Here is a 103,698-nt window from a genome sequence, read left to right as displayed (position 1 = left end):
ACGTCTCGTACCCTCCCAGTGATAACCACTGTCAGAGATTGCGCAGGCACCAGGCAAGAATATGGTTAAAATAATTGCACTGGGGTATCATTCAAGATGTGACCAAAAGCCACAAGCCCCAAACCCTCAGATTTAAGGATTTTTAAATCCACAAACATGTTCCATGTTAGCACTGCAGTAGGAATGATCAGCTCAGATGATTGTGCAGGGCAGGGACTCCCGTGGGTCTGCCCTGAGTGCGTCAGAGGTGCAACTCCCATCGTGAAATCACTTGTCAAAAAATACCTGGCATGGCACTGATGCTCTGGGATCATACAGAGCTACTGGAGACTGCATAAAGCCATAACAGCCTGTGGGACTGTCACGTGGCTTTTAAAATATGTGGTGCCTTTTTTTTTTTTTTTTTTTTTTTTTTTTAACCCAAACATTCCTTGGGCTAATCAAAATATTGAGGAGATAAAAACACTGGTTGCACTTTGGCTGTCATTGCTTGGCCTTGGCTCTCCTCTTGCCACCATTGCTGTGACCCTGGTGGCAGCCAGCAGAAGCAGAGCAGATGCAGGAGGCACAAGTGTCCTCTGTCCAAAATCTGGCCATACCTAGTGGCTGTCATTGAAGAAAAGTGGAAACTTGGTGCTGGAGTTCTGTATTTCAGAGCTCCATAGTACAAATGGACAGCCAGAGCAAGACTGAGGGCTCGTAATGCAAAACAGTCTGAGTGACAGTCTGGGTTAAAACACACACATGGATCTGCTGCTGAGCTCTGGGTAATGCAAGTCCTGCCTTGCCTTATGAAACTGAACCAAAAGACATCTTTAATCCAGATGAGAAGGGCCCGTACTGGTGTGTGTCTCCTCGTGGCACATCCATGCCTTGAGCTGTTGTGCAAAGCCAGGGAGGGACAGAGCAGTGCTGCTCCCAGCTGTGGGCTGATGGCAGCGAGGAACCAAACCTCTTCCCACTGGAAAAGGTTGGTGTAACAGCAGCATTTGGGAATGGCACTGCTGCCTGTGTGGCTGTCTGGGGCAGCCAGGCACACACATGCTCTGGAGATGCCCCTCTAAATTCACAAACACTGTTCAGTCAGAGGTGACTTCGCCCATGAGCCCAGATGGCTGAATCAAGACCTGTAGGGGACATGGATTTAAAAGCAAAGGGGAAAGGTCTCTTTTCCCAGCTGGCTGGACACTTGCTCAGAAGCCTGGAAAATGAAGTCAGGGCTCACCAGGAGGAGGAGATCCATAGCCTGAGGTGATACTGCTCCTGAGATGTAGTTATGGGCACTCAGCAGGGAGGTGGATCAGCAGGTGGGTCTGGCAGTGGTGCTGGGCTCAGAGAGATGTGTTCCTGTGATAGCTCCTTCCTGTGACACTGTCAGATGAAGGGCACAGGGTCTCCCTTACACCAGCCTGACAACAAAAATGCCCCTGTACCACCTTCAGTGCTCCAGGCCAGCAAGCTCTGCCCAGGGCTGGATTGGTGCTGTCCTTGCTGACATGTCCTGATGGTGATGCTCCTGTCTCCTGCCATGGCCATCACAGCTTATCACCCCACGTCCTGTCCACCCCACTGCCCAGGGCCAGCCCCTCTCCATCACTCTGCAGGCACCTGCACCTGGTGTTGAGTCCTGAAAAGCAAAGTACAGCCTAACTGAGACACAGCACACTGCACCACACCAGGGCGGTCCTGGTGGCTGAAATGAACATTTCAGTTCTTTTCTTTGATTGTACCTGGTCAAGTGTGAAAAATCCTCACTTTGGATGAGTGCCACCAGGTGACAACCTTTGAGGCCAACGTGAAAGTTGCTGGATAAGAAGGGGAGAGAAAAATCAGTATGATATAAAATCAGTATGATGTATGATATGCTTTATCTCGGAGGTGAGAAGGACCACTGGGTTTTATGTCACAGTATCAAGACTCACTGGGCTCCTATACTGAAGCATCCCATCAGTTAAAAATCATTGGTGCTTACATGACTGTCCCCTTTACCCCTTTGCTGTCCATCCTGGTATTGCTCCAGGACTGTGAAGACATCCTGTCTGTAAGGTCTGACAGCTTTTCAGAGGAGCATTGCTGGTCCTCAGCCTGCACCCACTCCCAGGATGCTGTCGTTTCATCTTTAAGCCTGGGGGTTGCTTTAAATTTATCAGGGATGAAAACCTGGCTCCACTGAAGTCGTTGGCAAAGCTCCCATTGACTTCAGAGGAGCCAGGATTTCACCCTGAGACGCTTTGTAGATTACTGGTGAATGGGAAGCATACGTCTGCCTTCTCCAGGGTTATTATTGTTGGTGGTGACCTCTGCTCTGGCAAGCATTGAGCGAGGCTGGCTTGAGACAGATGGTTAAAGCTTTCCCTACCTCTTCCCCTGCTTCCTCACAGGGGCTTTGCTTTACTGCTCATCATCTTGGATGCTGCTTATCAAGGAATACCTTCCCTGGAATTTAATGCCTGTTTGCCCACATTCCCCTTCCCCCAAGCTGGCAGATCAGCAGATAGGAGACAGAATGGCTGATTAGCTTCTAGCTGCAACCTCTTAGCTATAAGCTGCAAATGCACACACAAGGGTCTTCTCTTCAAAAAACAGCTAAACCAAACCAAAACACAAACAAAAAAAAAAAAAAAGAAAGAAAAAAGAATAACATTCCCCTGCTGGCAACTTAAGACTTTCTGTGACTCATGGTTCCTTTATCTCAATAAATTACTCCTTGAATAGTAACCACCCTCTTTTTAAAAGAGCTGATTAGGTTAGAGTTCTCCATTTTCCTGCTTCTCCTAGACTGGTGCTTTTCTTCCTGTCTACGTGTTTTGCCACCAGCTGGGGTCAAGATTTCTGAATTCTGCAGTGCCTGTGTGACAGGCTGGAAATTCAGCAGCCACTTTATTAAAACTGGAAGCCAAACCGGAAATGTATAACAAGTCTGGATTATGGAATATGGAAATGGAGAAAACAAACAGTCCAGCCCAGTTTCCCAACTGCTAGGTTGGGTCTTTTTAATACCAAATTCTCTTTATTTTTACACTCTGCCACATTTTCACTTTTCAATATGCTGCACATTTTTGTACTGATGATGTGCAATTTGCTAAGCTGTGGCAGTATGGGGCTGTGGGAACCAGCATGCCAGGCAGAGCTTTTCACAAGTGCCCAAAAGGCTCCAAGTTCTGCTGACTTTCAGGAGAGCTTGCCACAAGGCAGTTTTTGCCTCTTTGGAGAAATGCAGAGAAACCAGCTCTCTGTGAAGTGAAGAGAGTTTTAGCCCTGCAGAAGTGCCTGGGTTGGTGTAGTGGAGCTGAGTGTTTCAGAGTCAAGGCTCTGACTCTGGTTCCTGGTGGTTTTCTGGCAGCAGAGCCAGCCATGTGGCAGAGCTGGATGGCCCAGAGCAGAGAGGCAGCCATTGGATTGGCTCATCCACTGACTTGACTCAGCCAAATTTATCACTAAATTCAAATTATTACACAAAATAGCAAAGAAGGCTCCAGCTCACCCTGTGAGCTGTGTGTACACAGGCAGTACCCAAACAAGTCTGGTTGGAGCTGAGTGCAGAGGAAGGAGGTGATCCTGGCATAGCTGATGGCTGAAAAAGCTGTAAATTACCCTAAGGTGTTGCTTGACTGAGGCTTGAATTTCTTGATGGCTTCTGACAGGTCTTGTCCTAGGTCCAGCAGTGTAGCAGCCAGCATTTTGGAGAATTAAAAAAAAATTAAAATAAAGATAAACAGAGCAATTCACACTTTCTGCATCTATGGTTTTCAACCCTTCTCTTCTGCAGGGAAAATATCACATTATTGGCTTGCAATTGGCTTTTTTTTGGGACTGCTTTTGTGACTCTGGAGATCAGAAACTTAGTAATAGTAATAGTAATAGTAATAGTAATAGTAATAGTAATACTACTAATACTAATGCTAATGCTAATGCTAATGCTAATACTAATACTAATACTAATACTAATAGAACCAGCAGGCCAGTTCAGGCTGAAGGACAATTCTGCAGCAGGAAAGGGAAAGGAGGATCTCACAGTGAATCCTGTGATGGTGGGTGAGATGAAGACCTGTCTCCTCAAAGAAGAGTTTACCTGTGTCCATTGCAGGAAAACATTAATTTCCAGAGGTAAAGAAAATAGGGCTCATTTCTGGGTGGTTTCAGGTTTTAAGTGTCACCTGGCTTCATTTGGGTGATTGAACACACCTGTAGCACAGCCTGTGCTACTTGAACTCCTGTTAGTGAGTTGCTGCACTGGCACAGGTAAGGGTCTGCCTGGTCCAGTTGTACCTCCTGGAAAGGGGATCAAGGGGCTTTATTTTATTGGTTTTGCTCAGTCAGTTCCTCTGCTTGGTAGCCAACACTTTGTGTTTCCTAATATCCTTGTGCAGCACTTTGTCAAGTCAAAATTATGCCACATCAGTGAAACATTTGGTTTTGAAACCTGCATGTTCTAATACTCCAGTAATTAAATACTGAAATGCTGAATTTACACTGACTTTTATGACTAAAAAGTTTCTCAGCCCAATTTTGAGCCAGTGCTGTAGGAAACAAATAGTACTAGTGATAAACATTCTCTTCTGTAAAGCAAAAGTTTCCAGATATATGCACTGCACACCCCAAGCTGACACAGGAGGGAAAATGCCACAATCCTGCCATTAGAGAAGGACTTTGTTCCACAAAGGTGGCAGAAACATGGAGAATGATGGCAGGTTATTTCCCTCCCATTTGCCTCTTTCTCTGAGAGACATTGGTACCCCAAATCTGATGACAAATATATTCCCTTCAGAAACATCTGAATGATCTGTGACCTGTCTTTTAAAACACACTTTTTTTTTTTTTTTTTTCCTGAAATGAAGGGAAAAAGCTCTTTGGCTGCAAAGGAATAGCAAGAATGGGCTCAGAGTTGCTGCAGCAGGTGAAGAAAACATTCAAACTAGCAAATGCTCAGCCCTGGGAAAGAGGGGGACACTGAGGGAGGGAGAATGGTCTGAATGTGCAGCACTTTGGTACCTGCAGCTGAGGAAATCACTGCAGATCAAATAGGGGTTTATTCAGGGCAGCTGGCCTGCCTGGAGAAGATTTTCACTCCTCTGGTAACAGCAAAAGTGAAACACAGCATGGAAAAAATGGGAAAAGCAATAACTGGAGCTCCACCTTGCTGACTGAGTCAGTTACTTGCTGCTAATGAACAACTAAGATTTTTATTCTCTGTTCATTATTAACATCCTTGTGGAGCTGGAATTGGCTTCAGGAGGTGATTCAGTGCTAGACAAATCCTCATGGGAGGGATTAGGAAGATTGGTACCAAAAAGGGGCACACATCACTGTAAGCAGCACAGCCCCCTCTGATCAAGCCTTGATAAAGTTGTTCATTTTATTAAATGATATCACATAACAGCTTATACATTTCCAGTGCATTTTCTCATACATAATGCCATTTTTTCAAAATGTGGCATGTGTGGGATTATTGTGGCTGTTGAAGCTGCTGGTGTTTTTTTCTGGATGGGCAGCCAGGGCAGTTGGGCCAGCTTCTTGCAGTTCTAGTTCCAGAGTCACCTTTTCACAAGATTAACAACTCTGAGGCAGTTTCTAGTCCTAGATCCACAAAGCAGGTTGTTGATAAGATTGTTGGCTCAAGAAAATAGGAAATTTGTGGCTGGGCCTGCTACAAAAGGAATTTTTTTTCCCATGATTTACAAATAAATGAGCTTCAGTGCAGGCAGGATCAGACCCTGTGTATGAAGAATCTTTTTTCTGTATATGGAGACATATACATTATGAAACATATAAGTAGAGAGATGTTTTTTAAACAAGAAACCACTTGCAGCAGAATGAGAAAGGGAGAGGAGGAGGCTGGGAAAGCAAATTAACCCTTTTTTGACTTCTGGTTCTTAAACTCAAGTGGCTTTTCAGCAGATCCCCGGGGGAGTTCTTCTGTAAAATGCTACAATTCACAAGTGGGTTTAACTGCAACATGTTGCTTTTCAGCCACAGCCAGACAGGAAAAGATCCAATTGACACCTGCTTCAGAGAACAAATGGGACACAAAAGAGGAAACTCATTTCAAAGGGTCTATTTGTTTGTCTCTTGTCATAGATTAAACCAGGGGGCTACTATTTCAGGATGGATTCTGCTCCCATTCCAGTCAATGGAAAAAAAAACAACCAAATTCACTATTTGAGTGCATAATGCAGAACCTTGGCAAAGAAAAGAGTTGGTCTTTGCTGGAGTTTTACTGACAATTCTGCAGGAAGGGGGGATGTAGTATTTCTGAAATGCTCGATTTTGAAGCCAGATGTTTGAAATTTGAATATTCACACTTGCAGAACTTTAAACAGACCGATGAAAGTTTACTGAAAAACAATTGGGAATACAAGAATTTTTTTTAAGAATGCAAAGTACCACAGTGCTTTTTAAAAATAGGTTTTCAATTATTTGATTCAAGTCTAACTCAATTTAGAAAATTCTTCCTGTCTAAAGCAATTTCTTCCTGTCTAAAGCAATTTGTCTGTGTGTGTAGGAACAGAGAAAAAATTGCTGAAATTATGCTTTTTAGAAATTCAAACCAAAGAAAAAATAAATGACTACCTCATTGCCAGTAGTTTCATTAAAGGACATAACGAGATGCCAAAGCAAAAACTCCAAATCCTGGATATGCTTAACAGTTTGTGTGCAGGGCTTGTGCTTACAGAGCTCCCCTAAACACGTGCCCACTTCTGCTCCTTCTGTTTTGGTCCCTGGGTGTGGGTGAGGTCCTGAGCTGCTCTGCCTGCCCAAAGCAAGAGGAAAAAAAAAAAAAAAATCCCTGACAAGAACATTTTGGCAGCTCTTTGTTTCAAAGGGAACAGAACCTTTTTTCCCCCATAAAACCTTCAAACTTCAAGCTCCCTAAGTCTCCTGAATTAGTGGGATCTTTTTCAAGCTGGCACGTTGGAAATAATAAATTCAAAGAGTTCCAAAGCAGAAGGTAAACACTGGTAGCTGCAGGTTTTAACTCCCAGCTCCTCAGCTCTGAGCTCTCCAGCTTCAACAGCAGAAATTCAGCCTGAAAGCTGCATTTGGGATGTCACCCCTGGTGGCATTTGCTGCTGCAGAGCACCCAGAGTCACCCCTGTCAGAGGAGGCTGCAGAAACTGGACTATATATCTGTATATCTATATCTATATATCTATATATCTATATATCTATATATCTATATAGATATATATATATCATCTATATATCAATATATCTATGTATCATCTATATATCTATATCTATATATCTATATCTATATATCTATATATCTATATATATAAAATATCTATATATCTATATATCTAATCTATATATCTTTATATCTATATATCTGTATATCTATATATATACACACACTACAGTCTAAATGTAGACTGTAGAGGAGCAGCCAAGCCCTAAAGGTGTCACAGAGCTCCAGCACACACAAGGTGGTGGTGCACAGGTGCTAACTCTGAATTTCCTGCCTTTTGTAGCCACTGCTGTGCCCCCTTCCAACCACATTAAAATGCCATTAAGAAATAATTTCATGGTAAATGCTGGGTTTTAGCATGCAGTTACTCACATGCTTGAAATCTGATTTCTGCCTTTTTAACTCCCAATTGCTCCTCGAGGCTAAATGACATTGGTTTAACTCTTCTAGTTAAAACTGGAATGACTGGGGTGTAGCTGCCCCCTCTATAGGTAGGGATGATGCAAATAAAGTGTTTTCCAATCTGTGGGAATTAATGTAAAGTTCAATTCTGTCTCTAGTAAACACATGGCAATCCTCTCAGAAGCTGTAGGACTACAAACAGTTCTGGTTTGAGTAGAGCAGTGGCTTTATCTGTAATGGCATCTATTAATTGTAGAAACCAGTATCAAGGCAAATAGTTGATACAATGCTTAAAGAAATAGAGGGCTTGCAAGAATAACAAAAAAAGAGATTTGATACCTCTCCAGTCCACTGGCATTCTTGGATTGTTTCAGCAAAATAGCAGAAAAGGATTACCTGGCCTTGCAGAGAGCCTCCTGCTAGAGCTGATGACATGAACAGAATCATCAGGGCTGAAAATGATTTAAACAGTAAATTTTAAAAGAAGTAGACTAATTAGAAAAATTCACATACACACACATATATATGTATATATAAATCTGAGATGTGATTGCTAAATTTAGCAGGTAACCCAAAACTGATAAAGCTAAACAAAGCTGAAGGAAAGAAGGAACTTTCCCCTGTGAGGAGGGACACAGACCAAAAAGAAGGAAGAGAGCAGACATACAAGTGGATTGGAAAAGGTCTAGTAAAACAACAACTGGTTTGCATAAATGGAAATTATCTCTTCCATCCTATTGGACAGAGAGAATGCAGCACCATTAATTGACATGAATCCTGGAAGAAAAAAGGACCATGCTTTTAAATAAATAATGCCTAATACTGTGGAAATGAGACAGAAAAGTGTTGAAAACAGAAAAACAAAAAAATTTCTCTGCAAATCTAAGCATTATTATAAATCTCTCCCCTGTATAGCATAATATTAGCAGAATCAGTGGTGTTCCATCTGTTTTTAATGTGGAATGCTGAATTTGTTTCACAGCTCCTGAGCTTACTGACATTATTTTTGCTTTCTTCAGCTGCCTGTTGCTGGCCCACAGATTCACAAAGTGCAGGCTGAAAATCTCCTTTCTCAAGGGTTTCAACCCTTGGAGCTCAGGACATGGTCATCTCAAGACCAATTAGAAAAAAAACAACTAGTGATGGGAATGGAAAGATTCTGCATTGGACTTAATTATCCAGGGCAAGGAGAAAACATCCCTTTCATCCAGGAATTGTGTAATTGTCTATTATGGGCTCCAGTCTCTGCTTTAAAATGACTGACAAAACTGAAATAAACAGAAGGAGGATTTGACCCATGAGGGTTCAGACATTTTGAAGCATCTGATTTGCTGATCACTGACAAAAAAAAAAAAAAAAAAAGGGAAAAACAATTCAGTACTTAGACAATATGCATGCAATGACTGATAAGCTTCTTTTGCCCCCAAAAAAGCCAAACCAAGCAAGAAGCCTGTATTTATGGATAAGTCTGGTTGTTGCCCAAGTGGAAGTCCAGGCCATACAGAGAAAATAAATTTTGTATATAATTTGGGGGTTTCCTCGAGCTCAGGAATGTGCTTATTTATATATTATTAAATAGAGGAACAGTATAGGAAATCCAGAAATAATCAGCACTCAAAAGACTGGTCAAGGCTACCATTACAAATAAAGAATCCAGGCTAAAAGACCAATGTGTTAGGCTGGCAAACTGGATTTTAAATTAAGTTTTAGCTGGAATGAGTTTCTAAAGCTATTTTTAGCCTCAGCCATGTGAGAAGCACATGGCTCCATAAATACATTCCCCTCAAGAATAAGTTAATGGGGGTGGGGTGTGTGGAAGGAAACAACCTAAACAATTCATTTAAAGTTAATAACTGAGTCAAGAACTTTATAGCTTTGTTTTTGAAGCATTTGTCATTGGAGTGTGATTCACTTTTGCAATTACATCCACTCCCAGACCAGCAGTGCAGGGGACAGTGGAGGGTTCCAGTGGGCTCCAGCAAGAGGGGAATTGCTCAGCATTTTGGGGCATTTTGTGCTCTGCTCTTACAGAGGCTTTGGGAGAATCAAGGCTGCATGGAACCCTCCAGGCATCCTTCTGGAAAACTGCACACAAGCAGAGCAGTAAAGAACAGTCACAGAATAACCCCAGACATTTTCACCAAATATACAGGGAGGGACCCACTGAATGCCCTGAGCACATTTGGTCTTCCAGCAGAAGAGAGCACTTCCAAGAGAAAGGATTTGTGCCACAGAGTCTGTTTTCCCAGCTCCATCAGCAGACCTCACATAAAGGCCAGAGCTCCTCTACAAACTTCCTCTCCTCTGGCTAGAGATAAAGATGACAAAGGACTTGTGCAATTCAAGAGTATCATTATGTCCTCAGTCCTCAAGCTTTTCAGTCAGGAGATGCTCCTGTCTTTAGAAAACAAAATAAAGAGGCAAAAAATAGAGATAAATGGGACTCTGGGGCTTGTTTATTCTGGTTCATCCCCTGACCCAAGAGGTCACAGTTGCTTTGGTGCTGGGTCTGAAGGTTGATGAGCAAATCCAGTCCTGCTTCAAGAGCAGAGGGAGGACTTGGCTGCCTCAAGAAAGAGGCATTTTGGATGTTTTAAGTCACCACAGACATCAAATTGCTGTTGTCACAGTGAATTTGGCTCCCAGTCTGGAGGTGACCCTCTGAGGGGGCTCCAAAACCATCTGTGGCCAACAGGGTGGTGGAACAAGAGCAGCTGGAGCTCTGTGCTGAGGAAGGCTCTGGAGGAGTTAGCTGTATTATTTATTATTATTATTATTCATTTTTCTCATGTTGGATGGGAGAGGTAGAGGTTTCTCCCTCATTTTTCACGACTGCTTTGTTTTGTGGGATTTCCTCGGGTACATGATCCACATAAAGGTTAAAGAAAATGCAGAAATCCAGAAAACAGACTCCATTGGCTGAGATGGCAATGAATTGTAGTTTTTGGCACCCTGAAGCCTGGGTTTCACCTCACTGCTCTATAGGTTCTTGTGTATCTCTGACTATGGACTTCATTTTCTTAAAATGCACAGAGAAGTTTATCTTTGGTTACTTCTACTGTGGACTACTGGCTTTGCCTCTTTTCAACCTGCAGATCAAAGGCATCATGTAAAAACAGAGCAATTATGACTAAAATAAACACTTTAAACTCTGTTACCGTGATTCCATCCAGATTTTTTTCCCCCCCCTAGGTTTGTATTAACACTCCTGTGACTCAATCAGCATTGGTAGCAATAAAATACACATGATAATCCCCTGCTGATCCATCATTTGTACCCAGAAGACTTAACTGGTGCAACTTGTGTTTTATTTCCTTTTTGCAGCCTCTGTCAAAAGAAGTACATGCCCTTACGAAATGTACATGTGATACTCAGAAATCAAAAGAACAGCTAATTGATTGCATCCCACCTCCTCATATGGAAAATGGATCTAAACTAGCATCTCAAACACAATGTGTTTGCTTTAAATAGCCAAAAGCTGAGGGACCAGAGAGATCTGTGGGGAATTTTTGGCACCATATGAAGATTCTTTCAGCCCTCCAATCCCCCACCCTTGAATTCTGTGGTGGGTTAGTAGGGAAAGGATATAAAAATGTGGATTTTTTTTTTTTAAAGGCTTTTCTCTTTGTTTTCTATTCTCCTTGGCTGCGCTCTTATATTTTAATACCGTATAATAGTAAGGAACAAGGAGGGTCATTCAAAAATATTTTTTAATCTTTATTAGAAACAGAACTGCCTTTTGATGCTGCTGGACCACATTTACCTACAAAGCCCTAAAATGACTGGAAGAACTGCAGCCATAGCTTCTACTTAGGGGTTTTGAGGGGTGCCCACACAATCTGAATGGCTGCTGGCAGTGGGGAATGCCAGGCTCTCTCTCAGTTTGTACGTGGTGCTGACCACTCCAGGATCCAGGCATTTCCCTGGGGTCCAAAATTAGATACCAGGGCTGCTCTTTTGCTTCAGAAACAAAAAAAAAAAAGAAGCTTTGCTTAGGCCTGACTTTTTCCACTTAACCCCCCCTGTCATTAAGGCATATTTGACTTTAATTTACCATGATGGGACAGTGTGATGGATTTAAGGGTTTTGGTGAATGAGGAGAGGATTGCTCATGCATTAATAGCTATGAAGTGGAACAACAGCAAGAAATGGGGTGAACTTTGGTCTCAGCTGTGATGGGAGTTAGTTCTCTTCCTTCCAAGAGCACATGTACATTTGGGCTTCTTTATGGCTCTATGTCTTGCCCTTTCATTCTACTGTCTGCACCAGACTGCACTGGAATTCATGGATTTCTACCACCTTCATTTCTATTTCTTACCCAGTCTGTAAAGCATAATCCAATCCCCCAGTTTCCATGCCATGGACAAGAGCTCACATTTCCATAGAAAAGAAGTCAAACTTGCTGCTGATGCTTGTTCAGACTTATGAGATGATCCCAGTGCCTCACTTAGGCACAGCTCCTGGGAATGGAACTGCTGGCATCACCTCATACCCCATATGGAATGCCACATGAAACTATTAGGAAAATTAATATAAGCTAGCAGTCATACTTAAAAACAAGTAAACAAGAATTAAATAAAACCATAAAAACTAGAGATGTGCAATTTTAAAAGGAGGGGAATGTGAATGCTGACATTAAAAAAAAAAAGAGCCGTATGAAGAGAATGGCAATTTGCCTTGTATAATACATGAAAATGTCTAGGCTTCTCTGTTCTTTCTTTGGTCTTGAAAAAACATTCTCAGATGATTAGAGAAAAAAATCACTAATATAATATGGAGTAAAAACACCATTTTAAAATCCCATGAAACATTCTCATTAAACCATGTGCATGCTACCTCTTGCTCTTTGATGAAGTTACAATAGAATTTTTTTTCTCCTAAAGAATGGGGAAAGTGCAACTCCAATAAATACTATGTTCCTACCAAAATACATGGATCAGCAGCATGTCACCCTGAATTATCTTGAGAAAAATATCCAGCAGAAGTTACAGCAACATCACAGATAGACAGACCAAGTATCTTAAACCAGTCAAAGTTTCTATTATTGCTTGTTTTTATCTTTCTCTAAAGGGAAGCTATGTTTGACCTCTAAGGGAGGTCAACAACTTAATTATTGTACTGGAGACAAAGCTACTCTGTGCACAGGAAATGAAAGCTAAAGAGAAGCACTTTGAGAAGAAAGACGTTTTACTCTCTTAAATAAATGAGACCTGAAAAATTCAATATTGTTTTCATCCTGACCAAGCCTTCTGGCTGGATGCTAAGTGATGTTCATTGGGTAAAGACAGGAAATCCAGGAGCCTTCCTGCCTTTGCAAGACAAGAGTCATAGCAGGGCAAATCTGCTTGGAAAACGGTGAAAGAAAGAAGTCCATGCAGGGAGAGCTCTCACAATCATTTGGTTAAGAAGCCAAATCCACTTGCTTGAGAAATGAACACATTGAGCCATTTTGATTAAGAGAAACCATTCACTTCCAATTCTTGGACAATGCTTAGAAGAGGATGGCTTGGCTCTCCTAGAAGGTTGGAAGTGGAGGGAGATGGAACAGGCAGGAGCAGCCAGGCTCTGTGACATGCCCCCTCCTGACAGAATGGATCAGCATGAATCCAAACACACCAGAACGGAGAGAAAAAGCAACCAGCCAGGCAAAAAGGGAGGTGTCACCATCACACATGATAAGCTCTGGTGCTGAGCTATCTAAACAGAGCTGCTCTGCCAGCTTGTGCCTCTGTCCTTGCTTTTGCTGCCACACACAGGAGCTAGGAGAGGTTTGGTTGAACTTGGAGGTCCCATCAGTAAAAATGTTGTGCTTTTATTCCCTTATGTGCTGATCAGGCCAGAAGGAAGGATAGGCTGTAGCTCACAGAAAGCAAGGAAAGGTGCAGCAGGAATGTGCAGCATTAGGATACAGAGGGAACTCTCAGAAAAGGGATGCTATTCACCAGAGCTGGAAAGGCATCAATCCTTTAACAAGGATGGGTTGGCAAAGGCTGTAAATTACCAGCCACAAGCCTTTTGCAGAGAGGAAAATATGGCACTTCCAGTGATTGATGCAAAGCCTTCAGCCCTGCTCTGGGTACAGGGTGAGTGCTTTATTGTCAGTCACAAAAACTTTTCTACTTGCTAACTTTACTATTCAAATAAAAACAATCCTGGAGCATTCCCAGTGAGAGGAACATGGGCAAGTGTGTAAGTGTGCACTGCCTCTTTCTAGAGCTGGACAACACATCTCTGTACCACCAAGCAAGAACCTGCCTAGAAATGGCTGGATGTGCAGAGCTGCAGCTCCTCCTGTGGTTCATGTGCTGCTGGAGAAGCCCAGGAGGGTAAGGAAATCCCTCTGACTCCCTGCCTGTGATATATCCCCCCCTGTGGGGCTGGCTGGTGTCCATTCTGGCAGTTTGCCTGCTCAGTGATGACCCAGTGGGATGTTTCCCAGGAGCACCCCAGTGATTTTCAGATTGTGTTTCATTTTCACATGTCACACAGAACTTGGGAGCCTGTATTAATTAGTAATGCAAATGGCAAATCATTAAGGTAGGGGACCTGTGGAAAAATTAAGAGCAGTCATGTGATGAGAAGCTATCCTAATCCCCCTTCACAAGGAAAATGACTTTAGTTTGCACAGATAACTTAATCCTGGCATTTTTTACCATTTGAATACCTGAGAAATACTTTCTTACCTAAAAGGAAGAACAATATGAACTGCTTAGTCTTGAAGAGTTAATGAGCTTCAAGAATGCAAGAGTGACCCTTTCCAATCAAACATCACCATTTTATCCATCAGATCTTTAGTGATGTTTTGATTTCCACAGGGCCTTGTTTCCTCTCCTAAAATTGGCAGAGCTGCCCTAAAACTTGGTCTCCTGTCAGGTAATTGGTGTGATAACTGGCAACCTTCAGGATATTCACTACAGATGATAAGGCATTTCAGAGGGAGAAGAAACAACTAAGTTTCAAGTTCAAAATCAGATATTTCTGCCCTTTTTCCAGCTTGTAGGAAAATGGGGAAAAAAATTGTCCTAAGCAGGCAGATTTTCACTGAAGTCTACACAGTGGCTTTATTTACTACTGTGGCATATCTGCAACTTTTCCAGCAGCTGAGTTATTTATTTATTTTCTTCCAAATTCTTGATAACAATAATGAATAGCCTTGGGAGCAAGAACAGATCCTTGCAGGGCCTTGATAAAAATTACCCTCCTGATACCTTTCTGTTATAACAATTTACTCACTTAATATGTGCTGCATCTTGGGTAGTGACAGGTAAAAATTATTTTGTGTTACCACTTTTATGATCAAAACTATACTGGCAGGTGTCATTTATGTCACCATCTCTTTAACTTAATGTTAGCTCCTTTGTGCACCTGATTTTCTTGCAGTTGTCAGAACTGACATCAGGTTCACAGGCCTGTATTTCCTTGGGGAGAAAGGGGTCACTCCTTCATCCTTCTAAAACAGTGAAGCATTTGCTCAGTTCCACTTCTGTGGAATTTCCCTACTACCTGATGAGGTAAGAGGGTTCCCAAGAGATGTTGGTATAAAGTAGAGATAAACAGCAATTCTTGTTGATATAAACAAGAGAAAAAAACCTCATCCTTGAGGCTTGGACACAATGTTGTAACACTTGGCTTGGACCAGATCAGGATGGAAATGGATGTTATTTATTTCTGTGGATTAGTAATCTGTCCTGGTTTTGAATCTGATGTATTCAACTTCCTTAAAGGTACACTAGATTTCTGCAATATCAGCCCATCTAAAATCTCCAATCTGCTGTTTATTGTAAATTTATTGCAAATTACCAATTACCCAAAAATCTGCAAACTACTGAGTGGTGCTGACTTCAGCAGCTGGATTGCCAAGCACTGCCTGGTCTCCACCTGTTACAGCAAATTTCCTGCATTTCCACTAAACTGTGCCCCAGCTTGAGAACAGCAGCACAAGTGACCTGAATTGCAGGATTTTATGAGCCCTCCTAAAGCAGGCAGTTTTACCTGGTTTTGAATTTAATTAGGAAAGCTTTGCTCCAGCTTCAACTGTTTTTAAGGGTACCAGGGCATTGCCTGTTAAAGCTGGGGGACAATGATTCATCTTTTAGGAGAGCACCACTGCATGGATCATCACTTTGACAGCAGACATGTTTTTCTAACTTTCTGTCAACCTAATTTTAAGGGCTAACCCTTAAACTTATTTTACCTAATTTTTCCACAGAAGAGGAATTGTCTCCTGCTTTGCACTTGTGCATTTTAAGGCTGTACATGCATGGAACCATTTTAGTGGGACAGCAGAGTGGCACTGGAGTCACAGAGTGCCCCTGACAGATAAACAGATGGCAAAAAAGTGAGTTCCTAGGCAGTGGGGAGCAGCAGGCATTAGATAAGGGAACAGCATGAAGCACACCCTGCAGCACATGCAGCTATGTCCAGTTGACATTTCTCCCATAAACACCAGGGAGAAATTTATGCTACTGAAAATTGAGCCTGTCTTTGACATTAAAATCATCTGGAATCAAATCCTAAACTCTGAAGGAAAAAGGGTACTTAAACATTGATATCAAATTAGGATAAATCCAGCAAGAGAAAGCTTTTTGGCTAATGATCCATCTTTAAGAGACTCCCTGTAGACTTTCAGAAAACACATAGATTCAGTTGCTTTAGCTCATTCTTGTGGTGGGGGGAAAGAAGTGAAAAATACTTTGCTAAGAGTTAGAAATCCCTCTTGTCTTTTTGTTGTTGTTGTTGCTTTATTTTCTTTTTGTTAGAGTACCTCCTATCTGTTTGCTCAGGATATTATTTTCCTTTCATCAAGAAGCATGGTTTTCACAGATACACTGTTGACATGGGCACAGGGTCAATCTCTGTGCATTTTCTTCCACCACTACTCACAACAGAAAGAAAAGGAAATTGCATAATCACAGAAGAGCTTTCACCACTACTTTTTAGGGCTGATCCAATATCAGCAATCCTCTTTCAAGAATAACTCCCACTCTCAAAACCACTGATGTAGAACTGGTCTTGATTCCTCATTAAACATCCAGAGGGCCAGACACCCTGCAGGAGCTGTGTTAGGGGAGAGGAATCTGAGCTCAGAGAGAAGGAGCTCCTTTTGATCCAGTGCTCCTTGCAGTTCTTGTGGACTCTGAAGGTTGGTTGCCCCAGATGAAACCTCAAATGCCCCTAAGATGGAGAGGCAAAAACAGCTCCACGTGCTTAATTTTCACACCTGTTTTTTTAAAGATTTCTTCAGGAGGTCAAGGTCTTTGACTGATGCCTTCCTGTAAATAAGGGGCACTCCTGTTCAGTGATTATCCATTGCAGTACCAAATTGACCAAAAGGTTTGGTGAACAAGAGTTTGTGAGGCATCCCAGTGGTTTAGAGAGGGATGGGGAGCTCCAGCTGTTAAGGTTTGCTATAAGTAAATTTATGCTTTAAAAAGTTTCTTCTAAGCCTTACATGGCATTTCAGGACACATCCATTAAACTTTTTCATTGATGTTCCCCAGAACTGGACTGGAAAGTGATGCAGTAATTCAGCCAGACCACTCCTATTCTTGGCATTTCACACAACACAAACGTGGGAGCACCAGGTGTGACACACAGCAAGTGCAATCCAGCAGTGGCCAGCAGGGATAGCCAGCCTCTCTCTCTCCAAAATGACAGCAGTGCCATCCCAACTTTCCCTCAGGTATGGTTTAGATCAGGAGTGGGAAGCACCTGTAAAACTGCCTGGTTCAGCTAATTTTGCTGTAATCACACCCCACATCTCTGACCTAACTGGGTGCAAGCTGTCAGCAAAAATATGCTGGCTCTCCCCCACAGTATTAATTCTGGAAGCCATACAGATATTATTTCAAAAAGATGGAAACCAGTTAAAAAGAACATGTCTTTTGTCTCCATTAATAACAAAGGGTGGAATTTAATGTTATCTTGATGCATTTGCTGCCAGAAGAGTTCCTTCTAAAGTACAAAAAGCCACTGAAAATCAATGTGTTTCACTGACACAGGCCAGAGAGCTTTAAGAGGCTTTGCCATGTCCATAGGGACATGGGCAAATGCATCAATTTCTGTCCTTAGCCCATGTCTTGGGCTGCAGCAAACAAGCACTGCAATTTATACCAGACATTGGAGAATATGAATATTTTCTTTACTACTCAGCTCCGGGAAAGGATAATTATTATAAGCAAAACCAGATGAAAATCTGAGAATATTTTATGATCCACTTTCATTAAAAAAAAAAAAAAAAAAAAAAATCCCAAAAAATAAAAATCTCTATTAGCCTTAGAACAATGGGGCCAAATTCACACTTGGGGTAACATGACTGACATCAGTGGAGCAGTACAATTAATTTGGCCCATGGGATCTACTTGAAAATATAACATACTTTCACAAGGATGACAGCCAGATTCTGTGGAGAAAATCTTTCTATACAGACTAATTTGGCTTTAAAAAGACAGCACAGCTGTACGAGCAGCAATCCAGTGGGCTGGAGCTTCAAGTGCAGCTCTGCTCACATCTGTACAATAAAGTTCAGTTATAACCACCTGAGAATTTGGCCAAGTGCCTTTTCCAGACCAAATGGGAGATCAGAGTAGATGTATTATTAGGCACCAAAATGATACTTGTGTGACATTCATAAAAACAAAGAGAAAGATACTGGGAGGTAGAATTCAAGAACGACCAGGTAGCCAAAGATCTAAGTGAAATGCTGATATCCCTTGCTAATCCTTTCTTATCCTGTCTCCTCTCTCTTCCACCAAGTAGTCTCCTGAAGCATGTTAAGCTGCTGGGGGGATCAGAAAAAAAAAAGCAGAAGGCTCCTTTGCTGTTTCTGTCGTCATTTATTTATTTTTAAACAGAAAATTCTTGTCCCTCGCAGTGATGACGTTTTAATGAACCCATCAATCACTGCAAACTCCAAACTAGAATCCCACATGAAAGGGACCTATTTGTAATACGTGACCTAAGCCCATACCTGGAGAAATGAGTTCTCAGGGGGACAATGCAAGTCTTTCATTGCTGTCTCCATGGAACAGTAGATGATTAAGCTGGACAGGGCCCTGTGGGTCCCCAAATCCAGCCCTGCACACCTACATCACTTTATCCCTGCCTTGCTCCCCTGAGTGGGTTATCTAATCCCTTGCTGACTGATGGGGACCCACCCTACAACTCCTCTTCCAGGGGCAAATTTCCATTGTGTGTTGCCTAAGCAAGCTCTTGGTTGCTGCTTTACATTCCTCTGTATCAACAAGTTTTAGGGTGTTTGGATCCAGGCTGTCTCTCCTCCCCTCAATTATTTGAAGTCTTTCCAAAATATTCTTTTATTTTTCCTGGTTTCTCACCCATTTGCTGTGTACATCTTGGTGCTGCAGGTTCTGTTCCACCACACCTCTGCCACCAGGTTTGTTCATAGTCAAATCTTTGACTTTATTTTGTTGCTGCCATAGGCAGTAAACTTCACTGAATCATGACTCATTTTGCTTCTCTTTTTATGGCTCACAGACCATTATAATTTGCTTTCATTTCATTTGCACCAGGTTGATGTTTCAGAGCTCTCACTTGGTGCTTTCTTACCACAGCATTGCTTTTCCTTGCCACTTGTCCTGTGCCTACAAGATCTGAGCTTACTTCTTATTGTAGACTGAGGGGACTACATGAGTTGTGAGGTCAAGGAGATTCTCCCTGCCCACTCTTCTTCCCCAGGACTCCCTCCAGTGACATCACTGAGATACAAATCCATAAGATAAAAATAAAATTTAACTTAGAGAAGACCCTGACTCCACTTTCAAAGCTTCTGAGCTCTTCACTCTTCAGTGATTGCTGTTTTGGTTGCTGGTGATTTAATCTTGGGTAGATGAGAAACACACTCAGCTTGCTGCATCCATGGGCAACTCCATGGACAAACATTCCTGCTGGCTTCTGAAGCATCAAAGAAAGCAGTTGCTGCTCCCTCGTGGTCATCAGCATCATCCCTGTTTTGCAAGTTGCCACCACCTAAACTTTGCAGGAATTTATGATCTTCTATCTCCTGTCTGTCTACTGAGGTGCTTTTCTCTACAGCTTGGTTAAAGCAAACCAAGGTGATGGAGACTCAGTATTGAAATGGCTGAAGCCAAGCCATGTCTGCAGCCTCATGGGATGACCCAACAAGACTCAGACCAGATTGTTACAAACAGCAGTTTCTAAAGCAACTGGGCAATCCTGAACTCAGTGATTCTTTTACCACTTGGTAAAGTGTTTTCACTAACTACATCTCCTGTCTGGCATGTCTGTGCAGCCATTTCAAACCTTAGGTGGCCTCTTAATTTTTAAAGAACAGATAGAGACCATAACACTTATATTGTATACAAAGCTTAGATGTTATCACATAGCTGAACTCCTTCTGTGCTCACCATGGATGGCATCACACAGCAAATCTAAAGTGAATGGCATTTCCAAAAACTTTAGAAAAAAAAAAATCTTCACGTATTGGGACCAGCACAGAGTGAGTATTTTGTTGCCAGTATTCCTTTATTCTTTTGGGGTCCATTGTCCCTTGGTATATTCACCACCAGGCTATTCCCTTCCCCATCTGTTAAAACCCAGCATGAAAATCAGACAGGGCTCTTGTGCCTGCTTCTCACTGTTTTACACTTGAAAGTTGGCTTTCCTCACTGCAATTTTCAGTCCTGGAAGGCAAGGACCACAAGTGGCCAAATGGAGCCTGCCCTCAGAGGAATCTGGTTTTGCTGCTTGCCTCTCAGCAGCTTCCTTCACAGGGCTAATTCTGAGGAAATAGAATTTTTTTATTAGCTTATCATTTTCCATTGGGACTGGAAGAGTTTTGTGGGAAAAAACCTCAGAGCATCCCTAACATTGTCCTCTCTCTGCTGGGGTTGTTCTTCACCTGTTTCCACAGTTTCACTCGTCCTGAGTAGAAGGCAATCCTTAATTCCACCAGTTTTCCTTATTTTCTTTGCCCTTGGTTCACACCTAACATTCCTACTCGTGGCAGAACAAGGCATCTCTCTGCTTTTTGGCTCCACATGGTTCCTCCTGTGTCCCAAACCACCAAGGAACCTGTCTGCTGCCATGGACACCCCTGTGCAGGGACACCACTGCTGTGGTGGGATCTCCTCTCCCTCTTGGGTGAAAACCAGTCTTTTATTTCTCCCTCCATTCTCTCCTGTGGAGTCTCAATCCTGGCTGTCTCCACTGTCCTGTCATTTGGTCTTTGGGGGGTAGTTTCCCTTCCTTTCTTCTTTGCCTCTGAATTGTCTTCCTTCTCCAGCTGAATAAATTTGTTGCTCAGCTTCATCTCTTCCTCAGTAGCTAATTTCATCCTCTCTCCTGCCCTTGGCTGGAGTTGTCCCATGGATATCCCTTTCCATCTTTTTGTTCTCAAGGCCACCTTCTTATTGAGGAGTTGTGGGCTAGTGTTGCTTCTGCTCACTCCTCAGAGTATTCCTCAATTACATCCATGAGATGGTCAAATTATGTTCCATGTTTATGTACCTTCTGTCTTGTGCCACAGCACCCTGATGTGAAACTGGGAGGTTCTGCAATCACCCTGTGAACCCTTTCCTCTTTTGTTCCTTTCAAATTGTTCTTCAGAAGAGCCTAACTGAATTAGGTACCAGAATTCCATGGATCCTTGCATTGGTTTGTAGTACATGTTAGAGAATCAGGAGACTATCACAAGCTGTTAGGCAATAAAAATCCCTGCAACATAATCTGTTGTGGTTGGACATTTTATTGAAATCCTGGATAGTCATTTGCAAAAAAAAAAAGCTGACATGCAGGGTTTGGATTTAATCTTCACATTTCCACTCAAACTGTGGCATTGTTTGAACACAACAGCTTTGGGATCCTGGCAAAAGAGGAAAACTGTCCGAGCTGTTCCACTCTGGTTTGAATTATCTCTCTTTTTATTTATTTATTTCTAGCTTTGAAGTCTGTGTACTTTAAAAATCAATGAACATTATATTAACGAGCAGACACTAATTACATTTTAACAAACTGGAAAGGCTTGGCTACAAATCTTTGAAAAGATAGATTCACATTTTAAAAGGCTTTCTAATCCAACTGGCATCATTGTCGTAGGACACTGACAAAGCCTGCACAGAATGGAAATGTTAAAGGAATCTGTTTACCAGAATTTTTTTTCTATGATTTATAATTAGTCCTCATCATTGTACTGTTTCATACACTAGGTCTGGTAAACAGAGTACTTGTGACTTTTTAGGATTAATGGAGACATTCTGAGATGTAAAAATTAAAAGATCACTCAGATAATAGCAACATTTCACTCTTGTAGCCTTTCTTATTGTTTTACAAACAAATTAAGATTGCTATCAGAGTTCTGCAGAGGGATAGAAATGAGGCAAGGAACACTGATGTGTCTCATCTGCAATTGCTTAGCAGAACCAAGGCAGATCAGAACTGGGTCTCTTGCACCCAGTTTAGAGCTCTAATTCTTAGGTTACAGCGGTTCACTGAGCAGTTTTTAAAATATGGGTATTGGAGTGTGCAGTGGGAGTCACAGAGTTTGTACCAGGATGTTCAGCACATCAGGAAATGCCAGAAGTGTAAATAGATGGTCCTGGAACTATAAAAAGTGTCCTGCCTCTTCTGGCCACTCTATCTGAGTAGCTGTGTCCTTGGTGTGAGGGTTGCTGGAAAAGCAGCTCCCACATGAAAGCAGGAACCCCAGCAATGCAAGGAACAGCTTCTGTCAGAGCAGGCAGCCAAGACATCACAAGGTTTGTGTGGCAACCACCAGGACACAAGAGGACACAATCCTTGTCAGGCTCCAGGAAACAGGAGAGGCTATGCTTTTGAAATGTCCCCACTGATTTCATCAGCTCCCTGCATTCCAGCTGCTTGAGAGGTGAACAGACAAGGAACCCACTTCAGAGGGAGCTATCTGGGCACACCAAAGGCAGCCTGAGCCAAGGAACACTCACTCACTGCTGTGTCACAGACCATGAGGGGCCAGGGCACAGCCCAGCTGGCCCCTCCAAGCTGTGCTCTGAACTGCTGAGACAGACACAACAAAGGTCAGGGCAACAAACCTGATGGCACATGGTGGCAAGAGAGGTCAGCTCTGCTCTACAGGAACTGGAAGATGCAAATACTCTGGTCCACCCACAGGGCAGCAGAGTCAGCTCATGCCAATGGCAAATGCCTTGGGACAATTTCAATGGAAGTAACAGCAAGGCACCATTGCTCCATCACACACACCAGCATTTCTCCTTTACTACAAGTACTTGATTTGAGACAACTGATTTTCTGATTTTCCTACAGAGTCCTGGCTACATCTTCTGGTTGAGCTGAATTGCCAGAAAGAAGCTCATCTGCTGGAGTGACCTACATCCCAAGTGCAAAGATGTGGACAGACAGTCATGCTTGTCCTGGAGCCACATCAGGAATGCCTGGAGAGCACCACAGGCAGCTGTCACCTCAGCACAGGCAGTCCCTGCAGTGATGCCCAATAAGGGCACCATCAGTGATTCTGTGCACTCTTGTCACTAAAACAATCTCTGAGTAATTTCCAGCATCAGCACAGCTTGCTAAAGCTGGTGGCTCAAGCAACCCTGCAGCACAAGCTCTGGAATTTGGGTATATGGATAACAATTTATAGTTTTGGGCTTTAGCACAGCATCTGGCAGAAGTGACTCTCTGAAAAAGTTCCATGAATATCTATCAGGGTCACCTGCTATGGCACCCTACACACCCTTCCTTCTCTTCATTAACAAACTGGAGCAACACAGGCAGTGGGATGTCTGTTTGCCTCCTTCAAAGTCACTATTTTGATATTAAAGAAATAGTTTTCCACTATTCCACCTGGCTGGTCAAAAAGTTTTAACAGCTTTAATGCTTGCACAAAAAGTCTCTGTACACAACTGGATTTAGTCCAAGTCTCCAGGTCTACCACATCTCTCCTGTGCCACTACACTGAACACTTTTCATTTGGTGATATAAATGGATTTATCTTTGCTTCCTTATGCCACTTGTCAGTGACATGCTGCATATGTGAAAACACACTCCCCTCTTCAGTAAGTGCTGAGCAACCAGCCTGACTCAGACCCTGGACTCCTGTTCCAATGGTGCTGAACTATTATTTAGTGTGATCAGGTGGTTTTGACAAGTCTGAAGCTCTGCCTCCCCAACAGATAAAGTGAGTTCTCATTATCTTGTGACTGATCTTCAGGGAGCACAAACCACCCTGGATGTGTGAGTAAATGAGGGAAAATCCTAGATGTTGCTTTTGAAAGCATCTGGAGGCTTGAATGTTCAGCTGCCAATAATGGCCTGACATCTGCCATTTCTCAGCTGGTGGTGTGGTTGCTTTAAAATTTGGTCCTGATCTGTGTTTTAAATTGAAGAACAATTAAACTTCATGCACAAATAAAAAGCAGATAATGTATTAGAGAATCTCTTGGATTTCAAAGCAGGCTAGCAAGTACATAAACACCTTTAGTACAGACTGCTTTTCCTACATCACTACTTTATTCCCTGTCTCAGCAGGACAGGGAAATATGCAACACACCTTCAACCAAACACATTTTGGAAAAAAAAAAAGAAAATAAAACTCAGCTTAAATCCTACCTTAAAGAGATCCACTCCATATCTTGGTCCCCTGTGAAGAGCAGCAGCTGTGAAATAGTCCAGAGACACCAGTGTTTAAACCCCTCTGCAACAAATGCAGGCAGCTCACCTCACACTGACAAGTTCCTCTCTCAATTGTAGTAGCTTTAAACCAACAGCATTGATTTCAAAGCAAGACTTAGTCTGATCTAAACTTGCATAAATGGCAGAACAAGCCCATTCTTGGTTCAACAGTTCAGATTTGGTTCGGCATAGAAATTTAGCACCATCCACAGTAAACTTTTTACTTGGAAAGGAAATATTAAAGTCTGCAGGAGCTGATGAGAATACCAGGAAAAGCAGGCAGGGAGGCAATGCCCAGAAAGCCAACTGTTGCACTCAGGTCCTCTGCAGCTGCCTGTGTGCTTTCCTCCAACAGAGAACAGAGAGAACAATAGAAAAAGGCAGAAGTGGAGAGGGGGAACCACTTTGAAAAGTTTGATAAGCTCAGGAGATGAAGACTTTCTAAAAGATGAGGAAGGATAAAGGTGCAGTAAAGGGCAAACAATTCAGTTTCTCTGTCAAACAGAAACTCTAGAGTTTTCCTGTATCATAAAGTCAATCAAGATTTTACGTAAGATAACAGGATGCAGCTTGCCCACAGAAAGTTAGTGCAGTTATAATTACATTTCCACTGGATTAAAATATGACAACTTGAGCATTTTTTTAATTTATGGAAGGCAGCTCTTGAAAACCTTCTAAAGCAATTACAGAGAACTATGTTTTCCAAGAACTTGCATGCCTGAAGAAGGAGCACATTCTAGGAAATCCGTGATCCCGTGCTAGAGGTGCAAATTCCCTAAGGGGTATTCTACCAGGCTTTTTCAGACATGACCTAAAATAGAGTCTTCAAATGCTGACCAACTCTAAGTCAAACCAGGAAAAACTCCACACTGTTAGAAAAGCAAGTGCCAGACTATAAACCTCCTGGGGAAAATCTGAAAGACTGAAGTTCCTGGGAGTTTTATTATTGCACGAGTGCAGCAGAGATTTCTCCCTAACTGTTCCCCAAGCCCAGGGGCAGTCAGTCTGTACTTTCTCTAGTGTGTCAGGGATGGAAGAAATCAGAAGAGAGCACATAATAAATCAACTGACAGTCTCTAAAAAATAGCTGTCCTGTCCCCTTAATATGAGTGAGAGTAATGTTCTGAGGGCAGGAAGAATTCGGCTTTAGACTGAAACCATTCCCCTACTGGGGTACAGAAAGTGATCACTCTGTAGTTTAATCAATCTCAGGCCTCTCTTTGAGGGAAAGAACATGCTGCCTGCAACAGGACGTGTAGTGATGTTTGCTGAAATATAAACTATGACTGTATACCCCAAGATGGAAGGTCAGAAGTCAACTGAGGATCTGGCCACAGATGTTCAGCAATAGAGATCAAAAAGCAATATATCAAATCCAGTGCTTTTCCTCAAGGAGCAGGTTGCAGGAATTTCTCAGCCCATCTCCTTTCACATTAAGTTGTGCACCACAATCTGCCAGGTTGCTCAAAGACGGAATCCGTGTTTCCTGATTTTTCCTTGTGCTTGAATATTTGAATATTTATACAGTGAGTTTGCTGTTATCCACAAACACAGCTCCCCTGAACCTCTGCAGTGCTTTTCAGGTCCATCTACCACAGTGAAGAATCACTTAGTCCTCCCCCAGCCCTTGATGAACATTTCCTAAAGCCGACATCTGATATTACGGAATGTGTTGTAATCCATTCTTCAAGTTATAGCACCACTGGATTTTTATTAACTTGCACAACAACAACAACAAAAATCCAACAAAAGTGGGCCCTCATAATCAGCCAGCCTTGTTATATCCTGAAAGCTGCTTTAACAAGCAGGGAGTAATATAGTGTAATTGGTACTCCACAATTTAATTGTTCTGTTCTTAAATCGAATATTGCAGCTGTGGGTTAAGTTTACACCACAGCTTTCAAGAGAACATGAAAGTGTGGTACATCTGTGCAACAGAAAGCTAAACATCTCTCATCTGATGTGTTTACAATGACATCTGATAGCGTGGAATTGTTTGGAGTTCATTCTTAAAGCTGCAGAACTGCTTTTTAACAGTGGGGAAAAAAAAAAAAAAAAGGAAAAAGCCTCCAATCTTCTTCCAGCAACTCAGCTCACACAACCCTGATGCTTGTGGCTGCTGGCAGTGCAGGGAAGCTGCTGGCTGGAACAACTCCTTCAGGTAACTTTGAGCATTTGTCACTCAGGCAGTGGACAAGGGGACAAGGGCATCTTCCTCATCAGGAGACACAATAATTATTTGAAAAACAAACAACTAATAAAAAATCCTGGACAGAACAACCCCTGACATGCATAAAACAGACAAAAATATTTCAAGAAATGTTGTTTCATTGATGACTGTAGCATTTATAGAAATGGTGGAGTTTTCTATTTAACAGGTGGCAGAACTGCTTATGGTATCTTGAACTTCACATTCTGCATAACAGCTTCAGCATTATGTACTTGTTAGTGAATTTATGGGGCCCATAAGTAGTCCAAGAAACTCAGGAATGGGCCCATAAATGTCATTTGCAGTTTGCAAACTGCAAGTATCTGACTGTTTTGATCAAGGTTTTTACGGGAAAGTAAAATGTTTATTAAAATTATTTACTACTGCTCCACAAAAAGGGAGCAAGCCTGCTGAAGAATTTAGGTTGTGATAGGCTGTAGGTCAAATGATTTGGCAGAAAAGCATTTCTGTTTATGTCTAAGCCCAAGTTTTTTGTACAATTCAAAGTTGAGAGTGCATTTAAGTGACCGAGAAAAGGTCTGTGGAGAGGAAGAATTTTCCCTTTCCCATAACCTGCTGTCAGAAACACATGAACTCATCAGGCTGCTTTTCTTGCTCTCAGCATTAGCCTTTTTCTAACACTTTGTGTCCTTGGAGAAATGCATGATAGTGCAACTTGGTTAAAGAGGTCACTTTCTGCTCATTCCTTTGCAGCAGTCCACACCAGTGTCTCCATTTATGCTCTTCAACAGATCAAAGCCAGTCTCACTGATGAAGCTCAGCTATATTACACTGGAATCTATTAACTTTTTAAACTTTATTAGTTCAGTCACAATTAAGACTATCTGAAGCCTCTTCATAAAAAAGGGCTGTATCAAAAGCTGTACCTTAGCAACTGGATCAATGGATGCATTCATTCTGCACCAAAAATACCTTAAGAAGGACAGATCTCCTGGGGAGGCAAATCTGTATCAATATTTCAGTCTCTTGCATACAGAAATCTGATACAACGTGATGCAACACCCGAGCTTCCCCTCCTTTCAATTAACTGAGAAATAAAAATTGTCCTTAGAAGGGAAGAAATGCATTTGTACTGTTTGGTTTTCAGGTTTTCCGCCCTTTCATAGCATCATAATGTTCTCTTCATGGGTGGAAAACTTAATCTTCAAGTTCAAGCCTAGATTCTTCATACAGTTCAGGGTGAGATGACTTGGAATACCGGGAATATTTCAGATGTAGAAAATCACCCAATTCATCCAGAGCGTTCAAAACCTGCAAGACCATGATACTTTGTCAATTCTATTGGAAAAGAAATGAGGTTCTGGTAACTTCTACTTTATTTTAGAACAATAAGATTCTATTTAAAAAAATTAATAAAGGACAAATGGGCAAATTTTGCATTCATTCTGCAACAGTGAACATTAGTGCAGTTGAAGATGTACAGCAGCATCTATGAGAGAGGAATTTACTCCTTCAGTAGGTTGTGGTTTATTAGTAAGTATATTAATTGAGCACGGATGAAAAAAAAATCCCGAAAGCACAGAGAGGTAACAACCAAGACAAAAAGTTTTTTTTGCTTGTGCAGAAGAAATGTGTGAGGCTATACTTCAGTATTCCTCTACAGCTCCCAAAGACCAGAATTACCAATGCATTTTTCTTAGGTAATACTCAGCTCACAGTGCTGAGCAGAGTCAGCATAAATAGTCTGAATAGTTTAAGATAATTTTAGTGAATGCCATTATTTTATGTATCATATGGAAAAATAATTTTGTTCATTAATACTGTAATGCAATTTGGTGAGCTGTGTCCCCAGCTCTCAGTGGATTAAAAAAATAGACAAGGAACTCTGTACCACAGGAGAGCATCTCAGTGGTTTTTGACCCCCGTTCAAGAGCAGCCAACTTTTTGGCACCAAAGAAGGAAACAGCAATTTTGATTTTGAGCCTGTTTCTGTTAAGCCACTAAAACAAGCTCATGCACAAAAAGAAGTAATTTAGAACAAAAAGAAGCAATTTAGTAATGGTTTATGCAGAAAGATATCTTCCAGGTCATTAAGGAAGTTATTCTTGGGAGCTTGCCCTTTCATAGATCTTTCCTCTTTAGTTCCAGGCTGAGACACAAAACAAATTTTGCCAAAGGGAAACATTTTCATTGTGCTTGTTACCTGTTGTTACCCAGGGTTTAGTCACAAAATGTTTTGTCCTAAAAGCTTTCTTTCTGCAAATAATTAAACTCAGGGCATTTCCTTTCCCCCATGCTGTAAAGCCACGAGTGCTGTGGCAAAAGCTCAGCACGTTCAGTGATGTCTGGGGATGTCAGAACTTCCCTGCAGGCAGCAAGGTGCAGGGAGTGAATGCACAATGACAGCCCAAAAATGAGGTGGGACTGACATTTGGGGAAAAGGAAGAGAATCAAAGCAGCAGCCTTGAGAGATGAACCTTCAGATCAGCTTCATTGCGTGTTACATCAGCCAAAATCCTCACAGCCAAACAGCAAAAGCTGGTAAGGGCCAACACACGAATGCAGCTATGATCTGTTTGACTAAATACCTTTATGGGATTGGACCTTATTGACAACTACTGCACCTTTAAGCAGCAGGAATTTTACTCTGCAGACATGCAGGGCAGGGTTTTGAAGTTGTTTTGAAGCTGTCTATGCTGATGTGGGAGCTGGCCAGCAGGGCAGGGCTCCAGCCTCCACAACCACATCCATCTCAGGATGCAAACAGAGAACCAGGAGCTCTCTGCAGCCCAAGTGCTTGTCTGCATGAACCAGTGGCTTTCAAGGATTTTTTGTTTTGACCATCAGCACTCGTGCAAAGAGAGGAAAAGCAAAACCTGAAATGGATGGTTAAGCCTCTTTGTTTTGTGTCTCTAAGCTGGCTTGTTCTGAGAATGAAAGAACATATCTCAAGCCAGGCCAAAAACACCTTCGGCAAAAAAAGGAAATGGAAAATTTCAAAGAGTTTATTTTAAACACATTTCTGTGTTGGAACAGAGGTTTATGATGGAAGTCCCAACATACTCTTAATGGTATTTCTGATATCAGAGAAAGATACAGAACTGAGACTGGCCAGACAGCACCAATTAAACTTGATTAGGTTCAAACAGTTCCAAATACTGTTTGCAATTTCTACCTGTACCCCCAAGGCTGTCCCATATACTTCTCTAATTCAAGAAACACATGGAAATATGGAATGGAAATATAGAATGGAAATATGGGCACGGAAAACTTGATTTTCAATTATTTCCATATTGTGTCAGGTTTCCTACTCTGATAGTTTTGATGGAGCATTTAACTTTTGTCTTGTTGTCCTCTTCATGTAGGTTAGTATTAGTGATGACAGATTTGGTCACTATTAGAAATAGAAGAACATAAGAAGTTAAAAGTCCCATAACTTATTTTAGAAAATAAAATGTATAAGGCTCAAAGGCCTTTAAAGATCAAGTGACAAGGCCAGAAAAACAAATGTAAAAATGAACTATTGAGATGCAAAGTCACAGGGGCACAGCTTCTCCCAGCCTCCTTAGCACCTGAAGTCAATTTGGGCAGGACATCTGCTGTGCTTACCGTGTCTAACATCTCCCGTGTATGTGCAGCTGACACACAAAACCGAGCCCTGGATTCTGTGATAGGAGTAGCTGGGAACCCAACCACCACCACCCCGATGTTCTTTTCCAACATGCGTCTTGCAAAAGCCCTAAAGAGAAAAAGTAGAGGGAGAAAAATAAAAAATACATTATCCCAAACAAACTGAACACAGACAGAAAAGAGTAGCATACGATGCAACAAAAGGTAAAATCCTGTTTTCAATTGATGGAATGTTCCCACTGATTTCCATAAAAGAGTTTTACCAGCAGGACTGAGATTCCTTGCTGCTTAGCAGCTCATGAAGCCAAGTGGGTGTCAAATACTAGAAATGTGACAGCAGAGAGGGCTCTGCAGGGTAGACATGATTCACTTATGTCAATGAAAGTCTTTGAGTACCAATCAAACCATGTGGGCATTCACAGTCCCTAAGGATGGAAGAGGCTGGGCTCATGGAATGCTTGGTTCCTGAACATCAATAGGAATAAACCAATCTCTGTGTGATGGATTATTTGCTCTCACAATTGCTCTGTCAGTTAGGAAGGCTTGTGTGGCATGTACCTAGAGCCCACAGCCACCTGCAAATACTCCCTACAGCTCAACACTTCCATTATTTTACTACTGACTTCTGGTCTGTGAGTCCAAGTCCAAGTGCTGCTTGAGAGGAACTGAATGGTAAAACATGTAAAGACCATTCAAACATCAGATGGGGGAAAAAAAGGAGCCATCTAAACCAGTTCATACATCAAAGGCAATGTGTCTCCTTTAATGATTTCAAATTCAAAACCAAAGAAATAAAATTCAAAATGTTATGAAGAGTATTATTCCAGACCATGTTGAAAAAGGAAAGGGGAAAAATTTAAAAATTCTGACACCTGGAACAACTCAAAATTAAACCTAGGGCCAAATTTAAAAGAAAATAGAACTAAATGATGAATTCAACTAGCAGTGCATGTTTCTCCTGGGAAGCACCTACGACAGAGAACATCATCTTCTGCAGTGTGTGCCAAACAACCCACAAACTTGAACAATGCTTGTTTTGTTTTTTTCAGTACTTACCCTATCTTACCAGGCATATAAAGGAGCAAGGGAACAACAGGAGAATCATCATTGCCATAAATGATGAAGCCCATTTCATGCAGTTTTCGCCTGAAGTACCGTGTGTTTTTCTCCAGCTGACGCACTCTTTGGAGCCCTGAAATGAGCCAGCCAGGAGAACAGTCAGTGCAAAGATCACAACTGGAGTCTAGTCACGGGCAAGAATCAGGGCTGGGGGCAACAGTTTGGCTGAAATGTAAATGCTGCTGTTTGGTTGAGAAGAAAAACAAGGAATGAGCTAAATGCAACTCCACTGATTATTATGGCGTTGTAGGATGGATGGCTGATACTTGTGAGGTGCCTTCCCATGGGCAGAAACAGTCCCTGTCTGGGGACTGACATGTGGACAGTTCCCAGGACTCTGTTGTGCTAAATAAAGCCTCCTGGATGACACACACCTACAGAGAAATAGTGCAGACAGGACATGGAAATTGAGTATGCTCTTTCTCAATTGTATTGTCCCTGGCCTCACTTAGTCATGGATCCACAGATGGCACCCCCAGCAAAACTGACAGGAGAGTTGGAAACAATTCTTTTTAATGAAGGAAAAAAGAGCAGAGGAAAAATGTGCTTGAAAAGACATTTCAGCCATTTCTTTTGCAGTGCCACAAAGGAGGTGGTTTCTGACAAGTGCAATTGCTTCCAAAAAGAGGCAAGAGACACCCTCTCCATTACTGCAGTAGGAGATATGTCCTTTCACCACTCCACCTGCATTGTATCTCATCAGTGAGCTGATCTGTGAGCTGTGAGGTGCTGACAGGGATGGTGCCACCTCCTCCATCCCCACATGCCTGCCCAGTGCCAGCCCAAGTTCACATGGCCCAATCAAGCCAGGTCTGCCTGACCTTGCCAAAAACAGAACTGCCAAGCCACTGTTAAGCAGATCAAGACTCTAAACCTAATAGCTGTTCAGCAGAGGTGGTGAGAATGTGTGGTAAGACTGGGATTTAGCAGGACACAGTTACACTCTTAACTTTCATTTTCCTGCTGTTCATCAGCCCATACTTTCAATATCACTTACATTATGTCACCAGACATGAGCATTGAAACCTCCAGTGCAACTCATTTCCTCTTTTCCCTTTGCTTTTCCCTTTGCCTCTGCACAGATGTGTTATGTTTTCACTCTCCATTTACGTTTTCATTTTACTTTACATGTCATTCACTTCATTCCTCATTTACCACTTTCTGCTGTCACCATCCTCTGACTGGAGAGAATTTTCATAATTCCCCATCTTGCTCTGTGTAACCACAGTGGCCAGTAAGGCATTTGTTGCAGCTCCATGCCACCTATGGCAGATTTGTCCACAGATCACATTCTGCCCCCACCATCTGGCTTTTCTTCCTTTTCCCTCTTGGCTGAAGTGGGGATCACCACACCTACATGAACCTCTTTTAATATTTTAATATTTCTGCACAAGATCTACTACTTCATTTGGTCTGTATCCTCCTGAGTCAAGGTTCTGTCAGTGTTCTGGCTGGGAAATTTATAGGGAAGCTGGGACTTAATTCACAGTGATCGGTGTTTTGCTTGAACAAATTAAAAGATCTCATAAAAACAGTGCATTTGTAACTTTACACACAAAACTGCCCACGCAGACAACCTGTTACAGTCTCGGTCATTCAGTTTAAAGCACTCAGTGGAAGAGATCTGCTGGGTTAGAAAAGGCCACAAATAGTTTAACCATCTCTCTAATGCTGCTAAAGCAAAAACAGCTGTGCCAGAGCAAGGAAAACAAATGAAACACAAAAGCATCCTACTACAAAGCTTTCCAGTCACTAATAAAAACAATAGTCTGTGGTATTTCCAAAAATATTTTTGGTGTAGTAGATCTCAAAGAAACAGGAGGAAGCATTGAGGAGGAGGAGGAGGGAAGGAGAGATGGTGGTAAGGACAGGGAGTTAGACAACTACAGAATAATGTGGTTGAAGTCTAAAGAGAGATTTTTCCCCTCGTTAGAAATTGTGAAGATGTTATTAGCACCTCCTCAATGTCCAAGTCACGAGGGTGAGGGAGGAACCTGAACTGGGGGGGGCTCAAAGCCACTGCTGTTTTTTGCTATCTTAGCAGCCCCTGAGCTAGTTTCCAAACTCTCAGTTGGAAAGCATTTGAAACTACTAGATTTTCAATTAGGGAAAGTTTTTCGTAAGTGCAGATGTTCTGGGCGAGTGCAGCTTGAGACTTGCTGCCTTCTCCTTTCTATTCATGTGTTTACCACAGAGCTGGAAGCACAGTGTGAGCCACGCAGGATTCCAGGCTCTGCTCTTTGCTGTTTATCAAACCATATGCCCAGAGTCCAGCAGTTTTGTCTCTACTTATTTTTGGTGCTGGAAATTTAGGCTCCAGCTAAGGAAATTCTAGGGCTGAAAGAGGAGGTTCAGGCAACCCCCCCAAAAAGTCAAACACCTCTTCCTTTTCTGATCTTCCTCTCCTGATTCTACATCCTCAACCAGTCTGTGATGTGAGATCCCCCCTTTCAAGACTCCCTATGGAGCTCACTTCAAGCCAGCCAGTGCTGATGCAAAAGAGCCACTTGAATGTTTTAGCAACATCCCAGAATACTAATTTCATTTGCAGAGATGCACTGAAGAGCCAAATAAAAGATCAGAGCACTCACATATATCTGGAGGGGGAAAAAGCACATTAGGAGACGATTGCTACACACACTGCATTTGTGGGTGGGTGGCTGGGAGGAACCTATTTCTTTACCAAATGTCAACACTTTCCTTTCTCATGTCAAGTTTTGTGGTCAAAGACCACAGACACACATCATATAGGCAGACTTCTTATATGCTGTCCCAATAAGAGCAATAAAACCAATAAAATTTGTAGCTGTATTTCAACACTCTTTTTCATTCTTTTATGGGACCTTCCAATGTCAGATAAGGAGGCAGATCTGAGCAAAATGTTTATTTTAGTCTCATTGGCCCACACTACAGATTAAGAGTGATGAATTCAGGTCTTAGTCCAAATTCACTTGTGGGATATTTAACTAAAAGTACCAGATTTAGAAAGCCTTTTCTTTGATTCCTGGGGCTGGGATCTCGCATCCTTTATAATTTATTGAGAGAAAATCTGCTGAGAAGACCCTTGAGCTAAAAGAATATGGCTGCATCTTGTAAGTGTAAGAATTTACCTGTATGGGACTAATTAGAGGTTAGGGTCCCCAGACAGTAAATTTATGTGTTACAAAATTCATACTTTGCAAAATCCTTGAGGATTTATAGTCTATGCAGAGAGCTTATAGCACAGCATGCAGCATATCCAGAGAGTTATATTCCATGAAATATGTGAACCACAACAGAGCATATGTTTGGAAAAAACAGCTTGGACATAGAAAACCAACCCTCCTCTATTTAAAACTAAGCACACTAATGCTCCAGAGTATTCAGCTAAGGCTGAGAATGACTTTATTAAGTGCTCTACATCTTCTTATTGGCTGAATTGAGAGGGGACAGAAAGGGAGAAAAATGAACAATAAACAATTCCCAAATTTCACAAATTATCTTCACGCTGCTGGGAACACACACAGCTGGTTTATGGGGACTTTTCTGAAATAAAGGATTAATTGCCTGGATGGCACAAGAAAAGCAGATTTACTGCATCAGCAATCCACCTTCTGCTGGCAAATGTAGAGTTTTCATTTGGTTGCACCACTTTAAAAATATTTGGTTTACTGCAAAGTTCTAAGGTGTCTGCAATTCTGGGAAAAATGCTGATTATATTTTTATGTGACACACATCATTGCCTACTGCTGGCTTTGGGTCATTAATTTATGCAGGCTTTTAGCAAGCTTTACAGCTCAAAATTAATATGGTTTAGTTGAAAGAAAAATACAAAAAGAAGGCAAGAGAGAGAGAAAAATAATAAAATATAGTAGCTTGGTCATAATTTCCTTGAAGCAACAAGCTTTTTAAGAGAGCCACTTGGAGTGACAGACTTGGCAGAAGCTTTGTCAGGGCACCTGACCCCAGGAAGGCATCCTGACTCCATGTGCAAGGGCCTGGCTTTACCTGGCACAGCTCTTCAATAAACTTCAATAAACTTTGCTGTTCATGGCAGCTGAGGACCTTCTCCTGGCAGCAAAAGAGGCACTAAAACTATCAGCTCTCTAAAACAAAACTTGGTTTTCCTCTTCCAGAGATGTCTGTATTTTGCCTCCTGCAAATTGCTCGTAAGCAGAGGAGCTGCCTGGGCTCAATTCCTGCATGAACATTCCACCTTTGAACTCCTCCTGTAGGCTCCTACCCTTGGAAGTGTGACTCAGTCTATTGGAAAGAGGAATAAGCAACCTGCAGCCTTTGATATCAAGATCTCAGGTGTAGGAGGTGAAGGAGAGCTGTTTTTCCTGAACCCATGCCAGGAAAGATAACCCCACACTGTACTGGCTTTTGGCATCTGGTGGATCCTTCAAGACACAAATCCACCTGTTTTAATCTTCTCCAGCTGTTGTTTCATGGGGTCTTCCTAGATAATTAGTTACACAATTGAGCTTTTACATACCAGTGCCAGTGTTCCTTGGCTGGAGCATTCAACTCCCTGCCTTCCTCTACCAACATCTAGATAGGAAAAAGCAATCTTCCATAGGCTGCAAAAACCCTGGAAAACAATAGTTCTTTCCCACTAAACTATTGCAGATGGACAGATTTTCGTTTTTCCCCCTCTGGTTCCATTATGAGAGTAACACACATGTACCTCCATGTGCATTAAATCACAAATAGAATGCTATAAAGCCAGGGTGCCTAAAAGGAAATATGTTCTCAGATAAAACAATCTTCATAAAACATAACTTTGCTATGAACTGGGGAGAAGCGAAGACATTTACTTCTACAATCTAATGCTAACTAGAAATCTGGTAATTTCAACTTAATTCAGCTGCTGAATAGTCCCTTAAGGACTTGTTTTAACTGTGAATTGCCACAAAATGCTTTTCAAAGATTAAGGAAAGCCCTTCCCTGCTTTGTGCTGGGCAGGCTGAGAACAGAGCAAGGATGCCTCAGGCACCACACAGCATCTGCAGCACAGGAGGGATCCTCACTCCCCTCCCAGCAGGAAAGACACCCTGGAAAGGGGGCTGTGACATGGAGCTGCCTGCTGCTGTCCCTGGGGAAAGCAGAGCTTGGTCACATCCAAGTGACACATCCCTCCTCTGCCTGCAGCTGATGCCTGTGTCAGGGTACAGGGAACACCTATCCATGGGCAGGGTCTGCCAGAGGACTACACCACTGATTTAACTTGGAATCTAAGAGAAGTGACTGCAAATGAGGTAGGATTTGATTGATCCTCAGAGATCTTGTAAATCACAAACATTATTAGCCCCAAGCCCCTGCTTGTTCAGATAAATTGACTCTCCATGGATACATTTGGTGTCCTGTGGCAGGTGGATCACTTGGCAGGTGTCTCCACTAGAGCAGCATGTCTCACTCATTTTTAGCAAAGATATCAGAATTTAGCTCTGTTTCATCATCCACTGCTGGGAGAACATCTGTGATGTTCAGCTTGGACAAATAATAATTGTGGCAGCATATTATCATTACTAATATCTTCCCTGTTGTCGTGACTGGGAGCCCTAGTCATGGAGCCAATGGTGTGCAAACAGGGAATAAATGTGCTTAAGGGCTTGAAATGTAACCACATACTTACTGGGAATATCAACTTCAAATTAAGCCAAGGTTCAAGCATTCTGCTTGCTAAGGACCTCAGAGAAGCAATCCCCTCAGAATGAAGCAGCAAAATGAGAATTTGAAAAAGATAGGCTGTAGCATGACTGATTCTGCAAACTGTTTTGGGCAGGTCCAAGGGGTCCATCACAAAGTCACTTGCAGATTTAAAGTTTACAGCAATAGTTTAATGATCAGTCCAATGGTTTGCTCCTCTCAGCTCCAGCTGCTCAAGCCCTGGCACTGGGATCCACGTGGCAGAGTGGCTCTGGGAACCAGTCTGGGTGTAGGCTGACCATTCGTGGGAGGGTTGGTAATTTTTCAGCTCCATGAGTGCTCTGATTCAGTTCATTGCATGGCTGCACAAACACTTACACTGGTGTAGGAGAGGGGATAGGCAGGGGGAGGAGAAACTTCCTTGCACCAGTGTTGGTTTATGTCAGGTCATAGTGATGTGGAATTAAGGTTTCTGAATTTACAGAGGATCCTGACAAGCAAAACTAACATTTTCTGTTGAGGACAGATAGCACAGGAAAATGCTGCAAACTGATTTTAAGAAGCTGGTCCTCCAGTTATACAAAATATTGGAGGCCAGTGGAAATATCTTAAAAAGGAACTTTTTAAAAACAATTTCTTTAAGGCCAAAACAAAACAGAAAGCAGCATTCTGCCACTTCTCACAATCTGAATGAGCTCAAATGCAAGAATTCAAGAGTTTGCTAAAAGCACAAATGAAAACTGGTAGCTGCAAAAAGATAAACCAATCAGCACAAATGGCAAAGTAAACGAACATTTTAAAGAAACACAAGCTAAAAACTTCAGGAATTATCTTTTAACAAAACATATTTTACAAGTAGAATCCAGAGGGCAAGCTTTTAAATGTTTCAATATTCCATAAAAACATGAAAAATGCCCACTGCTGTTGGTGAATTATTGTTTGTCATGCATTAAACAGAAAAAAATGCTTCCTTTCCAAATGCTGCAATTTGCTTTTTACACCAGTACAATCTATTATTAGTCATCAAAAAAATTGCTTTGGACTTCCCAGCAGTCTTGACTCCGTCTGCATAGTGGTTCTATTTTGTACCTAGCAAATTTAAGTGTAAAAATATGCTTTTGGTATTCTCATGCAGAAAGTGGGGAGGAAGGAAAGGTCTGAGGTCACAGCTGGAGGGGCTGTGTTGCATGCAAGTGAGTGTACTTGCAAATTTGTGCTGGGTCCAAACACACTGAGTCAACTCCAGCCTCATCATGGGATAAAACCACTAAGGCAGCTGCTGAGTTTCCTGAGGTATCTCCAGTGGTGTAATGAGAAGCCACAAGGAGAACACATAAAGAATATCTATATTATGAATTATAAAGAGCAAATGCCATGGGGACTTCTGCTTCCCATATTTCCTAATAAATGAGCAGAGACACATTTGAGATGAAAAGGCCACAAAGGCTTAAGAGGGATAAAATGATTTATTTTTTTCTTTAAATAGACTACATGAGCTGAACTGTGGGACTTGCTGCCTTATGACATTACTAGAGGAAACACAGCTGCCAGAAGTTCATACACTTCTGAACAACTCTATTATAGGAACTATGAAAGTATCTATGATGTTATGGTATGAGGAACAAATGTGTTTTGTTCTACAAGACATCCATTTTCAGAGTTCTGTAAAACACAGCACTGAGAAAAACAGAACTCTTGCTACACTAAAAATTTGATTTCACATTTGCATCTTTTGTAGTCAGTTTCCAATTCTTTGGATACTGTTGCTCAAGAAATATTGGTAATATTGACCTCAACCTGTTCTTCTTTCCCAGGAGGAACAATACTATATCAGTTTTGAGGGAGCTACTTCCTTCTCCTAATTTAGCATTTCTTGCCCTTCATTTTCTTGAGTCAGCACAGAAAACATGGCAAAATAAATGAAACTGTAATAGCTGGCTGTGGGCTCTGCAGTATCTCCCAGCCACATTATAATGACATTAATGTCTCACAACTATCACAAATACTCATGTGGGACATACCCACATGGTTATGCCTTTCAGCATGGAATAGATCTGGATGTGGGTAATTTCCAGCTGAACAGTTTAGATTTCACAGAATTACTCTGAAAGTGCTGACCTGCTCCTTCCTTGTGATGAAGCAGTACCCCCTGAGCCCATAAACATCTATTAATATCCTGCAGTCATGCATCCCCTATCCTGATCCTATCCTGGAAATGCAGATCCTGATTCCTCTTCCAAACAACCATATTCTTACTAGTTGAAAATAAAGGAAGAAAGTATGGAAGATCAATCAACTGGATACACATCAGGATACACAAACAGTATCTGCACTTCTGGGCTCTGGCATTACCTACTATATAATTGCATCTGTGCCAGTATTCTCTAAATCAGCTGCTTAGTGAATTAGTGGAGAACAACTTGCAAGAAATTCAAGGGACTGTAATAGTCTTATATCTGGGAAAATAAAGAAGACTAAAAAAATATGAATTTTTCTGAGTGGCAACTTAAATGACCAAATCAGTCTTCCTTCTCTTTAGTCATCTATTAATCTGCCAAGGAGTCACAAAGTTCAGACATAAGAACATGCTGGGTTAGCACATTTGTTTTCCCCTTATTTCATCCTGTTTCCACCAAGCACCCTCTAATTCACATGGAACGTTTTAGCAAACTCTAATTTCATTGTTGCCTAAAACATTCCCAGTGATTTGTGCAAGGCTCACTCTCCCAGAGAAATGACCTCTGGAGGACAAGCCATTGGTGGACATCTCCTTATGAAGGATTCCCCAAATTGTCCAGTGGGAAGAGAACGCCATTTCAAAGTAATTGCAAAATTAACTCCTTCTATGGAAGTTTATTTTTATTATCCGTTATTTATGGATCCTTCTATGGATCTGAGAGGTTTTCAGACAACACATGGTCGATACTACCCTGTGGCAACTTTAGTTTACTTGAAACTTCTCTGCTCCACAGCTCATTCTCTCACTAGAATGACTCATGTGCAGGATTCACCACCTTTTATGACAGTAGACCAGAAGAACTCTGCCAAGGTCATTGTCCTTGGAACCAAAAATATCTAAGGAGAGACAGTGCTTTCTCCCTTCTGTTCCTTTCTCCTTTCTAAGCCACCACCTTCCTCTCTCTGATGCCAAAGCAACACATTGTAGTGTGGTCCAGCACAGCATTTTTTTCCTGTACTCTGGGTTGTGGGGTTTTTTTTGTAGTCCACAAGACAGCCTAATGAAGGGAGGCCCACATGAAAGAAAACCCAAAAGACTAAATTAATGAGTCTGGCTCGGAAGGACAAGAAACATTTTTACACATCACAGCCAGCTTGCTAGCCTTTGTGCAATGGTCTAAGTTGAGATATATGATTTATTCATTTGTTTTTCTACTCATTTGCATTTCATATTACAAGCCAATTTTGAAAAAACTGACAGAACACTAATTTATTTCATAACGGATTTGCAGAAGACTTAACAAGCTCTCATTTTGTGCAGGAATCCAAACGCTGTGTCATTAAACAACATTGCTCGTTGAAGAGAAAAGGCTTCAAACTCCCAGCCCTGAGTCAGACACGCACATCTTAAAAGACTCCATCTTGAACCCAGCTCTCCCCTTACCCTGCAGTGAGCAGAATCACGCTAGTGCAGAGCATTTCTGCCAGGCTCTGGAGGGCTGGGAATGCTCTGCATGCGCCGTGTTTGACACGCGGCATCCGCGAGCGCCGGGCAGGCTCAGTGTCAGACCGCCCTCTCACGGCAGGCGCCCTGAGAAAGGTCTCAGAGATGGTCTCTGATACCAAGCATGGGTAGGCATCAGCACATGCAACCAGGACCTTCCAAATTTCAAGCTGGGAGCAGATTTTAATGCTCCAGCTTCTCCACCAAAATGACAAAAGCATCGCTTCCTCACCGCGCAGGAGTTTCGCTGCATTTTGTCCTTGCACTCAGCAGAATTTGGTGCTGGGACTGGGCTCTCCATCTCCATCTTCATCCCATTCCTATCCATCTCCTTCCCTTCTGGACTCTGGGTCTTGTAAAATCCAGCCTCATCGAAGCACTGTGATGAATGCCTTAACAGCCTTGTATCCATCATGGTTTGGAACAGCCCTCCAGGGCACTGCAACGGAGTAGTGCAGAGCAGTATCTCACCTGCTCTCATCCACCCTTTATCTCTTCCATTCCCACCTTACCCCAGTCATATCTATCAGGGAGGACTAATACAGAGTTAATTCTGTTAGTCTCACACAAAGGAAGAGGAAATAGCACTGTTGGACCAGTATAAAAGAGATTGCTATTCAGAGTAGAATCTGTATCTTCAGCTGCATGTCAAAGAGTATCATCACTCACAGACATTCCTGAAAAAAACCTACACAAATTCAATCACTCTTTCTCCATTTAAGTCCTAGAACACCAAACACATATCAGCATTGCTTTGAAACAGTAACAGATAGGAATGTCACAGTTGTCTTGTTGTGTAGAAAAGGTGTAACACAGAGGACAAAACATCACATAGAGGATAAAGCATGTCACACAGAGGATTAGACATCTGCAACTACAAGAGATGAACAGAAATACACCTAATTTTTCATAAGGACACAAAGTAGTCAATTCTCTTGGGACAAAATGTAGTACTAGGCTCAGGACACCATAACTGATGCCTGAGTGAGGTAGGAATTACTATTATTTAACATACAATACCTTTTCTGAAATGCTGCACCATGCTTGAGTTGCTTGCCATTTTGAAGGTTCACACTTATAAAGAAGCTGAAGTGACAGCACCTAGCCCATAAATGGAGGCATCCTTATGAACCCTACTACAAAGTCAGACAATGTACTCCAAGGGAAATCCATGTATTTCTATGTGCTGCTGCAAAGCAGGATGGGCAGGCAACTCAAAAATATTTCCATCCCTGCTGCATGTGGGTGAGCAGGGAAAAAACCCCAGGGTCAACAGCACCTGGAAGTATGGTGGTTCAGGTATTAATTTTACAATAAGAAGGATTTCTTTTGTGCTGCCATTGCAATAATTCTTTGCTGCTGGATGAGGTTTTACTCGTGCAAACAACACCCATACCCAGAGAGATGCTCTGGTAGCAGCTGAAATAAGTGAAGGATGGGAGAGAAGGAAGGAGGCTTACCTTGTGTTGTCCCATCCAGTCCCATGAGACATTTCATGGCCCTGATGATTTGCTCTGCTACGGCGGGACACATAGACGTGGCGTACACAGCACTGTGAGAATGAGTTCGTAAAAAGTCCACAAGGCCCTTACACAAGCAAAACAAAGCATGAATGAGCTCTGAGCTGGCCAAACAGCAGATCTCCCTCTTAACTACAGCAGGAGTGGGAATGTGCAAAAGGAAAAGGACGTTTCACCATCTACTGGATTGCATTCTTGGCTGCCACTGTTAATACACGGCCTGAAGAAAACATCAGGCAGGTGCAAATGCTTTAGCATATAAGTGGGGCAATTACAGCTGAAACAAAAGTCTGGAATAGAATAATGTTTACTTCTGTGCAAAGACTTGTTATAAAGGAGCCAAAATAATTTCAAGACCAATGAACAGCTGCACTGAAAATAATGCTGCTCAGTTCCCCTCTGGTAATGAAACAAAGGCTATATGACATCAGTATAGGTCCTCTGCCACATGACCTAGCCCAGGAAAAGCAACCTTACTGGGATTTATCTTTGTCTATAAACACAAAAATTTTCAATCAAACTTCCAATCAGTGTGGCACGGACAGTCATGTCAGAGTTGATATAAAGGCTTTAATATTTCCTAAGAACACAATAACCATGAATACAATCTGTCCTCTTAGAAAAAACATTGACATATTGTGGGCATGTCTAAAACAGAAGTAACTCTCCTGAATGCAGGCATGCAGTAGGAATTCAGATCCTACCAAGATCATCATTGTTATAACACCTTATATCTCTTAGGGCAAAATATCAGAGTAACAGTTACCACACTAAAAGTTGAGTGCATGTTAGTGAGAAAGGGATAAGGCCTACTTGAAAATTGACTTTGATCAAAAAATGATTATCAGAAAAAAAAATCCAGTGAGAGTAACACAAATCACTACCAAAATACTGCATGAGTGTACTGGCAGTAATGTCAGTGCTGAGGATAAAGATTTACCTAACCTTACACAGATTGTGCTTGGCCATGTTGCCATTGTATTCCTAAGGGTTTGGTTAAAAGCTAAGAAAGCTTCTGGGCTCCAGCTGATGCAGAATAAACAGTGCCACTGTGAGTTTTTGGCTGCAGAAAGGAATGTAAGTGGGTGAATGGGTGAGCAGCCTTTCAAGGCTGAGAAGCCTGAGGCAAAATTTAGTGATACACACAGGCGTGGAAAGTGACCTGTTTTCAGTTTAAAAACTTCCAAGAATTGGAGAATAAATTACATGGGACTACTTTTCACAGGTCTAATCTTTTTATACCTTCTATCTACATTACCCACACTGTCTTTGGTAAGAAACCTACAGATACAAATTCAGGAAGCCAAGGAAACAAAGAAGATTGATTCTTGATATATTATGACACTTGGTTTTAAGATCTCCAGGGGCAAACCCCAAAAAAGTCAGTAAGAAATACATGGTTTATACTTTCTTATAGCCCTTTTATTCTACTGTAGGGCTACCCTTATTAGTGTTATCCTGACAACAACCATATGGGCTGTCTAAACAGGCTTCCCACTCATTCAGCACACTGCTTAAAAAATACATTCAGCTGGGTATGAAAAGAGAAAATAATCAGCAACCATTTGATCTCTCTGTCAAGCAAAAAAACCAATGACATTTCACAATGGTGCTGATTATGCTTTCTCTTCTACACCCCCAGTTAAAGCAAGCTCAGCTCTGCTTTTTGTTGACATGTGTTGTTGGCAAGAGATTGTTTTATTAATGTACGAGGAGCAACTGAGGACACAGAATTTACTATTGCAAAAAGCTCCCAGTAAACTCTTTCTCCGTTCTCCTAAAAAATGCAACTGTCAATCCACAACTCTTTAGGAATTTTATTATCAGTGGATGAAACTGTGGTTTTAATCTCTCAATATTGCTCCATACACTGTTTACAAATGTGAAACAAAGTAATGAGCAATCCACATGCAAATTAATGTAGGGAAGTGTATTAGCCAACCACAACATGCCCAAACATTTCCAAGGCAAACAACAATCATCAGGGTGGCACAGAATAACCCAACTCAAGCAAATTACATAATATGAACATGAGACAAAAATTAGAAAGTCTGACTGTTTGATGTGCATTTGGGATCCAGGCAAAAATGATGCTAACTTTAGAACAGCGCTCGTGTTCAGCAGTCTGCTCAAAAAGATACTGAAATGTATCACCCATCACACAAAAGCAGGTCCCACACCCTTGCTGTGAAATAGCCCACGATCCTCTCTTACCTTTTTGCCAGCTATGTATCCTCCAGCTGCGCCAAAGCTCTTTGTGAAGGTTCCCATCAGCACGTCCACGTCGTCGGGACTCATCCCGAAGTATTCCACAACCCCTCGGCCCGTTGCCCCCACGGCACCAATGCTGTGGGCTTCGTCCAAGTAGAGGTAGGCTTTGTATTTGTTCTTCAAGGAGACTATCTCTGGCAGGCGCACGATGGACCCTTCCATGCTGCACGTGGAGAGAACCAGGGTGAACAGCAAACCCTCCACTCCTTCCCACACTGGCAGAAAACACAGTCATTCATTGCCTCGTTCCACCAAAGTGCTCCTGGAATCTGAATTTTTACTCACGAGCCAAGGAAAACTTGCGACCCGTTCCCATTTGCGGGTGAGTGCAAAACGGTTCAACGGGTTTGGAACTCAAACATTCAGAACCAGTCAAAGAGTCTCTGAATGTTTGTGAATTGTCAACACATCAGAGGAGAGAATGAAAGGTGTAAAGCAAGGTGGAGATACTTACCCTAAGCAGCACGTTACAGTTCATCTCTACAAAACAAATATTATAAAGAACTGCTGTAATTCAGTCTGGTCCTTGCTTACTTCATCGTCAGCTACTGTGGCAATACTTGGGCATAACATCTCTAGAGCAAATTCATCTGCTGCAGAGGAGTTGGGTCCAACATACACTGGAGATGGGCCATGTGAAACCCACAGCTGGTGCCATAAACTCTAAGTATTCCCAGTCTTCACAGAGTCAGGGATTAAAACAGGCAGCTGAAATCCAGTCTTGCCAATTTTTGCTTCGATATGTACTTTTTAGGAAATGTAGCCTGCTACCTAGTAATCAAAAGGAAAAAAGTTTCCATTCCTTTTCTTTTTGCTTTCTTACAGCCATGCAGAAAAACAAAATATTTGGAACTGGCACGGGTTGCCCAGAGAAGCTGTGGGTGCCCCATATCTGGCAGTGTTCTAGGCCAGGTTGGATGGAGCTCTGAGCAACCTGGTTTAGTGGAAGATGTCCCTGTCTGCGGCAGGAGGGTTTGGAACAGGATGAGCTTTCAGGTCCCTTCCAACCCAAACCATTCCATGATTCTGTGATTAATGGTGTACTGAGATTTATAGAAATGAGATGATAAATCTTTCACACTGTTGGCAGTCATGTCAGTAAATGAGAAGGCACAGAGGAGGTATCCAGCAAAATGAAAGCACGGGGAGATAAATAAAAAATGCTGTCTAATCCCATAAAGATGATATATGCAGAGTATTGCTGTGAAGACTTGAGTCTTGAAAACCTTTGTGAGACGACTACCACTATGCTTGGATAAGCTCAGATGCACTCAGTATTCATTTCATAATGAGTTAATCATCTTTTCCACCAGCTCTAATAAGCAGGTCTTTAAAAGCCAAAAACTTCCTATCAAGCACCAAGTCAGTGTGCTGTGTGCCAGGAAAACCAGGGCTCTGTGGCTAAGGCCCACAGCTAAGGTGTATCCACTTGCACATGCAATAAGTTTCAGATGATTAGAAACAAGGACTTTGGTCCCAAACAGCAAGTACAAAAGAGAAGTGCAATAAATAGCGTCTTGGACATTTTTGGATCCTGGACCAATGGCTTTTACAAGCTGCTTTTTTTTTGCCACTTTGCTTATACTGTGCAGCTGGAAGTTTGGCATCATAAAAAGAGCATGATGTGCTTTTAGCACTTGAGAAATTTCTGACAATTTTAGTCCTTCTTCATCCTTTAGTCTCCTGAGTAAGCTTGGAAACTGGTCTCCAGTTCTGAAGGAGACCTGCCCAAAGGCAAGTCTCCATTAGTGTAACAGCATGGGGGAGCAGCCATGGACAAGGCTTGCCTGTGCTGTTCACACTGGGAGGTTCAGAGAGGCTGGCTGTGTGTGCCTGGAGGCATATTTTTGGCTGTTGGTGACTGCTGGCAAATCTTGTCCTTCTGTCTTGCCCAGCCATAAAAGAGGCAGCTGTGAGACTGTGTGTTGGCAACGTGGTCCCTTGCATCTAAGAAGGGTGGGCTTGAACTGCAAGCTGTGAGGACTGGGCTTTCTCACTTTTCCCAAATGCCACTTGGCAGCTGGGGGAGAAGCAACTTAAACCACCACAGCTATTTTCCTAGTGAATGCAAGGGCAGAGCCCAGAGTCCTCACACAGCCAGAGTCAGAGCATTAGTCAGCTAAAATGACACTGAGGCACTGGGTGTGCTTGGACGTGCTGGGCTTGGCAGTGCTCATCTGTGTCTGCTTGGTCTGCAGGGAGAGCCAAGGAGAACCTCTGCAAACTGCAATCCCACCCTCCAGCAATGCCTGGGCACACCAGCCAGGCAGAGGAGGATAAGAACACTTTTTTCCACATTTATATGGTCATCATCAAGCTTAGTGGCTCATGGAGATTCAGGCAGGAGAGACAGCATTTAACTTCAAAAAGAGTAAAAAGTGGTAAATTACAAATACTGCATATTTGCCTAATAGAAGGAAAGTTGTTCTGAATCCCAGAATACATGGAGCTGGTACATGGCTGATGCAAGACTTAGCCATTTAGAAGATTTAATGAAAACTTTTCTTTCTTATATGAATAGGAGATTTCTCATGGAACTCTAATCTGCTTAGCAAAACAAGGCACTTGTATTCAGTTTCAGTTTTGATCTACTGCTCTTGAAAGATGCTGGCTTTAGATAAATGCAACAGTTGACAGAGGTCCTAATGTGGCCTTGAAGTGTCCATGGAACAGAAGAAGTGCTGCTGGAGTCGTGTCTGTGTTCTGTGCTGCCATTCCAACAGGTCTCAGCCCTCCTGATGGCAGAGGTGAGAACTGTTTTGAACTCTTTTGACCCTGGGAGATGGTTAGTGATATGCACACCACTCTGTCTAGAATTGCCTCAAGATAAAGCTCACTTCACATAAACCCTTGGGTAGCCCAAATGGAAAGTTCACTGAATCCTTCAGTAAATGTTTATGTCAAGTGAGCTTAAACCAAAGAGCCAGAAGTGGTTCTGTCTCACCCTGCCTGGGCTTTGTGTACAAATGTATAGATCTGTTTCCAAATCTGCTCAAGCATATAGGGCATATAAAAAGCCCCAAGATGTAGATGAACTAAAGCTGTCTCTGCCCAGACCAGGTGTTCTCATTACATGGTATGACACCCTGTCCTGTAGCACAAACTCCTAGCTTGGTGGCAGGGATGGAAAGCTGCTAGATTGCAGCTGACCCTCATCTCCCTTGTGTGCTGGGCAGGCACAAAACCTTGGGCTAGTACACACTCAGTTTGAACATACTTCCAGATCCAAGGAGATAATCCCCAATTTTTAGAACACTCTGGTTTGAAACTTGATTCAATCCCCATCCAACCACTGATGTTCTTCCTGATGCAGCTGATGAACTGTGGACCCAGGAGCTCTGAGAGATGGGAGGTGTGTGCTTGTGATGGTCACTTCACCTGGAACACAGGCTCTCCCTTGACACAATACTGATGGTTTTTGCCCAGTTACTCTTGGAACTTCTTGGGAAAAGAGGATTCTACATTCTACTATGGTAGCACAGTTTCCTTTTTTATTTTTTTTATTTTTCCCTGTCAGGAAGACTAATTTACAAATATTCCACCTCTTATCTACTTCATCTCTAAAAATGCCCTAGAGTACCACTATCTTTTCAACATTTGAAGAGTTTATCTGTTCCCCTTTCAGGCTAGTTTGTAATTGGGAAAAATCCCTCCTTTCATGGCCTGCTACCCACAAGACATATACATTCCACTTTAACAGTTACTTTAGGTACTGTTTTCTTGCATACATTCATACAACAATCTCTGTTTTGTAGTTTAGAGCAATAATTTTAAGGAAATCTTTCAACTCTGCCCTTAAATACAGCTCTGTTTCAACACTGAAATTATAGAAATGTTAACCTTTAATGCTGGTCCTTGGCCAAAGACATTAAATGTTACCTCATTCTTTTCTGGAAGTCCAGTCACTTAATCTAAGGAAATAAAAAATAACCCTGCTAAATTTCCTACACTTTTGGCATTGAATCCCAAGGAACTTCTAATTCACATGAAAAGGCATTGGACAATATCTAACTGATCAGAGCTAATTTCTTAGCTAGAAGGGAAAATGCACAAATTAAGCTAAAAGTAAGGAAAAAACAAATGAAAACCAATCTGTTTTGATCAATTTCTGATGCCCCATAACTTCTGCCCTGGGCCTTGGCCTACCTGACTGCTAAGTAAATATGCATGGAAGAGAGCAGAAGCCTACCATGAGCCATGTAAGAACACAGTAACTGATTAATCCTGAACTGGAAATGGTAGAAGCCAAGGAAAACATAAGCTGGAATTCAAATAATAAAAAAATGAATTAGCAAGTCAGTTTAACTTGTGCCCTGGTCACTGCCAAAACTTGTTCATGCTTTTTGGAGTCAAGATTGATGTCTAGATGGTCTCCCTCAGTTTGGAACAAAAATGGAATATATCTGCTCCTAGGCTGGTTCAAGTTCAGAACCAGCTTTCACTAGGAGTTACATTTACTTTTGAAGATTTTTTTTTTTTTTTTTAAGATAATAGAGACATTATAAAGCAAACAAACATGTACTTAATGCTATTTATTTGACATGCAGCTTGAGTGCTTCCCAAGTCGAGGGGCCAATTCTGCCTTCAGTTGTAACCAAGCAAAATCTGTGGTTTATGGTTTCAAGCACAAGTCTGATTTCCAGAAATGCTCATGTTGGCTAACAATGACCCTTTTCAAATTTTGCCAGCTGGTAAGTCTAGGCTTCTGCACAGGGTAAACACTTTAAGGTACTCCTAATGGAAGCAGAAGGCAGATTTCTTTCCATACCATGAACTTCACCATACTAAGACTATGGTGTCCCATACAACAATATTTTTTTAAAGAAGGAAACCTTAGTGTTTTCTTTTATATCTCTGGAAAAAGCATTTCTGTAAAAATTTGCCAAGCCAAACTTGCAAATCAAGATATTTTAACTTGGAGAATGGCTCTGACCAAGTTATTTAAATTCAATATTTGCTGTCCTTGAAGCATAACTTAGAGTAAAAAATAAAAAGCAATATTAACTATTGTAAGAAGAATACATTAACTGCACTCTAACTCCTCTTAAACCCTCTTGATGAATGTTAATTTGGCATTTGGCAAAGCCTCAAGAAAACCATCATTAGCCAATATAGGGCTGGAAAATTTTAGTCTTTCAGAAACCCTGGGCCAAGAAAGGAAAGAACATACACATGAGAAGAGCAAGAGTATTGAAGTAACCAACCAACCTACCTACTGCTGGGGATAGCTTCCAACAAGAGAATATTAGAAGAGCTGAGCTTTATTTTTATTTTACTTTATGCCTTTTAGAAGCATAGACACTCAGGGCATGAGTGGTCTTAACATTATTTAGCCTTTATTGAGCTGAAGGAACTTTATGGTTCCTTTTAGTAGGTACTCTGAGGTTTAATGTGCTTTTATTTTGCATTCCAACAGAAGGTTCTTTGAACTATGGGAAATTAAATCTTGTTTCAGAATGAACTGCAAAACTACAGCAAAAGAAAACTCTACATCCAACATAAATCTGGAAATATAAGTTAGTATAGTTAAATAGCTGACAGTGGGTTTGTCCCACTGCTTGGATTGATCCATCCCTCAGTGCTACCAGTCCACCTTCTTGTTCCCTAGTGGTCAATATTCAGGATAAAGGATTTAAAAGTGAACAAAGCTCAGCAGCTGGAGCCTTGCCAGCCATGTGACCAATGGGAACATTTGTCAGTAAAATGTTGGTGGTCCACTTAATTTCTGCATGATCAAAGTCCTTAAATCCCAGCTTTCTTTTAGTAGTGACAAGGGATGTTTATTTGTAGTTTTGCTCTGTTTATTCTGGTTGAAAGGACACGTTCAGCCTGCCTTGGATCAGCTGATCTGCTGCTGACCTGTTTCACCTCTGAGTGACAGGTGTTTAGATAAGGACTGACTTGGTCTCTTTGCACATGGAAAATGTTAGGCAAAAAGAAAGCACTGACAGCTGTGAAGCTGTGATGACATGAGATCATAAAAGATTTCTTCCCCAAAAAAAAGCTAATTGGTGAAGCTGTGCCAGCATTTTGCAGTAAAATGGCATGAGTGACTGCCCATCCAGACTGGCTGCATTTCAGCCACACATGCTACAATCCCTACATATAGAATTTTAATGCCACTTTCATAAGCCCTGCCGTGTCCTGTGAATGAGTGGTTCTGGTTTCCTTCTCTCTGGGGCAGGTGTTGCTACTCCCCAAACCACCCCTGTCCCGCTCCCCCATCCCCTGTCCCCACCACAGCAGCCTTGCCTAGACCTCTGCCAACCCTCTTACTGTCCAAACCCCTGCTTCTCCCTCCATGATCCCCCTGGCTGCCTTCCCCATGACCCTCTCCAGACTGGAGAGGTGCCAGGGTGGAGCCCAGGATGGTGAGCATGGCTGGTGCCACTGCCCTGCTGCTCAACTCCAGTCTCTGTTTGCCTTTCTGGTGGGTGTAAGCTGCACCACACCGTAGCTATCTGACTCAGGTGCTCTATAATTACATTGTAATATCAATGCTGCTGTTATCAGATGGATTCTCAAAGGCACTCCTCTCATTTGAATTCCTCCAGAGACTAGGATGGTGTTAAATACCACTATATAATTCTTTGAAAGCCAGTCTTTCAATTTTCCTGTTGAAGTGTGAGTCTATTAGATCCAGCACAAATTACTAAAAAGGTGCTGATATCACTTAACCCAAGTTTAGGTTGAGATTTAAGATTTCAACAGCTGGGCAAGAACTGAGCATGCAGAGCTTGATTCTGCATTCTGTCTTTTGATCTGCCCACGTGTAACAAACAACTCTAGAAAGTTAGTTCCCAGATTACTCACTCAGTAGAATTCCTCCCCAACCATAGCTCCACTGAGGCCTTAGTTTTAGATTTCATATTTTCCAGATTCTGTACTGCATTAGTATGTAACTCTGAACTTCATGTAAAGTGTTAGCAAGTTCTCTTCACAGCTTAGTCAGACAAAACAATCATTTTCCAGCCCCAGAACCAAGGACACCATTGCAGCTTCAGGCCCAAAAAGTATAAACAACAGGGAACTGAGGAGAGCAATCTGAGAGATGGGACTGCAGAACCTGGAGCTGGAATTGGACAATTAACCCCAATATGTAAATGGACCAAAACTTATAAAAGTGTGAAAACTCACGACTGGCTGTCCATCTTGTGTCCACCTTGGGTGCAGCCACAGCCAGGCTCTGGTGAATCCTTTGAAGCCCTTTTAATAAACACCTACTCTATCCCTTTAACACTAACCTCTGCTCTAGGTAGCCTCTTTAGGCATCACCATCTGTCACAACATACATGACCTGACCTGTCCTGCTCTCAGTGCATCTTCCACTCAACTGTGATTTGCTAAATCAACACTCAGAACAATGCACAGGATCTAAATGGAGCTACAGGATGCAAGCTGTCATAATGGAAATCAACATATTTATGAGATCACAGAATGTTACTGTAAATTCCACTCTCATTAAGATTTTACCTGGAGTCAGACTTTGTCCTACTCAGTTCATCATTCTGTCCTCAGAAATGACAGAATACTCATCTTTCCACAACACAAACATACCTGTAGATGCCCTCCACGAGGATGATAATTTTTCTCCATGCTCTGTGGGTGCGAGGCTGTCCATACACTATTGCATCTCTCAGCAACTTCTCGAGGCTCTGCATATCTTTATTTAACAATAAGAAAAAGGAGGAAGGAAAAACATTAACAAATATTTTTCACAAGAACTTTCAGTTTTCTAACGATTGCTATTTTTCCTATACAGAAAGAGACAATATTAAAAAAAAAAAAGTGTCCTAAATATAAATTTCCTTTATTAGTAGGCAAGACCAAACAATTCCTTCCATTAGTGTGAATGCAATTTAGTGACAAGAAGTGATAAAAAGCTTCCAGTTATTCACCTGATCTGGGAAACTTCTAGAAATACTCAGCATACATTTGTATTTAAAGGCAGAAGGGAATCACTTTGCTTCAGTACTGATTATGATACTCATAATTTATCAAGGCTTCAATAGTGAGTTTTGGCTGCTTTCCAATCACAAGCTCAAAACCAACAAGCATTTCTTCAGCAAAGATTTTGACAAGGCTACATGAAGCACATCAGGATGGCAGCAAGAGAAGTTTTGTCCTTCTCAAGAAGGAAAGCAAGTGGAAGGTTGCTGATGAGAGAGGAAGAAACAGGTGGACACAAGCACATGCATGGATACACTAATTTGGTGTCTAAATGCTTGGCACTGGTGAGACTTAATATAAGGAGGCCTGGAATAAAGTTAAGAGCTTCCTTGAGGGCTGACTATGGGTCATCTAAAAAAATTCTTGAAGGAAAGCCATTGAAATTTTGAAAAAGATGGAAGAAGCAAGAAAAAATACCACAGAAATCAGGGCAGGCCAAATGCACCAGCATTCTGGTATCTCCCATGAATGGACACTTCAAAATGAATAGTTCTGGTATTTTGCAGGAATCTGGATTGGCATTTCAAAATGTTTTCCAAGAACATCCTACAGAGTCCCATAATACCCAAGAAACACTACAGATCAGCTCAAACTGTGGGCTGAGAAAACCAGTGGCATTTTTTCACAATATAACCCCATCTGCTTCAGCAACACAACACAGTTGATACAACCTTCTACAGCAGCACAAAGCTAATGTGTAAAATGAATTATTCTGAGGGGGGAAAAAAAATACACCTTAGAAATTTTAATATTGACCCAAAGTTTGGTTTCTACCTGAGGGGAATGGGGACATTTGCACTATAATTGTGCACTGTGAATAACCTGTGCCTTGAGAGATGGCCAGGTTATGGCCTGGACCCTTCCACATCCTGGTGCCTCTCCTATTCCTGGCAACGTTTAGTGATGTACTCTGCACCTGACTTAGCAGGTCCCTGTGTGCTCTACAAAACAGGCATGGACAATAAAAAAAAAACTTGTTCCAGTGGTGCAATGGCCTGCACAGCTCAGTGAGCTCTGAGATGGACATGCTGCTAGGAATGGTGCAGTGCAGACAGCACACTTCCCACTAGATGGCAATCAAGGAAAAAAACAGTTCTTTGGTGCTTTATAAGGGAAGGTTATAACCAACCTGAGCATTTGCAGCTGCTCACATTCTCTTTTGCTTCAAGTAGATAATATTTAGAACTCCTCTTAAAGGGCTCCCTCAGGATGACAGAGAGCTCAAATTTGGACACCCCCTTTTGTCCACCAAATTATTCTCTACTGATGTCACTGTCATCTGAATCTTTTTGAGACCTTTGAAACCCTCTTCTGAATCACACAGAGTTTTTCAATTCAGTGTTCTATGTGTCAGTCCAGATTGGCTCTTGACTTCAGAAAAGTCATTCTGCCTCTGAGCTAAAAGCATGGCTTGAAAATTTAGTTGTTTTAGCATATTCACAGGAAAAGAAAAAAAAAAAAAAAAGGAGAGAGGAGATTAAGTGAAATGCATAGAATTCTGTTTTAAAAAACACAAGGCTGTGAATAGGTCCTCTGTCTATGGTGGAACATGAGACCACAGACTGGGGAGAACCTCACCAAGGGTTGAGCTTCCCTGACTTTACACATAATATAATCCTGCTGGAGTACAGGCTAAGAACATGTCTGTTTGCAGGATCAGGGCTATCTCACTTTCTTTTTGATGTCTCATTCTGAAAAACATGTATGTGTGACCCTTTCTGAAGCCTGTAATAGTCAACACATAATCTGTTCAGGTGCAAATGAATTTCACTTACCTATTAACTCTGTGCCTCGTTTGGAAAGGGGAAATAGGAAGAAAGCAAAAATCTTTTCCCACAAAAGTATTCCCCACAAAAGGCTGCTTCTGTTCTTTGAGGAGTAAACAAAGTGCTCTGTGTGCTTGTGCTTAAGCTTTCCAGAAAGTGGGATATACTGAATAGCAGGAAAACCAACAGCACAACCCCAAGGTGACTTTCAGAATCAAATTATTTACCCATTACATATAGTTAGATTGAGAGGAATTAGGACATTAAGATGATGAGCTGCACTGATGAGTCCATCCTGAATAACCAGTTATAGGGAAAATAACAGTCCTTCCTTGTTTGATCATCACCAGCCCAGGGTTTTCAGTAGCAATGGCCAACGACTGCTCACCAGCCCAGAAGTGGTGTTAAGAATTTGACTTGATTAATCAGTCAAAGCACAGCCAAATCTATCCATGTTTCACTTTTCCCCCTTCTCCTTATAGCATATTGCCCAGATATGGAGGATCAAGTTTTCTAAGAGGGTACAGTGGATGTATCAGTGGGTTGGTGGACTTGCATAATCCTTGTTTGGCATCTCTCATAGTTGCTTCAAGAGCAATACCAAGAACACAAACTGCCAGGGGGCTGGAGCGAGTCTGGACCTGGGCAGGCAGCGTGTCATGCTGCCTCCAGTGCAGGTGGGACAGCCAGCAGGCTCCTGGAGGGAGGACATGCTCAGGGAGACAGCATCTCCACCCCTCATCCTCACGCTGTAAAGCTGGGGATGTCATCACCATTCCTCTGCGTGGGCTGCAAACCTGTGTGATGTCAGCTGAAGCCTGTTTATTTAAGACAAACAGGCTGCTACTACTCTTGTCACATTCTTCTTTTTACCTCGTGCCTGTAACTCTGATTTTCAGTTTCTCCCTCTCCGGCACTTCATGCAGGTTGGCACAGACGGATATCTTTGTTTGGAGCACGGGAGTGGTGATCACTGCAGCCACATAACAGCCTGACACTGCCCCTCAATAAATACCAATCTCTCTGAAAGTAAAGGGCACTGGCTCAGGAGAGCTCCCTGTCCCCACCTGGCAAATCAGGCGTGGCTTTCTGGGAAAGGAGAGAGGGAGCAGGATGGACCAGTCTCCTTGCCACGGCGTCTGTGTGTGTCACAGGCAATTACACACCCACCTGGCCAGCAACCCTGCCCCTCATCGTGGCCAGAGGCTTCAAGCAGCACAAAACTTTAGTGGGTGATGTGCCTTTCATCCTGCTCTGTAAGAGCTGTAACACTGCTCTCCCTTCTGAAGTTCAAGTTCACATAGAAAAAAATTAAAAATTAAGGAATCGTGCTGTTCTAAGCCACTACAAACTCTTTGGGTTTTGCAACCAAAGAGATCTCTTTCTAATTTTTACCTATTTATTTCTTTCATTTCCCCCTATTTTATTTGCTTGCTTAATTAATTGTGCTTAGTTTTCCACTTTTTGCACTCTCTTTAAGGTGTCCTCATGGCACTTGTATCTGAAATCCAAAGCAGTAATTTGACTGAGTACACTGAGAGTTGGATTAATATAAATTCAAAATTGCTGTCCAAGCTGAAAACTGTATTTTATATGGAAACCTGGACAGCTCACACCTGCATCACACACTTGTCAACCACTTGATCTGTGAGAAACTAAAAAATCCCTTACTACTATCACAACATAGAAAAAGGACATAAGGAGGAATTAGGAATTCCCATTTCAGATGTGGATTCAAGCACCAGATTACAGGCTGGATTTTCATCTAACCAATGTGCTTGGCCATGCCTTGCAACTCCCTGCCTTCCTTACAGGGTCACTTGTTATTACTGCTCAGTGAAATGCTCTTGCAAGGAAGAGAACTGGAAATATTTTTCCCCAAATTTCCTGAGTTCTTGTCACAACATTCCCACAGACTGCTCATGTAGTAGAATTAGAAATAAACAAATCCAAAGCCTTGGATGGTGCCTTCTTTTACAGGCTGGCAAGAGCAGAACTCACTTGGATATAGTTCATAACACCCTCACCTGTCCACTGAAGGAACACCTGATACCAGCATAAGACCCAGAACTGCTGTGAGAGAGACCCCTTGATAAAATCACAGGCTGATTAATGGTTAAATATTTGGTTTTGCTTTTCAGGTTTTATTGGAAGGGTCAAGGATTTTGGCTAATACTTAACCAGGTCAGGGGTCCTGAAAAAGGGCTTTTAAATGCCTGATGTTCTTAAAATATTGCCAAACATAAAATTGAAAAAAAAAAATTAAAATCCCATAGATTTTAATCTAGAGCAGGGGCTCCAGGTAGCTGAACTTTGCTGCTTGTGCCCACAAAACCTCACAAATTCCACAAACACAGAAAAATTCCCTTAAAGGCCAAAAGCCAATACTGCTGTGCCCTTAGCAGGGTGAAGACTAGAGACAGTGCTAATGAGAGCTCACAGGAGAGGAAGTTTTTAGTTATGGGGCTAAAATGGAATATCCTCTTACAGTTCTCTCACACACATGATCTGTAGGTGTGTGTGTCTGTGCATTTCTCTCAGCCCAGGCCTGTAAATTCCTGTCTGTTTACAAGGAAGAGATTGTTCAATGGCAAGCAGGATGCAGGGCACATTCTTATGTCCAAATAAAAACAGACTTATAGGTCCATAGCATATTTTTGTTCTATTATTTACTTTAAGGCTGGAAAACCATCTCATACACCCATGTAATGTTGTTGTCAAAAAGGAAAGACATCTGGTTGCCTTTTATTTCACCAGGAAAAGCATAGAGGTTGAAGGATTTTGTCTGTTCTTGAAAAACTATTCAGATTTTTTATGGAAAGTGTATTGTCTAAGAGAGCTACCCACTTCTTGACATAGAACTTCATTATCTAATGAATAAGAACTACATTATACATAATTAAGGTAATAGGTAGAGATTTTTTCTTGCCTTGCAAATGAAATAATTCTCTATTAATAACGAAATAATAATTTATTTTTGAAAGATGACAAATCAATCCTCTATTACAGATTTCATGCTTTGAAATAAAGTAACAGTTTTGCAGAATTAGCTATAGTACAGCCTTTGAAAGGTGAAGGTACTTCATAGCAAGTTTAAAATGATAGATTTTACTCTCTTTTCCATGAAATATTTTTATCACAGAACAAAGTTTTGTGTAATTTTTCTTTTGACAAAGAGTTTTTTTTTTGTAACAGAGCAAGGAAAGGAAAGAGGAGAAAGATTTATGTGCTTATTAGAACCTGATGGTGAAATCAATGCTAATTAAAGATCTAAAAGCAATAACTTCAAGTGCAAAGTTTTCTATTCATGCACAGGGCCAACACAGCACAAGGAACCTTGCATTTACACACTGTGACAGGAAACATGCTCAATTCCCCTATTCCTGAGCATGACAACAACAGCATGAGCACACTCTGACAATTTGGGCATGCCTGTATATGTCACATACCCACACAGTAGCAAGAATGAATCTGGGAGCATAAGCAACACAGCTCTGCTCTGACAAAACAAACATCTGTCTAACTGAAAAGAACCCTCCCAACCCAAGCTGGAATTTTTGGTTACTTAACACAGTTTTGGTCCTTAATTTTTTTTTGCTGAACTGACTTGTGTTACACTGCTCCCTGACAGAGTCAGAGGGCACCAGGCTGTCTGCTCCATTTTGGATAAAAGCATGCATCCTACAAAGGCAGTCCTGCTGGGCTGTGCTTTCCACTGCTCTCTCCCCCAAAACACACCCTATTTCCCCCAAAGCAAAAGGCACAGCTCTGCAGGTGTGATTTTAGTTGTTAGTGATGTGTAACTCATGGTTATGATTAAGGAAATATTAAAATACACAACTTTCTAACCATAGAACTAACAAGCTGAGAGACCCAGAGTGGGCTGAGAGAAAGCATGAGCACATGAAGCATCTTCACATATTTGTGTTCAGATGGTCTTTAATCCTTGAATGATCTTCAGAAATTGCTTCTTGCCCAAATTAGGAACTGATATTAATTATAACAACATTTTATATTATAATTATACTGTGCTTTTCATTCCAGCTCATCCTTAGGCCTTTTACAGCATATGCATAATTCATTTTTGCTCCCCTTGGGGCCGAACACAACACTTAATAAAGAGAAGGGATTGTATTAGCCATAAAGAAAGGCAATCAGATCACTCTTCTGATTTCTCACCACTTCACTAGCTTCTAAACTTTACTTGAAATCACTGCCTGGTGGCAGGAGTGAGGATGGAAAAGGGAATTGCAATGGGGAATAAGGGCAAAGAACAAGCTCTTGTCATCAAAGGCAGCCCCAATGTCACTGACAGTAATGAGAACAGTATTAACTAAATGAAAGTTAGAGAACATGAACATTTTAGAAGATAACTATATAATTGCAAAGTTGATGTGTGATTTCTATACTAAAATTCTATTTCAAAGAATATTTGGGATGATGCTGTTGATACAACCATCTGCATCTCTGCTATTAGACTCCTGGGAACTCAGAGTAGCCACTTCAAAGGAATGCCAAGTTTAGGTAATTCTGGTTTCACTGAACCTGCTGGAAACAGAGGAATGTTTTTGTAAGTGTGTTTCTACTGTTTGGGCTACAATGACAATAACAATAAAACTTTTGTGGCAGCACACAGTCATTCAGCAAGTCAAAAAGACACAATAGCAATTATAGCAATGCACGTTAACTTTTCCCATCACTCATAGTATTAAACAGTTGATCCCACTGACTGGACAAAAGCATAATCTGGGAACTGACAGCAAAGTAAGCACTGAAAGAAATCATTCTTGCCTTTGAGGTGTGAATAACTCTGTCTCTAAATGTTTCCAACTTCAATACTCACTATTGTGCTTGAAGATTCTAATAGTGGCGCCCGAAAGCCTCGCACCGAGAACGAGAGAAGTGTGGTTCAACTCATCACTCAAAATGAGGCAGCCCTGTGGAGAAGGAGTACAATCAGCACCTGCAGGAGCTGGGAGGCTGCTGTGCAAGTGTGTGCCAGCATACACACATGTCTGTGACAGAGCACTGCACCAATTAGGCTGTAAGGATTAAGCATGAAATGAATTTTCTGCCACTTTCCTGATGGGTGCAGTGCAAGGGCAGCCTGAAATAGTGGGATCAGATTATCAGGCATTCCCAGGTGGTGCACAGGGGTCCAAGATTTCCTGTAACTGGAAAGCAGCAAATAACCCTCTTAAAGACTGGCTGCTTTATAGTAAAATCAGGGGATGTTGCTTCCTCTATCATTTTGGGTTGCAAGGAAAGTGCAGCCACCACCCCACATATAAAGACTGTATGTAGTGTAAGGAGGAGCAACACTGATATCAGCACTTTGGACTGCAGAAATGAGATCAGAAGACACTGATGCCTTGCAAGTCCCACCTCCATTAAGATGTGAGTGAAATTTAGGAACCAGAGTCTTTCTCTGGCAAATGCATATAGAGTTGATCTGTAGTATACCTTTTATTAATTAACTCAGTTTAAAATTAATTTTGTTTTTAGAAACAAAAATAGCAATGTAGGAGAACTAAATTTGTCTATTATATTAACAATGGGCAGAACTCACAGTTGAAATTCAAGCTTGAACCCTTGTTTAGCTCTGCTTTCTAGTAAACATGTTTTTCTGTGTTTCATTATGTTTTGCCAAAGGGCAACACACAATTAAGTAAAAATTTATTCTGGAATCATAGATTTGGCCTAGGTTGAGAGATACTCACACAGTCTCCCTAGAGACCTCTTTGCAGAACTATCAGTAAATGTAGTAAATGTAGCTGCTAGGCTTCATTATAGAGGAAAACATAGGAATAAATCTCTCAAACATAGCGTAGTTGAATAATATTGTAATATATACATAATATTTGCAATAGATATAATATATAATGTATAATGAGATATATAAATTTTCAAATATATATATACCTATATTAAAAACACATACAGTAATATCTTTATTTCTGCTACTTATATCTAAATATCCCACCTCTGATAGAGGCTTGAATCTCTACATGAAGCCAGGTAAGGGAGGGAAAATTATTATACAGTTAAGTATATCCCACACTGCACATTTGCAGTTTCATAAATTTACCTTCATTAATTCTCTGTATCTGTTCCCTTTGAAACTCTGGACAAGTTCTCCAGCCACTGCTGTAGACTGAAGTTCTTGTTCTGGACAACTGAAGCAACTCTCCCTGCCCAACACTTGTGTGCATGTATTTTGGAGATGCTGCAAAAGCTGCAGTCATCTTCAACAGTGAGTGAAGAAGTGGCTTCACCCTCTGCTGGTGTTTCAGAAGTCACAAACTGCATTCACTCCACCCCCACCAAGAGGGAGCTCATGTTTTGTACTTTGGCACTGCTCCACATCTGGATGAGCTGAGGAGGAGTTACCCACTCTCCAGCTGGCAGCACAGTGCACCTGTTTGTGATGTCCACAGTGACAGGATGATGGATATTTATGCCTTTGAGTATCCCAGCTGGAGAGGAGGTCCCCTCAGCACCAAGTGAAAACCTGACTTCTGTAATATGATCACAGCTTTAGACTTGCATTTGCTGCCAGCTTTCTCTGCAGGGCTGGCTGGAGCTCTGCTAAGCACTGTGCTTTTCCTTTTCTCAAAGTGTGTTAGAAATCATCCTAATCATCCTCTTTCATCACAGGCAGCTGGGCAAAATCTCAGCAAGTAGCCTGACTATTTCATCCCACAACACCCATTCAACATCTGGTTACTTTTTAGGGAGAAGCACCTTCATTAAGAGGAGCTAGAGAGTTGTATCACTGATCCTTAAGCAAATGTTAGGTACGTGTGATGGCAACACTCAGTGCTAGCAGAGACGATAAAGGAGCAAGTTTAAAGCCACAAGGTCATCAGCTTTATGACTCACACATTCCTGATAGCAGGCTTTGTTCCTCGATCAAGCCTTTCCACTCTCTGAAAGCCCAGAGTACTGCAACAGCAGTTAAAACAATTAATAAGTGATTGTTCTACATGTTCCTGAAGGAATTACTCACCTTTCCAACCAGGGCTGGAATATTCATCGAGTTAGTTGCAAAGCCCATGCCAAACACCATAGCATCTTCCACACCAAGGAACGTGGCCACAAGTTTCTCTAGTTCCACATGTTTGTCTAGGGTGCCTGCAAAAATAAGCACAGGGAATATTAAATCTCGTTAAACTGTGAAAGTTAACACAAAACATACAAAAGAACAGGCTAGAAGTGTGTCATTAAGCTCTGTGACATTCAGTTCTAGTGAGGGTTTTCCATTTGCATCCTGTGCATGTGGGCTAATGCAAGAGGTGCAAACTGGCTGTGACTAATGCTAACAATGCTGCTGTTAGGGCAGCAAAGCAGCTGCCATGGGAAAAAGCTTCCTTTTCCCACAATAACTTTTGACATACTTTATTCTGAAGGCTAATTTTTTGTCTTTTTCTCTCCCTGCAATGAGGACAAAAATGCCTCCTTTTTGCAGGAAATGTGGGACAAAGATTTTAGGCATTCTTGAGTTCTCTCCAGGTGTGAAAACAAAAATGTGTGACAACAAAATTCTTCCATTTTTATTGCCTGACTATATAGGTGCACAAAATTCTTAATCAGGATTTTATATGGATAGACAAACAAAAACATTCTCTCTATTTTTCTGCTTTGGAAAGTAAAAGCTATTCCACTCCCACAACTGATTATAACTCTGCTCCTTCTTTCCTCTCAACAGCAAACATAAAGATAACACAACACCAGAGACCTTTCTTTATTGCATGTAAATTATCTAATATTTGTGCTTGAAGTCTCCAAACAAGGTGCTCCAACTATCCAGCAAAAGCTTCCTGCCCAACTCACAGTGGAGGATGACAGAATACAAAAGGCAAACAAACAAAAGAGTGGTGGTAAGAGACTGAGATAACAGATAGCTTTGAACAGTAAGAAATCATCTCAACTTGCCAGCTCTCTAGTCTTTGGTTGCCTGGCTGTGCATTGCAGAAGGAACTCTTACAGGATGATCTGTGGGGAAGAAAAGAGAGTGGCCTGTGGATTCTGACAGAGCATTTCCCCTATGAATAAGGCTGTAATGAGAGAACAGAAGAAAAAAATTAGGCAAGTGAATATGTTACCTCACTTGCACTGCACAAGCTGATGGCACAATGATATAAAGTGAATTACAATGGATGGAACAAGAAAGCTGTGCTCACTGTGATGGACAAAGGGCAGATGAATGGAGGAATGCAGAAACTTGGCTAGAGTGTCTCAACAAGAATGATGAGTCAGGAAGATGATCTTACCTTCATCATGGAGCAGAGCTCATTAAAAAAATCAAATATCCACGGCAGGAGAACAGTTTTAGCAACAGCACTAAGTCAGCTGGTTACAGTGAAGTAGTGTTTTCATTATTTTTTCTCATTAAATATCTAAAGTAAGAATGACATCCATTTGGAAATAGAATGTGACAAATCAAGCAGGCAGGGAGATAAGGGGCAAGGATCATGTGGCTTCTTGAAAAACCTGGGAATACATGGACAGTAAAGAATAGCAGTGCTGCTGAGATTTTGCCAGAGCTTTCCTGGGCTGGGCTAGACCTGAGCCTACTCCAGCAGAGCTCCAAGGGTGTCTGCACTCCTTGTATCACACAGCAGGTACCTGGAGCTGGGCTGTCTCTGAGCTCTGAGAATTAGGTAATGTGACACAGAACATGTCACCCAGAAACTCCAGATGTCACTGCAGTGACACTGACTCCAGAGTGTCACTGCAATGTGAGCTGAGCCTGTGTGAAGCTCTTTGGATGGCTATTTTTTGAATCTGTACGTGCCAAGGCACACGAGGACAGGAGGTGGCTCAGCACACTGCCACTGTTCAGCACCCAGGCTCTGTGAAATACAGGACAGTGTTTCAGAGCTGAGCTGCTCACTGGAGCTGTGGGGGACAGTCTCTTACGGTGTAAGCACAGCAGGACTCAGCATGTGTTTCTGTGGTTAGTTCTGTATTTTTTGCAAATTTGGCCCAGCTAGTTTCAACTTGGTTAGAGCACTCATGGACAATCAAGAGTTCCAGCAGACCTTAGTGTTGCTGCAGATGTCTTTTGTCACTTGAGGGCTACCAGCACACAAGAAGATGAAGTCTAAAATGGAAGCTGGAAGCCAAGCACACCATGGTCACAGCTTGACTAGGAAGGTTTGTGAAAGCATGAGAAACAAGTGTGCTCTGCAAGGCAGGCACTTTAAGGCATGACACAATTGTCTCTGACTCTTCCAGGAGTAAGTCTGACACTAGTGGGGTGGAGTTAAATTGCTTTTTGGGGTTGCATCACATGTTTTCTGTTTTTACAAACAGGAAAAGCCTGACTCAACACAGACTGTTCTGCTAAAAGCTCCTATTAGATGACCCACAAAGGAATAGCACATTTTGCACCTATTTTTATTGATTTTGTCATGTTGAAGAATGACTCATTCTGAAAGTGACTGATTCATACTTATTATTCACTAATCCTGAGAGCAAATGCAGATGATTTTGTACACCACTACTGCCTACAAATCCCAGAATACAAATGGAAATTGGTTAGCAAAACAAAATCCTGAATGACAAGGATTTGCAAACTGAGCCCTGGTTTTGAATCATGTTAATTATCGTGGCAGTGCTGTTGGTGGTAGGTAAGCTGTATACACTAAACAGAACTGGAAAAGCATATAATTATGCAATTATTTAATCATATCAGGAGATATCTCTACAAAGGATGTCCTTGGACACTGCATAAATGGCATCAATTCTATCAGCTTTCTCCAGTGGAAGAAACAAGGGGTCAGACACGAGCTGCTGGGATGAGGTTTGTCCACTAGCACTCCCAGCTGGTCACAGCCACCACCACGACAGGCATAAACCACCAGACAGATGCAAATTCGATCCAAAGGAACTGGCACAAGCTGAAACAGCTCAGCATCTCAAGCTACATAAGAAAGGCAGTAATTACACAGGTCTTCATTAAATACAACCTTAGCAATGTCAAGTAAGGTAATCCTGGCCCTTGAAGTGTTTTGTATTGTGCTAGATTCAAGACTACTATCATGATCTGATGAATAAGAAGTGATATACTAGATATATCTATTATATATCTATTTAATACACTGTATACACAGATACTTTCTACACTTGCCCTATAAACAGACATTAGAATTTCCCCACTGACTGACTACAGTTTGGCTTGACCCAACAAATGAGGATACAACTAAACAATGTACACCAAATCACCAGGAAAGGTTTAGGAAAAAAAAAAAGGTACCTGCATCTTTAAGAGACAAAATTAAATCCTTTTGAAAGTTATTCTTCCCTGCTGAACAGCTGTATGTAATAAAATACAGCAGGAGTTACTGTGATCCAAGACTATATAGGTATTAAGATCAAAGATCATATCAAAAGTGGACTTTCACAATGGGAACCACCTCCACAGATTCCCACACTTCTCAAAGCAAATCCCCTCCTTTTCAAAATCTGATGACCCAGTTCCCTCCATTAACTTGCCACTGCTCTCTGGTGACAGGGAACATGAAGTACACTGAGTTTTGACAGGCTTTTTCATAGACAAAGTCACTGCCAGGCTACTAGACAGATAAAGCTGGAAAATGGACTTCCCATGATCCACAGAGTCATGATTTAGTTTGACATTTTCAGCTTGGACAAGGTGGTTTATGCCACTGGTTAGTCTGCCCAACACAGTCTTTCAGGTTCTTATACACAAATGACACAGACTGGTTGAACTGCCAACACTGGCAGCAGTCTCCTGTAATAGAATTTTATGTTTGGAATTCCAGGACCCAAAGAAGACAGGGAAATACCTCCTTGCCTCAAGTTAAACAAAAGCTGGAAGAGTAAACTGATCCAAGCAATGAGCCCTTGAAAGAAATAAAGAAAAAAAAAAAGAGCAGCTGGGAACCCTCTGCATCCCTGACATGACTCAGAACCATTACACACTATGAAAATGAGGGTTTGTCAGCAGCATCCTCAGCAGGGTGGGGAGCAGAACAAAACACCTGAACTTCCTTGTCACTTTTGAAACTTAAGGTCACAAACTCCCTCTGGTAAGATGCTTGTCAGAGATGAAAAAAGTCTGCATTATTGAAAGACATGCACACTTTTACAAAAGCAAGATTGGATGAGTTATGATGAAGATGAAGGATCAGGAGCTGTGGAAACTATATTATTTCTTTACACCTTGTTACCAGATGGAGATGGTATCACTGTCCTACAGAGCCACCAGCAGAGGAAAGCCTCAACTTGCAGAATGTTGGAAAGGGGGAGAGAAGCACACAGTAACATTGTGCAGCTGCCTCATTTGCCACTGTGTTTTTAGAAAAGAGTCCCAAAATAAGGGGTTTTGATAAATCATTTGATAGAAAGGAAATGCTCAAGTTTTCTTAATATTGCTACCAAATGACAGGGCTTTCATACCACAAAGATGCTGTGGGTGTCACAGATCTAATAATGTACCTGTGTAATTTAGTGATTCTTAGAAAAAAAAGTGGATTAATTTTAACAAAATTTCCAGTTGAACTTTGATCTTCTGGTTTTGTTTCTTTTTTTTTTTTTTTTGCCTTTAGAAAAATACAAGGTTAAAATGTCCAGTTTAAATCCACCCTCTTCATGCCAAAACCTGTATGGCAGCATCTTAAGTATTGAAATATTTGCATGCAGATAACATCATATATCAGAGATATTTTGGGTATTAACAAGTCACACAACCCTTAATTCTTACAGATGCCTTCAATTCCACCTGCTAGAAGATGGACTATCCAGATTATTAATCTTGCATTGCAAAGCATATTTTTGCAATGGTGAAATACAAGGAACAAACCTGATCCAATGATTATAAAGTGATTGTAAGCTTGATTAGTTATTTATGAGAAGGTAGGCACAAAAAGGAAAAGGATGTTAGTGAACATGACAAGAGAGAATTCTTTGCATGAACTGTTTTTTAATATATACCATACCCAATCAGAAAATAGCTAAGATTATGAAATAGGTGTATACATGCACATATATATATATGTGAACATGAATTCACATTTTGGTGGTTTTATTTCTCCTTAAGATCCCTCTTGGAAACTGTAAATTGTGGGAAATTCAGTTCTTTATCTATTTCTCCAAACTGAAAAATGGAACATTTATTCATGTTTGTACAGTTATTATGTTCAAAATGAGCCCTGGCCCTAATTAAAGCTTTGAAGTAGTGTAAAAGAAAGAATGGCCAAATAACTATTTTTATCTTGAAATGCTGCTAGAAATTCACATTAGGCCTTAAAATCCAGTGGATGGAGGTGAATGGGACTGAGCTACTTTTAAATATTGGCACAGATTTTCAGATCTGCTCTTTAGAAACGAGCTCACAACCAAGTGTAAAAAAATCCTCCAAGACAAAGTCCTAAAACAGAGTGCAAGTTGGTTTGAAAGGGCAATCTCCTAACATGCCCTCCAGAGTGAATCACCCTGCAAGTGTTTCTGTGCAGGCTCCATGTTGTCTTTTGGTCCAAGGCATAATGACAGGAGGAGGATTTCCAAAGGCAGGAATCCTGCCTGGCTGCTTATCCAGCCCTAATGACACGTTTGCTCCGGTTCCTCACGTATGTCATCTCCATCAGGAGCATGAGTTAGATAAACACAGCACTGCAAGTGCTGGCTGCTGTGGGACAGTCCTGGCCCCAGGAGAGCTCAGATAATCTGCCTTATCTTAAAAAAAGTGTACCTTTGCTGATTTTTTTATCACCTGCAAGCAGCAAGCAGGAGGTTAATTTGCATGTTTCTCAGTAATTCTCAGTCACATTGCTTAGACAGGGCTGACTACAAACACTAAACAACAGGATGGGCTCAGACAAAAGGCTGTTGAATCTGCCTTTAACAGTAGCCAGCTCCCACTCCAGCCATTAAAATAAATTGATTTGCATGGGGAAAAGGACTTTATTCAAGTTATCATTCTTTCATATTTTTCACTATATGGAGGGAACACTTGCTATTTCATACTTATTTAGGTTCATATTTGCTGGCAGTTTTATGAAGCTAAAAAATAACACTTTTGAGAGAAAAAAATACATAAAACAGTAGAGATAATTTTGGGGGGCAGTTTGCATGGAATGCCCCAACATTCCCAACACTCCAGTTGAACAGTTGGTGTCCAGTTACTTATGGAATCACAGAATGAATCACAGAAGAGTTTCTGCTGGAAGGAACCATAAAGATCATCTCATTCCACTGCCCCCACCTTGGACAGGGACATGGACACCTTTCACTGGATCAGGTTGCTCCAAGCCCCAGCCATCCTTGAACACTTCTAGTAATGGGCATTCACTGCTTCTCTAGACAACCTGTTCCAGTGCCTCCCCACCCTCTCAGGGAACAATCTCTTGCTGATATCTGATCTGACCCTGCCCTCTCTCAGTTTGAAGTCATGCCCTCTTATCCTGTCACTCCACACCCTTGTAAAAAATCCCTCTCAAACTCTCTCTTGTAGCCACTTTGAGGTACTGGATGGCTACTTAAATCCTTCAACATTCAAGAATTATTTTCTGAGACCCAACATCTATTTCTAAAAACCAAATCTTCCTACTTCTTTTTATATCCCAGTTGGTTTCTTGGTGTATAATGAACAAGGCAGAGAAATAAAAAAATTGACCTTTTCCTGCTGCTGACAGAAGCTGTTTTACTTTAAATAACACTCATGGTCAATTCTGTCAGATATGGTAGGTGCAGATCTCTGTATCCTCTCCTGGCATTCAGAGTTAATAAGGGCACTCTGAATCAGGTACAGTTTGGGTATTTCTAGTAACTATCAGTGAGCATCTATCAGCATTTATTTAGGTGAAAACCTTCTACCAGCCTTGTACATCTGGTGGTGGGAAAGGCAATGGACAGTGAACGCTGACCACTCTTCCACATCACACATTATGTTGAAAATTTCTATAATTTTTCCCCTGAGGCTCTTTTTAAAGACAGATGACAGGCATTTGTGACAGCTGAAGACAGCAAGGTCAGTAGCTCTTCACCCAGAAGCTGCTGAGGCCTTTGATGATCCCTGTGGCTGTTCTCTTACACTTCCCACTTTTGCTGAATATTTTTGATCAGACCTGCAGAGAGTACTCAAGACAACAACAAACAGCAGCTTTATGCAGTAGCACACTGAGGCTCTATGGCTGGCTTTCTGTGGACTTTCTAGTAATTTCTAGTGTTTGATTTGCTTTCTGGTCATGGAACAGCAAGTTAATTCTTCCATGGATGTACTATTTATAACTTCAAGATCTTGCTCCTAAGGGATAACAATTAGTGGTCTTAAAAAAAGCAAAACATTTTTATTCCACATTGAAAGTCCCACAAACTCCTCAAAAAGGTGTCTTAAATGACACTGTTATAATAAGAAAGTAATTTATTATTATAATTAAAAAGAGCATGGAATTAAAAATGGAGTGAAAAGCCTTAAATCTTTTCATGGGGCATAAGTCTAAGAAGGTCAGCCACTGTTTTTATCAGCTTTAACCCTGTTCTAAGAGGAAACTACCTGCAGCAGCATTGTATACCCTCTCCACAACCTCCACAGCTTCAAGAGGACTGTAGGCAGAAGACCATAAAGGACAGTTTTACCATCATGTGCTCTTTCAAACATCACTCACATTACTTTTACTTGTGTCTTCTTTGTTTCACCCTCTCTCTGAAATCCTCTGAAAGCAGTGGAATGATCCTTCTCAAAAAGAGATCTTGGTAAAACTCAAACATGCCAGACACTCAAATGCACACAAGCAGAACAGTACTTTCAAAGTCAATTAGCTTGAAAATATAAATATGTTTAAGTGCTCTCTTGGATTAGAACCCTACAGGCAATTTACAGCCTTGGCTCTTGCAGCTCATTGCACTTTTACTTCAAAACACTTTAGCTCCACAATAACAACAGAAGTTTTGAAATGTGATCTGACCAGAAACAAACTCATCCTGTTCTTTTTATCTAAGATGAAGATGAGAAATGATAATTTATAAAGTTAAGGTGTTTCATTCATTCCCTTTCTCTCTCTCTGATATATTTAGCCCAGAATTTTTCTGTTTGACTGTGATGAGAATGGAGCCCAAGAACATAAGGGAGCAGGGAAAGAGGGGATCCATATGAATAAGAGGTTGTTTGTACAGATCTTGGTGACAAAGAGCCAGCACCAACAAAGGAGCCACTGCCCAGCCCTGCTCTGTGCAGCCACCTCTCCCCATGGAGCACAGACACAAATCCTGCCCAGGATAAACTGCTGTCACTGCTCATTTACACCAGCTAAGCCAGGCCTAAACACCCTGCTTCCCTCTCTTAGGAGCTCCATGTCCAAGCTGCTCTCCAAAATCCACTTTCAAAAAACAGAGACTCACAAGGTTTCTAGGATGTTCTTCATCTGCAGCCCATTCTTGCACTGGGAATTATCTTGATGCAGTTCATGGGACTGTTTGTTGTGAAGGGAATTAGAATGGATCTACAACCTTGCTCAATCAGCCAAGACATCTTTGAATACAGCACAGGAGTTCAGATGAAGAGAAATCCTAGAAATCTCTAAGCATTGGTTCTCAAATAGACTAAATGAATTTACTGAGTAAGATTTTTAATATTTGAACACAGAACAAATCTTTTAATAAGCTGGGTTATTTTGTTTTGTTTTTTCCTTTCTTTTTTTTTTTTTTTCTTTTTCTTTTTGAATAAATCTTCCATTTAAAAAATTCAGCAAAAGCTGCAGAATAAGGAACACCAGGCATAATCTTAGATGTCCTGAAAACAACTTGAAATGTTCTTAGACAAAAGAGAATTGGGGAGAAAAAGAGAGAAAACTTCCTTCAATACCTTAAAGGACTAGCAGTGGTGACCACTTTCAAGCATGCAATTTAGGTTAAATAATATATTGCAGTCACCAGATGGGTCACCCACAAAAGGAAAAGTAAAACCCTCTCTGAGTGGTGTCACTGACATAATTATTATTGGCAAATCAAACCACAAGATAAGATAAGAAGCAGGTGACAAGATTTTAGTCTGAGATGGAGACTTTAAATAAAAAACTAAATTAAATACATTAGTTTTTCTGTAAGATTTATGGAAGAGTAGAGCTTACACTGAAGATAAAAAATGGTCTTTTTTTTTTTTTTTTTCTAATAACTCCCAAGAAAGATAAAGCCTGAAGAAACACCTCTCCTTGCATTTCTCTGGCTTGAAACTATTTTTTTCTGAAATGTAAGATGATTGTACCATAAGGAATGCAAGGCTTTGTGTAAAAACAGAAAGCTGAAGGTAGAACTCATGCAGCCTACAAACTTACAAAGCAGACAAATCATAAAGGATATATAAACAAAAAATGTCAGATTTCCTGACTTTATTTGCTAAAGGCAAAGTAGAAATTTCTGGCTTTTGCCAGTATTATCTCATAAAACATTCCAATACTTCCTCAGAACATGGGATTAAAAACATTATGTGAAAGATAATTTTACTAATCTGAAACCTCTGTGTGTGGTAACTGATATAAATCTGCAATGCAGTTGAATTTGCCCCAGAACAATTGCTGAAATCTCAAAGTGTTTTTTACTTCTCTTAAAAAATAAGCCTGTTACTTCCATCATTGAAAATCCCAGTTGAGTATACAACACACTTGGGTTTGCTTCTCCAAAAATCAGTATTAATTTCCCTTCTGAAAAAAACCCTCATGTGAAAACAAATAAAGCACAACATTCCTTTTAATTGTGAAACAAGTAATTGCTGATGTGATTGAAGTTCTCCAAGTAGCCAATTCTGTCAGGATATCTGTGAGAAAAAGAGTACAGTTACAGAACCTTTGGTGGCCATCTCACTGTTTACTCACCCATTTCTTGCCTGGTACTGCAGACTCCTGTCCCATATTTTTCTAGCTCTATGGTCACAGTTTTCAAAGCATTAACATCTGTTTCTGCAAAGCCGAGGTAGTTATAAGAACCCATATTGATCACATTCTTGATAGTCCTTCCTGTAAACCTAGAATTAAAGCAAATTTTCAACAACAGTGCAATTTTCCCTCCAATTCCAAATGAAAACAAAATATCCCAAAATTTTCCCACCAGATTTTGTTCTAGCATCAAGTTCCTACTTGGGAATTTACAATCCTCATACTCTAACAGCCCAAAAGTTTTTCTAGCTTTTCTCTTTCCCTAACTAAGCACTGGTAAAGGGTGAATGGCTGCTTTTATGGATTTAAATATACAAACAAATCCATGATTTTATTTAAGGAACAACTTACAGATGTTAATTTTTCAAGCAAATTATCAACTGCTTCCATTAAGTCATCAGTGTCCTCTCACACACACAGAACTTAAACTTGATGAAAATATGGGAAGCAGTATGATGCATTCTCAATAAGCTCAGATATAGCCAACCCACACACTGCCTATGCTGTGAATTCCCACAGCTGTGTAATTCAGCTGCAACACACCAAAACCTTCAAGCTGTAATCTGCTTAAAACCCCACTGCAAAAGAAGGCAAGGAGCCACATTCATGCAATGCAAGAAATTACAATTTAAAACCTAACCAAGGGATAAAACAAATGTTGTTGTAATAATCTGAGTCAAGGTCTGTTGTGAGCAGCCTTGTGCTGACACAGCTAAACCCATTTGCAGTGGAGCTGGAAATCTATATTGCATTTCTAAAAAATCCTCAGAAGAAAAGGGGTCAGATTGTCAGCATGGTACTGGCTGCAGGAAGAAACGTGCTGATGGATATTTGACAAGGATCTTGACCCAAGTTTCTGTGCTTTGCAGAGGTTTCAGGAGCATGCTCAGGAAGCTGAGAGCAGCAGAGTGTGGGATGACTCACCTAAATGTCCAGTTGTAATCATCTGTCACACGCTCCATGAGGTCAAACTGTGGCCCAGGGACACTGCAAATTGGACGGTTCCAGTTATCCCGTATCCTCAAATAGAGGTTTCTGGTGTAAAAGTTCTCAAAATCTTGGTAAAGTGGCACAAAATCCTGGTTTGAAAACATGCACAGGGTTATGTTGCTGGGAAAATATCTGCTTGTGTATCCAAGTTATTGCTATTAACAAGGACAAACTGATTCATCAGTAAACAGAGAGCCACAGCAGCCACGTGTTCCTGTGTCTCTTACAACTCCAAACAGCAAATGTCTTATTATGATTCCTTTAACACACAATATTATATTTCTTAGAGGGTGGAGTATTTTTGGTTTGGTTTTTTTAAAATTTTTTTTATCCTGAAAGTTGGATAAAAAAAAAAAAAATCTAGATTCTTTCACTTGAAGAAACCAATTTCTTCAAATTGAGCATTTTTCTATGTGTGGAGCAGATTGCGGAGAAGTAGGATGAACAACTCACTACATTTCATGAAATGCTGGATACATTAGACAAAAGCTAGTCCTATATATGTGATTTGGGCATCACTGGCCTAACATGAAGATGCAAACATCCAATTAAAACTTTTTTTTTTTGGTTGAGAATTAATGTCTTTCCATGGAAATTAAATTTAAACAAAGCTTTATATGAAACAGCAATATATCCATGTTGGGCACTGCATACAATAAACTGATAAAATAACATGGCATGCAGTTAATTTATGTGGGAGAATTAAATAAACATGTAATCCATAGTGAAGGATCAAAAAATTTAACAGGCACAACTGGAATCAACAAATGGCCAAATGATGAAGTGAATTGAAAGTGATACTCATTAAGTTATGCATGCATCTTTGAAAATCTAAAACAGGACACAATTTCAGGAATTTATTTGCAAGAAAAACAGTAAAACTGTTCATGTTTTTCCTTCATGATGCCAGGTGTTACCATAAATGTTATTCAAACTGCACAGAGGAGGAGCAACCAAAAATTCTAAACAAAGCTGGAAGGCAATTGATCTTGCTAAGGTGCAAGTTTCACCTGGAACTATGTGGGATGAAAAAATTTTGGGAGCTACAGGAATTCAATTATAACAAAATTAGAAATGCCTTGCTGTGAAAGACAGCTTAAGACAGCCAGATGGGACAAAGGAAAATCAGGGTGGAAGAGATTTGGAAAGAGGATATATTTAACAGTAAGGCATTTGGGAGCTTTCTTTTTTTGTGGATTGACCTAATATACTGAGATCCTGCTTTGCTGAGGGTATTACAGCACTCTTGGAACGAGGTGAACATGTCCCTGGGTAAAAATGATGATTTTACATAAATGTAGGCACATAACCATGCACATGCACACAACTCCACTGCAGGGTGTGTCACTCCTCCACCCCTGTGTAAAATGAAAGTTGTCTGCCTCCTTATTTCCACAGGTTGCTGAGAATCACTTGCAAGCAGGGGAAACCCCAGCTGTGGACACATGATGGCTTTTTTCATACATACTTTTTGTTGTTCTCTCTCCGCAGCAATGTTCCGTTTTTCTAGTCCCCAGGCTCTCATAAAATCTCGCAGGTAGCCAAATATTGTTCCCACTGCAAACCCCACGAAGGTAAAAACTGCAACATACATTGGTGCCTGTTCAAAGTGCTCAATAAATGTTTTTTTGTAGAGAGTTCCGTTGGACACCCCATTCTTCTGAAAGAAACAGAACAGAAACTTATGATTAATATATTGGATATATTAATATTGGATATATTAGACCCTTTGACCTCGGGGCAAATCTTTTTCTCTAATTAGAGGAGACATTTAGACCTCACTGTACTGACGAAGAAGTTGCTACTGACCACCCCAAGGATCTCCCATTTTCTCTCCTCTCATGTCCTCATGATGTCTCCAACACCACTCCCTCGTCTATTTTGAAACATGTGAAACTTATGAAAGATTGGCAAGGTATCATTGTGCAATTGGACAATTATTTCAAAGGTGATTAAATGGAAACCACAATGCTCTGTCTCGCAAGACAGAGCTATAAAAAGGGAAGGGCAGCATTAAAAGCTCACCTACACTGTGCCTGACTGCTTCTGGAAGACTTGTGCAACCCATTGCAGCAACTAACCTATATAAAACAAATTCTGCCTAAAACAGGGCAGCTTTGCCATGATGCTCTCCAGACCTGAGGAAGCAGCCAAAGCAGTTATGATCCCTGCCTTCCACTTCTGTTCTGATTTCACAAATGCTTTTAATCCTATTTGCAGTGGCATCTCCCCTAATTCTAAGGTTTCTAAAAAACAAAATAGAGATGAGCAAAAGTAAAGGAAAAAAAAAAAAAAAAAGGAAGAAGACACACAGCCTTGCTTGTTGTGATCCCGTAAAGGAAAAAAAAAAAAAAAAAGGAAGAAGACACACAGCCTTGCTTGTTGTGATCCCATCGTGAGCAAATTCTAGAAATCTACAACACTGTGTGGACAAAATATTTTGTCATTAAAATATATTCAGATTTCCATTTTCAAATTAAAGAAGCTAAGTCTTTCAGTTGCCATATTCAATAGGCTAATCAGACTATTCTTTGGAAGAGTGGTAACTCCATTACTTCTGCAAAACTTCTTTACAGTTACTGTCTAATACCAGCCAATCTGCAAATTCAAAATTAACAAACTGCAATCCAGAAAATAATAGTGCCCTGTTAAAGAAAACTCAAACCAACCAAACAAATACCCAAGACATGTATTTTAACATATTATAAAGCAAAACTGCCAGCATATGAAGAAATACTACTAACACATTTCTGCCTGTGGGAAGGATGAACTAAAAATGTAGATTACCTAGTTATGTAATGTAGCAAGATGAAATAGAATATTCATATCAAGAACAATTGCCAATTCACTATACTTGTAAGGACAGAGTATTATTGATCTTCATATTGCATTAAAATGTCTTTATCCTTAAAGGATTTAGATTTCTGTTGTAACTTGCTGGTCTAATCCTGGATTCCTCCATGGTTTTTTGGGAGAAAAAGAAATTAAAAATAAAAAGAAAGAAAAGAAAAGCATTGTTGGGCAAAAGAGAACATAGGCTGTTAAGAAAACCCAAAAGAGAAAAAAAAAAAGTGCTGATTGGGCTGAACAGAAACACATTTAGACTTTGGAAACACTGCAAGGGAGGAGGGATGCAGGGCTGGCTCTCACCATGTGAGGGAACACCTTTGAAGAAATGCTACACATGCACTCCTACCCCAAGCTAATTGCTCTTTTAGGGCAACCTATTTACCATGAAAAACATTTTATGAGGATGAGTTAAATACATGGTCAAGTCAAATTTCACATGAGTCACAACAGCTGTGTGCACATAGTGATGAGATAAAGCAAATATTTCAGAAAGGATTAAGCTCAGTCCTATTACCTTACATTTGCCATGGGCTAAGAGCCTGTTTATGGTCATGTATGGAAATTCAAGTGGCATTGTAGCTTGATGCTCTTGAATCAATTGACATCAAGCTGTGATGATGTGATAATGCACCTGAGCCCAGAGGAGAGAGTTATGATGCTTCTGTTCATTGATTTTATTAAGAAACACTTTATTGCCATAAACCTTATTGGTGAAGGAACAGGAAAGCTCCTATCAGACTTCTGCACTGTAATCCTTCTTAATAAAACTCTGCTGCTGTTGAACTCTCATTTCAGCAGGTGCCATTTGATGCAGTCAGTATGATGTGTATTTAACCAGGTAACCACTGTCACTGTCCTTAATACAAACAGCAGGGAGGAGTGAGCAGAGATAGCAGTGAAGTACAAAAAATGTGGAGCCAGATGTGACCCACATTCTCCAGGCTCTGAAGGAAAGAACCCAAGAGTCTTTGAACAGCTAGTACAAAGCTGTCAGAACAAATTAAAAAAACCACAGTGACATCTCATCTAAAAAGTGACAAAAACAAAGAGAATTTAATCCATCCCTGGAGTCTCACAAAAAAAAGTAAAGAGAGACTCTCAAGAAAGAATAACCAAAACAATTTGCTGCTTCTGGAGAGTGGTAGCAGGAGTGTTTCTGTGCAGCATTTCTGACCCAAGTATGGGGTATATGAGTGAGTGACTGAACATCACAAGGATGTTCAATTGCAGCCAGTCTAAATTGGCTGAATTGGTCAGTGAAGCAATGGCTGTCATTTTGCACTGCATTACTATTGACTATTTTTATGTTATCATACCATATATCTCATTTAATCTCAGAAGAAGGAGGTGGATTTGGAGGCTGTGCATTTAGAACAGCAGTTTACAGTGAAGAGAGATGCAATTCAACTGCTGCTGGCACTGAAATCAAATACAGCAGATTTCCTACAAATGCCTGAAACCATTCAGAGATCATTAGTTACACCATTACACAGTGGGTGCTCTGCTGAATTGTCTCTCATTACCTGTAATAACACCTGCAGTAGGCAGTGCATTTTCTACTCCATACCTTCAACTGTAGCAATTGGCAAAGATTCTCAAAAATATACCTATTCTTCCAACTTTAGCAATTGGTGGCTTTGACATTTTATGACTTTAAGACTGTCTTAGAGTCATCAGGGGATAACTATGAATGTATTCATTATTCCTGAACCTAAAAATGTTGGGGAAATAAATTGTGATTTTTGACAATTCTTTTCATCTGTAAAGAGGCATTTCCTTTTAAATAATGAAATTACCTGACAGTGCCATGACAGTTTACTTTGACTGTTCTTGTCTGCTGTGCTTTCCTACTCAGCCAATTACACCACTCCCAATTTTCTATACTTAAAAAAATTCTGCCTCTCTATTTGTCTCTTCCCAACCTAGAAGAATCTTAATCTATATAATTCTAGACCAGTCTCCTTGTCCTTAGATGGATTTAAACCCCCAAAAATGAATTAAAAAATTATATATTTTCATGTTCAACTTTCTCTTCACTCTGCAAAAATCAATAAAACCCTTTTGAGATGCAGAGGATGCAAATTAAAATTACATACCCCACTCGAGGGCACAGTAGGGATTTATACATTTGCAAATTATACTCTGTCTTCTTTTCTGTTACTTTTTAAAGACTGTTAAAATTCTATTTGCCTTCTTGCCATAGTTCACAGTCTCACTTCTTATGATTACATGTATCCTTCCTCAGCTGCAAAAATACTGAATTTAGAGCATGCTGCTGTTTGTGCATTCTTGGGACCATTTTCCTTTCCAATTAATTCCTTGGTTTTAATTTAGTGACCTGCATTTCTTTTTCTGATCTTTTGTCAACATTATACACACTACCAACAAGAAACTTCTGCAGTGTTTCTTGCTCAGACCTAATTTTTCAGCCACCTGGAGATCTGTATTGTCAACACATGCTGCCACTTATTTCTCCTCAGCCCTTTTTCCACCCCACTGATGAAAACATGAGAGCACACATCCAAAAAGTGATCCCTGGGGGACTCCATTCCCTGCATGTCCCTTGCTACCTTTTCAATTTGTAACTCTAATTTCTCTGACATAAAGGCCAACATAAGCAGCAGCCCAGAGTTACCCAGCAACTTGATATTTGGCTTCCTTTAAAAATCTTAAGTAAATACCCCTTGTGACATGTTAATCCACAATTAACTAGCTTTAAAAAATTTATGCTGGCATCTCAAATCAAAATAGTTTCTCAGTGGCCTGCCACACAGTAAGTTTTCCTTCCAGGCACAAATCTACTGGTGCAACATAGAGACGTGTGGCACAGAAAGGCTATAGGTGAAATTCAGAGAGAATGGATGTTTTACCAAAGAGTTTTACTCATCTAGGATTTCATCAGCTTCTTGGAAACCAAAAGTACAATCAGGACATGCAACTTTTGGGTGTTGATCCTCTGCTTAGCTGGTTTCAAGTAAGATACTGCAGCAAGAGAATTCCTTGCAGCAAGAATTTGATGGCAAGGAAGTCAACAGGAGTGATGGCAATGCAGCAAAGTCCGCTTTGAGTACAATACCTCTTAGATTTCCATTTTTTATAATTATCCATAATATTTCAAAACTCTTCCCTAATGAGGAACTCTTCCAAAATGCCTCTAGTTTTTCAAATGGAGAAACCAACTCTGACAACAAATCTCAGAGTGCTATTAGAGTGGACATCAGTATAAAATACTGAATATAAGGGACACAATTTAAATTGAAATAGCTTCCTGTAATAATAATACAAACTCATCTTGAAGTCTATTAAATACACTTTTGGCAACACCTTTACAACAATAGTTACAAAATATACTTGAATCAGCAAAGAAAAAATAAATGCAGCATGAATAATACTTAAATATTTGTTCACACTACTGTTAAAATTAGAGATAATTTTTCATTGTATTGAGGTCCTGCAGCCCTTGGAACTGTGCTAATTGGCATGAGCCAGATTTGCACCAAGGGAGGGTGAAGAATTGAACAGCACAGAGTGCCACAGTACCAAACCTGTGTGCTGGCCCTGAATAACTCACCAGCAAAGGGGTAACCACATGTGTGAGGTGAGTGGAGCTGTATCAAGGAAACTGAGCCCCAAGAATCCATGTTTTCATGCAAGTCTGTTCCACAGAGATCACAAGCTCTAATTAAATATTCTCCTGCAACTATGGCCACTTCCAATACAGCTGCAGTAGGTGCAGACAGGTATATCCTGGAAATAAAACTACTGGGACAACAATAACATCTTCATCTTTAAATATAAGTTCCCTGCCAGGAATAAAATCTGATCCAGAGGTGGATGAAACTTTATGTATGTTTCTGGATCAGATTTTATCAAGTTGTTTTATACAACCTATTAAAAAAAACAAGGCAAGCTGACTGATCTCCACAGTGCTTCCCATACAGATATGTATATGAAGAGAGAGGTGTTGACAACTGAGAACCAAGTGACAGCCATGTTTGCTCAATATCTGACAGACCTACAAGATGACAGTGAAACCTTAAGCAAATTAGGACAACACGCTCCTACAGCAAAAAACTGATGGGAGAACAGACAAAATTGCTAATGCAACATCAGATTGCTTGCAGACAGTTTGGTTCTAAATAGATGTTTGCTCCCCAGCTTTGAAGAGCATCTGGGACAGGACCCTAAATGTAGATGATTTTAGATGTCCTAGGATGTGTGAGACAGCCAGATAAGGAAGAATATAAATATCTACATAAATAATGACATGAATGAGTGCCAGGATCTAGAGAGGCTGTAGCCTGGAGCAGAAGCTGAAGGTGGGTAGTACAGGATTCCATTTCAGCCAAGGGAAGGGTATGGTCCAGCTGAATCCCACTCAGCACTTGCCACTGGGTAGTCACAACCTGAAGTGCCTGGTGTGCAGTTCTGTCCCCTATAGATCATTGTCACCAGAGGGCTGGGTCCCAAATAGTAAAACTGTCAGGTTCCATGCAAACCCACCAGGCTGCCACAATTACCACACTGTCCCAAAATCACTCAGGAATCCATTAGACACTGGAGGAATCTGGGTGATTGTTCCCAGGAGAAAATAAATTAAATTGTAATTATGAAAGCAGAAGTTCCCTATAATGGATATACTATTGACACAAATTTAGATTACTTCATAAATCTGCCCACTTACTTGCAATTATATCCTTCAATTTAAATGAATGATTTCTTCTCTGTAACAACACATTTCAGATCTTATAAGCTCAAGTTTCTAAACCAGAAGCCAAAAATAGCTACATGGGGAATTCATAGATTACTGGGCTATAAAGACAAGACTTAAATTAAAAATAGCTGTGAAACTTATAGGTTCTAGAAGGTGCTAAAAGGAAGGTCACTGCCTCTTGCAAAGTGACAAAGCCACAAGAAAGTGGCTCCAACACAAACTGCAAGCAGCAACCCAGCCAAAAAAGCTTTGGTTCTTATTAGTGTGCCTGCAGAATCCTTGTTTGGACTATTGATTTCTACTGAAGTTTCAAGAAAAAATACACACCTGGTAGTAACACAATCAATAAGGACTAGGAGTAAAATTTCCAGGACTGTCCAGAAGGTTTAGGAAATATAGGACACCCTTAAAATAACTTAGGAAACCATGTACTCTTGAACATGTAGAGATTTAGGATTTAACAATTCAGAAACTCTAAAAAGTTCACTCCCTGTAAACAGTATTAAATGCTGCTTGTTCTGCTGCTTGTGGTTTGTTTGAAGGTTGGGTCTTCACCCCAGTTTTCACAAGCACCAGGAAATAGCTTTCCATTTGTTAATGAACTGTCATCTAATTGCTGACTGAAAACTTGCAGCCTTTCTACAGGCACAAAGGTCAGAAAAGTCAGGATCTTCACCTTCCAGACTTTTCAGCTGAACACAAACTCCAACATATTCATCTTGCAGCAATTCTTTCAGCATCAAATAAACAACTCCTGCAATGCTGACTATGACATTAATAGTGGGAAAATACAGATGTAAATGACAAACACATTAGAAATATATAGAAATGTTGTTATGTAATGAGGAAAACAATACCCATACTGTATAATTTCTAGACTAACACTTTATTCTGATGCTAAAATGATGCTTTTGATTGCAATATAGGAAGTTGGGAGGATATAGAAGAGTTATTCATAAACAGCACTCAGGAAGAACATTCAACAGTGGCAAGAAGAAATATGAACTCAGAAAGTACACATTTAATCTCAGTTTTGTGTTTATTCAGATATTCATATTAATTTAATAAGTGTCTTATCTGATATATCAGAAATTCTAGCCCTGCACACCTTACAAGCAACATGCAGTCCAGCAGCAATGACTGTTTAATTTCAACTATTAAGAAACTGCCTGCTGTGTGCAATTTTTGCAAAACCTACAGAAAACATCAGCATGTGTTTTCATCTTGCATGCATTTAGTCCAGCAGGTAGAAATGCACATTGCAGAATGGTCACACCACAGTGTTTTTAAAAGAAAAGCCACATGTAACTCTTTGTAGCACAGATGCTTAGACTAATGTACATAGACTCAGGACAAAACCCAGTAGCAAACCATGAAAATGCAATCTGATGAAAGGGAGAAAAAGAGTAAAAAACACAATTCTGAGCTTCAAGGTTCATAAATAGCAATGTGAACCATAACAGCTACTACCCAATACCAAATAACCAAGGCACTTACATCAAACAGTATGTGAGGGATAAAAAAAATGCACAGCAAACTCTTTTCTCAATGGCTTTACATTTGTACATTTCAAATAGTAAGAAACACTAGGAAGAAAAAGCAACATGATTGTCTCATACAGCTGTTATTCTGCTATTACTCCCAGAAACTTCAAAGTGACTCAACCTAAGTAGGAAGGCATGAGGGCAAAGATGGATCTTAATAATTTTAAATTATTAAAGACAAAACAATGTTATTCACTACCCAGATTGATACTGACAAACACCAAAAGGTTATTTCCTAACCTTACAGCAATTACAGAGCAGAAAGCCAGGCATGTGGGATCAGAGAGAAGTGGATGAAACTCCTGGGTTACAGCAATCCCCACGTAGTTTGTGGTGCCAAGTTGCAGCAAATGTTTGCTACCAATTCCAAAGCTTAGGGTAAGTTACAGGATTCACACTGCTTGGCCACATCAGAATATCTCCTGATCATCCAAATCCTATGGCTTTGGCTTTAAAAATAAACAAACAAACAAGATGGTGATGAGGTGGTATCACTTCAAAGGCTGCCAGTTTCTGCACCATCATCACTGGTGATGATCTGAAATATGGGAAGCTACTTCCAGGAGTGAGCTGGAATTTAGAAATTAATCCTCTGGATATCACACACAGTTTTGATATAAAACTGTTTATTGGGATGAAGACTGTGACAGTGTAAAGATTCTCAAGATGTGCTAAGTAGATTGCTAGTGATTTTGACCAGTGTGGATTCAGAGTTAATATCCACATGATGCAATCCACCAACTCCTACATATTTCCTACACAGTGACTTTGCACCAGAAAATGTTTTAATTAGCTATCAGATTCCTCTTCATGCAAAATTCCCTTGTGAAGAAAATGCTTTATCTTCTGTACTAACTAGCACAATGAATCCTCATTGGATCCCAGACCTTTCCCCATTATATGGCACAACAGCTTCAAACAGGGCCAGGATTTTGCACAGATTTAATAATGACTTTAATAATGAGACACACATTCCCTGTCAGAATGGACAGTGGCCATGGATGCTGGATCATGCCAAATACATTGCAAGCTTAAATCCCATTCAGCAGCAGTCTCAGGCCATCCTTCATTCCTAAGATTACAGCACCAGTTTGGAAAAAGGCTTCTGGAAGTTACAGCACATCCCTTGTTAAGGAAGGACAAATGTATTCACACTTACTACCTGAAAGCTGCATATCATTAGGATAATTTGCACATTATTTTCCTGATTCTGAGAGTTATGCACAAGTTAATCTGAAACTGTGTGCCTTCCAAGACATTCCTATGATTGCAAGGAGTAACTTATCATATTTCAAAAACCTGATGAAAGAGAAAGTCATTGCCAGTTTTGTAAATGCAATCAGTTTAGCTGGATTTATGCTACCTCCTCCAAGGTAATTAACTACTTGAAAATTGTGTTTAAATACAAATATCTTGACATACCACAGAAGGAGAGGAGAGAGAGATAAGAAATTCCATAACAAAAAAAACCCAATGGGGAAAGCAGAATTGCTCATGAACAGATGAGAAAGAGGCAATCAAATTTATGCTGCTAGCTTGACAGATAGGGGCATTAAAGACTAGGAAGATGACCATCTGGGTAGGATAAGAATTCTTATCTGCTGGTAAGAATCCAGCATCAAAAGAGAGCCCTAGGGTGAAAAAAGAATCAGAATAAATTCAGTTAAGGCATAGCACACAGGTTTGTAGGACAGAAGATTTTGAGGAAGGTGAAGACAATACCCATCCTATGAACACATCAAGGAAATGAACAGCTTGACACCTTCAAACACAACAAAAGATGTTTTAGGCAAGAAGACAAAAACTCATTTAACCAATCATTAGGTAACTTGGTAGCAGTGACCATGGCTAATTAAAGTCAGGTGTCCTACACCAAAGGCAGCATCACAACTGGTACATGTGATCAAATCACTGCAACATTCAATTTAACAACATGACAAGGACTGCCAACCCACCTATCATCAAAGTGTCCTCAGAGAACCCCAGTCTGGAGTAACCCAGATTCACCAAGTTGAGCCCTAATGCAGAAAAGCTACACTGTTTAACCAGTGACAACCAATTACTTTTTTATTTTTCACCTAAAAATCTACAGAAGCAGTAACATCCTGCTCTAGCTATTTTTTTTTTTTTTTTTTTTGTTGGAAAACTATCAGGAAAAGGCAGTTTCAATCTGTTATGGTTGTGCCCACTCCTACACCTATGAGAAACTCACAACTGGATGCCTCCAGGTACAACAGTTCTGCAAGAGGCTCTCTCCTCTTCCCACCAATTTCAATTTCTGCCTACTGGAAAAGATGATCTTGGCCTATATAGACTTCTTAATGGCTATTTAATTGTTATGATGTTAATTAACTATTATTAAATTGACTAATTAAATCAGAGCTAAAAAAATTTCACTTCAATTGCTTGAAGATCAATAAAAATAATCTAGAAATTAATTGATGCTTTTTTTAAAAAGTGCATTATACATTGAAATGCTCTTCATAAGTTGTCCCAGTAATTATCCAAGTCACAGCACTGAACATCTGAACCTTCTGTAACTATCCAGGTTTGCAAAAACAGCCTTAAATAAATTCTCTTCTCAGATTTTACAGCAGTCTAGATGGATACAGACAAAAAGGGAAGTCCTCACCCCACCAGGTACTGATTTTCACCAGTGGGTCAATGTCTACCTTGAGGTAAACACCTAGAGCCTGTGGTTCCTGGCTGAAAAGACAAGGGCTAGGAAAAAGAAACACCTGAGAAATTCAAGAGGCAAAAATCCAGTGCAAGAATACTGAGGTAAAGGGAGACTGAAGTATTTTGTTGTTTCAGCAAAGGAAGACACCTTTTCACATGCAAAGCAAAAAGTGAGTTGAGTTAGCCTTTGCATTTGAACAGTCTTAACCTTTTTCTTTTTTTTTTCTAAGAAAGCAATGTTCTACTCCCTCATGTCACCCCTCTGTCTGCAAGAACCATCTACCAAAGCTTTTGAGCTCACAGAAAAATTCCAATCAGATCTGATGAGGCCCTTCCTGATATCAACTCTTCTAAAAGCTTCAGGAAAATGTGACCTTGGTAGCACAAAGGGATCCAAATCCCTGAACTGAAGGGCAGACATCAATAACTTGGCTCTTCAGCCATTCTTGGAGTGAATTACACAAGCACAGTTGTAATAACCCATGAACCAGCACCTGCTTAGGTCTGAACAAGGTTCAGCACATTCTGCTTCTTGCTATTCTGCAAAGCAAGGATGGGATAGGCAAGCTGGGATGCTCCAGGGTGGTGGAAGATGCTGGATATGTAACAACATGAAATCACTGCTTATGGAAAAAAATGCTTACAGGCATTTCACAAGTCTTTCCCTTACCTCCTTTGTTATTTCTTCCCAAATTGCTGTGGGGCAAATTGGAAGACAATACTCAAAACATTGCTGTGCTTTGGAAGTAATTTCAGGAGACACTATTGTGTATTAACTCAAAGTTTTTATTTATACTGATCATAAAAATCAAGGGACTGAGGAAAAGCAGGAAATGGAACAGCAGAATCACACATTTCAGGAGAGCAGGACTGTGCCCAGAAGTAGCAGATATTGCTACTTTAATAAGCAATATTAAAAGTAAAAGGAGTTGGAGAAAAAAACCATCCATCTCTTAAGAAACTCATGTTAAAGATAAAAGGACAAACTATTCTAGAGCTACTAAGCAGTGATAATGCAGGTCTCAGCTGAAGGGTACATCCAGCTTCAGACACTGCTTTTTGAGAAAGAAGAGGTGAACCAGAAGAACAGAATGGGAAAAGAAGCATAAAGTCTGGTCAAGCATGTAATGAGGAAAAAATGAAAAAATTTGAATTGTCCAGTTTAAAGAGAAAACCCTAATGACTGGCAGCCTAAGAGTCTTCAAATGTGTAAAAGATAACTGCAAAAGAAAGACAGTAATCTGTGCTCAGTATATCAGCATGTAATCAATATGCTTAAATTACAGCCAAAGCAATCTAAATCAGATATTAGAGATAGTATCTGTACTGATAAAAACAGCTGAATGTGAATCTAGAGAAATGGAGGTGTTTAAGATGGACATAAACCTCTGGCAGGGACATTTTATGTGAAGTCAAAGCTAATATTGTCTAGCAGAAGACAGCAGAAAGCAGTGCTGTCAGTCTTAACCAAGCCCCAAAACACATCCTGTGAGCTAAAATAGCCTTCAAGAATATTCCAGCAAAAAACCAGCCTTGGCTAGAACTGATTTGCAGAAATGGACTAAATAACATCTCCAAATACTTTAAAGCCTCTTGTCCTATTTTCCTACTTACCTGCTGTTCATAAAGCTCACTGTGACATGAAATGTGGAACAGAAATGACTGAGAACTGCAAAAACAGCTGGTACAAATTTTCAGAGGGTGAAATGTAAGCAGATAGATCATAGATGCTGGAAGAAGGAAATTCTGCTTACAATTAAAATAAAATTAAAATTACTCTGGCTCTAGGCAACTATTGATGTTTGAGGAACTTAAATCTGTTCAGCCCACTTCACAAATCTGTGCAACAAAAAGTCCCCATAAACATTTTCCCCTCTTTTGTGGACAAAAAACCCCCAAATCCTTTTATCTTTACCTCATTAATTCTTTACTTATCCCCATTCTAGTAGATCAATCCTCTGACAGATATGATAATTTTTTTTTACTTTTCCTTAGGATAACACTTTGGTACACACATCTCTGCTCTAAATTTGGGAAGTACAGAGGTAGAGCAACAGTAGCTGGCAAAGCAAAGACTGGCAGGGTCAAATAGAAGGATGTAGAAACTCTGATGAAGAACACACTCTCCTGAGCCACCTGATATGTTTCAAGAGCAACAGAAGATGCCTAGACACCAATCTGATTTCTTGTCAGCACAATCCAAAAGGAATGTAGTTTCAAAGCCCATTAAAATGTAAAGATTTTAAAATACTGGTAGTCTCCTACTTTTGAAAGAAAGAAGTTGCTGCTTAAACTTATACATGATAGGCAAATAACAGTAAAACCTCACACAGATGATAAAGAAACCTTTTTCAGAAGACCTCGTGTTTCATCTCTCCCCTTCCACATCTGCAAAAAATAAAACCCCAGAAATACAAACCTGAGCATAAGAGAAATGTTGTGCCCTTCTAGAATGACTGCTACAAATGTATTTCTGCAAAGAGGCAAATAATGAGCAATGACAAAAGCTCCCAGTTGTTTCTCTCCACTGCAGTGGAGAGAGGTCTCAAATTTGTTCTGACAACTTTAGTTTGTCCAGGGACTCCCCTGAGAGGATGAACTACATACTCACAGCCTACCATCCAGCAGAGAAAAATATAATTTACTTGTGAAAAATGTCCACATATACAAAATGGTCCCAGTAGCATGTTTCATGGTAGAAATCAGTTCAACTACAATAGAGAAAAAACACCCAGCAAACTACCTGAGGTCCCATGGCAAAAACTCCTAGCAAAATGTGCCCAAGGAGACACTCCTGTAGGTAAATATTTAGAGATTTCAGACATAATGCTTTACAGTGAACTCTGAAACAATATTAGTATACTCTGATAAATTCTGATGTTATGTTCTCTCCTGGTCCACAGGGAAAGCTGGAAACTCCCCTCATACTCAATATGAAATTAATCATAATTAAGAAATTTTATGTGCCCATCCTGGCAGTTCCCTTATGGACTAAAGGAATAACATCAGCCTGTGTAAAAAAGTAAAAGTTGATACAAAATCAAGAATGGCAAGCAGGGCATGCAGAACAACCATCATAATTCAAAAATATTCCCCTCTGAGGATGAAATTCATACTCCACCCCTCTTTTTCCTTTATTTTCATGGATCAAATCTCTTAAAGCTGCTAGAAGATAGTAAGTATAATAAAATACTATTTGTACTTTCTATGCCATAATTTTTTGTCTGCATTCTGCTTAGGAGGAAGACAATGGAAGCCCTTAGAGAAGACTCAGGTAGAGCTGATCCCCAGCAGGGACTGACAAGGCAAATCCAAGATTTCCAAGTGGGGAATGCACTGTGAGCTCCAAAGAAAACAAGACTCGGTCCTTGGAATGCACAGCTGTGGGCACCAGCACAAGGAACTAGAGGAACTCTGAGAAATGATGAACCTTGCTTCCAGAAAAACATTTCTAGAGCTCTATGAGCTCTTGCTGTAGGAGAGAAGTGAATGAAAGGTTTCTCCTTTTGGATGAAGGCAGTTCAGACTACATCAGGCTCCTACATCAAGAGAACTACAAATGCAACAGATGGGGCAGGGAAGATATACAGGACGGAAAAATAATTATGCTTAAGGTTCAGATTATCATATAGTCTTGACTGGAATGGAATGTAAAATCTTTAAACTATCTTCACTCAGGTGCATCACACCATATAGGTTATTTACATTGAAACAGAACATAACCTCTGGGGGAATAAATCCATGCCAGGAATGAAAAATATTTGACACAGGCATTCCTGCACTGTCAGGAGAAAAGATGACAGACCACAGAATTTTGAAATATTTTTATTTTCTGTGGGAGCCATTCCAAAAATCTGACCACTTAGTTTGCAAAGCGGAGTGGAATTATTTTGAAATTCCATATATGTCCCTTTGTCTCTGTAGAGAACTTGAGTTAAGTGCTAACAACTTTTTCCCATTACAAATCTCAGTGGAATAACGTGGAAGTCTTGCATTCCTACACAAACCCCTACAATTCTACCCTCATTTCCTAAGATCCATCACAGCCCTCAAACCTGTTGGTACCACATTTTCTTGAAAACGGAGCTAGAAAGAAAAATTTTTAAAAGGTAAATACACCTTTGAAGAATGTATGGCAAAATGGATGAAAGCACTATTACAGACTCAGACAAACTGAAGAAAAGTATTGCAAGCAGTCACAGAGGAGCTTGTGCTAGGATTTTCCTAATGGGAGTACAGAATAGGGCAGGCAGTAGCTGTTCTACTGTTCTTCTGTTTTAACTAAACATTCGGTCAGCACTAAAGTATTTAATTTCTGAGTACTGCACGCTAGTCAGGACACGTGCTAGCTGTGAAATTATTTGTGGTTCTGCAGCTATTCACTTCCCAGTCCTATTTCTTTGCTATTTATGAAAAGAAGAGAAGGAGAAGAGAGAGAAGGAGAAGGAGAAAGAGAAGGAGAAGAGAGAGAAGGAGAAGAGAAAGAAGGAGAAGAGAAAGAAGGAGAAGAGAGAGAAGGAGAAGAGAAAGAAGGAGAAGAGAAAGAAGGAGAAGAGAAAGAAGGAGAAGAGAAAGAAGGAGAAGAGAAAGAAGGAGAAGAGAAAGAAGGAGAAGAGAAAGAAGGAGAAGAGAAAGAAGGAGAAGAGAAAGAAGGAGAAGAGAAAGAAGGAGAAGAGAAAGAAGGAGAAGAGAAGACTCCCTTAAGACCGCAATTGCTTACAGGTTGTCCATCTTCCCCTCCTTGAACCGCTCCTCCCTGCGCATCCTCGCCGTCATCCTGGCTGAGACTCAACCCATGCACCTTTCACCTCCTCCCGGCTTTCCCTCGGTAGCCCGGGGCTACCCCGGCACCCCCGGCGCGCCCTGACCCAGTTCTCAGAGCGCATTCTGGCGCCGCGGGCATCTCCTCCTCCCGAGCGCAGCAGGCACAGGGCGCTGGGGCACAGCCGGCTCAGCCCGGAGAGCCGGACGCGCCGGTCCGGCCGCTGCTCCCTCCTTCCAGCCCTCGGCACCCCGGGAGATCTTTGTCCTGCCAGCACAGGCTGCGCTGAGCTGGGCTCCAGAGCGAGCAGGAGGTACAGCAGTGCCTTGTCCCCGCTACTGCCACCTGAGTATTCCAAATGATGGTAAAAACATCTTTTGTTTGAGGTGGATTTACCCTTTGTTCTGAGTCATAAAAACCCCTTTCACCTTACTTGCTCTTTGCCTTCTTAGTTATTCAGTAAGACTGGCTCAGCAATTCTTTTCTTCTATATCAAAACTTGCTATCATTTCTATTCCTTCTCCAGATTTTACATTCAAAGATCTTTCTGTTCTACATACATATCTGTGAGACCTTCCTGTCAAATCCTTATCCTTTCCACACATTTCCAAGTGTGTCTTTCTCAGGTGTGGAAGTGGGACCTACACCAAAGTTTATAGTTGTTTATAGTTGGAACCTGCTTATGACATAAGCAGCTTTGTATCCAGCTGATGGTCGCCCTTAATATGAAACCAACCAGCATCAGGTAAATTAGGTACCAGGTAGCTTGAGAATTAATTTTCCTAATGCAAAAGTGACCAGTATCCATACATAAAAAGCTGCTATTTCTGGCAGCTTTTGTGATGTCCTTCCCTTTCAGAGCCTTGCATGTGTATGCATTTTTTTATTCCTCCCATCTCCCCTACCCAACTGAATTCTCTTTTCAAAACTCAGAATGTTTCAATGCACTGCTAATGTTCTTCCTACTCAACTGTTAAAACACTGTTGTTCAAGAGCTCTGCTAAACCTTACCTGTTGAACAATATGGACTGAAAAAACCCTCCAAAAACCACAAACACCTATTCAGTTTTGCAACTATCTGTTAGAAAATGTGAACAGATAAAGCACAGGTGTATCAGCTTGTTTTAACCATGGATAAATGAGGCTAATAAAGAAACAAGACTACAGCATCTGCTTCAAAAAATATTCCTTTATCCAATAGCATAGAAAGTAACATAGGTTCATTTGCCTCTACCACAAGTTTCAAGAAATTTTGTCAAAAGATTTTTCAGACTTGGCAAATCTTTTTATCATCATAATCTCATAGATAAAGCGGTTTCTATTCCAAGGAAGTGCAATTGGCAAATATGATTTGTTGCAGATGATTGGTGCCCATCTCTGCTACCTCTGCTGAAAATACAGTATTGCAAACCTTGCATGAATCCTGTGGAAAATGTCTTTTTGTTTTTGTTTTTTTTTTTTTTAGCCACACATCTAAGTGAGAATGTAGCACAGCCAAGAATGCCACACACTGTGCAGTAGTGAGTAAAGGAAGCCTTGAAATGCAGCCATAAACCAGGAAGATGTACAGGGCTGGAAAAAAGAAATATGGGAATAAGCAGCAAACAGTGAGTCTACTAACAAATTATTGTCAGTCAACCATGGTGGTTACTTATTGAGAAGTGTCAGAGTGCAGAGATGTTTTGATAAGCTTCTCCAGCAAAAAAAATTACTCAATAAAAAAAGGAAACTAAAGAACTCTCAAAGTATCTTCTGCCAGTCTTTATTTTAAAGGCACAAGCCTTCCTGGATATCTGGTTAAAAGCTGTTCAAAGTTTTTCCACACTATTCAAGTAATTCTGCGTGTAGCCCTGTAAAATAAAATATTCTCATCATGTTCATGTTAATTTCAAGGCAGAAGTACTCCAAGCCCTCTAAAATGCCTGCCCATCAGCCTCCAGCCTGAGCTGACACAAATTACCTGTCACAGAGTGAGAGGTTTGCATTTCTGTCTTTGAGCTGCTGTCCTGAAATACAGCTCCAACGAGAATGCTGTTGCTGAGCAGGTGAGATACCTGAGCACAGGAGGTGAACTGGAATCACACAGCCCTTGAGAACCAGAGAAACACCAGCCAGACAACAACAAAGATTTTGGAACTGCTTCCTTTTGGATCAGGCTGCTCTGAAGATGAAGAACTGATGCCTGACTGGGTTAGAAGGGAATTATGGAAAAACAATAACGTTTAACATGAACTCAAGTTTCATCTGTAGATGGACTGGTGGAACAGACATGTCCCATGAGAAATGACACCAAAACACACTTCATGCTGACTTAGTAGCATCAACTAGAACATGAGACAGGACAACTGCTTTATACAACACTGATGACAAATCACTGGTATTTGAAAGTGTCAGACTTGGATAAAAATCCCTGTGAATAAAGGTACCCTTAATAGACACTGATCCCATGTGTACCAAGTATTTTACAAGTAGAGAACAAAATAAAATGTCTTTATCTCAGAAAGTTTGCAGACTAAACAAATTCCAGAGAAATGCAATGATAAGATACACACCGTGCAGAAATGGGTTGGAGCAGAAGTAAACAGAGCAGTGTGAGCTCTGGGAATAATAAATACTGGGGGGTTTTTATGTGTCTCATGTTGGCTTTCATGTAAAATAAAGGAACACTTTGACAGAAGCTTCTTTCTTATTTGGAACATTGGTCAAATCTCCTTCCTGCTGCAGACTGCCCAGGTAACTGGAATAATGAGCTCACACTGCTGCTTCTATTATTTCAGCAGAGAAGATGCCAGGCCCTTCCCCTGTGTCCAAAAGCCTGCCTAAAGCAAAGAGTGGACGATATGGAAATGGTCCACAAGTTCACAAAGTGTTAAGGAGTTGACAGACAGATAGCAAAACTAAATAAGTTCTGTTTCTTTAGGAAACCAGCCAAGATTTTATAATGCTACCATGCTAAAAGCTCAAACTATGTAGGTGGGGTTTTTCTCCCTCATATAACACTCTTCTCTCCAGTCACATACAATTCTGACACCTATAAATTGTTCAGTGGGGAATAAAAACAATACCTAGTGGAGGTTTTAAGAATCTGCACAACCTGCCATTGATTGAAATTTTGTTTCCTGTAGATGTTAACATCTTTATAACAAAATCACAAGCTTACAAGCTCCTCAGCAGGTGTGCATTGAAACAAGTCAAAAAAGTCCAAGTCTCTGATAATGATCCCAAAAAACCAGACTGAAATCATGCTTCAATTTACTTAAAGAAACCCATGTGATTCTCAGCCCACATGCAAGAATTCTAAAGGTCTTTGGTTATACTGCATCACAAATATAAAAATCTACTAATATTACCTTATCTCTGCAAATTTTAAGATATTTCTACCTATTGATAGGTAAAGCTAATTTTTAGCTTCTGACTTGCTTGATTCAATTACACTGTGGTGGAAGCATAAAGAAGTTAATACAAGATTTTCAAAAGTGTAAATGAATGGGTACTTTGGGTTGGGGATGAGGTGGACAAACAACAGTCTCCCTGAAGCCCTCCTTGATCCTGAGTATCTTTGGCTCAAGACAGTCATAGTGTGCACAGTTTTATTTCTTTACCTTTCACTAGTGAGTAAGAGATGCAAGGAGGTCAATTAATTCCTCTTCAGGGAGGTAATAAATTTCACCTCTTCTTGGACAATAGGTTCAACCCAAGGGGAAACCAGATTTTATTAAAGCTGCTCCTCCATTCCCAAAGCACAAGTCTCCTGTCCCAGGGCACAACCTCATAATTATTTTGCTAACTTGCTCATAGCACATCCAACATTTCACACTGTGCACATCAACAAACCAGTTCCATTAAGAAAAATCTGAAAATATGTGGAATTGAAACATTTTCTAACCCTTGAAAACAGATTTTGAGAAAAAGCAATTTTACTTGGCATAATTAGCAGCATATTTGACTCAGAATGAAAAACAAAAATACTAACTTTTTTCCTTAAGAATTGTGGATTTTGACAAACACACATTTTTGTTTTGGAATCTGTACTTTCTTCTTGGTTATGGGTAAGAAACAGATTTAGGAAGCAAAGGTTCTTAGTTCAACCTGAAAAGACACTGCTAAAATATGTATTGAGAGCCAAAAAGTAACAATAGACAAATTTTGCCCACATGGGATTCTTCCCAGATCATTTGATAAAGTAATTTCTTGTTTGAAATAAAACTGAGTTTTACAGAGAGAGAAATGAGAATCTGCTTTGTAACACCCATTACTAGTTATTTACCCACACATGCACCAATCCAGTACTTAAATGCTTATTTTCCCACAAGTTTTTTTGTAACCTAAAGCAAGTGGAAATAAACCAAGGATAAGGCCCAGGGGCTGGATGATTGTGATTAGAAGATAGGAAAAAGGATGGAGATTGCATCAAAACAGTTTGAACAGAGTTTTGTTTCATTTCTGGTCAGAATAGAGCAATCAAAAGCCAAGAAGATTTCCCCTTCAAGATTAACACACCCTTTTATCTGCTAGAACCTCCCAGACATTTTACCACCCACATATGCAAACAAACAAGCTTATATAACTTTATATAAGTGTTGTGAAGAAAATATTGCACAGGGGAGCAATTTATAAAGACCCTTTTCTAAAGAAGAGATGACTTCAAGAGACTTGCAGACACATATTTTGTGCCAAAGTAAAACATTCCCTCTGAGCATGACTGATGTCAAGAGACTGTTGGTAGTTCAAAAGCTGAAACTCAGAAACCTGCATGAATGTGATCTCAAAAAGCAGAGAAAACATGATTTTTCAAATGCTTTCAAAAATGCTGTTCACTTTGAATGTTTTTTTTTTTTTTTTTTTTTTTTGTTTGGTGTTGGGATCTGAAGTTTGGAGGCTGAGCAGCAGGAAATGCATTCAGTCAGATCACAGGGCTGGGATTCTTTTAGGGAATGGCTGACAGTGAGTACAGTGTGACAGCCAGAGGTGGTCTTAAATTGATTTCTCAGGTTGTATTTCCTGACCTCCAAGGTCTCATGTAAATCCCTCCAGTCACATGGCTGCTAGGACTGGGTGAAAACGTGTGTCCTGCCCTCTCCAGGCTGCAGGGTGGCTGATCTTTACAGATCTCCCCCACAACGAGAACCTGGAGCAGCTCACCTTGACCTGCAGGAAGCGACACAGGGGAAGAAATGTTCCTCTCAGAAGACAATCAAAGCTTTGTGGAAAACACAAGGAATGGGCAGGAAATGGAGATTCCAAGCTAGATTGAGGCATTCTCCTGCAGAACAGCCCTGGGAAGCTCAAGAAGATACAAATTGCTGTGATTCCAGCTTTGGGCTGTGAGATCAGGCAGGCTGAAGTCTCAGAGAGCTGCATGTGAGTCACAGGGGGAGATGCACAGCAGCTCTTCAGGCCATGAGAACCAGCAGCAGCAACAGGGAAGCAGAAACTCAAATGGAAATTCCTGGAGGAAGCAGAGTGCAGCGTTGTATCAGCTGAAATGGTGACAAGTCTCAGCTCTGCATCTCAGTTTTGTCTTTCCATATTTCTTTTTTAGGTGAATAAATCCTCATGTCTTGGTAGGCTGATGGAGAAGACCAGATTTTTGGAAGAGGGGGAAATGACAGAGCACATGCCTTTGCTTAATCAAATGAATGAAGGCAAGGATACAGATGAATGACTTCCAAAAAAAAAATCCTGAGGTGATCAGTAGAACAGATAAGGCATTGCTGTGTTCCATCTACACTGGATGTTCTAGAAATTCTAAATACTTCAGGTGGGAGAAAGACACCTGGCCAGAACAGGTTAAATGTTACTTTTTTCTGAAGACATGGGTGTACATAGGTGGCATCCACCCTGGAAATTCAGCTCTTCACCTCAAAGTTTTACACTAAAGGTATCTCACAGAATGTTCTGGTCATCTGTCTGAATTCATGTATCTTTAAGTGCAAAACACTTCAGTTCCTCTTCAGTCTGGCACAAAACACTGCTGCTCCTGCTGCCTGCTCTTCTTCTTAAGTGGCATTTTTCTTCCCAATTCCATATCCATCCCCCAATGACAGCTCTCTCAGACAATAGCCTCCCAAAATTCCTGGCTGGGTTGCTTTCTCAAAGTATTTTCTGTGGAAAAATTAGCTGCCAGGAATGGCAGGAATTCTCTGGCTGAGCCACTGGTCATTGTAGGGAAATGTAATTTCCTGCTTTGCTGGATAATGCCACAGTCGTAGCCACAAGAAAAGTTACTTTTCTTTAAAAAAGAGAGTAAAAACCAAAAATCCACGAGGGAGTTCATATGTCTATTGGCAGAAGAAACAGAGCTGCACATCATGATGAATGAGGATCTTTATGGTTGTCTTGTACCCTATAAATCAGGATTTGAAACACCAGTGCACACATGCAAAGAGCAAGCTATGAGAGAGGCAGTATGATGCTAAACATTTTTCTAGTGGCAAGTCAGATTTTATAGAAACTGTGGGAACATAACAGAAGATTGTTGAGGATAATTATAAAAGTGTTGAAGTGACCTGCAGCTGAGGTGTAGAAAAACACATATACCAGCTGTTGCTTAGCTTTGTGTGCTGGGTAAGTTCAATGTCTGTGTTTCAATAACAGACAATAGACAATAATAGACTTACAGGCACTCAACTGAACATGCTGGAGATTCCTTCCCTGTTGTGGGAAAGATTAAAGCAGGGAGGTAATCTACATCTGTGACAGCCCCTGAAATGCAGGTGAAAACAGCAGGTTCAGAGATCCTCTAGAAGGACCAAGCAAGAACTGAGTTCTCTGGTGTCCCTGCCCACGTGGCTGTGCCCAGGTGCTGCTTGGGGATCCCTAGTTTGACAAGGTAATGAAAATAAATTTTCTCTTTTAATTTCATTCAATGTTCTGTGGTCATCCCTGGATCCTGTATAAGCCAGCTGCACAGAGACCCAAACAGGCCCTAAGCAGCCATTATTTATCATTCTGCTCATTATTATTCATGAACTTCCTTCTGCAGTGGAGCACATCCAGCCACATCCCTCACTGACATCACGGGCAGAAGATGCATTTCACCTTTCTCGTTTCTGAAAGCCAGACTGCCACTTAAAGCTTGCAGAGGTAATTAATTCTCATGCTGAAGGGACTTAAATGGGCAGGCAATGGCACTAGCCATGCCATGGCTTTCTATTACTAATTACCTCTATTGAGCATGAATAAGCTGCTGGCCAGACAAATATTCATAGAAGCCCGACTGAGGTTCGGCATCAATTCCATCCATTTTTGGATCACTACTGCTGACTCACCACAGAAATGCTGCCTCCTTCCACTGAAAGGTCACAGACTCACTTTGACTGGATGCTCTCTGTTTCATCTTCGTGTTTAAAGGCAGGTGAACACCAACATCCCAGCAGGGCACTCAGAGTTTGGCCCAGCTGAGCCCTGAAAGGCTCCATATGTCCCACTGCTGTTACCATATCTTGATTCCCACTGCCCCTCCACACATATGAAACCCTCCCAGCCTGCAGGGCTGAACCATTAAAGTGTGAACCATTAACCACCACCCCTTGAGCTGATGATCCAGCCAGTTATTACCCATATAGTAGTCTGCCCATCAAGACCGTAACATCCCAAGCAGCACATGAGGGTGGTGTGGCCAGTGTCAAGGTGGGTGACATCCATCACTTCTCATACACAAATCTAGTCACTTCAGCATGGAACAGTCAGTCAAACATTATTTATCTCTGGTACATCTATGTTTGCTGTTCCCAATCACCTTCCTCTCTATGCTCCCAGGAGCAACCTCTGCTAGAAATGATCTGCTGTTCAAAGACAGGTGGGGTGCTTGTCTTCAGTTATCAGGGATCTTTGAGAGCTGGGAGCTTCCAAAGCTGACAGTGTGTGATATCACTGGGATATCACCTACCACACGTGAGTGCTTCCCTCCTGATCCCACGCCCTTGCATGGGCTGCCATTTCTCAAGAGATCCGTGACTCAACCTTCTTTCACTGCTGGTAGCTTGACAACACAGAGGCTGGGATGGCTTCAGTGGTGAAAGTTGAGGCACAGAAAGCACAGGGTACACCTTACCTGCAGCTGTGGTCACTAACTCATCCACCCCATTTGTTGATGGGAACATTTTCCTTGTTTTTTTCCATCTACCACTAATGTAGCAGTAAAAGCTGTTCTTGCTTTCCTTGATATTCCTTGAGAATGTTGACTCCAGGAGATCTTTGACTTCCCTAATGCCACTGCTACATTCACCCAGAACATTTCAAAATTCCTCTTTCAAAGGCCATTCCTGTTCCTATCTCTTGTATTCTACTTATTTTTGCACTGGAGCCATGGGTTATGTGTGTGTAGCTAAGCCAGTCTCCCAATACACTTACTTACATCCATGAGTAGAAGGATGAGCTGTTACTGTGCTAAGAGGAGGCTGACCTTAAAGACCTGACATGCTGAATCTTTCAAGCCAAAGTAAATTACTATCTGCTATTTCTGTCAGGGCTTTACCTTCCAAAATTTAATTACCTGAATTTAGAGATCTCCAGGTGTTAAGAGGGTAATGACTTTAGACCAACCTTATATACTGAGCTATGTGAAAAATCTCAGCCTTGCATGTAAAGTCTCATGCAAGGTGCTGGAAGCATTGCTACAAGAGTCAGAGACTGTTACATGTGCCCACAAAGTGGTGACACCTGGGCTGCAGAAAGATGTCCTCAGTGTTTCCTGCTTCCAATGCATTGAGCTCATCACATAGCAGGGCAGATGACAGAAACAAGGGCGTGGATCTGAGACCTGTCATTATTATCTGAGAGGGCAGGTGCAGAGCAACGCATTTCTCAGGCTTGAAACCAAGGAGAAAAGAAGGCAGCAGCTGAGGATGAGGATCTGTGCTGAAGCTGAAGCAACAGGTACAGTAATTGGCAGAGAATTTGACTGAAAACCAAATCTCAATTTTTTTCCTGTTGTCACTATAGCTCCGAAATCTGGAGGACAAATTGCAATTTCATTTTTCATGAACACATGCACAATGGAAAATGTCCAAAATCCTGAGCTGCTGCAAGTGAAACAGACTGGACTCAATGATGTTCCCTTTCAATTTGTTTTTACTCAAACCAATATCAAAATGTGAAGATATTTCAGAAAAAAAAGCCCTATTATGTTGGTAGATCATTACTGCTGCACAACTGGTGCTGCAAACAGCTTGATCAGCCTTAACCCTCTCTCCTCACTCTCCCCTTATTGCTTGACTCTGATTCTAGGAATTAGTTTATTTTTTTCCTACCAGACTCTAACATTTATATTGAGTATGCATCTAAAATGCCCTGCTTACACCAGGTTTGCAAAAACACTTGAAGTGTTGTCTGCATTTGTGGACAGAGAGAAAAGAAATTACAGGAGGCCTTTACAGCATACAAGAAAGTTACTGCCCTGAGAACAGTTGCATGACATATTCCTTTCATGACTCTCTAAACAATCAATGCTTTCTTTAAGATCTTCATTAGGCAATAAATGACATTATAGAGCAGAAAAGAGAGAAAAAAAAACAGGGTGCCAAGAGCATGGAAGGGACTGAGACAGGATGCTGGAATATGGAACCAAATAGCTAAGTAGAACAGCTAGGAGGAGGTTCAGATGTCACAGGACAGAGGTTAAACATAAACAGCTTCTGAATTTTAGATTCCCCAAATTTTGGAGACTATCACATTTTTGGGCCATCAGATAAGTGCAGCAGATGTTACTGGGTTGGATCTCATCCCAAGCTCTTTCTTGCTTTCAGACAGGAGCTTGAAAACCCTGGAAAAGCCTTTGTTGACTTCATGTTTCTACCAAGCCCTGCCATTCCCAGTGCAGAACATAAAAATAATGAGTTGGCAAATAGCTTTATAAAGTCTTGGAGGCTAAGGCATCCAAGGAAACAATCTACTGAAGAAATTGAACTGTTGCATGTGTTTTTTAGGGAAAAAAAATTTCCATTAGACAAACACATTTATTGTTTTAAAAATCCAGTGTCCCCTATTATTGGTACCCAATCAACAGCAATAAAAGAGCAAAGAAAGTATCACTAGGAAAATACCTTCTCCTGGCCATTACAGTTACATAAATAAATAGGTTAGCTACTGAATTGTGCTTTGGGTAAAGGCAAGTCCAAGCTATGGATTCTGGAAAAACATGAAGCATCTGCCTCTGTTAAAAGCATTAACAATGAGGATACATGGTCCATGACCCACCTCCCAAAGTTTAGGTCTTACTAAGGCCCAGCTTCCAAAGAATGCCAGGATGCAGCATGGCTGTGGGGACATGGTTAAGCCTGATGTCCATCAGTACATGGAGAGTCTGTGCTATCAGCTAGAATTGAGTGAATCAGAGTTAAAATAAACACAGAAGCGATCCAAACAAGCAGTCACACCCCAAAGCACTCCAGCACTTCCCCAAAAGCAGCAGCTTCTCTTCTGGTAGGATGCTCCACTGCTTCTTTATCACTCAGCTATGTCCTTTCTGCCCTTGGTATGCTACAGATTGCTAGAAGCAAAGAGAGCCTCCCTGCTCCCCCACATCTGATCATCCCTAATTACCTTTCCCACCCCATTAAACAAAACCCTTTCTTTAGAAACCTGGGGGGGTTTTGTGGTATCAGAATTGTTTCTCTACTTCTGTCAAGCACGCACAGACACACAAAATGTTCTTACATCATTAAGATGCAAAACACATTGTTCTTGAGCAAGTGTTTTCAAAAGCAATGTTTCCAAAGTCAGCATTTCCTGAAGCCAGTGCTTCCTAGGGGCTCCTTTGGATAAAAAAAAAAAAAGGTTTACATAGCTGATTTCTGCAAAGCCTGATGTTCCAGTCAGCCAATTGTGCAAAACTCTTGCTATAGGCTTAGGAGCCTCCACTGTGCCATTCTCTTGCTGCAGTCTCTGCACTAGCTGCCTCTCTCAAACCACAGCATCTCTCCCTCCTCCCCTCCTTGCAAAGCAGCACAGCTGTAACCTAGCCCAAAAGTTTTGGAACTATCACAAGTCTAGAACCATCATCACCAGTTACATCCCTTAAATACACCAGCACTATATTTCTGCTACATAAGGTGTTTAATGGTCAATTAATTTACTGCATGGGCAGTAAAAGTACAGAAATGAGTGTGCCAGAGTGTCAGGGGAAATAGGAGCAAGGTGGCAAAAGAGGAAGAAGGAAGAATGACTGGAATTAAGAGCAACCTGGAAGCCTTGCACAGGCTGCCATATTCCCAGCTGGTCAGATCCCAGCTGGCAAAGTGGGGAGCACGTCCCAGGAGGAGTGGCAAGCACAAGCACAGGGAGGGCCGTGGAGTCGCAGTATCTGCTGCTGTGAAACAGCATCAAGCACTGAGCAGGGTGAGGCAGCTGGGGCGGGGAAACAGACCAGACAGGAATGGGGAGATTCCTACCAGGAATGAGATTCCTGGTTCATTCAGGACTCTTGTCTGTTATTGTTTCCTTCTTTCCCAATCTGTGCTGGGAGCAGGAAGAAAGGGGAAATGGTATGTCATTCAGAGCACAGTGCTCGACCCGGACTTACCAAATCTGCCTTTGATAAGCACCCTGAACTTTCTAAGTCTCCATTTCCTCACCACTTCCTTCACCCCGGGATGGTATTTACAAGTGGCTCAGTGCTACTCTCAGGTGTCACACAGCAGGGTAAAACACCTCCTCCTCCAACCATGTGGTGCTTGTAAGACTTCACTAATCTTGAAAGTGCATTCACTAATATTTCTTCATTACTCTGCTAATATTTCTTTTTTTTTTTTTTTTTTTTTTTTTTTTGGCTCATCCTCAGTAATATTATTCATTACTTCTCTAGCTGTTTACTTTACTTCTCTTTTTTTATTAAGGAGGAAATCCTACTTAATGCCCTCCTGGGATTTCAAAATCACTCATTTGCAGCAGGTTAATAGTAACTGAATGGCAAATCTGTCACAAGCAGAAAGCAAAGGTCTGGAACACAGCTGAGGCAAATAGCTAATGTACAAAACGACAAGGAGGTGGATGTGATATGTAAGAGGACACTGAATTAGGTTTCTGGAAGCCAATCCAAGGAAGGTCTTTTTCAATCATTGCGCAAGATTTTTTGCTTTCCTCATCCAACAGAAGGCAGAGGTTGGGAAACACTCATCCCAGGGAGACACCTGAAGCCAGACAAGCATTGAGCCTGACACTGGGCGTGCCCTCGTTGGGGCGCTGAGGCGTGTGAGCGCCCCATTTAGAGAGAGATAGAAGATAGCAGCTTGTTCCTGAGCCAGCGGGTTCCTCAGCTCAGTCCTTGTCCGAAGCTGCCAGCAGGGATGGCCAGGTGAGCAGCCAGGCTCCAAAGGAACCTGCTCCATCCCCCCTGTCCCCACCGTGCTGCACACAGCCTTCCTACAGTCCCCTTTCTCCTAATGATCACATCAAGATCCAGAGTTGGGACATGGCAAGACAGACTGAGCTCCCAGTCAGGACAGGTACCACAGAGAGACAGCCTTTAAGATTTGGGCTCTTTTGCTAAAAGTATACTTTTAGATTTGTCATTTATACTTCAGGATGTTACGTGCCAACAGTTCGACAAAATATTCACGTATGTGAGAAGTGCTGCTTCAAAGAGAGCAGCCTTTGAAAATAAAATAAAATAAAATAAAATAAAATAAAATAAACTGGACTTTAAGCAGCACAAGGAGAGCAGGCATCAGTAAAGTTGGGGATCAGCTAAGCCACCCCTGTAGAAATGTAAACATCAGGAGAAGACAGCTTTCCTGCCTACGTATTTTTGTTGTTACACTTGTAAAGCAACAAATCACACTTTAAAAATTACTCCACGCACACACTTGAAGCTGACAAAACAGCTTTCCACTAGTGATTAACACATGGCAAAGCCAACTCCACCACGGGTTAAGCTCTAGAAGGAAGTTACTACATGTGTTTGTTGTTGTGTTTGACATGAACCAGAGGCTAAATCAATCCATGGGACCAACAGCACTTGCATGAGCGTTCCCAACTCTCTGTTAAAGCAGCATCAGGTCCCACCATTACCAAACTTAACACACAAGCTGTTCAATGGACACACCAAGACAACCATAAAAACAGCTTAATAAATAATGTTGCAACTACCTATTTGTCTTCAATATTGAGGCAATTAAGGTAAACAATTAAACCTTACCTTCATTCCTTTAGTGATTCCATTTTTCTTAGATATTCCACTTTTTAAGAGGTTATTCTGTTTCTGATGGTGATGATGGTGTAGGTGTCCATTGCAGACAGCACTGGGATTAGCCATCTGTTTAAATTAGTCAGATTCTCAGTTCTTAAGGGTGTCTCAGGTCTTTCTACTGTAAAAAAGGCAGTGGGATGAGAAGATAAAGTTCTTGGTTAAGGCCTGAAAGGTATCCAACTGGTCTGTCAGGATTTTCCAGGATGAGAGGAGGAACTATCTTTTGCAATATCTTCAAAACGTAAAACTTTCTTTCATACAGCTTCAGCCCCAGCAAGCTAGAATGCGAAACACATAGCAGGAGGTGTGCTCTTAAAATCTCTGAAAAATCCTGCTCATTGCTGGCTCTGGCATGAGCACGGCTCCTGTGAGTCAACAAGGCTGCTGCAGCTATCAAGAAGTGGGTGGATTCAGAGGCGGGGACACTTAAAGATATATTACCTCTTAAATACCTCCCAGGGAGAAACCTTGTTGCTTTTCTCCGAATTACTCTCAGTCTGGAGTGATGACACTCCTTATAAAACTGCCCAAACGTTTGGAACAGAGTAATCTGTAAAATTACATGGTTTGTTTTGCTAAGAGTGCATTAGCTGAAAACTACTATTACCCTGAGTAAAGCAGAAACCCTGTAAAAAATTTATTTTCGTCTCTTCTTATATGAGTAGCGTGACAGACACAACATTTAAGTAATTTAATAATTTAAGTAATAAATTGAAAATTTTATTTCTGCAGACCTACAGATCTCACAGACACATGCACAAATATTCACTAGAGTGATCTGTCCCTTTAAGCTTGGTTTGGTAGTAGTAGGATAAATAGCATGCTATTACAGTGAATGAGAAAGGGAATTTTACACAGCTGATTCATTTAGTTTTAAAACAAGTCAGGCTTTAATCACATGTGAAACTACTAAGGATGACTAACATGCATCATTTCTTTTAAGAAAAAAAAGCTTTGAATTGTGAAAATGCATTTATGGTCTTTGCTAAATCAAATTCTCGTCCTTCAGATTTTAGTGACAAAAAGTAAAAGTAGAAGCATCTCTGGCAGCATTTAATAGAATCCCTTCCTCCCAAAATAATTAAAATTAGTGTGGAGACAGATTAAAGAAAAGCTGTAACATAAAATCAGTTCTGAAAAACAGTTAGGATGAAAGGCTGGGAGAATAAAAATACTTGAAGTTGTTTAACTAGAAAAAATTGCTATGCCATCCTGGCAATGAAATGTAAGATATATACAGAAAGAGCAGCCTAGAACTTGAGTATGTGGAATGCAGGACATGAAATTTTAAACAAACCACTGTGAAAATACACAGGGGAACACACTGTGTTGGTTTTGAAAACTTATCTTAGACACATATTAAATTGCTAAAATATATTTTCTTCTTTGAAGTAATATGCAAAGTGAGATATCTTCAATGTAATAGACAATTTTTGGGTCCTGCTTAAGAGTAATCTAAATTTAAATTGATAAGAGTAGTATTTTGAGTGAAAAAAATAACCCCTTAACTGACTAAAATGACACAGAAGCAATAAAACATCAAAATGTTTTTCTTCACAGTTTACAAGATTCACCATCAGAAATTAGACTTTTTATCTTTTTGGTGTTTTTCCTAGGCAAGAATACCTCATTCTGTATGAATCAGTCTTGTTTAGGTTTCATTAAGGCATCTGTAAGTACAGCTCAATGAGAAATGAATTGTGAGCACCTCTGCCAGGTGCTCTTCCCAACCTTTCAAGGCACAAAGCAATAAAACTAATGTTATTGTAATTTTAGTTTTCCAATGTCTATAATATTTAAGATAACAAACAAATAGAACTAAAAAATATCACATTTAAATATGAATTTAAATTGAGCAATTAAAAAAACCAACTCAGAGAAGAGCTGCCCATTTGGATGTCTGTTAACCATGACCTAAAAGCCAATGCTCACAAAACAAACACCACTAAAAGCTAACTAAAATTCCTGTCCTGGTCCTGTTCAGAGCAAAAGATTTATAGAAAGGATGAGTCTGGCCAAATACACAAAAATTATCTGTAAACAGAATGTGGTATTTCTCCTGCAGTAAAAAACCAAAAAAACCCAACAACAAAAACCC

General features: G+C 40.9%; 1 protein-coding gene across 1 annotated transcript; it reads right to left on the bottom strand.

The window, feature by feature from the left end:
• Positions 1-26,001: 26,001 nt before the first annotated feature.
• Positions 26,002-101,940, bottom strand: SPTLC3 (serine palmitoyltransferase long chain base subunit 3). Its single transcript, XM_056487448.1, has 12 exons — positions 101,550-101,940; positions 73,331-73,522; positions 71,797-71,951; positions 70,813-70,961; positions 60,987-61,111; positions 58,821-58,914; positions 51,819-51,924; positions 44,205-44,424; positions 41,931-42,057; positions 31,095-31,230; positions 30,018-30,147; positions 26,002-27,719 (listed from the first exon to the last, which is right to left on the bottom strand). The coding sequence occupies exons 1-12, from the start codon at positions 101,664-101,666 to the stop codon at positions 27,606-27,608; spliced, it is 1,665 nt and encodes a 554-aa protein (XP_056343423.1). The 5' UTR covers positions 101,667-101,940; the 3' UTR covers positions 26,002-27,605.
• Between the last annotated feature and the right edge of the window lie 1,758 nt (positions 101,941-103,698).

Source organism: Oenanthe melanoleuca, chromosome 3 (genome assembly GCF_029582105.1).
Source record: "Oenanthe melanoleuca isolate GR-GAL-2019-014 chromosome 3, OMel1.0, whole genome shotgun sequence".
NCBI classification, from domain to species: domain Eukaryota; kingdom Metazoa; phylum Chordata; class Aves; order Passeriformes; family Muscicapidae; genus Oenanthe; species Oenanthe melanoleuca.
The sequence above is the reverse complement of the archived record's forward strand: the minus strand, read 5'-3'. Positions and strand labels throughout refer to the sequence as shown.

Excerpts from the sequence above, each read along its gene's own strand:
- SPTLC3 (XM_056487448.1), bottom strand. The coding sequence starts at position 101,666 with ATGGCTAATCCCAGTGCTGTCTGCAATGGACACCTACACCATCATCAC. Across the intron at positions 71,952-73,330 it reads CGGAGAGAGAACAACAAAAA|GATTTTGTGCCACTTTACCA; the intron begins GTATGTATGAAA and ends TTTTCAAACCAG. Across the intron at positions 42,058-44,204 it reads GATACATAGCTGGCAAAAAG|GGCCTTGTGGACTTTTTACG; the intron begins GTAAGAGAGGAT and ends TGCTTGTGTAAG.